The sequence below is a fragment of the Panthera onca genome, chromosome B2, assembly GCF_046562875.1.
Source record: "Panthera onca isolate mPanOnc1 chromosome B2, mPanOnc1 haplotype 2, whole genome shotgun sequence".
NCBI classification, from domain to species: domain Eukaryota; kingdom Metazoa; phylum Chordata; class Mammalia; order Carnivora; family Felidae; genus Panthera; species Panthera onca.
In genome coordinates this window covers 81,410,138-81,554,316 of record NC_138343.1, presented here as the reverse complement: position 1 = coordinate 81,554,316, position 144,179 = coordinate 81,410,138, and positions in this window count along the sequence as shown.

The window sequence follows — 144,179 nt, the reverse complement described above, 5'->3', positions numbered from 1 at the left end:
TTTTTCCCTAAGGAAGATGTACGAATGGTGACTAAGCACATGAAAAGATGTTCACCATTACTAATCATGAGGCAAATGCAAACCTAAATTGCAATCAGATGTCCTCTCACACTTATTAGGGTGACTATAAAAGAATTAAAAATTAAATTAAATTAAAAATAAGATGAGATAAGATAAAATAAAATAAATATAAAGTAAATATAAAATAAAATAAATAAAATAAAAAATGTTGGCAAAGATATGGAGAAATTGGAATCCATATGCACGGTTAGAAGGAATGTAAACTAGGGCTGCAGCTAAGGAAAAGAGTTTGTCATTTTTTTTAATTAAAAGTAGAATAAACATATTTAAGCATTACTACTTCTGTGTATATACCCAAAAGTATTGAAAGCAGGGTGTGTAAAAGGTATCTGCATATCCATGTTCATGGAAGAATTATTCACAATAACTAAAAGGTGGCAGCAACCCAACTGTTCATCAGTGGATGCATGAATAAAATGTGGTTTATATGTGCAATTGAATATTATTCAACTTTAAAAACTAAAGAAATTATGACACATGCCACAACATGGATGAATTTTGAAGACATCATGCTAAGAGAAATAAGCAAATCTCTAAAGGACAAATATGGTATGATTTCACTTATGTGAGGCTTCTAAAATAATCATTTACAATTTAAAATATTTTTAATTAAAAATTTTAAAAGCACAAAAAGATATATACCAAGATTATTTTTTGGTATAAATCCTTCAGGCTTATCTAAACTTTAAGATTGTGTCCATTTTACTCATCATCTTATCTCTGAGTTTTAGCACACATTAGCAGTCAATAAATAATCATGATTTAATTTGATAACTGAATGGGTCTCCATATAACCCTCCTCTGAGTTATACCATGTGCTATCATTGGTACTTAAATACAAAATGTTGGTTTACTATCATACCCAGTAGTTCACTATCATCAAGTCCTTTCAGAAATACAGTGGTAGAACTTTCTGGCTGTTTATTGCTGCTTCCCTACTTCAGGCAATTATGCACAGATAAAGACAGATAAGTAAAGACTAGAGTGATTCTATAGTAACCCACATTTAGAACTACAATGATGTCCATCACGTGAACTGTTTCCAAGTGAAAGATCCAGAGATCCAAAGTTCTCTATAGTGTCAAACAGAAGCCTGCCGGTTTAAGCTTATCAGGACCTTCAGATATTAAGCTATAAGTTAAAATGCTGTGGGTAGGGGGTGAAGTGTAGAGAACTAAGAAGAGACAACAAAGGGAAGAATAAGATAATTCTAATAGAGAAGGAGAATATCAGCAAAGCAGAAAGGTAAAAGAGCATAAAACTCACATGTAGAGAGCATCTAAATCCTGGGATTATGCTAGGCATTTTTCTATGTGTCATCTCATTTAATTCTTGCAGGAACCCCACCAATTATAAAACCACCATCTTTACAGATGAAAAACATCAAGATTTATCTTTGAAGATTTCAAGATCCCATGGAAGAGGAATTTTAAATTATGTAGCAGTAAGTAACTTCCATGAGAACCTGTGTTAAACGATTATAACAATAAAAAGTAATTGTGCCAAATACAAATGTTTATACATGTATGTATATAAAGAAAAGCACTCCAGTCAGGCAGGCATCTGTATTTTCTGCCTGTGTACAAGGAGAACTTGTAGCATAGCTTTTTTGTAGAAACAAAAATTCGTTGTTTGTTATGGTTGTTAGGAGGTAACTTAGTCCTTAGACATGTTAACATTAAAAATCTTACTTAAAAATTTGTTGTTTGTTATGGTTGTTATAAGGTAGCTCAGTCCTTAAACATGTTAAAGTGTGGTCCCTAAAATCTATAAGGTTACATGATGATTCCTCTTGTGGTAAGCTTTCAGTTCTTTTCCCATCTTGCATTCATTCCAACTTTACTTTCTCTCCTCTTCCTATTTCCCTTCCTACTCCGTAATTGGTACTTCTCGTTTACAAAAGTAACAACTTCTACACCTTTACAGATCTCTAGCACTTTTCCCTATACAGAGACAGCAGCAGGCGGCTTTACCACCAAGTGACGTGGAAATTTTATACGTCAAACAGGCTGGTGGGAGAGGCCCCTGGAGCCAGAAGAAGATGAACGATGTGTCTCTGTGTGTATTGCCTTGCTTCACAGCAGCTCACAAAGTAAGCATTCATTTTCTTCAGGGGCATTGCTACAAAGCACACTTCTGGAACATTCTTAAGTGTTAAGTCAAACCTCAGTCTTCCAGCAAGTCTGTCTCAGGAGTGGAGAGATGAGTGTAGGCCATGACAAGCAGAAAACTGACTTTGAAGTATTTCTCACTTACGTTTCCTTCATGTCCTTATTTGTCTTTTTTGAAGTGGAAAGTAAAAGGGAAGGGACAACAGTCAGACTGTTACATGAGAGCTTGGAGAAAGAATGCATTTCACAGAAGAAACACTGCAGTTAAACAAAGCAGAAAATGTGAGCCTGAGAGCTTGCAGACACAGGCTCGCCTTCCATCCTATCCAGCCTTCTACAATGATCTGGAACAATATACACAGTCCTGATCCTGCTCTGTTGCCCTTTCAATGGGAGAGGGGTACATTGACTTTTCTAAAATACTTGCCATCGACTTGGAGAGTTGTCAGAATGATTAGTGAAATGATGTAATTGTCATAAAACACTATCTGCCTCCCTCATAATGATAGGAGTACATATGAGACAGTATTCTGGGCTTTCATGAAATCTTGTAGAGTTTTAAAACTTAAAAAATTTAATATCTTAGACTATAGGTGTGGTAGATACAAACAGAAAATGGCTTTTAAAAGTAAATTGATACTGTTATCCCCACATCTAAAAAACATGAACATCATTTGTCCTCGTCAAATGCAGTTGTCATTTTTCAGTTGTCATAGCATCGGAAATAAAATTCTTTGCATACAGTAATGTAATGGCAATGCCCTGAATTTTTGCATTTGCTTTGAAATCTCCTTTAAAATTTTCTACAGTATCTCAATCTGTTATGTTTGATTTAATGAAAACCTTATCTATGAAGCGTGGAATTTTGGAAGAAATTTATTAAATAAAATGATAGGCACAGTGTTTACCAAGATATTCACTTGGTACATATTTTTAAAGTTATTATCGTGTTGTTTACTTACCCAATAAATTACTTACCCAATAAATTTTACTTACCAATTTTTTACTTACCCAATAAATTTTTTACTTACCCAATAAATTACTATAGCAATTTAGATACATGGCATATGTATTGGTTTTCCATAGTTCCAATAACAAACAAGCACAAATATAGTGGTTTAAAACAATGAAAATGTTTTGTTCTACAGTTCTGTAGGTTAGAAGTGCAAGACTGATCTCATTGGGCTAAGATCAAGGTGCTGGCAGTGTTGTGTTCCTTTTGGGAAGCTCTAGGGAAGAATATGTTTTATTGCCTTTTCCAGTTTCTAGAATCCCTCCATATTCTTGGACTCACAGAAGATCATTTTGAAAGTTAGCAACAGAGGGCCAGTCCCTTTCACATGATCATTTCTCTGGTTCTCTTTTTTCCACTTTTATTTTATTTTGTTTTACTTTACTATTTTATTTTAATTTAATTTAATTTTATTTTATTTTATTTTATTTTATTTTATTTTATTTTATTTTATTTTATTTTATTTTATTTTATTTTATTTTATTTTATATAGAGAGAGCATGTGAGCAGGGAGAAGGGCAGAGGGAGAGAAAGAGAGAGAATCTTAAGCAGGCTCCACACTCTGCTTGGAGCTCAACGTGGGGCTCGACCTCACCACCCTGAGATCATAACCTGAGCCCAAATCAAGAGTCAGATGCTCAACCAACTGAGCCACCCAAGTGCCCTGTTTTTCCTGTTTTTCCCATAGTCTTGACCTGAAAATAGCAGATACTCTCCTGGTTATTAAAAAATGAGCCTATCGTTGTTTCCCCGGTTGGCTTAGTCCCTGTATATACCACTTTATCAGCAAGGGAGCCCCAGAGGGGAAAAAGAGGAAGTGATGGAGTTTGGGGAAAACCTCACACTAACAATAGTCACTCCTCATCTTCTCCTTCAAGCACAGGTAAACAGAGAGTTAATTTATGTGTACCAGATATCCACAGTTTAAACAATAAACAATAAACTAGAAGTGTTTTCAAGAAGCTTATGGAGTGTATGTACCGTTTTCATTTCTAAGGATATTACAACATTTATTTCTGAATGGTTAAGAAATTTACAAAATAACAGATACCAATTTAAGTCCTGAAGAATGACCTCTTTTTATTTTATTTTTCTCTCTTTTCCACTTTTAAGAGGTCATGGGACCAGATTGGGCCCACCCAGCTAACCCATCTAAATAATAATCTCCCCATCTAAAGGTCAGCTGACTGGCATCTTAATTGAATCAGCAACCTAGCTCTCTTTTGCCATATACAGTAATATTCACAAGTCCCAGAGACTAGGATGTGAACATCTTCTGGGGATCATTATTTTGCTGACCACCGTATATAATTATTTTTAGAAGGATGTGATAGCTTATTATTATTATCCTAGGTCTATTATACTGTTTATGTATCTAAAATATGGGTTATATAACATATAGGATTATGTATTCCATGCTTTATGATATAATCTATATTAATTTGAAAAATACAACATTATATGTTCCTTTATTTCATGTATCCAAGCCAAAATAATTTCTCCCCATTCTATATTTAACAGTGGAATATAAAGGAGGATAAGAGAAAAAGATATAAGTAGGAGCAGCAAATTATCAATTTCAAAGGGCTGAATGCTCCCTGACTGAAATCGCTGTCAGGGATTGAACCAGCTGTCATGCAATTTGGGACAAATAACAACTTTACTATACTTGCCAAATCTGAGCTCCATGACAATCTCACCAAGACCAACTGAGACCAAAGACTAGTATTGGCCTCAGGCTTTTGCAGGAACTCAGATCCAAAATTTGTGTTGTGTGAATCCTGAGATTTCCCAATCAGATTTCGCCTCCAGAATGTAGCGATGCTTCGGTGTCACTCATTATACAATGAGCACTAAGGAGAGTGATGACCTTTGCCAAACAGCTACCATGTGTCTGGTACTTCTCATAGGGGTTACTCCATCTATCACTATTCATACAAATATTACACTTTGCATATTTTTGTGTGCATCAGTTGTGTCTTCCTCATTGCACTCAAGACAGACATCTTTATCCCCATTGTAAAAATAAGGAAACAGAGGCTCACTGAGTCATGACATTGGGATTTGATCCCAATGACCTTTTTGATCCCAAAGGTCATATTCTTTCCCTTATATCACATCGAGTCTCTGGTCCAAAATTATGACACATCATTAAAGACAGGAAACTAAAGCAGAAGTTACTTATAAATTTATATTGCACTGAACATAGATTTTGAATAACAGTTAACTTCAAATAATATGGTTCTCAGGTTCATGTAACTGGAAATTTCCATAGTAATCTCATCTCTCTTTTCCTTTAGGCTTCTAAGAGGGTGGGTGTGGTAGACTGAACAATGGCCTTCCCAAACATCCACAACATAATTCTCAGAACCTGTAAATATGTTTTTGGCAAGGAAAAGTTAAGGTTATGGATGGAATTACGTTTGCTAATCAGCTAGCCATATTTAGATTATACTGAATTATGTGAGTGTGCACAATCACAAGTGGCCTTAAATGGGTAAAACAGAGGCAGAAATGTCAGAGTAAGATAAAGACTTGACTGGCTATTGCTGGCTTTGAAAGTGAAAGGGGTTTATGAATCAAAGAAGGTGAACAGTCTCTAGAAGTTAAAACAAGGAAAGGAAACAGATTCTCCCCTAGAGACTCCAAAAATGAATGCAGCCCTTTTGACACTTGGGTTCTAGCTCAGGGAGAAAAAAATCCTCACTGGACTTTTACACTCTAGATCTGTAAGATAGTATGTGTTAAGAATCTATAAGTTTGTGGTAATTTGTTACAGCAGCAATAGAAAACTAATACAGTGAGTATTAAGTAAACCCACTCAGGGACAAAAGAACCAGACACTGTAAAGGGGCTGTGAGACTTGTTCACTCTTTCCATGACCCAGAAGTTCGTCTGTGAAGGAGAGAATGGCATACATGTGGCAGTTCTAGACCTCATGTAGGGAAGAAGATAGAAGTGTAAAGACATTATTAGGGCTTCTTGGGAGTTAAAAACATATGTTTTTTCTTTTGGAGATTATAATTTAATAATTTGTTTAGCCTTTTCTTATTTAGATCATAATCAATATAATGAAAATATCACTTTCATTGCATTCTGAATAATCAAATAGGAAGAGATAGATATTTGGAAGTTACTAAGATACAGCAATTTTTAAAGCTGGTTGTTTTGCATGTAGCATCTTTAGTTCATCAGAAATAACTGAAAAAACAAAAGAGATAACTTGGACTGGTGGTTAAGAGTACAATGCTGGACTGTATTGCCCCAAAAACTTAAAAGTGAAAATGCACCTTAGGTCTTCCTCCCCCATAATTCTCTCCTTAGGAATATTATTTTTTAAAAAATTATCTTAAAGGGGCTCCTGGGTGGCTCAGTCAGTTGAGCGTTCGACTTCGGCTCAGGTCATGATCTCACTGTTCGTGAGTTCGAGTCCCACATTAGGCTCTGTGCTGACAGCTCAGAGCCTGGAGCCTGCCCCTGATTCTGTGTCGCCCTCTCTCTCTGCCCCTCTTCCACTCACACTTTGTCTCTCTCTCTCTCTCTCTCAAAAATAAACATTTAAAATAATGAAATAAAAATTATCTTAAAGAGAAATTATTACAGGAAAAATTTTCCCTCTAAATAGAAAAATAATAACTGAATAATGCCTATAGCCAAAATATTAGAAAGTCAGAGACACTGTGGGATTAACTAATTGTGAGTAATTATAACACACCAAAGCCTAAATACTACTGCTCAACACTTAAGATGGGGTTCACTTTGTGGCAAATCATTGGTGAAAAGAACTGAGGATGGAAAAGGGTGGGCAGTTTTGAAACAAAAGAAGAGTTAATAAAAATGGAGGGGGGAAATAACATCTCTGTGGAGATGTATCTGGCAGTGCTAACAAATACCTCCACAGACCCGATATCCCTTGTGGTGATCTCGGAGCGCTAGGGCTGGGCAGCAGAACCAAAATGGATGGCAATAATTAGATTCTGATGAGTGAAGGACCCACATGAGGGTCAATGTTTCTGGAGGAGTTAATGAAAGGAGAGGAAATCAACAGCTTTCACAAGGATATAAAATGGATGCAGAGCCTCCAAGAGTTTTTTAAATGACTGGCTTCTTCCCACTCACCTAACAGCACATTTAGAGGGGGAAATATCTTGCACACTGAAAACTGATCACAACTGGAGAATTTTAATATGTGCACACTTCCAGTTGTAAGATTCAGGGTCACCCAAGAGCTATTATTCAAAGTCAGCATCAGACCATTTAATTTTCTGCTTCAGTTCCTTTCTGCTTCTCCCCCTCCAACTCCAGCCTAATGGCCATACCGCATCTTCTCTTTTTGCTGTCCTTCCGCTGTTTTTAAGCACTGTTTGTACTCTGAATGGAGTTTTATGACTGACGTTTCCAGGTACTGTATCTGTTTTCCTTAATGAAACCCTAGTTGTAGCAGGTGCTAATAGCTCAACACGCGTTTTATTGTCCATATAAAGAAAATCTGTAGAGTAGACATGGACCTACTTAGCACTCATGTTGGTAAATAGAAAATGGGACATAGGCAGTACAGTTACAGCTGCGAGTGATTTGTGATGACTTTCATGTCAACTGTTTTGGTTTTTTTTTCTTTCCTCTTTTGTCCCTTACTGGAAGCCCCAGAATCCACTTTAAGTTCCAAAAGGTAGGTGTGAAACAAATTGTACAGTGACAGGTGAAGAATGTAGGTGGAAAGAATGCTGCCAGGGGCTATCGTATGCCAATGCGTTAATCCACTTGGACAAAAGGCACTGTAAGATGTCTGAAAACATTCCTGTTTGCCTTCAACTGGTATTTTTCTCTTTGCTTCTCTTGATAATCATATCCTGATTCATTTGATATTACAATTGCTTTCTGAACTTCACCATTTCCTCTTACCCACATCCATTTCCAAGTGGAGAGACTTCATTTTTCCTTTCACTTCTTTTGCTTTTCCACTGATTCAGTTTCTGATTTAGCATTTGTGTCTAAGGATCAAATTTGTTGGGTTGTAGGTGAATAGATACAGGTACACGCAGTAACTGAAGAAATAATACAGCCAGCTGTTCCTCCTATTAGTCCAGCAGCTGTCTCCTGCTCAGTTCATCCTGGTGGGAAAACTAATAAACCTTACAAGTTATTAAAAAAAATAAAATAAAGAAGTCAAAAAGAGAAGAATGAACGTGCTTTTGGAGCTACTGTTCTGGGCAGAGATTGAATAGAGAATGGTAGGGTATCAAAGAATCATGCATTTATACTGTGAAATCTGGTAGCGCTCCATTTCAAGGACAATGTGACACCTGAAAGGGAACTGGTTGTGTGCCCCTCAGATGCATAGGCACTTTCAGAATTCTAAACTTTTGGGGAGCTTTTCAGTCCTGTGAGTAGTTCATCAGCTTTTTAACTGCAAACAATTGATTCATTTCAACACACAAATCACGAAAGAACATGACTTTGAAGTAAGTAGCTAATCCCATGATATATTATTTCGTATCAAATAAAACTCAGTTAAGGACAAGCATTCAAGTACAGGTGTCATTAATAAAGGATGCATTGAGATTGTGAGTCCCACAGTCAAGATTACATTGAAACGATGACATTAATAGTAATTAAATTAAGACCGCTTAGGTTACTTGGATTTTTTTTTATGAGATAGCAGGATCATTCCTTAACCCTATAATATTTCCATAGCAAGAGTATTGTAATGTACACTTGGATCATAACAATTATTTGTTGTGAGATGTATCATAATTATTTTGAGTAACAATTATCTGAGTAATAGCTATCAAGTGCTTAATAATTGCCCAACATTTCATAAAAATCCTTATAAAAATCTAATATGATTGGTGTCCCTACCATGATTTTACAAAAGAAGAAACTGTGGCTCAGAGAGTCAAAACACCTAGGATTCAGTAACAAAGAAAGTGAGTGACAGGGCTGGGATTCCAAACTGATTCCATGAGATTCATGCTCCCTCCCTTCTGCTGTCAGATCTTGTAGCATAATATTGTTATGGGTTGAATTGTATCTCCCCAAAGAACATACATTGGAATACTAACCCTTAGTTAACTTAGAGTCTGAAGACAGAGTCTTTATGGAGGTAATCAAGTTAGGATGAAATCAAGTTAGCACAGGTCCTAATCCAGGATGACTGGTGTCTTTATAAAATGGAGGAATTTGAACATAGAGAAATTCACACAAGGAGAACACCATGTGAAGATGAAGACAAAGACTGGGGTGATGGACCTGTAAGCCAAGGAATGCCAAAGATTGTCAGGAAAGCCCTGAAAGCAGAGAGAAATGAAACAGATTCTCTCCATGGCCCTCAGAAGGAAGCAACCATGCTGAAAGCTTCATCTCAGACTTCTAGCCTCTAAAACTATAAGATGATAAAACTGCTACTTAAATCACCCAGTTTGTAGTTCTTAATTATGGAAGCCCTAGGAAACTAATACATGAATATAAACAAATAAATATGTAAGATATAAATACATATAAAATAATAAAATGTAATGTAATATATTCTTTGCATTAGGTGTTTTTATTTTTATTTTTTGAGACAGAGAGAGGCAGAGCGTGAGCAGGGAAGGGGCAGAGAGGGGAGAAAGACACAGAAAGACACAGGACCCAGGCTCTGAGCCATCAGCACAGAGCCCGATGCTGGTCTGGAACTCATGGACTGTGATATCATGACCTGAACCAAAGTCAGATGTCACCCTAGGTGTTTTTATTTACAAATACTTTTACAACACTTTCAATTATTTTTTATTTCAATAATTTTTTAAACCTCATTTATTTATTTTGAAGGGGGAGGGGCAGAGAGAGAGGGAGAGAGAGAGAATACCAAGTAGGCTCTGCACTGACATGGTGGAACCCATCATGGGGCTTGAACCCACAAACCATGAGATCATGACCTGAGCTGAAATCAAGAGTTGGACGCTTAACCAACTGCACCACCATCTTTCAATAAATGTTTGAGATAGTTTTAAAAATTAATTTGTCAGTATGGAATCTAAAGAAAAGAAGAAATTAAAAACCAGTGAATAAAACATGGAAGCACAGTGAAAGAATCAACTGTAATAAAGATCAATTAGCTTTTCCTTATCTAGCTGCTCTAGGACATGAACCTCCCTACGCCCAGCTGCCACTCACCCCCAAAATATATAATGTCACAAGCACAGCAAAAGTTGGTTTTTTTCCTCATGTAATAATACTGGTTAACTGAACAGGTCAGTGGTTCAAGCCTACCCCCCTTTTAGGTTCCAGGCTGACAAAGAAAGGTTTTCCTCTCTTTAATCTGTAGCCTTCTAAGGTCATCCTGGGGTTTATCTCCATTCTGCTAACCAGAGGGGAAAATAGAATGTAGTGCTCATGGGAGGCCTGTTGAAGTTGGGCCTGGAAGTAGAACACATCCCTTCCACTCACATTCTAGCCATCAAACCACATTTAATTTTAAGGGAGCTTGGGAAATGTCATTTGTGTGACCTGGAAGGAGAGAACATAGATTTTGGTAAACAGGTAGCTATTATTGATATGAATTAGCAGGCCCTCAGTGCTGCCTAGAAATCCTAAATCATTTCCCTAGCCCATTCTACCTCACTCCCTCCTAGATGACAGAGGTTCCCCTCCCCACCTTAATCTCCAGCACTTCCCTCTCAGGTCTTATTTGGTGCTGATAACCTGGTTTCCAATCTAATAACTGCCCACTGTCATATCTGCCAATGGACCAGCCTCTGTACCCACACAGTCTTCTCTCCTGTTATTGTGGATGATTTCCCAACACTCTGTCTAAGGCAAACCCTCAGGTTCCTCTTTCATGGTGCAATCATCACTTCTTGCCTACTCAAGTACATTACTCCAACAATTCTCTTTGTACTCCTGATTCATTGATGTTCCTCTCTCTGTGGGATCATTTGCATCATTAATCAAACATACAATAATCACTCCCACTAAAAATATCCATTTGCTGTCTCATTTTTCTGCTTCACTCTATAGAAGTTTGCTCAAAAGAGTTCTTATACTCCCCATCTCTAATACCATTCCTTCCATTCACTTTGAAATTCACTCCAATCATTCTTACCACTCTACAAGAGTAGTTCTTGTCAAAGTCAAAAATTAATCCTACTAATCCCCAATGATCAATACTCAGTTCTCATCCTACTCAACAATACTTGACACATGTGATTACCACTGCCTTCTTGAAACACTTTCTTCACTTGACTTCCAGAATCTTATCCCCCCCTGACTGTTCCTCTTTGCCTTCCCTCTAACCATTAAAGAAAGCCATGTTGAAATTTTCATTCTTTTATCTCTCTTCAATCAACTGGTCACTCCTCAATAATCTGCTCTAGTTTTGTGCCTTTAAGTCCATCTACATGATGGTATCTCTCAAATGTATACTTCCAGCTCAGATCTCCCCTCTAGACTCCAAATCCATATATTTAATTGCTTGCTTGACATTTCCAACTGGAAATCTAATTGGAATCTCAAGCTTAACATGTCCAAAAATGAGTGCCTGATTCTTATCATCCCCACAAACAAACAGGCAAACAAGTCTTTCCTCTTCCCTAATCTTCTCAGTAAATGGCAAGCCCATTCTTCCAATTTCTTAGGCCAAAGAGGAGTCTGAGTTTTCTCATCTTCTGTTTATCAGTGTATGATCGTACCTTCAAAATGTATGTAGAGTATTTCTTACAACTTCTACTTCCCCCACCTTGATCTGAACCACTGTCATCTCTCACTCAGCAGTATTGTTGAAATAGCTTAGTTTCTTTCCCTACGGCCATCCTTGCTCCCCAGCAATCCATTCTGAAAGAAGCAGGCAGCACAACCCATTTAAAATGTGAGTAAGATCATGGCACGTCTCTGCTCATACTCAGGGACCATGACAAAAAGTCAATCATTACATAAGTCAATCAAACCCTACATGTTCTGGCCACATGGCTCACCTTTGCTAACCTCATCTCGCATTCTCCCACTCAGTGCACTCCAGCTGTACACCCAAATCTGTGAACAAGAACATTCCAAGTATGCTTCTGCATGAAGGCATTTGCTCTTATTAATCCCTCAGTATGGAACTCTTTTCCCCAGATGCCTACATGGTTTGCTCCTTCATTTCTTTAAGGTTTCTGCTCAAATATCACCCTATCAGTGAGGCTTTTTTGACCTCCCTATACAAATATCAATCCTCAACCTCACCAGCAAGCTCCATAACTTTTATCCTGCTTTCCAGTTCACTGCAGCACTTATTTTTACCACCTGACATTTTTTTTTAAGTTATTCCCTCAAGAAGCAAGGACTATGTCTTTTTTCCTTAATTTCTAGTTTCCATGTCAACTATGTGAGACAATGACAATCGCTATATTCAAAAAACCTTTGATGGAAGCTCTATGATGAAATTCACAATTTATACCTTTGCATCTTAGGCCACAATTCTGAAAAGAGTGCATATTGGGAAGAGACACCAAGAAATTGCAATAGTAGATAGTAGCAGGCAGAGAATTGACCAGAAGACAGAATGAATGGATCAAAAATTAACCAAAATATTGAAAATTTAGCTTTTAAAAATAGTGTTGATTGTATACAAAATGGTTTTTTCATAATTAATAATATCAGCAAAATAAAATAATTTCAAATAGAATCTAATTTTGCCAGATATAGAGTCTTCTTCTGGAATAAATTATAATCGATGAAAACGTAAATTTGCTTCACAGATAAATAAAAGTGTTCATTACTAATATTACAAAATATCCTACAAGTTTTCCTTCCCAGAATTAAAAAATGTTCTCAGTTACATTAAAATGATTTTATTTGTAAAAATATTTTAACACAGAAATACACCTATTGTATAACATTAAATTTGTTGTAATCATTACCACCAAAAGAATATAATTCACATTAATAAAATATTGCACACAACTTCAAAATGAAGTCCTTCTTAAACAGGTAAAATATCCAAATTTGAATATCAGATCTGACCTGAAGCTGAAAACATAATTAAATAAAAATCTATAAATCTGCCAACTGACAATTACTGAGATTCACTCTAGATCCTTCTGTGTGCTGCATTATCTCCTAATATCCAGTCAACCATCAAGTCTTTCAAATTCTACTTACTAATTACCTCTTAAAGCAAAACAAAAGCCTTGCAATTTCCTTACAACAAAATAGAATCTCTCCTTTGTTAGAAAATTGAGAGCATATACATTAACACTTTTTGTGTTTCTGTAGACAAACAAACAAACAAAAAGCAAGAAAAGTCCAAACACCCAAAGAAAATGTTCTTCTTCTTATTTTACTTTTCTAGGCATGTGTAGCAACAATGCTTGACTGGTTGTACTGATTCTGATGATGCTCTTCTAAAGGTAAGCTTTGGGCGCCTGGGTGGCGCAGTCGGTTAAGCGTCCGACTTCAGCCAGGTCACGATCTCACGGTCCGTGAGTTCGAGCCCCGCGTCAGGCTCTGGGCTGATGGCTCGGAGCCTGGAGCCTGTTTCCAATTCTGTGTCTCCCTCTCTCTCTGTCCCTCCCCCGTTCATGCTCTGTCTCTCTCTCTCCCAAAAATAAATAAAAAACGTTGAAAAAAAAAAAAAATTAAAGGTAAGCTTCATCCCAGCCATTCACCCAAATATACTTTTTGGTTTTTGGGGGGTTTTTTTGGCATGCACTGATAGTCGTGAGGGCAAAAATTACTAAGGGAAAAAGAGAGGTTTATGAGGTAATTAGCTAAATTGTCTTTACATTTTTAAGAGAAACAAAACAGATAACAACGAGAGAATATTTTCCAGTTCTAAGAAGCGCACAGATTATGAGACATTTTACATTTTAATTGTATTCAAATGAGGCATATTCACAAGAAATTGGTTTTGAGGGTTATTCAACAATCAGACGATATACTCATTCATTCCACAGACATTTATTGTCTTCTACTTGTCAGGCACTTTGTGAGGCTATGTGTGTATAGCAATAAAAGACATCCAGGAACCCCTTGACTAGTAGATGCACTGGAAAACCAACAAGGAGGTTCAATGCCATCTGATAAGCAATATGACAAAGGTACCTGCAGACAGCTAAGGATGCACATACCCAGGTTTGAAGGAGTAAGGAAGGGTTCTTAGACAACGTTGCAGGAATCCTGTTCCAACAGAACTATCCCTAGTTTGAGAGACAAGAGGCAAAATAGAATGCCACCTTTTGTATGGTTAATAGACTATTATGACCCATAATAATAGTTGTGTAATAGTTATCTCTAAGGTCTGTTATAGGTCTCTGTGATCTACAAGTTCTGTAGGAGAGATAAAACCAATGTGGGAAAAGGTTTCAGAGAAGAGAGAGAAATAGAGAAGATAATATCCAAATTTGGGATATGCTTGGAGGAATGATGTAGGGTTTCAACAGGTAGCAATAGGATAGGCTACTTCTTGAAAAGGAACAGTCTGAGTAAAGACTCAATGACATGTAGTAGTGGAGCATAGTATTTGAGCAGTATGCAGTCTTCTCTGTAGGATAGGTTTATCAGAACTGTAGAACAAGAATGTGTGAACGACCACTATGGATCCATATCCCAGATGGTCTTCAATTGGGTTTGTACTCAGTTTCACGAGCAGTGGAGAGTTATTAAAGAGGAATAAAGGTTTCAAGATTTTCTTTAGAAAATAGTCTAAAACCTGTGTCCAAGACACATATTTTTACCTTTATATTCCCAGCAGAAACAATGAATGAGTTTGCTTGTAAACCAGGCACTCATTACAAGAGAATAGTAGAAGAAAACCCTGACCTCAAGTAGCTTATAATTTAGGTATGGAACAAGCTATAAATACATGATTGATTAAAGAACATGAGTTAAAAATAAAAAGCGGATACAAATCACTATACAACTGATGTGACAATCAGTTGACAAGAACATCAAACACGCCTAAATATTACTTTTAGGAGAAACATTCTAGAATGTCTTTAAATAATGAATAATCCCAATCATGCTGTATATCTTCCACTATTCCAGGAATTTATTCCTAATGGGAAATATGCAAAGATCACTTTAGAAGATTTAACTTCCATATTAATTTACTTTCCTAAGTAAATTGATCAAAAGCAAAGAAAAACTAATATTTTTATTTTCAGATTTCTACTGTTTGCCTGGAGTGTCATTTAAGTTTTATAACTTAATCCTCCTGACAACAAGGCCGTTGTACAATACCCATTTTTCATTTCAAACAATTAAGGTTCAGAGAGGTTAAGTGATGTGTCATTGCTGATATAGCTGGAAAGTAGAAGGGGAAAGTTTCAAAACCAGGCCCATTTCCCAAGCCCTTCTCTTTCTGTGACACTGGTCTCTGCAGTGGCGGGTAAATGGAGATTTTATTTCTGCTGATATAATATAACCCCTCTAGAAACCTCAGCAACTTGGCTCTAAAGTCTCCTCTTTTATGGTAAATAATATTTACATGTGTACAATGCTAACTACATTTTCCAACCCTTAGGAAAAGCAAATTTTATAGTATTAAACAACTCACATTAGAAATAATTTAATTTATGGTGTATTAAAAACATAGCAAGGCCCACATTTGTTCTTCATATGTTATAATTGCCACTTTTGGGGTTTAGATATCTGCCAAAGGATTTATTTTGAATTCCCAAATGTAATTTAACTGCAGTATTTCAACATTTGTGAGTTTCATATCTTTTAAAGTTGCTTAGTTTGATGCTATCTGTGGAATATCCTCCCATTTTACACATAACAATCTGTCTTCAATTTATCATGTGGCTACTTATCAATGCTATTTTAAGAATGTTATTATTTAACCCCTTATATACATTTTATTCTAAGCAACGTCCACCAAGTTTCTCTTCTACTTGCCAGTTTCCTCCCATTTAGGAAAAAAAAATCAAAATTTAGTGAAAGCCAATACCCTTTAAGTAGGGTATATTGTTGCATATAAAAATTAAACTGGATGGGAATGCGGCACTGGGATTTAACTTTTTCACTTTGTAGACATTAAGATGCATGAAATATAAATATCAAACTTTAATATGGAGAGGAAGTAAACTAGATTTTCTTTGAAGTTTGTTTCATATCTACAAAACATCTCAGGCAGCTTGCTCTCTGACTTTCAGACAATTATAACAATGGCATTATGCTTCCAGAAGCAAAGGTAAAAACAACAAACATCCACTAAAATTGCTGCTTTTCCCAAATTTTCCTTTTTGGTAAAACTGACTGCACTATAAAAAAACAAAAACAGTTCCACAAGGCCAAAATTGGCTGGAAACTCCATTCTGAGGCTCTCTGGTGTTTTCAGTCTAAAAATCCTACTCTCTTCACCTAGAGATAGTAGTACTTAGATTTCCAGGTTACAGTGAGGATTAGAGATAAAACCTGTAAAGCATCTGGCACAAAGGCTAGCTCATGGAAGGTATTCAGGTAGCATATGCTATTACTCATTCTGTTTGCATCCTGTATATGATTATGGAATGACAGGTCTTGATGCATCCACTTGGGTCCACGGTAAAGAGGCATTTTTTCTACTGATCGATTTTATGATTCCTTGACTGGCCTATCCAGATCAGCAGGAAAGGCCACTTTCCCGATGTCTTCACTCACTGCAAGCACAAGTGCAGGTGTACGTAGCACCGCCTTTACCCAGAGGCACACAGGGTAGATCAGTCGTCCAAGTGGTTGGCCCTGGACTACTCATCATCCAGAGGATGCTAGTTAGTCATGCTAGTTTACGAATAGGTGCATTTCCCCATTGGCTGCTGCTCTTGCCAGCACACAGCAGTACCATGTTCCAGGACGGCTGAGCACCTGCAACAGCTGCCCTGCGGTGAAGAATGGGGGCGAGGCCAGAATGAGCCTTCCGTCTGAATGTATTTCAGCCAAGGGGAATGCTAAGGCAAAAAAGTTGTTTGGGGTCTCAAACGGCACATGCTATGTGGTAAGCAGTGAAAGAGGGGCTGTATAATTCCACCTCCAACAGTGCCAAACCAAAGATAACACATATTTGATAAAATAAATGCCAGTCACTGTGTCTCCTTGTATTGCAGCTTATTAAATAATAATGCTCAAAAAACAATATAGACTTGCTTATTAGTGGAGGTGGTGGAACGAACAAGGACTCTGGAGTCAGCCCCAGCTGGAACCTAGCACAGGTCTTGGATGAAAAGCTTGCCCTCTTCAAACCTCATTCTGTTCGTGTGCAAAATTGGCATAATACATATTTTTAGATATAATATGTATAATGCCTCTCAGATTGTAAGTATGCCATAAAGAGCAGTTGTTATGATGTACAGTTACTCTTTGGAAGCAGCAGTTTTTTCCTCTGAAAAATCAGTGCAATACCTGTGTGAAGCTTGTTATGAGAATTAGAAATAGCATTTATAAAATACCCTGGCAAACAGTTGATTCCCAAAAACATGGTAAAAACAAATCATACTTTGGAGATGGAAGAAGGAAGATTTTAAAGAGTGATCAAACGAAATTGAATGCTCTGATTTTCTGTGGCTCAGTCCTCTAAAATACAGGGCAGTTCTGTCCAGCAGAAATATAAGGCAAGGTACACGTGTACTTTTAAATGTTCTAGTGGCCACATTAAAAAAGAAACAGGTGAAATTATTTTAATTATATATTTAACCCAATAAATCTAAAATATGCACTTTGACATATAATCGATATAAAATATTATTAATGATATATATAACATTTTTGTTTCAAAAAATCATTAGATCTGGTGTGTATTTTTTATACACAGCACAACTCAAATCAAACTAGCTACATTTCCCTCCATAATCCTCAAAGATGTTGTGAGGAATATTTTCTAAAGATGTGCAAGCTGTGGGTTTGAGTGTATTCTATTTAAATATTAAATACCCAGGTTTCTTGAGTAGATTAGGGACTCAGGCAAATGATCCCTAGGTTATGTGCAAACTGTTTGACTAACCATACTCTGGTTGACCATTAGCCATAGAAACTTAATCACTATTTGCGGAATAAATGGATCATAGCCTGGACTAGCAATTGACTCCTAAACTTGGCTGCTTATCAGAATTACCTATAAAACATATTAAAAATTTGTTCTCTGGCCTCAACCATGGAGATCCTGACAATTTAGGTGTGAACTGAAGTGCCAACATTTGTACTTTTAACAAGAGTTCCAAAGTATTTCTAATGGTTCCACTTGGCAACAGGTACATTTCAAATATCTTCCATCCCTGAAATGTATGTCTCTGTTCATAAATTAGACCACTGCAGGCAGCAAGGAGAGTCCTTAGTGTAACCTCCAGTGCTCCAAAGACAGCCTGGGAGAATTAACTGCTCAAGTCCATTTTCAGAGATCACTAAAGAATCTTCGCTCAGTTGTTGGTATATCAATGAGGAGAACCTAAGAATTTTTTTCTACCTGGCTCCTGGAGTAGAAGTCTGATGACATCCAAAGTCAACCTCCTAAACACTGAGTAAAAAATATACGGTTACTTAATAAAATATTTCCATTGTCAATGTTTACTGATTAATAATGGAAAACCCCATTTTTTGTATATGTCTACATATTACAGAGCAAAAGTAGTAGGAGTGTCACATCCTCTTATGTTTTCCTTTTCCCTGCTTATCAAGAACAGTAAAAGCCAAATATAATAGGAAAAAAATTCTCAACTATTTTTACAACTTTGTGGAATGAGAGATGGAAAAATACATTTTTATTTATGTCTATTTATCCCTCTGAGCTTAAACTAATCCTGAAGGGTTTGAGCAAAGAGCCAGCGATGCTAATGCATTGGACCAACAGGTGATTTTAATTTACTGGCTATAAATTGTTGAGGGGGACCTATGCTAAGTCCGTTCTCATTAATTCATCTACAATCTCCTTTCCTGGAGTGAAAGTTGCTGATTGCACAGATAGGATTCAGAATGAAAAGCTGAACTGAGAAGAATAAGGAGTGGCAGCTTTTTGTTGACACTACTGGGATGCTCTCCCATTGGATTCAATACATTCAAAATCCTTTAGGCTACAGAAACCATAAAATAATGCTGGGAGAAATTAATGTAGTTTCCAACATTGTGTCCAACTAAAGAAACATAAAGTTTATTAGTTCTTCTTTGAATGTCTATAAAGATCTATACTTTATTTTGCAATCTTCAAAACTTAGAGCATAAGGAAACTGCCTGATATCACAAAATAGCTGTCAACAGCACTATGTTCTTATCAAGCTGTCCAGCTCCAGTCTCTATTACATTTTATTTATTTTTGAGAGACAGAGAGAGACACAGCACAAGCAGTGGAAGGGCAGAGAGAGAATGAGACACAGAATCCAAAGCAGGCTCCAGGCTCTGAGCTGTCAGCACAGAGCCCGAAGTGGGGCTCAAACTCACAAACCATGAATCATAACCTGAGCCAAAGTCAGATGCTTAACCAACTGAGCCACCCAGGTGCCCCGGACTCCAGTCTCTATTAGCAGGAATTTGTTCCATAAAAAATTATTTATTTATTTTTATACTCAAGGCGCTGTATTGTTTAATACTAGGAGCAAGAATGAGTAGGATCTGGTTCTTGTCAGGTTCAAGAAGTCAAAAAGAGGTAACATCCTGAAGAATACCCAGAGAAAATCTCAAGACTTTAAAGTATTCTATCTCCACTTGATCTCCCATTGTGTGGTTTAATCTGTCTTCTCTTTGATCTTCTGTGGTTTCATACAGTGAATACTCTTAGGTGTATTTGCTGTCTCAGTTAGGGTATAGAACCCATCCTGAGAGACAACAGAACTGTAAGAACAGAAAGAGGTGACACTTCAGAGCTTATTAGGAAAAACCCAAGTGCTCCTAAGTGTAAGATCAAAATTAGCCACTGTATACCATTGGTAAAATGGCATGCATTGAAAATCATGCTAAATCCTGTCCCAAGTTCCAACTCCAGGATCTAGCTCACTTAACTTTAATTTCTCACCACTTCTGTTTGTCCCAGTTGAAGAGGCAGTGTCACAGAGTGGGTTATGAATAAGGACGAGGGTGTTAGAGATACAGAGTTCAAATCATGGCTTTGCTTGTTACTAATTATATGATGTTAGTCAAGGGCTTACACTTTCTAAGCTTTAGTCCTTCACCTGTAAAATAGAGGTAATAGTAACTACTTAAAAATTTAAGGATTAAAAAAAATAATAATGATTTTAAAGTGTCTTCACAGGTCCTGATTCTTAATCAGTGGTTAATGCACGGTAACTAGTCTTTTAGTATAGGGGCCTCTACCATGTTTATACCAAACTATTCCGGCTAAGCCCCATGGTAAGACCTCAGCTTCAATCAACATTTCATACTAGCCTTGAACCAGGAGTTTTGGCCTCTATCCTTTGGCCTTTATCCTTGGCCATGATCTTAACCATTTCTCCAGAGATATTCTGATCCCGAACCTTGTTATTAGGATCCTAGACTGTCATGTCTAATGAGAGTAGTCTGTGCCCTCATGAGAATTGTAATCTAGAAGGATATGTAAGAGAGTTACAACCAGAGAAGAAAGAGTTGGCAAGCTCAGCTGGGGTGGTCTGCTTGGGGGCAGTGGCATTTAAACTTGACTTTCATATGGCTGAGTTAAGAGAACTGTGCATTCAGAATGCAGGTAGTAATATTAGCAAATGTGCTGAAGCACAAACACACGAAAGAGTCTGAAGTAGTAGGTGGTACCATCTGTTTTGTTCAGAAATAGTCTTTCGACTATTTCTTTTGAAAACACAGCCCGTAATCCTTTATCAGAAACCCTTGGGGTCAGATATGTTTTGGAATTTGGATTTTTTATCAGATTGTAAAAGGGGAATGCAGTTCACATACTATATATTAAAACATACCCTGTAGGCTCTGGGCAACACCTAGTAATCAAACAAAGTAGTATTTCTACATCAAACATGCAAATATTCACACAAAGTGACATACATAAGACATAAATAGGCTCATGTGAGTTCAGAGCAGGGTTTGCCACCAAATGAATAACAGAAGAACATCCAGTGTTTGGAATTTTTAAAATGTCTGAATTGTGGATAAATTGTGCATGGGGGTACGTAGAGGGAGATGCGGCCTGAAAAGTTGGTTGGGAGCATATTATAAGAGGTTTGAATGCCTAGCTGGGGAGTCAGCTTTCATCAGAAGCTGATGGGGCATCCTTATAAATAACTTCACATGTTCAATTTTTAGGCATTTTCAATGTCTTTTTTGAAAATATAATTGTTGTTTCTACTATATCTTATTACATGATCTTTTTTTCTCTCAGCTTTTATATTAATGTGTTAATCCATCAGTCAAGTCCCTCTCCTTATTCTTCTATGACACACAGCAGAACTAGTCTAAACTGTCACTTCACTGTAACTCTTTCTACTGCTATTTTAAAAGTTGCACGGAGTAGAACTGATTCCTTTTGCTTTACAATTCTATGTGTTTTAGCACATGTAGAAATTGGTACAACCATGACCACAGTGAAGATATAGAACATCCCCCCCCCCCCATCTCCGCCATGCAGTGATTATTTTTAGCTAAGCATCACCAGGAATCCATTACCTTCTTGCCTCCGTCGATCCCTCCACAGCGTAACAGAACTGGCTGTGGATTCCAACTAGAATCAATAACTATTGTTGGTCAAGATGCATGTGATCACTACTCCTTTGTTGTAGCGGGTCCCATTTTCTGAAGGTTGCTGTCCACCATGCCATTAGTTTTTCAAAGGCTGAACGTGAACTGATTTTTTTCAAAAAGTTACTCCAAGTATTGATCCCCACTGACTTATTTGAAATACAAATGCAATTCTATTCAAGTGTAATATCTTGTGTGATTCTTTTCACTCCCGGGTTTGTTTACACACAACTTCCCCCATCAGACCTCCCTAAGTATGTATTGTTTGGCTTCAGAAACAGCCTCTGCATTGGAACAGTTTATTTAGATTCAACCTATACTATCGAAAAAAGCACCACATTCCTTTAGGATGAGTGGATGCTTAATCTACACCTTAAGTTGTCAGGTAAGTAGGGTAAGAGGTATCTGTAACTGTAGCTACAGCACCGATCTCTGCAGGTACAAGAGAAAAGCTCAGATATGAGCACACTGAGCTGCCTGATGATGTGTTAGTGACTCAAGGTTCCATATTGCATAGAAATCAAAGACCCTTATTTGTGTCACCCCAACTTATTATGCTCTGGTCTCAGACGTTTCGGTTCCAAATTGCTCTTTACCAGACTGGTTCATCTTCATGGCTCTTTTCATCACCTTATGTAGCACACATCTTAGAAAATTACTTAAATGTAAACTTTAGAAATGAAGGTGCCCAGCTCAACCTTGCGAAGTTTTGAGAAACAACTCAAATGAACCAAACAAAAACATAACTTAGAACCTCCAGTCAAAAAAAGTGTGAGATTTGGGGAAGATAAAACACTTTTTTTTTCTTTTTTATAAATATGTTCAAGCTTCAGAGTCTTCTTCTTTTTTTTTTTTTTTTCTTTTCTGATATAGTTAAAAATAACTCAAGGAAGAAAACATTCAGTGAATTTTTGAATTTTTGTAGGAGGGTATGTGAAGGAGCCCTTTCAAGGAAGGACAGCTGAAAGGTAGGCACAGAGTTTGAATGAACTTATCTCCTGGTAAATTGACAAGGTTTTATTTCCCTAGAGCAGGACAAAATGACACTAGAACTGTATGTTCTCTACCAATAGAGTTCTTGTCAGAGATTTTATATTAACAAAAAGAACACATATTTTATAGGCTGTGAAATTATCCAGTTTTACTTCTACAAGGCAACTGGGAGAGAAGTTTACAGGTGGAGAGGATATCATAAATGAACACTGGACTGGAAACATCACAATTAATTCAATAATTGTTTTTTATGAAGTGCTTGCTGAAATGACTGCTAGATTAAATGAGCCCCAGTGGTGCAGTAGCGTTAGCAATGTCATCTCTAACCGGGGGAAGAATGTAAATCTTATACCAGTTTACAGATGTTTTTATTGAATATCTCTAATCCAAAAGTTCTGACGAAATGAGGCCACCCTGGAATTACACAGTGACAGTCTCTGCACAGCAATACTTCCGTACAAGTAGCAAATCCTCATTAATCCCTTTGGAGTTTGTTGTAATGACACTAATCATGTCAAACTTGTTGTGTATTAATAGAAATGTTGTATGTAACTCCACGGGAATCCGGAACAAAATTCCTCAAATATCCTGTATCCATTCCCCTGAACAATAACAACAACAACAACAAAAATAGGCTGTAGCCTCCTCGTTATCCAGTTACTGTGAATAAATCTGCTACTCATTATAAAACATCACTGATTGAATACAATTCATTTATATCAAAGTACGTGCCACATGTGAGCAAGAAACTATTAGTAATTCACTGTTTTTCAGTAAGAGCTAACAGACTTAAGGGAACAAAATAATTCAACACTAATTCTATGTCAAGTCCCTTGTTATTATGCCCTCATTTCTAAGGCACCAAGAATAATACTTCTGGCAACGATGAGTAAGCAGCAAAGGTTCCTTCAGTGAAAATCCTGAGCGTGGAACAAGAGAGATGGCTTGCTTCTTCGGTGATCAAACTTACCTTGACTCCTAGAAATGTTCCTGACCGCGTGTGACCTCTTTCCAGAGGAGCTAGAACAATGGTTCTCTTATAGCTTGAAAAATGGCATTTCTCTTGCTTGGGTGCCATGAGCTTGCCCAGCATGGTGGAGTTGCTCAGGTCAACTTGAGATAAAAGTGTTGAAGAAATGGAGAAACACCACGGAGAGAAATATGGAGGCAGAAAGCAATTTTCACATATGTGTGTTCAGGAGGAGCAGTATCTCAGAAAAGCCATAATCGGCCGAATCTCTTTTGAGACAGCTTGATTTTGAAAATTACAATTATGTTATGGTCTCCAACCCTATTTGCATAGCAATCCCAATTAACAGGAACATTATCCCAGCCATCCTCTGTGGGGGAAAAAACACAATCGACTGCCCACTACACTGCATTAAGGGATATGAAGTGAGTGACGGTCAACACTGCTGAACAGAATTCTGTGAATTCCTTGATTGAACTTAAATGTTGACTGGCATGAGAGATCTATTCCACACTAAGCGTCTTGACCAATGCACGACTCAAAGCTACAGATTTATCCTATCTCGGCAAGGAAGGGGAGAAGTGTTATATAAGAGCTCTGACAGGAACATGTACACTGGAAGCATCCACCAGTCACAGAAGACAGGCCGAAAGCACTCTATTAGATTGATAAAATGAACTGAAATCTCTGGGTGGACACTTTTGCACTGCACCCGCAATATTATTCTTGATTTGCTAGGAAGAAAGCAATTTATTCTGTCACTTTCTGGGGACTTAGAACTAATTGGCCTTTCATAGTTATGTGATTCTGCAAATGAGCATAAAAGTGAAAGCTGACAAAGATTCAAACAGGAAATCTGAATCTGCCTATTTTCATAAGTATCTTATAATGGTTTGTAGAAAGGGACGAGATTTTGATTAGAATAGCAAATTTCTTCATGCAAAGGGAAGTGCTCCAAATTACCCATCACTGTAACAAACAAAAAGATTGCTCTTCATTCAGGCTCCTGGATGAAACAAAACAAATGTTCTTTTCGGAATCGCACCCCCACCAGCTCCGCCAGACCATCCATTGCGGTCGGTCAGCATTGTCATCAGTGGGCGTTCCTCAGGGTATATGACCTCTCAGAGCTCCCCATCCCTTTGTTGCTCTTCCCACGCCAATCCCACTAGAAAGGGCATGCATAATACATCACATCATAGAGACCATCGAGACAATGTGTCTACAAATGCAGCAGCAGGAGAAAAGAAATAGAAAGAAAAATAATGAAACCTCCTACAACCTTAATAGAAATGAAGCTGGAAAAGATTAAGCTCAACACATTAAAAAAAAAAAAAAAAAGTCTTCAAAGCCTGAAAAGAATGCTAAGGTATTTTCACAGAGTCTGGCACAGACAACAGAATGAACACTGTGAAAGGGAAACTGACGAGAAACAAACCAGGGCAAACATGAAGGACCATTTCTCACTGCACAAAATATACAGGGTGAATTTGCTGAGGGAGGCAAACAGATAAGGGTCATTAATGAAATTTGAGTCCAACATAGCCAGAAGTAAGTTTCAGACTTTCCAGTTTGGAGTAAATTTTTCCTCCCCTCCCCTCTCCTCCCCTCTCCTCTCTTCTCCTTCCTTTCCTCCCTTCCTTTCCTTTCCTTCTCTCTCTTAATGACCAACGAGCCATCTCTCCTCTCCCTAGGTATCCATGTGACAAAATTCACAGGAAAACTACAGGTCAAGGAGACCAATCTGGGATTTACACTACGTGGTTGTGCATTTTGTAGAACTTTGCAGACACTGAGTAAAACATATTTCAAAAAGGCAACTCTCCTGGCTACCAGTCCTTTTGCCATATTGAGGCACTAAAGCTCCTTTTATTTCCCCCTGAGCTTGAGTTTTCAAAGTTATTTTCCACTCTGATGATTACAGACAGGTGGACAGACAAAGAAAAAGGGGATTTAAAATAGGTAGTCACTACTAATATGTACTTTGCTCTTTTTAACCAGGGAAAAGAATCCTAGGTGTCATTGCCATTTCTTAATCATCAACGTCAAAGACAAACAAAAACAAACAAAACAAAACACAAAGCCAATAAGACAACCTTCTGGAAATGCAGACATAAAAATACATTTGTGCCGAAGAGGCCAGGAAAAAAGGAACAAATCTTGCTGACAGTGTCCTGTGATCTTATAGGAAAATGGGGGTTAGAACGAAAGAGAGGGTTTGTGATTGTGAAATTTTGAATTTGCGATAAGAATAACCTAAAAATATAAATAAGAAACATGTTTAGAATAAGTTTGCTGTTACAGCATATGCATTCTGAGAAATGATTCTACCGTCAATACCTTCCCTTGTCCCTCTCAGTGCCTCTGTGTTCTAAGAAATCTACTTCTCTGGGGTGCCTGGGTGGCTCAGTAGGTTACGCTTCCCACTTCGTCTCAGGTCATGATCTCACGGTTCATGAGTTCGAGCCCCGCATCAGGCTCTGTTCTGTCAGCTCAGAACCTGGAGCCCGCTTTGGATTCTGTGTCTCATTCTCTCTCTGCCCCTGCCCCACTTGTACTGTGTCTCTCTCTGTCTCTCAAAAATAAATAAATGTAAAAAAAATTTTAAAAAAAGGAAATCTACTTTTCCTTTGGTTTCCAGTGTTATATTTCAAATTGCTAGTCTGTTAGTTCTCTTTCTTCTTTCACTTTACATCAGTCTTGTCATATTCAAACATCTAAATATTCCAAAAAAAACACAAAAGTAAAATGCATTCTATATTATCTTACTTCAGAATATTGCAGGAACTGTTGACCTAGGGCAAGATGAAGTCCCATCAGTATTAAATCCCAGGGGCAAAAAAGGAAAATAATAGAGGTTACTCTGGCTTATATTTGGTGAACTACTTTCAATATTACTCACCTTTCTCAGAATTGTATTGTGTACCTTTTAGCTGTGTTATTAAAGAATAATGTCTTTAAGTATGACTTTAAAATACTAATAGCTATTTATTGAATGACTGCTTTGTGCTAAACAGTATGCTGTGGGCTTTACAAAAATAATTTCTCTTGTTTATAAGTGTTTTTGCAGTCTTTGTATCTGTTTTCTGCTTACACAAAGGGAAACAGGCTCATGGAGACTGTATCTTGGCTAAGCCCACCCCACTAGTGGATGGTGGCTGGCATTCAAACCAAAGGTTCTCTGGGTCCTAAATTGACACTCTTTTTTCCCCCTATATCATGTCATCCTCTGAACTACCAGTTAGCTTCTTAAGGAAACTATTCTGCAAAATAAGATACAGTTAATGTATTTATTTCTAACAGGACAAACCACAGAAAATTTCAGTGACTGTCCTGAGATGTCCCATAAATGACTCAGCAAAGAACCAGAAGGCAGGACAGACGTGCTGGACCATGGTCTAGAAACAATCATAAAAGATTTATTGAAGACCTACAGCATTGGCTTCAGAGATGTAAGGGAGTAGGAGATGAGTTATCTAACAACAAGGAACTTAAATTCTAAAAGGTAAAACTACCCTAACACGGATCTGAAAAAGTAGCATAGACTACAATAATGCCTACTATAGTTGGTCTTGTCAGAGAATAAGAAGATTCATATACTTATAAACTAACACATCTTTAAGCACCAAAAACCTTGTTTCTAATATTCAGTGTTTGATGGAATTCTAAACTCTATTACACACTTCTTTGACTTCATAAACAAAGCTTATTGCACATAATTTTTCCATTCCTTGATGACTTGGGATCATAACTCTGCATTTCAATCACTGTACTGTGGTGTGGGAGCACAGTGCTTCCAGAAGTTACTGAGTCCTAGAAAGCCATCTGCCTGGACACCAAGTGGCCCCAGGCTTTAGGACCTCTAAGGATTTTCTACCTATGCATCCTTCCTCCCTGGAAGACGTAATTCCTTGCTACTTTCACTGTGACTTTCTTCATTCTAATCTGCTGTTCGCTGGCATAACCAAGGCCTTTCATCTCTGCCTTGTTTATTCAGCGTTATTTCCTAGTTCCCCTGATTAATGCCATTCTTTATGGAAGTCCGTTTAGTTTCTAAACATAAATATATGCTGTCTCACACTTCCATGGTTATGCTTTCAATGCCTTTTCCTTTACTTGTCCACTTAAAAAAAAAATAAACAACAGCAACAACAAATACCCTTGTTATTCTTTGAACCCAACCCAGAAATAAGAATCTCTAGGGGGACTTCTTAGTACCATTTCCTGAGTCCAGTGTAATAAATCATCTGACTTGTTTCTGGATAACTCCAGCACTGGGTATATTTTTAGCTATATTACATTGAATAGCAGGCAATTTCTTTATTTATAAATCTGTTCTCTCTACTAAACTGTAACACCTTGAAGTTTTTAGCCATTTTTGCATGCCCAGCACTGAACTTATGGTGTGGTATATAGTAGGTGCTCAATAAATGTCTGCACACTAATAAATGCTGCCTGGATTTTTACACAAATATGTATTTCTCCTCTGGAATCACATAATAAAGTGCTGGGAGATTTGCCTTAGCTCTTCGAGGCAAACCTCTGAATGGAGAATACATAGTTATTTATAACTAATTGTGTGTTACAGAAAACAAAGACATCACAATAGACTTTCAGTACAGGGAAAAGCCTCATGAAACGGATCAGCCACCAGGGAAGGCTTCTGGAAAGAAGTGAAACTTGAATCACCCCACCCCACTTCAGTTGATGTACACAGATACCTGGTGCAGCACTGATGGCAAATGGCTTGTTTGTAAGGTTTATGTAAAGTAAATAGCTATGTATCTCTGTAAAGAAGTTATATTGCCTTGTTGGTCTATTAAAAAGCAAATGTCTACCATGATTAAAGATTTTTGACTTTAGCAGAGTCTCTCAGATTTACTGAGAGTCAGGAGCAGGGCCACAAAGTTCACTCAGAGATAAGCTGAAGCAGAAGAATAAATAAAATTAGCCATGGAAGAAAAAAAAAATATGTCAGGGTCATTTGCAAAAAGCTGGGAACTTCCACCCCTAATGCCCAGTGGTGGAGAAGGAAAGGGCTCTGATTCTTTTTCCCACGTAGCTCTCATACCTCTTGTGGTAAGACTGTGACACTGAACTATGACTCCGTTTGGCCACATTACTCCTAAAAAGTGCCTAACAGATAACGTTGGATGTGGTTCTCTGACCCTGGCCTTGACACCTCGCCAATCTCTCACCTCTAGTCAATGTAAATCTCTTAGTAAACGGCATTACTTTTTAGAAGTTGAAAATTCCCATTTACTTTTCGCAGTACGTTTTCCTTTGGCCCCAAATTCTGCAATATTACAAGATAAACCAGTGCCCGTTAAGGCAGTGCCAAAAGGTTTAAGAAACAGAGGAGGAAGAAGTAGAAAGATTTTGGGTTTGTTTTTGGGTTTTTGTTTTTTTTCATCTAACCTCGACTCCAGCTTTCTTACTTGACGCGATTTTCTGTTATAATATGCAGCGTTTGAAGAAGTGTTTCATGACACAGAAACCTCAAAAAAAAAAAAAAAGTCACATACTGAAAAGCCGTTCATCAAAAAAGACAGTCAAAAAGTCCACTGCAGCAGGTTGTAAATGAATTTCCATCAGTAAAGGCACAAACATAGAAACCACTTACGTAAAACACAAACCCGAAGCAGGAGACCTTGGAATTGCATGTTACAATACTCAGAGCAATTTGTTTTATGTATGTATGCCAATGTGTCATATGGAATGAAGCCACAAACCATACTTCTAAGTGATACATTTCGTAAAGCCATGCTATTTAGGATCTTAATGCTTTTTTCTTTTAATCTTTTTATAAGATAATTTCCCCAGTATTGAAGAGCAGGACTTGATCTAACATTCTGTTTACTTTATCCCATTTTAGTGATGCATTAGCCCTGTGTTGTCGACTTGCGGGGGCTTTCATTTGGAACAAACTGCAAAACGTTCTTATTTTAAGCCTCTCACCTTCAAATTCCTTTTCTACATTTCCTTTGCTTTGCTTTTCCAAGGGAACGACTCTCCACGCCTTCCTGATCAAGACAGACAACCTAATGGCTGAGTGGGCTTTGATTTCTACGTTCCTGGCATTCAAACTTGATTTGCATTGTCGTATGGAATTATTTGGTATTCAGTAGAAAACACTATTTCTTTCTCTTTTTTTCCCTTCCCTTTTCTAGACAACCAACCACTGGGAAATTATTGTCAAAGTCTTAAAATGATTTCCCAATGATTCCTTGTTAGTACAATACAATGTCTTTCTCAGTCCTGGTCCCTCCTCATCTCTCTTCTGGGGCCCAGTGAATCCCTCTGTGTCTGCAGCACATACACAGCAGACATATTCCAAATGTGTGGGTCTCTACTACTCTTCTCTGCAGTACCTCAGTGAGTGTAGAGGAAATGAGGAGGCTGGTATAAAAAGATAAAGTGAGGAAGGCTGTGAATTTAAAAGAAAAGGAAGATGATTCTTCACAGATTTTTAAGGGTTTATTTACTGATAAGGATTAACCACACTCCATCCAATCTCTTTTGAGTGCCTACTCTGTGCGAGAGCGTATGACATTGGGGGATAGAAGAAAGCGAATGGTACCCTTGCCTTCAAGATGCGCAAAGTGCAGTCATAGGGATGGATATGTAAGCAACTAACTGTTATTCAAGGCAGATAGCTAAGGGCTGTGCATAAAAATGGGCTGAAATGAGCCCAATGGTATCACAGGCTAGTGGTAATTCATTCTATTCAGAGGACAAAGATGGAAGGAGAATGTCAATGCTTGTCCCATTTCCATTGGTGGAAGTTCAGGAAGAGAAAGAGAAGGTGGACAGATCATGAAGAGAGAGAAGGAAATGATCTGGAGGTGAAGAGAGAAATGGGAATAGGAAAAAAAAAAGGAACAAAATGGCGAGAAATAGGGCCAGATTTAATTTCCAGAGAATTAACCTGGGAAATACTTATAACTCAGGAGGCTATGAATCTAAGGACTTTCTTTAAATGCCAAAGGCATAAACTAATCTATTTAATTAGAAAAATATGCTTGTATTGCACTCTGAGTAATTTCCCAGAGGAAAACTTGTTTCTTTTACAGTTAAAGTTTTTGTTTAAAGCCTCCCCTTGCCCCCTTCCCCTTGCTCTACCGCAGAGCCTACACCTCTTCAGCAGGTGCTCACTCCTAAGCAATTATTGTCAACCGGGATGTGAATATGACCCTTCCAAGATCTCACATTTGTTTTTTGGGTACTGAAATAGAAACACATTAACCTAGATATACCTGAGCCCTCCAGCAGGCACTTTATAATATGAAAGAAAAAAAATAAAAACTCAAAAGGCATTTCTTCCGTGACTCACCAAATCTTTACAATAGCAAATAATTCAATAGAATAATACAATAGATCTTAATATCTTACAAACTAATGAAAATATTCAAAATAAAGCCGTACATCCCCAGCCAATTCACCATCCTCTTTCAATAAGTTTGTAGAGTCTAGGAATATTCTCTCCTATAGCAGTAAGGTAAGGTGCTTAGTCTTTCTTGAACCTGTATTAAGAGGAAAATAAATTCTGGTGGCCTACAAATTGAAACAAGATAAGCTCTTCTTTGCATGTCACACATTCAGAAATGCAACTAAAAAGTTTAAATGCTTTATCATACTTTTGCTGAGTAAAGGAATTTGAACATATTAATTGAACCAACACAGCAGTTTTTTCAAATAAGATTAAAATGCTCCATGGGGCTCCTGGGTGACCCAGACGGTTGAGTATCTGGCTCTTGATTTCAGCTCAGGTCACAATCCTAGGGTCATGGGATCAAGCCCCCATTGGGCTCCACACTGAGCCTGGAACCTGCTTAAGATTCTCTCTCATTCTCCCTCTGCCCCTCTCCCCCACTTAAATGCTCTCTCTTTCTCTAAAGTCAAAAAATTAAAAATAAAAATAGAAAAGAAGAAAAGAAAAGGAAAAATTAGTTTAAAAATAATAAATAAAACACGATTATCCAAGTGTACTTTTTGCATTTAATGAAAAGATTAAAAGAATACATGCTCAGTTCTAATCCAGTCCCACCTACTTTTATACTATTAGTTCTTCCTAAATTGACATACATGGAAGAGTCCCCAATAATAAACCCCAAACTGAGGACGATAAACTCAAAATAAAGACCCTTACATAAAAAGGAGTCAAAAGTAAGCTGAAGATGTAATGGACGAAGAAGGAAAGGAGAGATACTGCTGAAATCTTGGAAATACTAACACCTTGTAGTTGAGAGAACATGTTTCTAAAATCTTTGTAGTGGTACTAAACAAAAGTAATAAAAATTTTCAAAACCAGCTTTACTCATATTTTCCCTTCCTTTAATTCTAAAAACAGAAATGGATAACCTTGGGACACAGTGTAATGTGATCTAAAATGTGATGTGCTTTTGGGCCCAAGGAACTTTATTACCTGGAGACTCTGTTTCCAGAGTCAACCCAGTAACATTATTAAACACTGTGACCAACAATTCATTTCAGGGACTTTCCTCACATCTAAGTGACCAGAATCTGAACCTGTGTTTTGGTGGCTAAAGGCAATGTATCTCATTATAAATAAAGAATGGAGTTTAAATCTCGAGGAAAGCTTTCTTAATATCTATGTTTGCACTGAATATTAAATACACTTCAGCATACTTTTATGAACACCTATGACTTATGGTTTCAGAAACATGTGTGTGTAATTGTTCTGTTTTATAGGTTATTTGAGTGCACGCACCATAATTCTTTACACATTCTGTATACATATGTGTAAGTAACTCAAAAACTCAATGAATGTATTTCTAAAGGTTAACAAAGGTGTGATGAAAGCTTTATTTTTATTTGCCCTTACTATTATTTACTGCTTCGTGCAAACCATAAAACCGTTCTTAAAACTAACAATCAGATCTGTTAAAATGATCTTACCCTAGGAATTATATACAAACACAGCTTGCAAGTTATTTTTATATCAAATCAGCTCCGGTCTGACATGGTTTCTTCAATTACTAAAAGGCATGCTATGCTCACATAAAAGGACTGATATCCCACAAACGTGCTGCCGTGTGTTTTTTCCTGGAAAACTCAGAATAGGATCTGTCAGGTATATCCGCTAGCGTAACAAACATGTCACCCAGATTTGCATTGGGAATTAAAACATTCTGTAGCCTGACAAAAGGCTGTGTGTTTCTAGCAACCGTGACGGAAAGAAGGCATTGCAATACCTAGATGTTGTGAGTTAAAAGTCTCTCATCAGACAGCTTGAAAAAACACTATAATCCCATGATGGAGCTTCCCTGAGTGGCAAGCCAAGCTCCAGAGAGCCGCGCTGCATCCCCAGGCCAGTCATCCAGGCAAGTCTAATTCTGTCGCCGCACACCCGACATTGTCTTTTATTCCTAGATTCACACACCAGTTATATCGGAACCACAAAGGTAGGAAAATGTACGTGTAGAAGGTGAGAAATGACATGGATATTAAAAACCCAACCCCATTTTCTCTCATGTCAAATGCGAAACGATACTATGGTATTTCTAAAATGATATTAGAATCACCGTGCAGTAAGCAAACAATGATGTTAACGAGCGTACAGGACAAAACCATAAAATGTATCCCCATTATCTAATTTAAAAAAAAATTGCATTGCTAGTTTAAGTGAGGAGCAGAGCTGGGAATTTTGCCATTTATAGAACACATTCTTCATAATCTGCCTTAAATAATTTCACTATATTATTATTCCATCTCTTAGTTTCAAAAGAATGCCCGGCAGATATTTCTAACGATATTTTGTATGCCTCAAAATGGATCTGCACATATTTTAATCAAGATGCGCGATAACTGGAAAAAACTCTTTTCTGCATAACATAGAAGAAGCTCTGTAATCAACACAGTTTTGCCTGAAATGCCACAAGCTTCACTTGTTTTTCAGGTCATTAATGAAAAACAGGCATCAACTTATTAGCAGATTCATAAGGGCAGTATTTTAGAAATATTTCCTATCACTTAAGTCCATGCGTAATTCAGTTGTGTCATTAGCTCCATAAGTAAAGCTTTTCTGGAAGAAAGATGTGACAGAAACCAAATAAAGTGCTCATCACAAATGGATAGAATTTAGCTTGTACAAATAAAAAACAGATTGGACAAATAAAAAGCATTCCAATAACTTTGCATTTTAAAAGGCGATGTCCATTAAAGTTATTTATTAGAAGTGTTCTTTTTATTGAGTAAGTATTACTGACAGGCTAGATTCAACTCTGATACGTGAAATTCAGTTTTTACCTAAATATCTCTACTTCAGCATGATGAAGGGCAATGAACCACATTCATCATAAAGAAATATTAGTGCTCATATTCTTCAGTTTGTATGAGATAAAAAAAAATTAATACAAATCAGGAAGTGACATAGGCTACCACTTTGAAACTACAATTTAGCACTCTTTTTGGCCATCTTATTATATACACTACTCCTTTTTTCATTTATTCATTTATTTTAATAGCACTAATTGATATGCTAAGAACGTAAGCATATCTTTAAAAATCAAAAGCAGGGCATATTGAGATCCTACATCAACAAACAAAAACTGAATGCATTGTTCATACCAGAAACTTACCTTCCTGTATTTAACCCTGCCCTCCAACACTCGGGGTTGAACTTTATTCTCTCATTTCCCAGTGAGTAAAATGAGACCAGAGAAGTTAAGTAACATATTCAAGTCACATAGCAAATAGTGTCACAGACAGGATTCGAATACAGGTCTGACTGATGCCAAACTATATTGCTAATGCTCATTAGCAATGCTATAACTAATTTGATTCATTATCTTTCTCCAAAATATAAGTAATGTGAAAGGTAGCTTCACTAATTAACATTCTTTGGTCTCCTATGAAAATGTTTACTTCTGTAGTCTTCTTACTTAATATGTAAAAGATAAAAATGTCTTCAAAGCCACCCCTCCCCCCAACCCCCAGAGCACTCACCAAGGCACCTGTAACTCAGTACTGAGCCTTCTGTGGGGCAAAGGGAGGGGTCAAAACACACCAGGGCCTCCTCCTGCCTGAGGAAGCTCCATTTTGCAATTAGCCTGACCACAGGAGGCACCTTTTTGCAATCCACACTAAAGTCACCATTTGTAAACGCCATTGCCCCAAGGGCCATCAATACATTTTTATTATCTTCTGTAACAGGATGTAGGAATTTATCAAACATTTTCTTTTCTTTCTGATAACCAGTTTTCTCCCGGGCAGAACAGACAAGAAATATAGGACATGGTGAAGTCTGCTGCTAGACTAGGGTCTGGAGAGATGTGATTCAGTTTAGTAAATTTAATTCAACACTCACTTATTGATGGGAGTTACCAAACTGATGGCCTCTGAAGGAGGAGGGGTTCTCAGGATCGTTATGGAAAAAGATGACTGGAAAGATGAATAGTGAATTGTCATGCCAGAGCAGAGAATGAACTGAGATGTGTTAAGAGCTGCTACACCTAGTCTTGGGAGATCATTCTTTTTTCCTCAGGGAGACATGATGCGTAAGGAAGGTGAGAAAGAAGTTCGAGCAAGTTTGGAAGGAGGATAGGAAAGTGAAATACGAAGGTGCACACTGATACTCCTGTTAGCTTTTGCTTCTATAATGAGTTTTTTTTTTTTAAGTAGTAAAATGCTGGTGTTGAAAATATACATTCAGTATTCAATAATACAAGTAGAAAATTAATTTTGTAAAGAAAGAAAATTAATTCTGAAAGTCCTTGACTTGCTTTTCAGCTCCGTCAGTTTGGTCCAGTAATTACCCTCTTTGAGTTTTGCTTTTCTTTTCCACCTCTTGCATAGAAATCATACCTATAATAGGATTTCTATAAGGATTAAATGAGGTAATGTATATAAAACCCTTAGCGAGAGGTCTGGCATTTTACGAGCTCTTAATAATTGGTGGACATGACTAATTGCTTTGGTTTATTGGCTGGTCTGCTTGTTCTGTGACAAACACAATATATCTAAAATGCCTGCAAGAAATCTGACTATACAGTATTTTAAAATCAGCAAACTTGGTTTGACTTCTAGTTTCCTTTCCTCAAGTAAACTTTCTTGTCATTTACATGGCAATCTTATTTTTAACAAATGCAAGGCGAAAGCTGCCATCCAAAGCTCTTAGAGCTGATAGCTGATGAATGGAACGAAACAAAGTACATTTTCGGAATGTTAGTACATAATTGCTCTTGCTTAAAATTGATCCCCTCAGTTTCAAACTTTGTCTGAGAAGCATCAAAGGCTATCATGTTAAGCCAAGGTTATGTACTCATCATGCATTTCATTCTTTAAAAAGCCCTACTATGAGAGGGAAATCTAGGATTTTTATAAAACAATTACAACAGATTTCATTCTGCTTTCTTCCTTTCTCAGGGAAAAGGAGAAAACAGTATTATTAGAGGAATACAAGAGACAGGATTCATAGATAGATGGGGTCTGAAGAACAAAAGATATCTAACAGTTCAAGATAATTCAAACAGCGGGCTTTGATGTTCTTCTTTAGCTATGCTATCAAATCCTTTTTCTTTTTTTCACATTCCAATTGTACCAAATAGGAGAAGCCCATATACAAAAGAAACAATAACATGCTTGTTAATCTAATAACAGAATGTCAAGAACAGAAAACCTACCCTCCACAAAGTGTAATTGAGATTGCCTACACCACAGACAGTTTATGATCAGAAACCTTAGGGGAAAAAAGCCATCAATAGAAATAATGTTTCTACTGTGAGCTCATGGTCACAGCAAGGCTACAAGACCAGGGACATAAAGCCCTATTAATTGTACTTCCCAGGAGTCACCAAACATCTCTGTTTGCCTGCAAGAGTCCCGATTTCTACCTTTTATCCAGTGTAATTATTAATAGAGTACCTTTAACTCTAAAAGTGTCCCAGTTTGGACAATAAATTATATAGTTGCCCTGGGTTTACCCCTACTCCCTTTTACTTCCTTCTCCTCCAAAAAAAAAAAAAAAAAAAAAAAAAAAAAAAAAAAAAAAAAACAAACCTTTAACTCTTCAGGTTATGTGAAAGGGAAGAAAAAAGTTATCTGTTTTTCTAAGCTCAGCTATTCATTTGACTACCCTTCATTTTCCTACAGCAGGAAAGATTTCTAGTCTGAATTGAATTTGACACGGTCCCATTCACCCATGAAATATTTTGGGCAGAATTACCCCTATCTTTCCCCACCACCCTCTCTCTCTACAAATTTCTGCCTAACTCTATGGTATGATGTTGAGTCTGCTTATTGAATTCTATTTGAAATTTTCAAGGAATTATATCTCACATGAGGACCCCTTAATATAATTGCTGTTTCTTTAAAAAAAAATCAAATGTTCAACTTAGGTTATATAGCCAAGAATAGCAGTTCATATCAGCTGCAAGAAAGACTGAGCACCTTACAGCAAGAGCCCCTTAATCAAAAAGCAATCTTTTGGGATAAGTTAGTAGTACTTTGCCTCCAGCACTAACCAGATCCCCTACTTTCATTGTATATTTCCACAGGAGTCTAATGATGAAATACATTAGATCTTCTAACAGGTGAAGTAGAAACACACTTAAAGTATTGCCTTCTGAGGGTTGCATGGTGTTTCTAAAAACAGGGGGCGGGGAGGTCCGCAGCAATAACAGCATCCAAACCAACAATGTATTCTATAAGCAAAAGCCTTGACAAAGAAGGGGGGAACTTCCCCCTTTCATAGAAATATTCAAATGAATTCCTTATGTATATCGCAAAGAAGAGAAACACAAAACAGTTTAGTTTTGTTAATGGGTGGGCCTGGTGGTGCAAATATTCATTTAAAAACAAAAGTCTTACCTTTTAGTCATGAGGTTGTCCCTGAACTTTATCCAGAAAAGCTCCACAGCTGCAAGGAAAAAAACAGAATCCATTTGGGGAAAAATATTCTGATATTGGAGAATAAAGATTTACATTTATCCCGTGGGCTTTATCTGCTCTAGACCTACAAAAACCCAAGCTTCCAATAGCGGATAGGAATAGAGGATGTAGGTCTTCATCGTTTGTACACAGAGGGCACAGATTTAATTGAATTATTTTATTTATTTATATTCTATTTATTTTCACATATGCGTATACATTTACATATAATGCACGCATACAGACAGACAAAAATGTTTGCTCTCTTTTAATCTATATCCTTACATACACACACATACACAGAAGCACCTTTCAGACACATCAAGGTTGTGTAGCACATGTGATAAGCACAGTATCTCTCTTCCCCAAATCATGGTCTTATGAACCACCCCCTCCCCAATATGGTCGGGCCCTAAGAACAGAACAGGAGGTAATATCTGAAATTTTTGCTGTACCTTCAAAACAGCTGCAGCTTCCTTTCTGTTCTGCAAGTAGCCTAAAGTCAAACAGATAAAAACAAATCATGAATCAGGGTGAAAGGCTATAAATATGCTATATTTGTTTTCTTCTGTTGGTTTTGTTTTTCTTTTGTTTTGTTTTTAACCTTCACTGATTTGGGGGAAGTAATTAAGTGTTTTGGCATAAAAGATCTCCTGCTGGGTGATAGGCTACATGGGGAAGGGAAATTAGACAAAAGGTATTGAGTAATAACCACAAATGACTTTATAGCCTATTCTGTTTGAATGTCAATAGAATTTGAAAGCAAGATTTGCAGAAGATAATCAGCAATGACTCCCCCAAGTATCATCAGGAAGTGACTATAATCAGCCATTTGCAAACTCTTACCTGCCACGATGATTTCTTATCTTAGTGGGAAAAAATGGCACAGTGACCTAAAAGCTCAAAATTATGAACGGCAGAAGTTCCCAAATATAAAAAGCATTTACTATCTGTCCAAAATTCATCAGCATTGAATTAATTTGGCAGATTCTTAATGGCTTTGCCAAGTGATGAAGTATGCATCACATAACATCGTATGCATTGCTGTAACTGCTTTGAGGCTTTTAAGGGTGCAAAGGGTGAGATGAAGGTGATAAAATAAATAAATATAACTATACATTTTTCAAATGAGGGTTGCATAAATAAAAATTATATTGTAAATAAAGAATCAAAAATAGAGAATCTAAAATATATAGTCTGTAATGCTGCACACTGTCCAAACAGATGGAAACTGTGGATTTGCTTCCTTAACAGTGAGATATTCACTTAGGTGAACAAATTGAAAGAGAAGCTGCTAAGAAACAATAACTGTTTTAGACAATATTAATTTCGTTATGATGACGTTCACCCATATATCCAGGCTAATGAACTTCATCATCAAGGAACTACTGAAAACTGACTGATGGTCTTAATATTTTGAAACTCTGCCTTCCAAATTTAGGTATGGATTTCTTTAAAAGGTCTTATTTTCTTATGCCAAGTTATAATCCATAAGAAAAGATTTTCCCATCTATCAGAAATCATATTTCTCAATGGAGACGGACTATATATATCATCAATGTGTCTAAATAACAGGTAAAAGAAATTCAGCTAGTGATAGATTTTTTTAAATGCAGTCACTTTGCCCACATGATATTTACCACATTACAATTCCTGGTCATGATGAGCATTAGGAAACCCTGAGTAAGCCACCTCGATGGTTATTAAGATACTATGCTAAAGAAAAATATTTCCCAATAGGAGGTACTAATAAGGTAGCCAACAACATACAGAAAGCAACAAAATGAGAAATAATAAAAAGACAGCAACTGTGTGCAAGCTGGATGTTCCTACTTGGCAGCTAAAACATCCCTGAGATACTATGATCTGTTCCTTAAATGTCCAAGGGTTTCAGCTGTTAACAGATATCATTCCAAATTTTATTCAGTATAATTTGACAAATACCTATCGTGCATCTAAACTGTGTGTTCCAGTGGAACCTAAAAGGGACAAGTTCTAAAATGAGAGGAGTCACCCAAGCCAGGGGTTCTAGATATTTGGAAACAGAAACCATTGGGAACAAAAATAGATCAATAAATATTCTATTAAAAGGCAATCATTGATATTTAATTGCAAGCCATCTTTCAGCACCAAATTAAAAATTATTCATAAATATTGGTATTTTCTAAATGTCACACTAGCAAAAAAGTTAAACCTCCTGAGGAAAAATCCCCATATCCAGCCATACTTGTTGTTTCTTATCACCCTGAAGGGTGCACAGTTTGCCAGATCTCATGTGCCCTTTTTTTGTTGTTGTTCATATGGTTAAGGGCAGCCTCACATCAGTTTTCACAGTGACCCAAGGGGCAAAAAGACCCACAGCCTTTGGGTGTCCTCCAGACATTCCCCTGAGTATCCATTCCCTTTGGGCAAAGAGTTGTCTGGAAGCTGAGTCAGGGAAGCTGGAATGTTAGGTGTGTGAGGGTTAAGTTAGGTAGGGATGACCCTTTGTTCCCCATGTCAATGTTTTGTACCCCATGGTCCTGCACTTTTTCTTTTCCGTCCGCCCCCCCTTACACCTTGATTCTAAAGTGTGTTCTCTGGAAGATTCCCATGTGTCTGTGCAGATGTGGAGGACTAGCTCACAAAGCTGTTAGAGTTTTATTTGTAGGAAAGACTAAGACACAGTGTTGAGAATGAATTCATCTTTGGAAAGGGAGCATCAAACCACACAAATTATGTCCAAAGACAATGCTTCACAATCAGAAGGGAGGCTTTCCTTTCTTCGTTTTTCTCCTGACTACAAGGAGGGGGAGATCCCACTGGCAAGACCCCATTAGATTCCAAAGAGAAAACAGCTAACTGGAAAAGTTGGAGGGCAATTTTCCTTGAGGAGAAGTACCAACACGCAGCTTCTCTGATGGTGGCATGGGCAACAGACCGCAGTGTGAGCAGGGGTGGGAGTCCTCATTCAAGGTCAACGTTGCAGCCAGGTTTAAGCATGGAATAGAATGACAGGAACTCAGGAACAGCAATTGGTTTAATTCAGCAGTCTTTATTCAGTGCCCAGGCCTGTGCTGGATCAGTATCGGTGAGTTGCCAGACCAGAGATGGTGGCTTCTGTCTGTCCCTGAAGTAAAAGCACTAGTATAGGAGACACGGCCAAAGTGACAGCTCCTTCTACCGACTTGGGCAGTGACAGTTCAGGGGCTTTGCTGCTCTGCTCGCAGAACCAGAGGGCACCACAGACAGCAGAAGGCAGGGCAGAAGAGAAACAGCACTTGAGCCCCCCACTGGGAAGCCCCAGAGTGATGGGAGACAAGCAGTTAGAAGGTCCTCATTAATAGTATATGCCTTTCCCTCCTTCTCCCTACTCTCCTTTGTCTGGGTTAGATTTGCCTCCCATATTGTTTAATAATGCCGAGCACATCTCTCATCATACTCTATCTTAGTTGTTTAACATATCTCCATTGTTTAACATAGCCATCCGGGCTGCAATTTGCTTGTTCAACTTAGGGGTGGTACGTGGGGTGGGTAGACTCACCTGCTCTTAGCACAGCTACTATGTCTAATAGATGTTTGTTGAGTGAATTGATGACTTAACACACAAAACCTCAACTTGCTTCAGAAAATATCTCCACTTTCACAGGAATGTAGGTCATCTAATTTCATATCTTTACCAGCCACGAGTCTTTGGGCTTTTCAGCGGAGAAAGTGGAATTCAGGATGTGGGAATGGAACAGAAGATTGGGGGTGGGGGGAACCTACATTGCATCTTTCCTGGATATGATTTGACACTTTTGTTTTAATTTTTATCTTCTTTGTATAAGCCTGTAAAGGGGACAGAAGAGAGCCTGCAGGATATTAACATGTATCAGCAGAGATACAAGAAGGTACATAGAGGCACCTGGGTGGCTCAGTCGGTTGAGTGTCCAACTTCAGCTCAGGTCACGATCTCACAGTTTGTGAGTTTGAGTCCCACATTGGGCTCACTGCTTTCAGCTTGTCAGGGGAGAACCCTCTTTGGCTCCTCTGTCCCCTTCTCTCTCTGAAATATTTCTCTGGCTTATGAAACAGTTGCCTTAATGTTTGGAGACTTTTCTCTATGTAAATATTTATTCTAAGTTTGGAAAGCAGTTAAGCATCACCACATTCTCATGAACACGTTTTCCCTTTTTCAAAAATAAACATTCTTCCACGAGGCTATAGGGTAGCCCATCCTGACAGGGCTGCAATCAGATTCACTTTGGTTTCCCTCACAGACCACTAAGCAGATGTATGATCCATGCCATTTTTTAAACTGAACTAACGTTAAATTATTTGGCAGATTAACATCAAACATGAAATTTGCATCTTTGTCTCATTAGGGATGATAATAATTATACATCTGCCCATAATGATAAATTATTACATCAAATGCAAAGGGTAGGTCTGCCTAATACGATAGAAGACATTGGCTTTGCTAAACATTTTGATATTCAGAAACTTTAAACCACATGCACGTCATTTAAGCTCTTGGGAAAGAGAAGCATAAGGCAGCAAGTACAAAATATTGGTCCAGTTTTTCACATTTTGGGGGCAAGGGTAACAGAGACATTGTGGGGTACTGAGATGAGGTTCTCAACAAAAGGCTCTGCAAATAACAGCAACCCATCAAAGACTCTGACTTATACTGCTTAGTTTCTCTAACCACACTCACGTAGGGAGCTTAGTACAATTTCGTACAACCAGAAGCATGTCTGAGTTAGATGCACTGAAATCTCAGTCCCTGCCTAGACTTACTGCCACCTGAAATGGAGCAGGTCCCCTCACACCTTCACCCTCAGCCACCACACCTATACAATGGAATTGATGTTAATACTATGCTGCATAGTTATGAAATTTTAGTAAAACACAGCATGTGAAAAATCTTAGAAATATGAAGACCTCCACTAATGTTAGAGTTAATACATTTATGTCACTACCTTAATTCTAGATAGCTTTTCATGTAAGTTTTAAGGCAGCTAAATCAATAAATATAAGATGCTTGTCACTTAGAAGACAGAATATCGGGAAACTGACTTCATTTTTCATGTTTCAGGTTTCATCCAGATGTTTTGGCACTTTGGAGCCAGAATCATTTTTTTTTTTTTTACTTCCAGAAGCATTTCATTTCAGCTGGGAGTGCCAGAATTCTGGATGACTGTAATAAGCCACATTAATTCTTATCTTTTTCAGTTCAATTAATGTTGCCATTGAAAAACCAAGATGCAATTATGATTTCTCTTTCAAGGAATTCTATCTGTGTATGAGGTGGTGGTAATGATGGTGCGGGGGTTTTGATAGGGTGTTACTTCAGAGTAGCTGTCCTGGAAATAATGAATACATCAAGCATAGCGGAAAAAGCAATGAATCAACTACAGATGGAAAGAGGTATTTGTGAAAAATATAAAAATCTCAGGAGGAACAGGATAAGATTTGAGTCCATGCTCATCGCCAAATATGCATGCAAAGCATAACTGCCCTTCTTCCTGGAAGATGAAGCTGCTGGTATCTGTTTCTGTGGCTGAAACCCCCATGTGCACCCTTGAAAGCTATGCGTTGGTGGGTGGCTTTGAGTTGCTGTTTACATTCTGCTGTCACTCAGGGCTCCGCCTCTTCCTCTTCTAAGGTGCATGCCATACTTGCTCACAGGGCAAACCCAGAAGCCAGGTCATCTGTTGGCGGCCGTTGGCCAACCTTCTCTAGCTGCTCCACTCCGACTCTGGAATGCCTTCCTTCTGGGAGTTTTCAAGATTTCATCCACACCCCCCATGATTGGCACCTTCCCCCATTTTAAGGATCCTCATGACCCTCCACACAGTAGGCACTGAATAGCTGAACCAATTAGTGAATAAACGAGTAAAAGGATTCTGCTGATACCAAGCAAAACTCGGCAGTTGTGTTGCACTTAGTATGACTTCCGAATGAGTAGATCTCAATTTGTGGTTACCCTCTCTTGCCTTTCAATGGTATTTGATGTGCTTTATTACCTAAAAACAACTCAATGTGTTTAAAATTTACAAGATTAAGGCTTTTAGAAATGCCATCTTTTTGTCATGCTCTTTTCTGACCATCCAACAGTGTCTAGCAGTGTGTCAATGGGGTTATAATGCTCATGCAGCGGGAGCCTGCCCCCACCCCACCCCAGCCCAGCCCCCAGGTTAGGAAGATTCCTACTTGAAATCTATTCTACAATAGGGATATAGAGATCATCTAACTACTGGCTCCAGGCCAAATCCAGCCCACATATTCTATTTTTGTATGGCCCTCAACCTAAGAATGGTTTTTACATTTTTAAATGGTGACATATGACAATTACATGACATTTAAACTTCAGCATCCATAAATAAAGTTTTATTGGAACAAAGCCATACTCATTCATTTACGTTTGTCTATGGTTGTTTTGCTGCTATGACAGCAGAGTTGCAGTCATGAGAGGAACCTTGTGGCCTACAAATCCTAAAACGTTTAATGTCTGACACTTTACAAAAATGTCAACCCCCATTCTAGATCATGGCTGCAGTTCAATGTTGGCATTTCATACAATCAATGCAAATGTTTGTTTAATAATTGTGTGTATAGGAAAAGCCAGCTTCTGTCTACATGAGGTTATTTCAGGACCCCTAGTATTCAAATAATGTCTATGACAACAAAAAGGCTATAATGACACATTCATTTCTTTTTTTCTTTGGGAGAAATAATATGGGGCCCCTGTCCAACGTATGAGGCATTTTTGGACACATTAGCCACAGTTACCCTCTGTGGGCCATGAATTATAGAAAGTCACCCATTCCTCCAGGATAATCCAAACCTATCCAAGATGCAGGGCTGGGTAAATTGAGTGATGCCATATTTCATTCTCCATTCACCCCTTGGCTTGATGTTTGGGGGCAGTTCACAAAGAGCATAATGATAAGCAGTGGCCTTGGGCATCACATAAAACCGTATCAGACAGTCTTAATACTTCTTTTTTAACAAATTCTTTTTTAAATTTTTTTTTAACGTTTATTTATTTTTGAGACAGAGAGAGACAGAGCGTGAACAGGGGAGGGGCAGAGAGAGAGGGAGACAGAGAATCCGAAACAGGCTCCAGGCTCTGAGCTGTCAGCACAGAGCCCAACGTGGGGCTCGAACTCACAGACCACGAGATCATGACCTGAGCCGAAGTCGGACACCTAACCGACCGAGCCACCCAGGTGCCCCCAGACAGTCTTAATACTTCTAATGTGACTAAGTTGCCACTTCTTTGTAAACTTCTTTGTTACATACTTTCTTTAAAGGATTTCGATGGAGAATTTGTAGAGACAACATGAATATGGAAGGGACTTTCAGATTTTAGGGTCAAGGCAGGTTTGCGGATGAAATTCAGAAGGAAAACTTGTCACCCAAAACCTTGTCCATCATTTCATCAAGGGCCAACCAATGCTGAATGTCCAGGTATACTGAGTCTATCCTTAGGAACACCTTAGACTTTTACTATGTTTTTTGAGAATGGGACCTTTCAGAAATCAACACTAGGGCAAGGTGTTGTGAATATATGAATTGATCTTTCAGCTCAGCCAAATGGCTTATCAGGCAAATAACTACTATCCAGACCTTTGCAGCAGAACCTGGTGAGAATTGTCATTTCAGTCTATTATAGGGGACCAGGACTCACCCTCCCACTATTGAATGAAAACAAGAAAGTTGGCAGGTCAAAAGATTATCCTAATATAGAGCCTTTCAAGTCACAGTGGAGATTACAGATGTGGCCACTTGCTTTCCACCCAATCAATAATAAACCAGGTCTCATTTTCCAAAGTGGGATTGGGTTTCTGTGTTAGCTTCAAAACAAAAACATGCTGCTTAGCGGGATGCCCAAGATAGCACCTCACAGTCTGGCCCTGGGCAGCACACTGTCACCAGGTTTAGCCAAGTTCTCATAAACTTGTTTATTTCATAAACAAACAGCTTATTGCAGTTAATGAAAAGAATGCCCGACCAGAGCGAAATAAAGCAATTTAGGTCCCTCACGTAACTTCTGGTTGCTGGGCTGCTGTTCATATCTCCTTTTTTCCCCTTAGTGCCAGATAAACCTCTGTTGGTTACAACTGGCAAAGCACAGAAAAAAAGTGGTTATAATACACAAGTGGTCAATGAGGCAGCCTTTAAGGAAAAACACTGCTGATAAGATAAACAGCTTGTGATGTCCTTAATTATAATATTTCATACTCATTTAGCCATCTCCACATCACAGAGCTAACAAAGTGGATTTCAAACAGGAAATAAGACTCCTTCCCACCAGCCCAGAGGCCTAATTATAAAATAGCAACCTACTTTTTCTGTAGTGAATACAGGGATTTTTTTTTTTTTTCCTCCTCCAACAGAATTTATTGAGCTCATTACCAGGCTGCTTATGAAGTGATTTGAAATGAGGCAACATTAAAGCATTCCACAAATCCCTTGTACTTAGTCATCCTGACACTTTATTTGAACTCAGAGCATTGATATGGAATAACTGCAGCAGCCCTACACTTCTGACTCTATTATCTGACAGGAGGTCTGGAATCTAAAAAATGATATATCATCAAACTTTCTTAATCATCACAATAATTTGTCGGAAAGAACCAGGTATAATTCGGGCAACACCAGAGGGGCTGTGCTGCTAGAAACAAGGCAAGTGCAGCATGTGTTAGCCTTAGAGGAACAGAGCCACATTAATCAGGCAGCGAAAGGACTGAAGGCAGTGTATGTACGTGTGTATTTTAAGAAAAATTGACAGATAGGCTTCAAAGCCGAAAGCACTGAACTCCCTGCATGCTATTAGTACAACTCTAACTTCTGTTCTCTTGTAATCCAAGAGGCAGTTGTAGACTGACCCTCACTGGGTTATCACTGAGGCTAATACAGCACAGTTAAAAAACTGTATCTCCAAAAGTTTCAAAGAGGAAAAAAAAATCTCTGAGGAAGGACACAAACGTCTATGGAAGTTGACTGTTATGTGAAAATATGGCTCATTTTTTTTTTTGCCTTTTATTGTCTCTTTCCCTAACTTACTGAACCAGTAATGAATCAGAACCTAAAGAAATGTCCCCTGTTAGAGAGGAGTTATGTTTTATCTCTCAGTGGGTCCTATATGTATCCCGATGTGCAGTCTGCCTTTGAAAAATGTCAATTTTTAAGGAGAAATTTCATCGAGGAAAGGTTATGTAGGTACATGTGTGCAGATGTGTGTATTTGAAAGGGGAAACGTCCAGCCTGTGAGAACAATGAATCTCAAATGCAGTTCCCTCCTTAGAGTGAGGCTATGTCTTTTCAGTTTCAGCTACTACTAATCCTTACTACATCTCTTACCACAGTTCAAATTCCAATGGCCATAATTATAGGTTAAATGGGGTTGTTTCATTAAGGAAACATTGAAAGAAACTTCAGAGCAATACAAAGGACTTCTCTTTTTTCTAGCTTAGGCCTTGAAGTAGTGCTGTTGCATGATAATAAGCTCGAGGGGAGTCCTATTTTGAATAGAGTACCAGAACATATGGTGTCTTCTGTTACCCATGAGATCTTCAACCTTGACAGTTAAAATTCCAAACCAAATCCATTCCAGCTCAGCTGAAAATATGTCCCTCAAATGACTTCCCTTAAGAAAATCATTCCTCAACATCCCTTAAGAAAGGATGAATGAATGGAGGGTACGTGATATAATGTTTTTCTCAGAATAGAGGGGAGCCTTCGCTCTAGGCACAATCTCCATTATGCGTACGTATACTGAATATTGACCACATGCAAGTTTGGGGACCAAGTTTTGTAGATTTTTTAAAAAGAAAATGCTATGAATTCCCATCTAGAAATTCTTTCAACTCACAGCTGTAGAATTGGAAGAAGTAAACATAGGATTAACATCCATAGATAAATTCCAAGAGGAGCATACTCTATCATTGATACGTAATGTACATATCATAATTCTGAGACACCATGCCTGGAAAAGATGTCTCGTTCGCCTAGATTTGTTTCATGAAGTTCTTCTCACTTGCCCTCTTAGCCTTAGTCCCATAAGTCTTCAAATAATCAATGTTAGTGATCTCCATTTCCACTTATCTTCGCTCACCCACTAGTACAACCCACACCAGATCTCAGCATCACTCAGAACCACTGTTCCTCCAAGAACGTGGATAATCTACCACTGCTCTCCCTCTGTCAATCCCTACTAGACTTACTATTCATAATGAAATGCTTTTATTCTTTGTTCCATTCTCTCCCAATTTATCAGCTTTTATTCTGATTTTTGTTAATGCCCCATCTAGGCTCGATGTCTCATGTCTAGGACTCATGTCAAATATAGTCATTTGAGATGGTGTTATACAATGAATAGGATCAGGGGATCTGGATCAGGGTGCCTGGATTTAAACTGTCTCCACCACTAATGTGTGTGATCTTGGGCAAATGACTTGATTTCTGTGTTTTGGTCTCTCCATCAGTAGAAAGGTAATTTATACTTCAGTGTGCCACACACTGTGGCAGATGCTAATGATTCAACATGTAAGCTATCAAAGAATTTTAAGTAGAGAAGTGATATAATCAGATGTAGCCTAGCTTCTTCCACGACCAGCTTTGTGACCTTCAGCTTAACATTAATCTCTTGATGCCTCAGTTTCCTCTACTTTAGAATGGAGATAAAAATAATGCCTCCCTAAGAAAGATTGCTAAGAAGGCGTAAGCTACAAATAAATATTGACTATCAGTAGTAACCTGTGCCCATGATACAATCTTTTGCACCATTGCAATTATCTTAGAAAAGCAGTCTGTATTTTCTAATTTTTTAAATTCTCTGTTACCAGTTCCCTTATTAAGCTCTCAAAATCTGCTTTTCATCTTTCATTCATTCACAGAAATATTTATTAAATTGTTCATAAATACGAGGTCTCTACCAGGTGAGGGTGATAACACTGAAGATGACAAACACAATTCCAACCCCCCTAATCCTTGCCAAGTATCTTCTCAAAATTTCCATTCCTAATTATTCACAGTCCCTTCCTTATTGGTCTCTAATAAAATATTTTAAAATATAGGACAGCATATTTTTATGAAAATTTCAACTTCTCCCATTCACTGGCATCCATGTTGCCATATTCTTTTAGTTGTTTTTTTTGTTTGTTTTTTGTTTTTGTTTTCCTTTTTTTTTTTTAATTTTTCTTACCCTGCCTTCTACCCTCTTTCTGGAGCCTCAGTTTCTCACCGTCTTTTATTACGAGACTATATAGCCCTCTGAACCTATAGTATCTTTCTCATCAAAGTTCTTTATTCTCAGGGCTCTTATTATTACTTCTTTGCAAATGACTCCTTACTTTGTGACCACTTTCCTCTGACTGCTTTCCTGATTTCATTAACGCTTCTTAGCACCCAACGTGATGCTCTGACAAGTCCTCAAAGTCAACATACACTGAAATTGGTATTCCATCTTTTACAAATACCCAGCCCCATCTTCTAAATTCCTTAATTTTTGTCTCCTATAGCTGAGATTCAACCCTTAACGCCATGTTATTCTTTCTTAACCCACCTCTTCATTCTTTAGCTGATTCCATAGATTCTATCTGTACATGTTTTTTATTCTTATTCTTCTTATTCTTATTCTTATTCTTGTCATTATGCTGGTTCGACTCTTATTTACCTCTCACTTGAACTAGTCTTCTAACCACCCCACCCCACGCTCCTCATTTGGTCTTTTCATCTCTTGATTCATCACAAAGGCTACTGCTATATCCATGTTCCTCAAGCTCTCCTTGGGCTTTGTACTGCCTTTTCTAAAAACTTTAAAGGTTCCCCACTGCCCAAAAAGTAAGTCAACACTTGTAAACCTAATGTTTAAAGCCCCCTATACTCTGGCCACAGAGTACCTTCATAAATAAGGTCTTCAATTTATAAAACTCTTTGGAGTTTGAAATGCATTTTTACATCTATTACCTTATTTAATCTAATACTCATAAAATGTCTTATGATGTAGATATTATTATAACATAAAAGCTCTGTGTTATTCGTAAGTCATAAAAGTGCTCAGATGGGGAAACCAAGGATCAAAGAGATTTGAATTTTTCATAAGTTACATAAGCATTTCTGAAGCAGAAGTAGACAGATATGATGAGAGGATTTTGACCTAACAGTGCAATAAACACACCTTACTTTTGCAAAAATGTATTCTCATTATTCTCCTTTGTGAAGCACAAAATAAGGAATATCAGAAATTGTGGAAAGAAGTTAATGAAAGGAATTAAAACTCAGCAAACCTGGGTTTATGTTTGGGCTTCTTATTAATTTCCCAAGTCCATTAACAACTCTATGCTTTATTATATTTGTCTGCAAGACAGCCACATACTTCCTGAAACACATTTATTTCACAAAGAAATAATGAAGAGTAATGGAATTATATCCATTTTAAATATTTAATTCTAAAGCATGTAGCTATCTTCTTTCATGTGAGCCATCAAAGCTTTTTTATAATCATTAGGCATCTGTATTATCCCTACTTATACAGATAAGCAAATGTAAAGTTAAATACCTTCTTTAAGTACCTTCATTGTCAGATGAAAACTCAGCACCCTCAGCTTTTTCACTCAGGTAGCATTTTTATTTCGGAGTAATCTATCAAATATTTTTAGTTGAGAAAAAAAGGCGAGTTCCATAATATCAACTCATAGTTTATGTTTCTAAATAAAGTAACCAGGTATTTTATATGGTAAAGAAGACACAGAGTTAACAGCTCAAAACATTAGCATATAATTTTAAGAGAAATTATAATAAATCTTTGGGCTTTCTATTGAAATTAGGTCTTTGAGCACCCAAATCTGTATTTCTCACAATTTGTTATTTTCCAAAAAAGAAAAGAAAAAGTGAAAAAGGAAGGCAGGAAGGCAGGAAGAAAGGAAGGAAGGAAGGAAGGAAGGAAAGAGAAAGAAAGAAAGAAAGAAAGAAAGAAAGAAAGAAAGAAAGAAAGAAAAAGAAAGAAGAAAGAAAGAAAGAGAAAAAAAGGGAGAAGGAATGAGAGAGACAAGAAGAAGGAAGGAGGGAAAAAAGGAAGGAAGGGGAAAACAGCCTTATGAACTAATTGCCATGGTAACACAATGTGCCATCATCACCTGCTCATTACTGGAATGGAGAGGGGGGTTGCATTCTCAGCTTTGTGGTCAACAGAGCCAAGCAAAGGAATTTTGAAGAAGCAATGAAAGGCACTACAGCTACTATATTCAGGATCAACTGATCATGGTCTAGTTAAACACTCTATAAAATCTTTTTCAACTTAGAAAAAGGGCTGAGGAAAATAACTCCCAAGCTGTTCTCTGCTGATAACTCAGGAACAGTAGAAGAAAACTATACCTGTGTCCTCCGGGAATTCTTGATTACTAGCCAACACAGCACAAAATATGGAGTTTAAAAAGTTATTTTAGGTTCAAAAGTATTTTGAAAATTTTTATTTCTTTGAGTAGAAAAGAATATCCTTTATAAAAACTCAAATTGGCATGCTGTTAGTCACAACTAAAAAACAAAACAAAACCAGGGGTGCCTGAGTGGCTCAGATGGTTGGGCATCTTGGTTTCACCTTAGATCATGATCTCAAAGTTTGTGGGATTGAGACTCCCAGCAGGCCCTATGCTGACAGTGCAGAGCCTGCTTGGGATTCTCTTTCTCTCTCTCAAAATAAATAAACATTTTTAAAAAAGAAATCAAGGAAACCAACCCAGAACTAGAAGGAAAACCAAACTTAATGATCAATTTCACACAAAATTAATACAACAAAAAATTTAGGTTTGGCAAGAGGGCTAATGGTGACTCATTGAGATATGTGCTTGCATTTGGTTTGTCACCAACATGTATGTCTGTGTTTGATGACAACATATAGATCAATCACATGATACTTTATTTATTAAGAGAAAAATCATACTCATGACTTTGGCTTACAGAACGTCTCATGGTACTTCGTAAATAATTAACAAGTCCAAGTTTCCTTCTCCTTATGTATCTTCTTCCAACATTTCAAGTAGAAATCAGTTCATAACTCTCACTTTTGGTCTTTATATCAGAGTTTAATCTAATGAATTTCTAATAGCTACATATGGAGCTAGTGGCAGAATAAATAATTCTTATTTCCCACCTTTTGTCACATACTTTACTTCTCACCTATTAGGTCATCCATCATCAATTTGAGCCAGATATGTGTCAAAGTATTTGTTTTTCTCAGTTAATTGAAAAATAGGAATATTAACTAAACAAACAGCCCAAACCATTAAAAGAACTCATGGGAACTTTATTTTACCTGATCTAGAAACTAAAGTAAATAATTTTGCTTCTAAAGAATCCTATAATTCTTTAGATGTGAAAACTAGTATGTTGCTCAGTTTAAGATAGGAGTCTGCCAACATTTACAGTTAACACACATATTTTTAAAAATGAGACATGTTCTGAAGAAACATTATTTCTGTATGACACAAGAGCTAACAAGACTTCAGCCCAGCTGTGACACTCTTTACCACAACTGAAAGGAAATGTGATTGCATTCAAAATAGTCTCTTTGTTGTTCACACTTACAACATAGACTCAGAATGCATTTTCTATTACTATTATTTATTCCTCAAAGCTTTTCACTAAGAGAAGTCAAAGTCACGTTATAGATTTTGGCTTTGGGTACATGGGTTTCTTCTGTCTAGTAATGTAGAATCATACACCGGACATAGGCAATATCCATCAAACAGACATAGTTAGGAATAAACGTTTCATAATGTCTGACGGTTACAGTGTACTGCTAAATTGTAATCTTATTTGATAAGGCATAAGCTTGTTTCAGCAGTTAATCTGAGCATTTCATGGATCTAAATACTTATCATGAACACTTTGTTAAACTCAAACACTTTTATTGTTGAATTCATATGTTTGGATCTTGAAAGTTGTTAACACATATATGAATTTTCTTAATTTATAGAATTATTATTAGGAACCTAGATATATTGGAAAATATACTAAACAATATTAGAATTGTCTTCTAGTTTTAGTTGATCTTAAAGAATGTGAACTATGTTGCTAAGACTAGGAAATATGGAATTATATAATGGCTATCAATAGAGCTATTTGGTCGTTTTTGGTTTTTGTTTTGTTTTTTTTAAATCAATGGATTAAAAATCCATCTACACAGACAGGTCATCAGTGGGATTAATGTGGTGGAATGTCCTTCTGGCAAGAAATCAACAGCTGGGTGAACAAAGACAGGTCCTTTGGTAGCTCAATGTCATCACAAAGATGCTGAGATATGCAGATGTTGCTAGCATTATGGAATTGTGTGTTTTTCTATCCCAACTGCCATGTATATTCTCAACTTACTGGGGGTTAGCATAGAGAAAATTGCTTAGCCACTACAGTTTTTATAAAGCAGGAGTGGGAAGTATTAAAAAAAGGTTGTGAATTTCCGATGTAATAGAATAAGGAGGTAGAATGATAAATGCAAAGGCAATTTTTTATTTCTGACAGTGATAAATCACACATTGGGTAAGTTCTGTCCAGAATTACTGCCTTGCCTGAACCAGTGACCTATTCACTGTCTACCTATAGGAATAAAGATCACTTTCTATTGCTTCTTCTTCTTCTCTCAGGTTATCTTTCTGAAAGTTGTAAACTCAGTACAACCACTCATGGGCTATTGAATTCCCTTATTCTTCCCAAGTCTAAGTCATTCTACAACTGGTCCAAGAAGTGGTTGGAAGCATCAGTGGAACTCATTCAGACGGCCTTTTGATTACAGTTGGCCCGGGTCTCTAAAGGCTGTGCTCACACAGTCTGCAATGAGCCCACAAGCCAAAGGTTCTCTATCAGCAACCAGAGCTCTGCAGCAACGTCTTCAATATACCACAAGCCTCCCCAAACTTACTGTCAAAAAGGGGAGGGGGAGTAAGAAGCAGGCAAGGGAAAGGAAAGAGGGCTCTTCTCACATGTCAGTATATTTTCTGTGACATCAAGCTCTTGAGCACTAGGAGTCAAAAACCTCAGGTTTTTGATGGAAACCACAATGACAGCATCACTACAGTAAAGACATTGCCTAAGGCACTGAAGCATCTGCCTTTCATTCTTGTTCACCACCCTCCCCCAAGAATGGAATCACTATTTAACCAAACTCACTTTTCCAGTTTTCAGAGTCGGAAAAAAAAAAAGAAAGAAAGAAAAGAAACAAAAAAAAAAACACCCTCTTACTGTGGGAGGAAGGGGAAATTCGAGAGCAGGGCTCATTCTTGCACTCATCTGGTATCGACAACTTTTTAGCACACTGAGCGAGGAGGGGTACTTTTCAAGGAACATATAGAGAGCTTGTCTTATTTTTTTTTTTTTTGCCTACTATGTAGAAACTTCAGCACAATTTTAAATATGGTGGAGAAAAGAGCAAGTGGCATTTCAGAAGAGAGGCACTATTGCACAGCGGTTGGTTTGGTCTCTAATTTTACCTCCGGCATTTAACGGCTGTGTGTGCTCTTGGGTACGTCACCTAACTTACTCTATACAATTAAAAAAATGGAATCAAACTCATTGAAGGACTTCATTACGTGAATATATAAAGTTTGAAGTTTTATTTCTGATAGCTATTATTAATCACAGGAGATCAGGAAGAAGCATCGTGCTATAGTGAGGGTTCAACAAAAGTAATGTCATTGGAAATGCATGTTGAGTGAGTTATCATTAATTAGCCAGGCATTTCTTCCCTGAAGTATGCATATCCTTGCTGAGTATACGGAATAGGGGCTTAGTCAAATCAGATCAGACCATGTAATTCAGGTCCTCTGAATTTCGCTGCCTGTCATTTCCAATCACGCTTCATGGTAGCTGTTGTGAGAAGAGCCTCCTCCTTAGGCTGTGTACAACTCAGAATACTGAGCCACCAGACCCTGCCACCTTGTTCACGTAGCCTGACACTGCCTTAGAGACAGATTACTTGATACTCGTTGAGCTGTTGCCCTGGATTTAATGTTAACACAAAACACAAGAATGTTTTTTTCCTCCATCAACTAATTTATGTGCTCTGTCCCTTTGCCTCATAATGTTTTAAAAAAAAATGGGAGAGTGTAGCTAAGAAAAGGAGATCAGACTAAATTTAAACCCTAATCATGGTCTCCGCATAGTCTACTCCTGTATCTACTGTTAGCTTTTATATTTGTTCTCTGATGCAAGAATATAATTTTTCTCCTTTCTTTCCATCTTTGAAAGAATTATGGAAACAAAGACTCATTCACTTCTCTGTACTACAAACTCCCTTCACATGTGGCCTGCACAGTGCCCAGACTGCTGACAGCCTCTGTGTACAGACCCTGGTATGTTTATTTTGCCATTCTCTCAAGGGCCAAGAGAAACAGCAGGGTGATTACTACATTTCTCCCTCCCCACTCTCCCACGCCCAAAAGGCAGCTCTAAATTTTTCATAATAACATCTACATCAGCTGTAAGACAATTTTTTTAACAAGATTTTTTTTTACTTTCTTCCGGGTGTAACATTCCTATTTTGAGATCTGGGATTTGTAGGATCCTTCTCTTACCTTATCACTCTTCAAGAGCAGGAAGTCCCCCCACAACCCCCCTCCCCTCTCAAGTTGGAACAGAAATCCATTGACTGTGCTATATTTATTACTAGTCCTTAATGTGTTTTAAATGTTAATGAAATGGGAAATGCCCTCAGCCATCTCTAAATCTAGTATTTCAGACTAGTTTCTCAGAATTGGCAGAATTTGCCAGCTTTGCAAGACAACATGGCCAAATTTGGAAAGACCTAGGACCTCGAATTATTGATTCCTTCAACAGCAAATGTATGCAGTTCCCATTGCTTATAAATAAGCTTCAAATGAGAAAGCCAAGGGGTTCAAAAAGGTGGGAGCCAAGAAATGCATGTGACTGAGTTGGGAATCAAAATACACATGGCTAAATCCCTTGTCCAGAGTTTAGCTCAATGACCACAGAGCTTATAAAGTACTTATATACAGTACTGTATTCAATGAAGATTTTTTTAAAAAAATTTATTTGTTAATTTGTTTTAGCCAAAACAACCATTCACTGAGAATCCTATCAATTAAAAGCAAAAGGGTTTTTTTTTTCCTCTCCATTGTGAAGGACAGGTTATAATTTCTCCTCACAATTCATTTCTTTATTCTTTAATCAACCTGTTTTATATATCTAAAGCAATAAAACTACCATTACTTTGGGAACAGCATTTTGCATTTTAATAAGCTTTCTTTTAACATATTGGTTAGGCAGTGTTATAAATAGACCTTTTATTCCTGGGAGAGGTGGATCAACCATGACTGCCTGAGAAAAATAGAAAGTAATAGTACAGATAACACTTAAACAGGAGCCTGTGGCAAAGTATACATCGGTTTCTGCAACAACTCTACGTTTACAAGTAAAAGTAGGAAAACAGGACCAAAGGAAAGCTGGAAAACACAGGATTCCTGAGATAACATCTGTCATGATTCTATGTGTAGGACTGATATAATCTGGAGGAATCCCATACTCTAATTGTCTTCTGGGCTGTGAAGTTTCCATTATACAGTGTATATTTATGGTCCTCATTCTGACATTCCTTGACAGTAACGAAAGGAACAGCTTTTCCTTTTTTTAAATGTTTGTTTGTTTGTTTGTTTGTTTGTTTGTTTGTTTTGAGAGGGAGAGAGAGAAAGAGAGAGAGAGCAAGCCAGGGAGGGGCAGAGAGAAAGGTGACAGGAATTCCAAGTGGGCTCTGTGCTGTAAGCACAGAAGCTCGAACTCAGGAACCAACCGTGAGATCATGACCTGAGCAGAAACCAAGAGTCTGAGGCTTAACTGACTGAGCCATCCAGGGACCCCAGGAACAGCTTTTCTATAAGGAAATTAGCATTCAAAGACCCTCCTGCAGATGATTCAAAGAAACTTGGTACCTCATGGAAGATGGTTTAATGACCACTAACTCTACATAATTTTCTCTTCTCTTGGAAAGCATAAAACATAGGAACCAGCTCAGACAAAGGCAACTGAGAGAAGGTAAATTGCCACTCACGACCCTTCGTTCTTGAGATAAGGTCAAAAATATGAAGGAAATGGCTTGAGGCTCAGGAGAGCCAAGTGAAGCTCAATTACTGACTGTAACAGAAATGCAAGATCATGTTCTGTTAAAACAATTCAAAAGATCAGTGACAGCTTCAGTGAGGAAGTGGCCAAGCTTCATTGTCTATTTCTGTATTGTTATGTGCCAGAATCACCTGCTCTTGTAGAAACACTGACTTTCACAGGACAGAGTAGGAGGTGTGCTGAAAGGACTGAGTGCCTAGAGTACGTAGACAAAAATGTTTGGCAAAAACCTGCTCCAACTATTTGATAATGAGACAATGAAGATGCTGGGTGGCAAAACAGTGATATAAAAGTGATGGCTGGTACAAAAAAGAAAGAAAAGAGTAGATCCCAGCTAAAGGTTGAAGAATAGAAATATCAGAATACTCAAAATGCTAAATTATGCACCGTATACCATAAAGACTAAATTGGGTAAACAAACTACAGCCCACAGGACAAATGCAGCCACTGCCTGTTTTGTAAATAAAGTTGTACTGGAATGCAGCCATGCCCATTTGCTTCTGTGTTGTCCAAGGCTTCATTCACACTACAGCAGCAGAGCTGGATAGTTCTGAGATACCTTATAGCCTGCAAAGCCTAATATGTTTGCTATGTAACCTTACAGAAAAATGTGCTGACCCCTGGACTAAACTGAAAGGGATAAATGGCTAAGGTTGCCGAAGAAAGTAATCAGTTACTCCATCTAGAACCATAAGACAAAAAGGAAAAATACTATGACTTTTTTTTCTCAATATGTATTTACTTTTTGGGAGAGTGCAAGTGGGGGAGGGGTAGAGAGAGGGGGGCAGAGAATCTGAAACAGACAGGCTGACAGCAGTGAGCCAATGTGGAACTCGAACTCACGAACCCATGAGATCATGACCTGAGCCAAAGTTGGACACTCAGCCGACAGAGCCACCCAGGGGCCCCAGAAAATCACCATGTCTAATCAGCAGAATACACAGACTAGAACCAATAGATAGGGAAGAAGATCCCCCCTAATAATCCCTCCAAGATTACCAGGCTACACTCTCGAAAGTTTGAATAAAGACATTTCAAGATGGGAAAGAAAAGGTTTTCCCAGGAAGTCATACAGTACAATATACAGTTCATTCATAAACATTTGCTGAGCCCCTACTGCCTGCCAGGCCCTGGGCTGGGTAGGCATGAGGGATCTGAATGATGATAACAAATTTCTGATCCAACAGAGCTGGGAAATAGTTGCAGAGTGGATTAAAATGGAACATAAACCTGGCCAGGCCACTTCTCCAAACTTTTACATATTAATGCAAAGAGTAACCCTCCCTATTCTGACACAAGACTTTCTTCTTGCCACTGTCAGAAATATAGTCTTGGCTCGACTAGGCTTTCACAATGAGAGGCATCACTTGAGCATGAAATCTAGCTCTTCCTTTCTGGAAATTTATAGTCAGTAAGTGCCAAGAGCTGATCCTACACAGAATAAGTTTCAAATGGATGCTTTTTTTAATCAGTTGACTTTTCAACTGAACTCACTAATTTCATTCCTGTCCTTATATGACAGCTCTCTAGCCACTCTTTGGTTCTATGAGAAGTATCTGTTGCCTTGTATTTTCTTAGCCTTTTAATAGAGAGAGAAATAATGAAAGGTTGGAAGACGGAGGATGGAGAGGGAAGGGAAGGATAAGCCTTCATGATATTGGTAAACTCACTGTTAGGTTGAAAATTGCTTTTTAAACAGTAGGCTACCTTTGATATTCCATGCACTGGAGCTAACTTATTGTTTTATTTTAAACAATTAGCTGCAATTGTTTTATTTTAAACAATTAGCTGCAATTCAGCTATAACAAATAGAGAAGTTCTTCAATGGATCTTTGTCATTCTCTCACCCATGTGGGAAATATCAACTCATACTGCTACTAGAATAATTTTCCCCTCAAGTTCATTCACTGCTTTTCATTCACTACCTTCCTGAAAACATATGATGGATCTGTGATGCCTACTAAATTAAATTTCAAAATCTTAGCCTGACATATCATAACCTGCACTAATTGGCCCCCTCCTGTTCCACTGATTCCATCTCACACATGGACTCCTGTGCTTTTCTCAAGCCAACAGCCAGCCATACCCGGGATAAGGAGGTTCAGCTCTACCTCTTGACCTTTGCATTGTCCTACACACTTTTCAGCTTCTCTCCAAAGGACCATTGTGCACTCCTATAGAACTTAATACTAACTACTTTCAAAAACTTTGCCGTATTCTGCGTTTGTTCCACTTTCTCTCTCATTCTGTGTGTGTGTGTGTGTGTGTGTGTGTGTGTGTGTGTGTGTGTAATATAGATAGATATAGATATATAGATGATATAGATATAGATATAGATAGATTAGATAGATAGATAGATAGATAGATAGATAATTCTCTTACTCTCCAAAAATAAATTATAATATCTAAAGAACAAGATCCCTAACATCCATAATCCCCCACCCCTCACAGTGGCACACAAATTGCAGCCTGACAGACAGACAGGATAGACCATGTTGTATCATTTACCTTTCCCACTTCCCCCTAGTATATTTTTCCATCTACTTCTCATGGTTTTATCTATTTAATGTTTTGTTGTGCTCTCTTGAGGTCCTAACACATTGCTGAAAATGAAACATGGATATGAAATCATTATAATAGGGGCACTTAGGCATTTTGCTGCAGGATTTTTGATTTAAACAATTTTTTTGTGCTGGTATGTGCTTTTTTGTCTCATCATCCATCATGTTTGAAAGTAAGCCATTGCCTCTGCCTTTTACTGATTTGCACAAGAGCCTCGTAAGATATTCTCAGCCTGATAGAGATATTCAGGGTCTTGAAATAAATAGGTTCCATCAATACTGGTGATTGTGGACTAATTCAGATGTGTTTTCCTGCAAAATATAGAGGGCTTTGTTTGAACCTCATGTCAGATTATCCACGTTAGTGTTGATCTGCAGCAGAGACGGGCACTGGCTTCTCAAAATATCTTTTAGCTATTACCTATAAATGCTTGAAAGAATTCACAAATGCAGATACCTTGTTATGCATGCTGCTTCCCGAAACCGCCTCTGAGACACCAGATGGCACAGCAAGAGCTGTACAAGTGACAGATGATAAAGTGTATCAAGCCACATAAATTAACCTCATCATGGCCACAGTATCAGATGCCACAGGGAAAAGCAGGAGGACCGAGGAGCAACCGCACTATATTACCCACAGGGATGAATTTACAATCCATCTGGGGTCTCTCATGTGAGGATACGGGAACCCCAGATGGCCTGTGATTTTTGAACATTTGTGTATGCAGGGGTTGTTTAATCTTTCTGGAAATTAACTGACACTTTGGTCAGGAAGGATGCCTTAGCCAGCACCAAAGCCATGTTTCACTCGGCTCGGGCAACCTCTGAATATCCTTAGAGGAAATACCCCCAGGCTTACTATGCCAGTGCACCATGACGGCTCCCAGGCCAAGAGAGTGAGTAAGGGGCCTGTCTCCTGGATGCGCTTCAACCCAGAGCTAATGAGGCCGTACTGTGTGTGGTGTTACTAAGCTTCCTAAAGACACCAAGGGACATCACAGGGGACAGAACAACTGGCCACCACTGAGTTATAAGAGTATTAAAACATTCATAATCAAGTAGAAAATGCAGAAACAATCACTGAAGGATATATTTCTCAAGCACGTGAACTGGGATTTAGGTCTATACTGGCACCACTACTTCTGGAAGGTAAACTGCTTTCCACTGAGCAGTTCTAGAAAGAAGCAACTGCTACAAAACCCTGCTTAAAGCAGGAATATAGAACAGTTCTTAAAAATGGACTAGCTGGATGGGAAAAAAGGAAAAATAGACAAAATAAGGAAGTTATGACAGGTAAATTTTTTTGGTGTTTTTTTTTAAAGTATTCATTTTGAGTGTGAGAGTGAGGGACAGAGAGAGAGAGAGAGAGAGCGCATCAGGGAGAGGCAGAGGGAGAGGGGCAGAGAGAGAATTGCAAGCAGGCTCTGCCGTGTGGCCTGACATGCAGCTCAAACTCAGGAAACTGTGAGATCATGACCTGAGCCAAGACCAAGAGTCTGTTGCTCAACCAACTAAGTCACTGGGGCTCCCTGACAGGTAAAATGTTAATAAAAGCCAGTGCATATATAGGCTGGAAGGAACATAAAACACATTATATCGAATAAGTGATGTCCGAACAGTCTGCATCTGGAAGGATGCCTGTCAGGGGAAAGCAACAATTCATACCCTGGCAGGCTAGCATGAGTAAGGCTGGCGTTGTTCTTTAGAAACTAAGTACCAGAATAATCCCTGGAACCATAGAGAGCCAGACCCAGCAGATTGCATTATCAGAGTGAGCAGCGTGGTAGGGAAAACTGGGATTATATAAAACCACTGATACTAGAAGGAAGGAGTCTGAGAGTATAGTTACATGAATGGGGAACACAGTAGGGCTACAGTCTGGCACTGAGGCAGGAGCCCAATAGCCAGAGGTCAGGACTTCCAAGGAAACTGTTAACTTCGGGCCACAATTGGTCTTGGGACCTTGGGCCAGGGCTGAGCCTACAAATAAGAATTCAAGTCACCTTCTCTGAAAAAGCCTCCTTTACCACCAGCATTCACTTTGAATTCTCTTGCTTCCCCTCATAGAAATCGGTCCTTACCCTTATCTGTCATTGTTAATTGTCTCTATTTTTGTCTTACTTCTCCAACAACTGTGACTTCTTGAAGGCAGGAGCTAGTATTTGTATTCTCAGTGTCTGGCACATAGTAAACACTTAAGAAATAAATTGTTACCTCAACAAATGATCAAGGATTAATGCAAATGCCCCAAACCAGGATTACACCACCATTACACCGTCACACCTGTGAGGCCAGAGAACCATCTGGAGCCATCACCTACAACAGGACTCCGCATGTCACGGCTGCATCTGGCCCACTGCCTTGTTTATAAATAAGTTTTATGGACACACAGCTGTACTCACTTGCTTACCTATTTTGAGGAATCCCCACAGAGTTGAGTAGCTGACCCACAAAGCCTAAAATATTTACTATGTGGCCTTTTAATGAAGGAGTTTTCTGACTCCTCACCTATGGAACTTGTGCAAATGCCACCGCCTGGGCCCCTTCTGAGATTCCGATTCAGGAGTGGGGTGCAGACATGAGTGTGTGTGTGCAGGATTTTCTGGGGGATGTGTTTTGTAAAAGCTCCACGAAAAAATTCTGACGTACAAAATTCACACAAGAGAAACACCCAATGCCAGCCTAAAACGACTTTGAGTAAAAATTGGAAGTTTAAATAAAGTAGTGTCATTCTGGGGGCCTTAAAACGTCCTTTCTGCACTCATGTACTATCCTAGTGACCTAGCCACAGGACTGGCCTTCCAACAAGAATCATTCCATGATGAAATGCAGACGTTTTATTTCTCGGGGGGACGTTGTATGTGAAATCATTCATATCTAGTGGAAGACACTTTTTCAAAAAAATAAATTTTAGTCACTTCATAGGGCCAAGGGAAACTTTTAAGATATAAGTGATTATAGGAAGTGGATCCAGAAAGAAATCAAGCACGAGGTGCTGCTGGAGGGCTCCTTAGCCCCTAGGAACTATATAGAGGTCTGGTGGCAGAGGGAGTAGAGAAAGGGAAAGTGAATGGAAAGACAGAATTTTCCAGGGCCCAGGGCCATCTTAGGATTTTAAGAAGTTGTCAGATCCCTTGTTACTGATTTGTGGCTGTTGTTACTCTAATCCATGAAAAGGTCTCTTTGCTTCTACCCCCAAAGCTTATGTCAAATCTATTCTCTTCTCTCCACCTACATTGCCACATCTCTACCTGTCACCTACCTGGGTTCCAAGACATCATCTCTCTGATGGGTGCGAAGTGTTGTGCTGCCCTGACAGACCTACTCTCAGATACACTAGCCTCCTGTCTATTCTCCCTACTTCCACCCTTTCTACTTTCAATCCACTTCCCACCCTGGGCAGATTTTTCTAAACATAATCCATGTTTCTCTTCTACTTAAAACCTTCCCTTGACTTCCCAAGTATGCTTAGAATAAAATCCAAACTCTTCGTCCTAGCTCTATGAGGTTGGGTACTGCCTGAGGTCACATAGCAAATTTGAGATGGAGTTTGATTTACATATGAAACAACCAACTGTTTTCTGGTATGGGACCAAGAAACTTTGCTCAGCCTGCCAGAAATTGATTGTTCTTGGCACCCACACCCACAACCACATTTTTCCTCCTTTTGCCATGCCTATCCTTGACCCAACCCTGGCTTCTGCCTCAAGTTCTCTCCAATGTGCTTGACCAACTAGAGTGAACTAGGCCATGCCTGGTCATGGTGTCAGAGATAAGAGGGAAGTGGATTAAGTGGAAAACATAATAAGAAATAAATATTTCTTCATAATAGTAACAGCCAAAGTCAATGGTCCGGGGTATAAAACTGCCAGATACACAGTGATATAGGCATAATTGTTACTGAGATATAAAAGACAAATCTTGGTATGTATATACTTCTGTTATTTTCTTCTTATCTATATATACATATCCATGTAATAGCAAATCTTGAATATTCACCCATGTCAATTAGACAGCCCAGATTTGGCTCACATAGCTATGCAAATCTGGCCACAATGAATGAGCCTCCCAAAGTTTGACATGAGAGAGGCCAGTCATCTGTCACATGACCCAGCACAAGCACTCTAACTAGAAGGAGAAGTGTACCAGGGACAAATCTTTCTAATCAGATCTTTCCTTGGGAAATTAGGATACAAGCAAAGAGAGACATTCACATGGAAGAGGAAGACCAGAGCCAAAATACTCTTAAATAGAAGGAGGTATGCATGAGCCATAAGAGAGTGAGAGGCAGAGGAAGATATCAGGCACAGAAATACCAGACTCTGAGAGTTGCTGAGGGATTCAGAACAATGTGCCGGTTCTTCAAGAGGCTTTTTTGTTACAAGCCTTTGCACACTTCCTTACCTCCTGTACAATACACAAACATTGCCTAGCTGACTGGAAGTCATGTGATGGTATCTCTGTTCCCTGAAAGATCTCACCTGAGATAGAATTTCCCAGCATCCCCTCATTCATTTCTTAGAATTTCACATAAATTTTCTGTAGGAAGTCTGACATGTTTCATAGGTACCTCCTTCTCTCTGTTTACTTGATGAGAAAAATGGGTCAGAAAATAAGTAAATTTTTTAAGCATAAATAAATCATAAGCAAACAAAACCATCCAAGTCCATACCAATTATATTTTTCAGTGTCTCTGATGTTTACCACAGTATTTTCATGTATCTTAAGAAGTCCTTTGTAGATTCTACTATTAATAAACACAAGTCACCACAATGAAACAGGATAGATTAAGATTTCAAACTTAAAGTTAGCTTCCAGGTCACTTACTGTATACTTTTATGTCCCACCATCTAAAGAGCAAGTTGGGTCACTCTCTGTGTCATAATAAAATACCACAGACTGGGGGCTTAAACAACAGACATATATTTTCTCAAATTCTTGAGGCTGAAAACTCAAGATTAAGTTGTCATCAGGGTTGGAGTCCAGTGAGAGTCCCCTTGGGTTGCAGATGGCTGCCTTCTCCCTGTGTGCTCAAAAAACCTCTTCTCTGTGCATGTGCAGAGAGAGCTCTCTTGTGTCTCTTCTCCCCCTCCTCATCCTCCTCCTCTGCCTCCTCCTCCTCTACCTCCTCCTCCTCCTTCTCCTCCTCTATTTCCTCCTCCTCCTCTTTTTCCTCATTCTCCTCCTCCTCTTCTTCTTCTTCTTGAGAGAGAGTGCATGAGCAGGGTATGGGCAGAGGGAGAGAGAGAATCTTAAGCTGGCCCCATGCCCAGCACAACCATGAGATCCTGAACTGAACTGAAATCAAGAGTCAGACACTTACCCAACTAAGCCTCTCAGGTGCCCCAAAGTGTCTCTTCCTCTAAGGACACTAGTCCTATGGGATTAGGGCCCCATCCTTATGACCTCATTTAACCTTAAATACTTCCTTATTGGTCCCATCTCCAAATACAGAAACATGGAACTTGGGACTTCCACATATGAATTTAGGGGGACACATATGCAGTCCATTACGCCCACTGTGCATATGGGAGGGCAATATCTTTTTCTAAGATCCTTTATATCATATACCTTTTTATGAAAACAGCAACAATTTTTCTAAAAAGGCAGGATATTGGAGTGATTTTTCAGTGAGTACTCCATTATTAATATTTCAAAAGATAAGCAATTTATATAAACCAGAGCTCCACTGCTTTCAAAATAGATTTCCACCCTGAGATCACCTTAGCATCAGTACAGTGAAGATTCTTCTCTCAGAGATAACCTTGGACTGGCATGACTGCTCTAAAAATAAGAGAATTGGAGGCTGTGCTTTCATCAGACCTTTCCTGAGAACTCCTAAGCCTCCTGCTCCTGCCTTCACTCAGCTGGACATTTTGCTCAATGCCAAGCTTATGTCAGGAGTTTTTATGTAAATTCTGGAATTTTCACCACAGATTTTATGTGCTAAGGCTCATTTTGGCTGGTGCCTATAGTTCTTCATGCTCATAGAGAAAATCTTGGATGCCTATTCTCTCAAACAGAGAAAGACAAAATGCTTTCCATTTCTTTCAGAATAGAACAGGATTGTTCCATTCATTTCCAAGTGTTTCTCTCCTTTGCAGTTTGGATAAGGCACATTTATCTTATTTCCTTGATGTTTCTCATTTTCTTTTCAAGTTCAAAATATAGGCATATAAGAGCCATGGGAAATTTAGGTATTTTATTTGATGTAAAATCATAGTGTAAGTAACCTCCAACTTTTTCACAGGAGACAACTGGAAATAACCATTATGTGAATCTCTAGTAAAAAACCTTAAGCCTGTCACCTGAACACAGGCCTTTCCCATACACCTGTCCCATATACAGTTTTCTAACAAATGATCACATACCATAAATCAAACTTTAACCTTTGCCATTTATGCTGTTTCTCATTTTCTCTCCTATTCTGTCTGATTTGAAGTTCGTCTGTCCACAAACCCTACTACTTTTGTAAAAATGCAGTTTCCCAATAGGGCCTCCTACTTCTTATTTATCAAAAATGTATGGAATCTTCTGGGAGATTTTGCCATTCTCTGAGATTATGAGAAATCCATCAGTCAGGTTTCTGTCAATCATAATAAAGAGCAACAGTTTTTTTTATGGTTTCAAAGGACTTTCATGTTTATCAACATGTAATTCTCACAGCAACATAGTAAGATAGATATCATTACACCTTTATACCTTCAAAGAAAACAAGAAGCAGATTTGGGCCAGTTGACTTTTCCAAAGTATCATAGCCACTAAGGGCCAAAATCCAGATGATGGCCAGCTTTCTTTACCAGAGCCATAGCTCTCCTCATTAAGTTATAGCTGTTACCATTTACAATTCAAAAGGAAAAACAAAATCATTAATTTTCTTGGAAAACTGATAAAATAATTATGCAACAATATGCCTAGACAATTTACAAACATTTATTCTTCTGGTACCACTTTTAGGGAAAAGTATCACAAATATGTTCTTCCTCTACTCAGGCCCTTTCACTCACAAGTACCAGAGACAACCTCAAGTTACCTCCAGGGGCAGCAGCCTATTTTCAAGGATATTCACACAGAGATAAAGCTGAACTTCAGGTCTCAGAAAAAGTAAGAACCAGAGTGTGTTTCTATAGCTATTGGGACCGTAGCCACAGGGGCCAGCCCTGCCTCCCCCTTGACACAGCTGCTCTCCTTCTTCTGTAGTCCCTGTGTGTCTTACATCTCACATGTTTGGCTAACTCATAATTTTGCCTTCCTTATTACTCATGTGTGTGTATTACCAAGGGTAATAGACTGCATAATGGCCCCCCAGGATGCTTACATCCTAATCCCAGGAACCTACAAACATTACTTTATATGGCAGAAGAGACCTTCAGATGTGATTAGGTTGAAGACTTGGCAATGGGTAAATTGTCTTAGATTACTCAAGTGGGCCCCACGTAATAATAGAGATCTTTATAAGAGAAAGGAGATCAGAGAGACAGAAGATGTCCTTACAATGGAAACAGAGATTTGAAGACACTGGCTCAAAGATAGGACAATGAACCAAGGAATGCCAGGTATGGAGCTCTAGAATCTGGGAAAAGCAAGGGAATCGCTTCTCCCCTAGAGCTTCCAAAGGCAACACATTCCTGTGGGCACCTTGATTGTAGCTCAGTGAAACTCATTTTGGACTGCTGACCTCCAGAGTGAGTGAGAATAAATTTGTGTTATTTTAAGCCACTAAATGTGTTGCAGTTTGTTACAGCAACAATAGGGAACTAATCCTCAGGGTAGTTTCATCTGCGCATCTTTATAAAAGATAGTTTAGCCTAAGCTTCTACTGCTGCTGGGCTTTTAGCCTGGGTATTCCTTGGTTTAAATTCACAAGGTTTGTTTCGTTTTGTTTTGTTTTGTTTTGTTTTGTTTTGTTTTACAACTAATTTGGTTTATTGTGTACATGCGTACACAAGGTAACATCACAAGTGGCTATCCAGCCTAAGCATTGGCTGGGCTTGGGTGGAATGATCATGCATATCCCTCAGCTGTGGCTGAGAGGCTGAGGCCATGTGATATAAAAACATAGCAACCTGACTAGTTCCCTTTCATCAGGAGCTGGGGATGGAGCAAGTCCAAAAGGCTGAGGCAGGGCAGAGCATTTCCACTGTAATGTAATTCTCCTTTAAAATAGTAACCTGTTGGGGTGCCCGGGTGGCTCAGTTGGTTAAGCATCTGACTTCGGCTCAAGTTATGATCTCATCATTCATGAGTTCAAGCTCCACGTCAGGCTCTGTGCTGACAGCTTAGAGCCCGGAGCCTTGTGTGTGTGTCTCTCTCTGCCCCTCCCTTCTTGTACTCTGTCTCTCTCTCAAAAATAAATAAAACATTTTTTTAAAAAATCTTTTAAGAAAAAATAAATAAATAAAATAGTAACTTGTTAGCTTTGTGCCTCCAACATAGATGTGTCTAATTGATTACCCTTCATTTAATTCGAAAAGAACAGTGTTCACTGAGATAAGATCTGAGGAAGAGGCAGATTGGTGTTTAATCTACAACCCCTTCCTTCCCTTGAACAAAGTCTGAAAGCCAAGCGTTCCTAAGAGCTCACATGTCCAGAATAGCCCTGCAGCTCATAGATGTGGTTGTGAGGCAGCCTCATCTCTGAGAGCAAGCTGCAGGTTTCAGTGCCCAAATGGTTGGCTTGTTTCTCAAATAAAATTGAAGTAGAAGTCCGTCTTCCAGTCTCAATGCCCTTACGAAGCATAAAATACTGAAATCACCTAAAACACAGCCCCCTCCAGGGAAGTTAAGCCACATCTGGGCTCATTGATTCACTTCTCAAGGGAGAGAGTTGATTTGTTTCAGGAGTACGTAATTATTGTTTTTATTTTTAATTTTTCAAAATATTTAGAGTATTTAGAAGAAAAATGTCCTTGAGAGGTCATAAAGGAGACATTTTTCTAAACCTAAAATCCAGGCTGTCAGTTTCTTCCCTGCTTCCCTTTTTCTCATTCAAGGATACACTAATAAATTCCTTTTGTGGAAATATTTAAGATCATGCAATTAATCAATCTCTATGGTGAGAAATTAGAATGTGTTGATTATAGAGGTCTGTGTATCTTATCTTTTAAAACAATTATTTCTTCTATTACTTCTATTTGAATAACAAAGTTGGTATGACCGAATGATCACCATTTGCTCATTTATTAGTCTTTATGTTCTTTAAGAGAGCTCCCTAAAGGATAGGATAGCAAATAAATTAATTTATTGCAAAAGATGTGTGCCTGCTAAACTCTTTTACCATTATTTTAAATAAATGTATATTAAAATTACATCTATATCAATTTCCAGTGGGACAATCAAGTGAACATTAAATCAGATCATTTAGAAACACAGATTTCTGGAAAATGCCAAATCAAGCCAATATATCAAGAATATATTTACATATATTGTGTATAAAATGTATAAAATACACATGTTTAGTATATTTACATGTATTGTGTTGTATATATTTCTATATAAAAGTATACATTAGCCCCTTGAACAGTGGAAAGGTTAAGGATACCAACACCTAGAGGGGCGCCTGGGTGGCTCAGTCGATTAACCGTCTGACTTTGACTCAGGTCATGATCTCATGGTTCGTGGGTTTGGGTCCCTTCTTGGGCTCTGTGCTGACAGCTCAGAGCCTGGAGCTTGCTTCTGTGTCTCCCTCTCTCTCTGTCCCTTTCCCACTCTTTCTCTGTCTTTCCATCTCTTAAAAATAAATAAACATTAAAAAAAAGGATACCAACACCTCATGCACTCAAAATTCCACATATAATTTTGACTCCTCCAACATTAACTTCTAATAACTTCTGTTGATTGGAAGCCTGACCAATAACATAAACAGCTAACACATACTTTGTATGTTACATGTATTGTATACTATATTCTTACAATAAAGTGAGCTCAAGAAAAGAAAATGTTATTAATAAAATCCTAAGGAACAGAAAATACCTTTACGATACTGTACTATATTTATCAAAAAAAAAATCCACTTTCAAGTGAACCCATGTAGCTCAAACCCATGTTGTTCAAGGGTCAACTGTACTTCTCTACAATATTATCTGTAAAATAATCTTTCATTTAGATTAAATCAATTGAATATTTGGTGTATTATGGTAATATTGTAGGATAGTGAACAGAAATCAAAGATCATTCACGAATTGCAACTTTTTAAATCCTTTCAAATTTTTCCTTCAAAAAAGTTGTCTCATTTTCTTGGGTTTGTTTTGCTTTGTTTACCATAGCTTATTGCTAATAACCATTTAAGCTTTAGATCTCATCACTTCTCCCTATGACCTCAGATCAGTGTTGACTAATGAGGCTTAGAAGTATAAAAACCCTAAATGAGGGCTTTTTGAAGGAAGAGATACAATGGGCTGGAATAGTCAATTCTTAGATAAAAGAGAGGATGAAGAGAGAACTACTAACATTTGATGGTATATTCTTCTCTCTCATATTTTTGAAAAATAGTGTGAGTACATAAATTGAAATAATGTTTTCTTTTTTACTTGTAAGTGACCAAATGGTTCTTTTTTCTGACTTCTTAAAGATTTATCTTACTTCTCTACTCTTCCTGATAACCTTGATTTATATTCTCTGAATACACAGTAGCTAGTCTGAGATGACCCAGAAACATGATGTCAGCCAAAAGAAACCAAAAATCTGCATATTGAGAATGAATTGTCCCCATAGTCACAGGATAGATATGACAGCCCAACTCATTTGGACCATATTTCATCTTCCTCAATGACATGCCTACAGATACATACTTATAAGTACATCGTATTTAGAGCAGTGATGAACATAACAATTTGTCATAAAATAAAAATACATAGCTCACCTAAACCATCACCCCCATTTCAGCTAATAATTGATTTCTTGTCCCTAAACCAGTTGCTTTTTCTTTTTTACCTATATCCCCTCCAGTGTTTCCTACCTTATCTTTGAATATCTTCACCTGATAAAATTTTATTTATCATTACTTTTATAAATTACATTATGAAAAAAATACAGTAGGTATACTGAATATTTTTTTCAAAATATGCAACCCACCCAGCTACATGTACACACACACACACACACACAACACACACACACACACACACACACACACACACACACACACAGATTCTCCCCCACACTATACCCCAGGGTTCAATGTCCGTCCACTTGGCGAATCATCATTTAAAGCATGGCTACTATTAATAATCAAAAAATTGCTGACATCTGAATAAGATTTCTCATTATGCACAGACAATCTTGCAAAAGGAAAGCAGAAGTGGCCTTGGGATGCATAAAATACTATTCAATGACTCCAAAATTAAAAAAGGTATTCAGTAGAAGAATGACTAGCTCACAAAAGCCATAACATAAAATATGAAGAACAATTATGGAGGTGATGAATTAGAAATACACATGCTGGGGAAGGAGGTTTCTAAACCATCAGCGGAACAGCTACCAAGTAGTACCAATTTAGTTAAAGAAAGAAGACAGAAAACTTGGTGTTTTTATTTAAAAATTGTGTTAGCATGTGTCTTATAAAACTGAATAAACCAAATTAATGCATATCAGCATTGGCTTTGTGGCTATGGGAACAGGGGAGAAAAAGTAAATGATATCTTCAAGAGCAAAAGAAAATAAATGAGTTTTTTATAAAGTGCTTTAGTGTTTATACATTACAATAATAGACAAAATATAATTCCTTATGTGTTTCTTGGTATCTTATCTCTCTGATCTCTCAAAATTCAAAGGATACTGCTGCAAGTTCACTTAATATCATTTCACTTAACTATCCTTCATACTTCCTCATGTCTACGATGTCTCCTTTAGGTACTAAAAACATTGACTTTTTACCACCAAAAAAATTTCTATGAGAAAAAAAACGTGTGGAACTGCCCTTGCATGACACTTCATTTTATCTCCTACAAAGTACAAATTATTTTCACACAGTAAATGACCAAAGAAAGGCACGTTTATTCCAACTTCTGTATACTGAAAATGTGGTCATCATTAGAAAATGTCACTACAACAGAACAAATGACAATCCTAAAAATACATTAAAGTAGACTATCATCTATATGCCATTTAGAGAAATATTTAAATCTCACTGTTTTACATAAATAAGAAGACCAGAGCTTTTATTTCAGCCTCACAATTTACAGTACTGAACAGTTTGTCTTCAGCTTAGAGAACAGCAGTCCTCTTCTTGAAACATGAAGTAGTCTAAGGAAAAGGATCTGAATTTGAAGAAAATCATTGAAATGTCTCAATCTGGAGACTCTGTGAAGACTGGAGAACAGACTTCTCCACTAGCCCCTAGGAGGAGAACACTGTCTGGTGGCTACTTTATCTCCCTAGTCTGCTAAATGTCAACCAGGATTGGATCTTCAATATCAAATATTTGGAATACCAGGGATTTTTTACCCCCAGGGAAGATACGAGGGGCTGAGAACTCTTTGCCTTAAAACTCTCTGCTCTGAGGGTACAATACAGTCTTTGGGAGGAACACTCAACTCTCTGGGTGGAGCAGAAGCAGAAGATCTAAAGAAGTGCCATCATCTCAGATGTGACCAAATGATATTCTATAGAAATGATGCTGAAACCAGGACAGATAAGATGAAAACAAATAAAAACGGCAAGCTTGACGTGGAGAAGATGAAATGTTTTATACAAATCTAATTTAACTTGTTGCTCATGTTACAATGGTCTACAGATGGGTTCCAGAGAAAATATCAAGCTTTTGGATAGAAGGTGGCTATCACCATGATACCTTGGAGACACCTAGGATGTAAACCGGTTCAAGGGCAGTGTCACCAGGCTTCAACTGTGCAAGCACAACTGTCAAGAAAAAAAGCAAGAAAACTTAAAGTTCCCACTATTTTCAATAACTGTGACCCCAGAGTTCATTCTTCCACTATGTAATAATGAGACACTTAAAGTTTTACAAGTTTAACAATTAACAGTGGGTTCTCACTGAATGGCTACTAGACTATTTAAGTTTTAGTTTCCTAAATATCTTTGTTCTTTCCTGACTCTTTTTTCAACCCTTGAAAAATCATTCACTAATGATTTAGCTACATTTTTTTCTGCACTGTCACCAATTAGTATTGGGAAACTAGGGAATTAAAAAATATATATCAAGAAAGCCCCAGAGGTTAATCATATGTAGTATATACATATGGAAAGAGCTAAGTAAGTGCTAAATAGCAATTCTTCAGCAGTTGGAATGAGTTTTAATTATGAGATAGTTGGATAATTAAATGCTAACAGACAGTGGGAGTAAATTGGCAAGCTTATAAAAAGAGCCAAAACAGCACATGGCTAGACAATGAAGGAAGACCCTTTAACATACAGAAAATAAAAGGGAAAAATCCCATGGGAAGGGTTTTCTCCCAAAGGAAACCAAAACAAAAAAAAAAAAAAAAAGAAAGGAAAGAAAAGGAGACATGTTAAGGAATGTGAATTATCTTTTGCCTGTGTCTCATTTCCCTGACTATGAAATATTTTCTCTTATAAAGAGTACAAAAAAGACCCTGTGAGAACCAATATTGGTAAATTTTATTTTGTAACAAAAAAAGAAAAGGGAGAACATTTCACAACAGTTTTCTCTCTAACTATCTCTATCTCTATTCAAATATTCCTATTCCTTATGGAATAGAAACCTTAATGATGGAGAGAGTGTTTTCTTTTGGTTGGTTTGAGGTGGTTCAAGTTGTTCTACTTTTTAAATACTCCTTTAGTTGAGATTTAGTTGTGATGGGGACGTATTTGAAACAGGATCAAGGAAAAAAAAAGTCTATTTCCTTCCATAATGAAATTGCTTACAGTCATAGCTATAGGTGGACCTCTTAAGGCTAGACAAAGTATGATGAAACTGTTCAAGTGTAACATTGCAAAGGGCCTCACTGGCATGTTTACTCACAGTGCCAAAGCAGCCTCTTTGGGCTAGTAAGTATGACCAAAGCCGATTACCTGAATGAAGCACAGGACAATTATTGCTATTCCCCCCAAGTCCTACCTTTACTTTCAAACTTGTATATACATGTTCTCTTTTTCTCTTTTACACATACACAGACACACACACACACACACACACACACACACACACACAGCATAGCATCTTTATCTCCTGCACCTGGATGCTAGCTAACATGTTAATATGTTAACTAATAAATAAGGCAAAACCAACTTACATATCTTACTAACCCAAATCAGTCTCATATATAATGACACCTAGAAGTAGAAGCAAGCCCCCCAATATCTATTTTCCCACAGTGCCATAACAGAAACGATAATTTCTAGTACTTTTCAGGAGACTAGTAATCAACAAATTTTACCCTTTTTTTTTTCTCTCCCTACAGTTTTGTTTAAGTAGAGCATTGAACACAGCAAAGATTTGTGGGAGAATCCACTGGGATCACGGAATGAAGAGATAAAATCTGTAGTTCTCATTCAGTCAGAGAAATACCTGAAATAACGAGAAAAAACCATCTATGTACGAACAGAGGAATATGTTGGGATGTTTAGCAGAAATTGTGTAAAATAAAAATTTTTAAAAGAGAGAGGTATACAAACTACAAAGAACCCAAGAAGAAGGGAGCATATGGAAACTATAATATTGTTTGGGAATGAATTCGGTAAAATCTAAACTCAAAGAGAGTATGTCAATTCTCCGTATATGTTAAGCTTTCTGTTCAGTTGGCTATTTTGGAAATTAGTGTGGATGACTCACAGGTGAAACACTTCCTCTAGAGGTTGTTTTTTTTTGGTTTTTTTTTTTGTTTTTTTTGCAGTAATGTTTCGATTTTGAGGGTTAAGTAACCCCCATAAAGCTGATCTGGGAACTAAGAGTCCTATGCCTCCCACAGGTCTTGAAACAATTCCAAAAGAATGCATGAATATAGAAAAACCCAAAACAAAAGCAAGAGGCCTGTGTCATTAGCCGTGCCTTTATTGTTCTTGTGGAACAAAGTAAATAAAAGGAAATATTTGTAACAGATACACAGTTCTTCTTAAGCAATGGAATGATTACTTAGTAAAATGATACATTTTTGAGCCCTTTCAACCATGCCAGGCTTTCTTAAGCCATTTTCACAAACAACTGTTTTAATGTTCACAATAACCCTATGAGGAAGTCACATCAGTCGGGGTCTAATCAGGAGACAGAAACCACATCATGTATTTCAACAGGGAGAATTCAATCAGAAGAATTGCTAACTAGGGATTAAAGACCTGAAAAGACTGAAAGGAAACAGGGAAGTAGTAAGTACCAAAAGCAGCTATCACCACAAAGGCTAGGGGAACAGATGGATGAGTTTACAATTATTTAAATTTAGAAGCTTGAAGGAGGGACCTTGTGAAGCTAAAACGGTGACTTCTGAGGAGGAAGACACTGCGTGGTTAGTGCTAGTATTTCTGGTAAGGCTCAGTGGGGCTTATGCTGGAAAAAATCATATAGAGAGAATGAACGGCCAGGATGAACTGGCACTTAGGGTGAAGAGTATTGTCGGTGTGAAGCTAATAAAAATGGAAAGTCCCTTCTCTTATTTCTGGTCACTCAGATTCTTTCTAGTGGCCCCTACTAATTGACCCTAACATGGGGGCAGATTGCAAAGACAACATGTCCCAGCCCCAACATCTCAAAGCAGAATATAGAAGGGTAAGTGTGAGGCCAACTGCTAATAGCGAAATCACCAGCACAGGAGGTGTGGTGAACTCTCCATACTTGATGGCTGAGGAGGCTGAGGTAACACTGAGGTAAAGTGCCTTATGCAAGTTCTCACAGCATGGATAGTGGCAGTGCTACGATCCACAGGCAGTCCGACCCTAGAGTTCCTTCCCTCATCCCTGGAGCTATGGCCATTGTTTCCATCTTTTGGAAGGGGTTTCAGCATGCTGCCTCGAAAGGTCCACAGAAGCCAGTTTCCATTACCAGCTAAGCCACACAAAGTGTGTGAATTTTAGTAAGTCATTTCATTCTCTGGACCTCAAATACCCATGACCGAAACAAAACAATTGACTTAGGTAATACCTAAGATCCCTTTTTGTTTCATAATCCCTAAAACTAAAATAAGAACCAGTCCATGAGGGGCACCTGGGTGGCTCGACTGGTTAAGTGCCCTACTTCGGCTCAGGTCATCATCTCGCGGTGAGTTCCAGCCCTGCATCAGACTCTGTGCTGACAGCTCAGAACCTGCAGCCTGCTTCGGATTCTGTGTCTCCCTCTCTTTCTGCCCCTCCTCCAATCACATGTGCTCTCTCTTGCTCTCTCACTCTCTGTCTGTCTCAAAAATAAACATTAAAAATTAAAAACAAAAACAAAAACAAAAAAACAGCCCAGGAAAAAAATCTAATCCCTGAAGTGCTTACCAATAATTTGTGACATGGGTTGTAGTAACTCCAGCCCACCAATATTACACAAAACAACTGCACTTGGAAATAATTACCCTTTTTCACTTGCTGATGTGCTCAGATTCTTCAGGAGCATGTAGAATGTTTAACCACAAGACAGACAAGCAATGGATACAAATTTTATATATTTAAACATAATACATTCCTACCATGTGCCATATTATGCTAGATGCTAAAGATAGAAAGGCCTGAGTTCCTTCCTTCAATGACCTTATAATCTGATCCCTAGGGAAGCAAACCAGTGAACAAGGCATTTGTGATATGATGTGATGTGAAGAGGAAGCTGTGTACCACTGGTGCACCTGCCAATTGTTCCTTAAGCCAGGATGGGGGCGTGATGGCTATGTGTCAGAGAGCTTTCTTAGAGCAGGCAGCTTCTGAGTTTTTTGGAAAAAAAATAGAAATAAGTCAAGTAAAGAAATGTGGCATAAGATATTATCAGGGTTGGGTATATGCAGCAATAAGGGTTTTCAAAGAAGATACAACATTACTACTTATATTACTATTATTACAAAATTACATATTATATTACAAATGGCAATTGAAAAGGACGAAACTATGCTTAGAAGCTGCAAGTAGTTCAGTATTGCCAGAGTAAAATGTCAGGCAGGAGCAGGGGGAAGGACATCAATAGAAAGAGGCAGATATGTAAGTAGCAGCCAGGTTATTAAAAGTTTTTATGTTGAGCTAAAGAGTTTAGGCTTTCTTCCCTGAAGTGCACTGACATACCAGACTACCAGCAGCAATGAACAGGGACAACCATTGAAATGTGCCACAATATGAATGAACATCAAAAAATTACACTAAGTGAAAGAGTCCAGTATATTCTATGATTCCATTTTTATGAAATTTCAAGAAAAGACAAATCTCAAGGAACAGGAAACATATCAATGTTTGTCCAGGGTTAGGGTTCACAGTAATGTTGATGGGAAATAGCACTAGAAATGGAAGGTAGACTCAGGGCTTTGGGTCTAAGGTCAAATAAATTCAGATGCACAGCATAAAACCCAAGTGTTGGTGAAATGGAGTAGGTCCAGTAGCTGATATGTCTTTATGCAAACCCAGTCTGGCTTCCTAAATGCCTCCAGACCTCAGCCAGGATCCTGGGAGAAGGTACAGTTGAGAATAGTATTTCCAAAACCAGCTTTATACTCTTTGGTGCTTTTGAACATCAGCCAGCTTTGAGAAACCCCTAGATATAAGGAAAAGAATACTCCAGATCTAAACAGACTAAGGTTCAAGTTCTGGCATGGCCACATCCTAGCTGCTTTTAAGAAATTACTTAACCTCTCTGAGCCCCAATTATTAATTAACAAAAATGGCAATAATCTTACACCACTCAGGAAGCTGTGAGTAAATAATGTGGGTGACTCTTCAGCCAAGTGTATATCCTATTTTAAGTTGTGCCTTAATTTTCTGTGTTGGTATTATTAACCTTACGTCTCAGGCCAGGTCTCAGATTTCTCATCTATAAAATGATCCCAGTGACATAAAGACACAGAAGTTCCTTTCTAGATCTAAAATTCTAGACCACTGTGTCAGTCACCAAGAAAATATTAGGTTCTCACAAGTAGTTTATTTGAGCTAGGCTCCCACAGATTGCCCAAAAGGCTCAATAGAATTGTTCTTTCATTCAACACATGCTTATCTAGAGCCTACATTCAGGTTATGTAGTGTTTGTGGAGTAGGTGTATGTAGATCCAGCCCAGAAAAGAGAGACCACAGTGGAGTGCCCTGACATGACTACTCCAGCTAGCTATTCAGAAAAGACAGGAGGCAGGGGCCTCCTGCAATGTGAATAGCTCAAGTGTGGTTTCCTGGATTACATGCCCCTTTGTTCAGGGTCAGGTACATACGTGCATAACCAAAATCTATTCAGGTGAGGGTTGAATCTTCTTAAAATAACTCCGATATAGCTCTACTTAATGATTGTCTGACTTTCTCCACTGATCTTGCCTTTGTTAACTACCTCCATTAACACAAGTCACTTCCCACACTACACCAGGAAGGTGAAAGGGGAGAGTTTGAATAGAACTGAATAATTCTTTACTTAATCATGCACTATCTTTCCAACTGACCTTTTCCTATTCTCATTACTCCAACTCCTTTTAGGAACGAACACATTCTATGGAATAATTAGCCTTCTCTGTCTTTTTTACATTGAAGTGACTCCATTTTATAACAACTCTGTAAGAAAAATGTTCCTCCCCATTCTTTGGTAAACTGAAGAGGAGAAAGTGGATTAAGTTTCTGAATACAGAACAGTCCCAGCACAAATGACAGCTGCCCAAACGATTCTCTGTCCCTGACATACATGGAGAGCTGCTGCAGCATTTCTGGAGTCTTCAAGGGGGATACCAGGCCAGTTCTGAGGCAACCATTATTCTCTGATGAAAAGCTCCTGTGACCTCCACCTCAGGCACTAGAAAACTTACCTATTTCTCACCTCACACTTCAAAAGGGTGAGCTAGCTTTGGAACATAGCAGGTAAGAAGTTAAAATGCAGTCCATTAAAAAAATAGTTTTTATGGCAGAAATCGCCTCTCCCTTCTGAACTGACCCACCTTACTGGAATGAGAACACATCAGAGGCACAGATTTGAAGACCAGCCATTTAAATCCAGGAGAAAATTAAGGAATGTGGAAAGTGTGGCCTTGGAGGTGTAAGTCTAAAGCAAATCTGCATAAGTGCTGCATAATTGATAATGAACCATTTACTGGTCTTGCAAAAAAAGTGCTAATGAAATGGCTGCTTTCTGCTGCATTGACTATTCAGCTATTGTTAAAACGTGAGCAATTTAACTTTTAAACTTTACCCACCAATAGCACCTAATTATTTTTTGGAGTTGGTAAAAAGCACCCTTGCAGTGCCAGGGGCTAGCCTATGCAGAATAATGAGGTTGGCAGTTAGTCAATCTTTAGGACCTCCAATATTCACTTCTGATGGCTATTTTTTTAAGTCACTCCCCATTCTCCTTCATGTACCAAGCTCTTCATGTTCTTTCTTTCTATCTTCTTCAAAATCTGCCTTCAAGAATAGACCAAAGTCAATTTAACTAAGATGCTTAATATTAGTCAGAGTTTCAAAGTCCTACCTTTCCAAAGGTATTTATGTTTTAATAAGAACCTGAATCCCAGGCTATAATAGCAGTTGTTAATGTAGGGTGAATATCAAAATCATCGCAAATATCAGAGAGCCATGTCAACAATGCATACTCACAGCCTCCTACTCAGAGATTCTGATTCCAAAAGTTTGACTGTGGTCTGGGTAACTCGTGTGTGTGTGTGTGACAATGTGATGATAACACTGATCATTATGCTTTCTTCAATATTTTCTCCACTGGAAGACTGAAGAGAGTCAGAAATAATTGCTCACATTTTATAAATTATAGAACTACATAGGTGAGTTGAAAAAATGAATAAGGACCCTAGTTTTACCAGCAGAGGCAGCAACACTGCCTCCCCTATCTCAGAGTCCATCTAGAATCCACACTGCAGTAACAATGGCTCTTGAAAAGCCAGCCTTCCTCTCACTTGGCTGCATCTTATTAAGTAGAACTATTGATAAGAGCATGTAAACTTGCCTCTTCTTAGTGCCCTGCTGGCTTCTCAATTCACTCAGAAGCTAGTTCTTCATTTCTCATGTGCCTTTTATATTACTAAAAAGTCATTAAGGCCAGGCAATGAAGTAGAGATCTAACTTAAAACAAAAATTAGCTAGCAGGGGGATGGAATTATTTCCAAGACTCCATCTACTTCCCCTGATATACAGTGCAATACCTTCACTTCAGTTAACTGTGATGGTCAGGACAGGGGTAAATGCTTTCTTACATTCTGCCCTGCACTGTAGTAGATAAAAAAGAACATTACCTCTTTTAGAGTCACTAATCCCCAGAATGTCAGAAAACAAATAACATAATAGCAATCTTTATCCCTGTTTTTTCCTTTTTGTTTTGTGACTATAAGATCACATATTTGGGGGGCACCTGGGTGGCTCAGTCAGTTAAGCGTCCGACTTCGGCTCAGGTCATGATCTCGCAGTTTGTGAGTTTGAGCCCCGCATCAGGCTCTGTGCTGACAGCTTGCTCAGAGCCTGAAGTCTGCTTCAGATTCTGTCTCCCTTTCTCTCTGCCCCTCCCCCGCTCACACTCTGTCTCTGTCTCTCTCAAAAACAATAAGCATAAAAAAATTAAGATCACATATTTGGCATAGTATGTTGATGATTAAAATAATACAAATTCATAATTAGGTGATAATGGAAAGCATATATTCTATTGTAATTATCTTGAATTTCTTCAGAACTGTATCTGTCTATAACTGATGAGCAGCTTTCCTGCATTTAATTTTTTGAAGCAAATGTGCGCATTTAGAAAAACTTTAAATAGTACAGAATGAAATCTGGTTTACATTATTGTCTTATTATATCTCATTCTTTACTTGGAGAAACCTGAATGTTTTACTTTGAAACTTAATTAATTCATTCATTTATTAAATATTAATTGATCACCAAAAAAATGGGTCTGGTGATAAAACAATAAGTAAAAACATCTCTCCCTCAAGAATCTTACAGTCCAGTAAGGGTCAGGGAAGATAAGACCAATACATAATGGTTAGAGCACAAAAGAAAAATAAATCAGAGTAAGGGGCTAGTGCTTGAGATGGGACAAGAGAGAGCTCTTTGAGGTAGTGATGCTTAAGCAAAGCTGAGTGACATGAAAGAGTGAGCTGTGGACATATCTGCACAAGGCAGAGGGTACAGTAAGAGCAAAAGCCTAAGGAAGGCACACACCAGTTAAAAGGAATGTGGCATTGGGAAGTTTAAGAGCAGAGGAATGATTTGATCTAATCCATGTATTCCAAGAAGCATCACTCTGCTGCTGGCAGCAACTAATCCTTTGGGAATAAGGATGGGAGTGGGGCAAATAGAATTTATACAAATACCCACAAACTCTTCTTTGCAGTTGAAGTTACCACTGCTCCTGCTAGCATTAACTACAGTTACAGATCTGACTACACATCCAGTATGTGTTTGGTTGACTTGAGTTTCTCATTGCTCTATTTCAGCAATTCTCCCACTCATCTACTTATTCGTACACTGTTTGCATAGCACAGTACTCTGAATAGTGTGATATTACAAAGAAATAGATGCATGGTTCTCAGTCTCTCCTCAGATATCTGATATCTCTCACAGGTAAGTATCCACCCACCCCCCATAATTACCACCTGCCAGTCCAAAATTTTGTCTGTTTGGTCAATCACTACTCTCTTACACCTTAGATTCTCTTAAATCCATCCATGTTTGACCAATAGAGAGCTCCAAGAAGTTAAAGTTCAGTCAAGTTTCAGATTGTCTAGAACACTCTGATATGTCTGAAAATATCTTCATTCTACTTTCACAGTTAAATCATTTTGCTGGGTGTATTAGTTATTTATTGCTGCAAAACAATATTACCATGAATTTAGCAGCTTAAAACAACACACAGTTTCTGTAGGTCACCAGTCTGGGCACAAACTAGCTGGGTCTCACCAAAGCTGCAATCCAGGTATCAACTGGGGCTGCAGTTTAATCTGAGGCCCAATTAGGGAAGGATTGGCTTCCCAGCTCACATAGGTTATTGGTGGATTTTGGTTTCATAGTTATAAGACTGACAGCTTCCCTTCCCACTATAGCCAGAGACCACCCTTAGCTCCAAGAACTTCTTTGTCATGTTGGATTTCCCCACATGGCTGTTTGGTTGCTCAAAACTAGCAAAAGAGAAAGAGACTCCAATAAGGTGGTCTTTACAATTGTGTATTACATAACCAGTCTATTGTGTGCATCCTGTCATCTTTGTCATATTCTATTGGCTAGAAGCAAGTCCCAGACCCTACTCATTCTGAGGGAAAGCATCACACAAAGATGGGAGTCAGGGGAATAATGGTGGTCATACCGTCTATCCCCTATACTAGGTATCAAATTCTAGGTTAAAAATAATTTTCACTCACAACTTTTTAGACATTACTCCACTCTTAATATTCAGTGTTACTCTTAATATTCAGTGTTGCTCTTACAATTTTGATTTCTATTTTCATGTATTTGTACTGTTTCAGGCCTCCCCACCTCCTTGGGAAGGTCCTAGGATCATCTTTTTTTGTTTGTTTTTTAAATTTACATCCAAATTAGCACATAGTGCAACAATGATTTCAGGAGTAGATTCCTTAGAGCCCCTTACCCATTTAGCCCATCCCCCCTCCCACAACCCCTCCAGTAACCCTCTGTTTGTTCTCCATATTTATGAATCTCTTGTGTATTGTTCACCTCCCTGTTTTTATCTTATTTTTATTTCTGTTCCCTTATGTTCATCTGTTTTGTCACTTAAAGTCCTCATATGAGTGAAGTCATATGATATTTGTCTTTCTCTAATTTCACGTAGTATAATACCCTCCAGTTCCATCCACATAGTTGAAAATGGCAAGATTTCATTCTTTTTGATTGCCGAGTAATACTCCAGTGTGTGTGTGTGTGTGTGTGTGTGTGTACACATATATGTATATATACACTACATGTTCTTTATCCATTCATGTGTCAATGGACATTTGGGCTCTTTCCGTACTTTGGCTATTGTTGATAGTGCTGCTATAAACATTGGGGTGCATGTGTCCCTTCGAAACAGCACACCTGTATCCCTTGGATAAATACCTAGTAGTGCAATTGCTGGGTCGTAGGGTGGTTCTATTTTTAGTTTTTTGAGGAACCTCCATACTGTTTTCCAGAGTGGCTGCACCAGCTTGCATTCCCACCAACAATGCAAAAGAGATCCTCTTTCTCTGCATCCTTGCCAACATCTGTTGTTGCCTGAGTTGTTAATGCTAGCCATTTTGACAGGTGTAAGGTGATATCTCTTTGTGGTTTTGATTTGTATTTCCCTGATGCTGAGTGATGGTGAGCATTTTTTCATGTGTTGGTTGGCCATCTGGTTGTCTTCTTTGGAGAAGTGTCTATTCATGTCTTTGGCCCATTTCTTCACTGGATTTGTTTTTTGGGTGTTGAGTTTGATAAGTTCTTTATAGATTTTGTATGCTAACCCTTTATCTGATATGTCATTTGCAAATACCTTCTCCCATTCTGTTGGTTGCCTTTTAGTTTTGCTGATTGTTTCCTTCACTGTGTAGATTTTTATTTTGATGAGGTCCCAGTAGTTCATTTTTGCTTTTGTTTCCCTTGCCTCTGGAGACATGTTGAGTAAGAAGTTGCTGCGTCCAAGATCAAAGAGGCTTTTGCCTGCTTTCTACTCGAGGATTGTGATGGCTTCCTGTCTTACATTTAGGTCTTTCATCCATTTTGAGTTTATTTTTGTGCTTGGTGTAAGAAAGTGGTCCAGGCTCATTCTTTTGCATGTCGCTGTCCAGCTTTTCCAGCACCACTTGCTGAAGAGACTGTCTTTATTCCATCGAATATTCTTTCCTGCTTTGTCAAAGATTAGTTGGCCAACGTTTGTGGGTCCATTTATGGGTTCTCTATTCTGTTCCATTGATCTGAGTGTCTGTTCTTGTGCCAGTACCATACTGTCTTGATGAGTACAGCTTTGTAGTATAGTTTGAAGTCCTGGATTGTGATGCCTCCTGCTTTGGTTTTCTTTTTCAAGATTGCTTTGCTATTCAGGGTCTTTTCTGGTTCCATACACATTTTAGGATTATTTGTTCTAGCTCTGTGACGAATGCTGGTGTTATTTTGATAGGGATGGCCTTGAATATGTAGATTACTTTGGGTAGTATTGACAATTTACCAATATTTGTTCTTCCTATCCAGAAACATGGAATCTTTTTCCATTTATTTGTGTGTGTGTGTGTGTGTGTGTGTGTGTGTGTGTGTGTCTTCTTCAATTTCTTTCATAAGCTTTCTATAGTTTTCTGTATATAGATTTTTCAGCTCTTTGGTAAGATTTATTCCTAGGTACTTTATGCTTTTCAGTGCATTGTAAATGAGATCAATTCCTTGATTTCTCTTTCTGTCACTTCATTGTTGGTGTATAGGAATGCAACCGATTTCTGTGCATTGATTTTATATCCTGCAACTTTGCTGAATTCATGAAACAGTTCTAGCAGTTTTTCTGATGGAATCTTTAGGGTTTTCTACATAGAATATCAAGTCATCTGCGAAGAGTGAAAGTTTGACCTACTCCTGGAGGTTTTGGATGCCTTTTATTGCTTTGTGTTGTCTGATTCCAGAGGCTAAGACTTCCAATACTATGTTGAATAACAGTGGCAAAAGTGGACATCCCTGTCTTGTTTCTGACCTTAGGGGGAAAGCTCTCAGTTTTTCCCCATTGAGGATGATATTAGAGTTGGGTTGTTCATATATGGATTTTATGATCTTGAGGTGTGCTCCTTCTATCCCTACTTTCTTGAGGGTTTTTATCAAAAATGATGCTGTATTTTGTCGAATGCTTTCTCTGCATCTATTGAGAGGATCAGATGGCTCTTGTTCTTTCTTTTATTGAGGTGATGAATCATGTTGTTAGGTGGATATTGAATCAGCTCTGCATCCCAGGTATAAATCCCACTTGGTCGTGGTGAATAATTTTCTTAATGTATTGTTGGATCCGGTTGGCTACTATCTTGTTGAGGATTTTTGCATCGATGTTCATCAGGGAACTTGGTCTGTAGTTCTCCTTTTTAGTGGGGTCTCTGTCTGGTTTTGGAATCAAGGTAATGCTGGCTTCATAGAAAGAGTTTGGAAGTTTTCCTTCCATTTCTATTTTTTGGAACAGCTTCAAGAGAATAGGTGTTAACTCTTCCTTAAATGTTTGGTAGAATTCCCCTAGAGAGCCATCTGGTCCTGGACTCTTGTTTTTTGGGAGATTTTTGATTACTAATTTGATTTCCTTACTGGTTATGGGTCTGTTCAAATTTTGTATTTCTTCCTGTTTCAGTTTTGGTAGTGTATATGTGTCTAGGAATTTGTCCATTTCTTCCAGATTGCCCATTTTATTGGCATATAATTCCTCATAATATTCTCTTATTATTGTGTTTATTTCGGCTGTGTTGGTCGTGACCTCTCCTCTTTCATTCTTGATTTTATTTATTTGGGTCCCTTCCTTTTTCTTTTTGATCAAATTGGCCAGTGGTTTATTAATTTTGTTAATTCTTTCAAAGAACCAGCTCCTGGTTTCATTGATCTGTTCTACTGTTTTTCTGGTTTTGATAGCATTAATTTAAGCTCTAATATTTATTATTTCCTGTCTTCTTCTGGTTTGGGGTTTTAGTTGCTGTTCTTTTTCCAGCTCCTTAAGGCATAAGGTTAGGTTGTGTATCTGAGATCTTTCTTCGTTCTTTAGGAAGGCCTGGATTGCTATATACTTTACTTTTATGATCGCCTTTGCTGCATCCCAGAGGTTGGGGGTTGTGGTGTTAACATTTTCATTGGCTACCATATACTTTTTAATTTCCTCTTTAACTGCTTGGTTAGCCCATTCATTCATTCTTTAGTAGGATGTTCTTCAGTCTCCAAGTATTTGTTACCTTTCCAAATTTTTTCTGTGGTTGATTTCGAGTTTCATAGTGTTGTGGTCTGAAAATATGCACGATATGATCTCTATCTTTTTGTACTTACTTAGGGCTGATTTGTGTCCCAGTATGTGGTCTATTCTGGAGGACGTTCCATGTGCTCTGGAGAAGAATGTATATTCTGCTGCTTTAGGATGAAATGTTCTGAATATATCTGTTAAGTCCATCTGGTCCAGTGTGTCACTCAAAGCCATTGTTTCCTTGTTGATTTTTTGATTAGATGATCTGTCCATTGCTGTGAGTGGGGTGTTGAAGTCTTCTACTATCATGGTATTACTATCAATGAGTTTCTTTATGTTTGTGATTAATTGATGTATATATTTGGGAGCTTCCACATTTGGCACATAAATGTTTACAATTGTTAGGTCTTCTTGGTGGATAGACCCCTTGATTATGATATAATGCCCTTCTGCATCTCTTGATACAGTCTTTACTTTAAAGTCTAGACTGTCTAATATAAGTATGGCTACTCCGGCTTTCTTTTGTTGACCATTAGTATGATAGATGGTTCTCCATCCCCTTATTTTCAATCTGAAGGTGTCTTTAGGTCTAAAGTGGGTCTCTTGTAAACAGCATATAGATGGATCTTGTTTTCTTATCCTAGGATCATCTTTTTAGCCCTGCTATTCTGAATGCTATTTGTTTCTAGATATGGGTTTTGGGTGTTTTTATTTCTTATTCACTATGTTGGGCATTTGGTGAGCTCTTTCAATCCAAAGACTCATGTCCTGTCCTTGTCATCTGGAAAACATTAATGTTTTATTTCTTTTATAATTTCCATTAACCTTTTTCTATTCTTTAATTGTCCTTCTTGTTTCATGGATACATTACTTTCTCTTCCGGATTAACAGTATTTTTTAAGTTTTGTTTTCTTCTGATCTATTATTTTTCTTTCTTCTGTGCTCAATTCTTTTGTTCATTTTGGTCTCTAAGTTTTATGTTGGAGCCTTTCCTCAAATATAATTTTTAGTTGTCTGTTCATAATCAAGAATAACACAATAAAAACCAGACTAGAAGCTCTGTGTGCATAACCAGAGCATGTTGACTCTAGAATTTTGGGTCGGACCATTAGCAGGACAGTCCATCATGGTTGGTGTCACTGAGTCTAGAAACCCAACACAGGATGAGCATAAGAAAGTCTAACTGCTTTCATCCAATCTATCTACTATGAGATAGACTCATGCACCTTCCATAATACCAGAGATCATCTAATCCTGTGCTTTTCTGGGGTGCTGTAGGGCTCTTCACCTTATTTCTCACCCTTACCAACTTCTACAGGCACTTATGTTTCCGTTTCTTCTGCTAAGTAGTTACCACTCCTCAATTCATTTTTTATCTTCCAAAATTATGTTTCCTCTCTTATCTACTGTTTCTTCATTTTTTGTATCCTTGTGGATTGTTTGTTTGTTTGTTTGTTTCAGTCTCTGTCATTTTAGGAATGGAACAGAGATAAAGGCACATGTTCAATTAGCCATGTCTTAACTGCCTCACTTGGGAAATTGTAGTAGAGAATTATGTCATCAGTTCAAACTCTCACTATGATATTCTGTTAAACAACTACGTGCTCCTGAGTGTGCACTAGAATACTCATATTTGTGTTTGCTTTCTTGCAAATACCAGCATATAAAATATTTACTAAAAGATTATAACACCCTATTTGTCACTTAGATATGAATTATGTTGAGATTATTATGACACTCTACGGTTTTGAGTACTAGATACATTGTCATTTAGTATGCTCAAATTTGAAACATATTGGAGCCATAGTGGAGGATTGTTCCACTGTCTTTTCCTGCTTCAGAATTCCTTATTTAAATACCATGGTCTATTTGTGTTTGCTAAATAGGTTAACTACTAGCCTACCCCCATCATAGAGCCTTAAACCTCATTACTAACTATAAGTGGTAAAAAGTGGCAAGGGAACAACATTTTGAATTTAATATTTGCAAAAAAGTAACACCTGTGTTACATTTGATATGGTAGACAGAATAATGACCGCCAAAGATGCCTGCATCCTAATCCTCAGGATCTGTGAGTATGTTATCTTAAATGACAGAGAGAATTAAGATTGTTAATCAGCTGACTTTAAAATAAAGATTATCTGGATTATCTTGCTGGGCCCAGTGTAATCACAAGGTTTCTTAAATGGAGGCAGAAGAAGCAGAGCCAGTGAGATGGCATCATGAGAAAGATTTGACTAGCCATTTCTGACCTTGAAAAGGGAAGGGGACCATAAGCCAAAGAATGCAGACAGATTCTAAAAACTGGGAGGGTGAATGTGTGTGTGTGTGTGTGTGTGTGTGTGTGTGTAAGGTGGGGAGGGGGATTGGGATTTCGTGCAAAGCCTCCAGATGGGAACACAGCCCTGTTGACACATTGACTTTAGCCCAGTGAGACCCATTTCAGTCTTCTGACCTTTAGAACCATAAGATAATGAATTTTTATTGTTTTGAACCACCAAGTTTGTCATAATTTAATACAGCAGCAATAGAAAACTAATCTACTTGATAAATGGGCAGGGTATTAAAATATAAATAACATGAGGACACAAGGAAGGACAAGTAGTATTCTCTAATAGTATAACAACACTATCACAATTCTCCTTTTGTCCACTTAAGGATTTCACTTACTTTTTTGCTTCTATGAGTCCCTGAGCATCTGTTGCTCTAGGGTTTGCTGATTATTTCTCTTTGAGTCTCATATTTACACCTACTAAGAAAAGAGCTTCCCATTAGATTGGCCATACACCACCTCAGCTTCCATTTGTCATCTCATCCTGCAACTTATTAACTAAGGCTAGTAGTGTCCCTTTATAATGTTGCTGCTGGGCACTTACTGAGTTTAAGTCTGAACACCACTGCCTCATAGCCATTCTCGAATAATTCTGTACATAGCCATTCTTGAACAATTCTGACTACAAGCAAGTATCTCTCTTCATGTGGAGTGAAAACAATGTGCAACCTAGTTATGCCTTTATATGAGATCGAGTTTCACCTGTTGTGACACATATGTAATCACTCTTCTAAATGTCATCCTTTCAAACGTTCAAAAATAGTAGTCATTTTTAAGTAATCTTCTTGTATTCCAGTTAAATGTTTCCAATTCCTTCCATATTTTTCATATTAGAAGGCTTTGAATGTCCTTCATCATCATGTTGTTTTCTATGAATGTACTCTTTTGACATAAATTTCCTAAAATCCATTCCTCAGGACATATATAATTCTGCAGTTGTCTGATCAGTATAGAGTAATCTCATATATTCCCTCTAAGAAACACTCTACTTCAAATATTGCAGAGTGAATTCACATTAACATTTTACTTAATCAGTCACATGAAGTAATGCTAGCAGATTATCTGTGACTCTACTCTGCAATTTTATCAAGGACAAAATTGAGAAGGTCAAACATTTAGAAAAAAAGAAAGAAATTCTAATAAGTCAATAATGTGAGGACTATATCTATCATATTGTGTGTTGAAGTAGCATATCCTTGGGGGGGGGGGGGGGGACAACCTAAAAAACATATACACACACAACTCCATTAAAAAAATTTAGGAAATAATGGATATCATATTTGATTTTTGGAAATTTATAAAATTTATTGCATATTACAGTGCTTAGAGCAAAACTGTTTAACTTATTAAAACTTGTTTAATAGTTAGATCCTTTAGAGTTATTTAAAGCCAATTAATATCTCAGAAATACTGTTTCAGAGAAAACTCTGCACAACACTGGGGCATTCTATAACTGCATAAACACCAGAGTAAATAGATATTCTAAACTTTGTGCCCATCCATTTGTTGCCTCTGTTGAGATCATACCACACAAGAAGACACATGTCCACAGATCACTGAAAATAGTCTAATCCAGATTTTCCTTATTTGTCAGGAGGATATCTTCTATGTACAGTTCATGAAGAGTACCAGAGATTTTACATACCTTATCTAGTCCTTCCTTACTCATTCACAAAAGGAAATTGAAATTTTCTAACCTAAATTCTGACCTTTACACATTTATTTTGTGTTATCACTGTGTGTTGTATTCTAAGAGGCTGTTAAATGAATATGTGAAAATCATGATTTTATAAACTAATTTTAAAGGCTGACTGTCATATTTTCTGACAAAGAAAAGAAAAACAGCAAAAGTATTTTTGTTTCAAATGGATGAATTTGAACTCCTTTTAAATCAAACATGTCACAACAGAAAGGACAGAGTAATTCACTAAATCCTGGAGGATTATATGTAAATATTGAATGGAAGCCCACTTCCTACACCCCTGAAATCTGAAAGTTTATTACATTCTTATCCCGTTCCTTTCACATATAGATAGTATGTTTCCTTACCTTTCAAATCCTGAGAGCCACAACGATCTATGCACACAACACCCTGTTTATTTATGATACCAAACAGGCTAAGATGAAAAACGCTGTGCCCTTTACGCTGTGGATGGCTGATCTTTGATCTTTACCCCCTAAGAGAGTTCTCCTGCAAATTCCTCTGAAAGTATTTCCATGACCTGCTGAGCTCCCATATCACTCTATTTTTAAACACTTTGCTAAACCTCTTCATTTTTAATAAAATGTCACTGTTTCCACTTTCACCATTGAAGGGCCAAAAGTTCTTCCCACGTTCTTCCTGTTCTCACATCTGATTTCACATAAAAGTAAGACAAGTTAAATGGATGAGAGCAGTAAAATTCCATACTACTCAGAGGAATAATGCCCCAGGCAAATTGAATTTAGAGGACAGGGTTGGACATAGGGTGTTTGCTAATCACAGTTGTTTGGGTCAAATAATCAGGTTGTGGATCTATGGATAAGACTCTACATTTTGTTAAGAAAGTAGCCTCATTTCTCTCTTTCTTTTATCTCCACCACCTAGTCTCTAGTCTTGAGCAGAACAGACACTTGGTAAATGTTTGTGGAACAGAATTGCCTGTGTTGTAAAAGTAATTACAGTGCTGAATGACAGAAACGTGCCAAGGATGTGACTGAGGAATGTCAGGGATGCCTTCAGTTGAAAATCACAAAAGATATTGGATCTTTTTTGAAATAATAGTCACATCATCATACTAAAAATAGATTTATCACTATTCAACAGCGTTTAAAAAGTGTTTTATATAGAGTGTTAAAAATGTTACACACATAGTTTACATTTAATCCTCACAAGGACTCTATAAGGTAAGTAGTATCATTCTCATTATCAGCTGAAGATGGTGAAATTCAGATTAACTACATCCCATAGTTTCAATCCTAGAGTCCTGGAGTGAAGACAAAGCAAAATCCTGACTGACTCTCAAGCTGAGAACCTTCTGACAGCCCTTTGCCAATTCAGTGTTTTCTTGTAGCATCACATGGTATTTCTCTTATCTGGAATTCAGGCTGTTTCCAAAAAGGCAGCACTTTTCAAACCATACTTTAAATCTCTCCACCTAACTGTACAAATGAATGAATTAAAAGCCCGGGATGGTTGTTCTGAACTACTCTTATGGAGAACTTCAGCTATTTAATAGAACTGAATACTCAGAAATGATTTGGCAGCCACCATGTGAGAAACAAACACCATGAGTAGGGAGTTGCCTCAGAAATGCGGAAGTATGCAACTTCTAGCTCAGAAAGCGCCTTTTTACCCTGTGTGGATGCACGTCCTTTGTCTTCCTCACTTATATAGGTGTTGGGGATAAAAAGTCCTTCTCCCATTCTAGCCTTTTCTATTAAGATACTGGCATGCTTTTTTTTTCTTAAGTAAACTGTCTATTTTATTTCATAAACCAACTCCATAAATCAGTTCCACTTAATGCCTCCATGATTCTGTAAGAATAACAACAAAAAAGTGAGCTACTTATTTGTAAACATGTATGTATTTTGTTCTAAAAGTAATCACCATATTTACATATTCATTAGAATTGCCACTCTAAATGAAATGGGGACAGTAGCTAATGGCATAATTTTAACTTTGTGGATGACCAGTTTTGTATAAACAAAATGAGATTATTAACATTGAGTCTGTACAGCAAATCTAAGGAAGGAAAATAAAACAGGCATATTTCCTTAAAAAGTTTCTTTAAGAAAACAAACTAATGAGTAACGTCAAAAAGTAAATATTCAAAAAATGTAAATCAAAGCAAATATTCTCATTTAAACCCTAAAAAGTAATATCTGGTTCTTAAGGAAGGAAGAAAGAAAGGACAAAGGCAAATTTCTAGAACAATCTAATTAATAAAACAATAGAAATAACAATTAGATTACTAAAGGCTACAATATACGGAGAGAATGATAAATCATGAGACTACTATGTACAAAATTTAAAAATTGGATTAAATAGAAATGTCTAGGAAAATAGATGAAACCAATAATTCAGGAAGAGGGAGGAACTCAGAGACAAAAACAAAATCAAAAAACAAAAAACCTGAAGACTAGTTTTAAGAGCAGTTTTAGATTTACAAAATTGAGAGGAAGGTACAAAGACTACCCATACACCCTCTGCCTCCACACATGCAAATCCTCTCCCATTATCAATATCAGTCACCGTTTTTACCAATGATGAACCTACACTGACACATTATAATCACCAAAGTCTAAGCTTACTGTAGGGTTCAGTCTTGGTATTTTACATTCTAAGGGCTTGAACAAAAGTATAATTCATTATTATAAGATCATATTTTCAGACAGTATTTTCACTGACCTAAAAATCCTCTGTTCTGCCTATTCATTTCTCTACCTTACTACTCTTGGAAACCACTAATCTTTTTATTGTCTCCCTAGTTTTGCCTTTTCCAAAATGTCATATAGTTGAAATCATAGTTTTTCAGACTGGCTTCCTTTACTTAGTAATATAAATTTAATGCCCTTCCATGTGTTTTTCATGGCTTGATAGCTCATTTCTTTCTAGAATTGAATACTATTTTACTGTCTTGATGTACCATTTTATTTATGCATTCTCCTACTGGAAGATATCTTGGTTACTTCCAAGTTTTGGCAATTATGAATGAAGGCGCTATATACATCCATGTATAAGTTTGTATGTGGACATATATTTTCAGCTCATCTGGGTAAATATCAAGGACCATGATTATTGGATCATGTGGTAAGAGTATGTTTAGTTTTTTTAAGAATCTTCCAAACTGTCTTGCAAAATGGCTGTCCCACTTTGCATTCCACCAGCAATGTATGAGAATTCCTGCCAACATTTGATGCTGTCAGTGTTCTGGATTTCGGGCCATTCTAGTAAGTGTGTAGTAGTATCTCATTGTTGTTTGAACTTGCATTTCTCTGATAGCATATAGTGTGAAGCATCTTTGATATGCTTATTTGCCATCTGTGTACACACATAGTCAGGTGTGTGTTATGACCTTTGACCCATTTTTAACCGTGTTGTTTTCTTATAATTAAATTTTAAAAATTCTTTATATATTTTGGGTAATAATCCTTTTTCAGATATGTCTTTTGCAAATATTTTCTCCCAGTCTGTGGATTGTCTTCTAATTTTCTTGATATTATATTTCACAGAGAGGAGGTTTTTAATTTTAATTAAATGCAACCTATCAAGTAGTTCTTTCATGGGTAATGTCTTTGGTATAGTACATAGAAAGGCATCAGCATACCCAAGATGATCTAGGTTTTCTTCTGTTATCTTCTAGATCTTTTACAGTTTTGACTTTTAAACTTAGGTCTGTGATCTATTTTGAGTTCATTTTTGTGAAAGCTGTAAAATTTGTACCTAGATTCATTTTTTTTTCATGTAGATGTCCAGTTATTTCAGTACTATTTGTTTAAGAGACTACCTTTTCTCATTTCATTGTGCTTTCTCCTTTGTCAAATGATCAGTTGACTATATTTATCAGGATCTACTTTTGGTATCTCTGTTCTGTTCAATTGATCTCTTTTTTCTATTCTTTCACTAATCTCACACTGTCTTGATTAAGTAGCTTTATATAAGTCTTGAAGGTGGGTAGTATCAGTCCTCCAATTTTGTACTTCCATTCAATACTGTGTTGGTTGTTCTGGGTCTTCTGTCTGTCCATATAAACTTTAGAATTAGTTTGTCATTATCCATAAAATAACTTGCTGGAGATTTTGATTGGGATTGCATTGAACCTACAGATCACCTTGGGAAGAGCTGACGTCTTGACAATATTTCATCTTCCTATCCAAGAACATGGTGTATTTCTTTCTTTATTTAGTTCTTTAATTTCATTTATTAGGGTTTTATAGTTTTTCTCATAGAGATTGTGAACATATTTTGTGAGATTTTTACCTAAGTATTTTATTTTGGTGTGCTAATTATGTTTTTAATTTCAAATTCCACTTGTTACTTTTGGGTATACAGAAACATAATCGACTTTTATATATTAACTTTGTATCCTACAAGTTTTCTAATTGTTTATTAGTTCTAGGAGTTTTCAGGTGATTCCTTTAAATTTTCCACATTAACGATATGTCATCTGTGAACAAAGACAGCTTTATGTCTTCATTCCCAATCTATATGCCTTTTATTTCCTTTTCTTGACTTGTTAACACTGGCAAGGACTTCCAGTACAGTGTTGAAAAGAAGTGTTGAGAAGGGCCAACCCTTGCTTTATACTTGATCTTAGTAGGAAAGCCTTTAGTTTCTCACCACTACCTATAATGTTAGCTCTAGACTTTTTTTTTAATAGTCTTTATCAAGTTGAGTGAGAAACTTCCCCTGTTTTTATTCCTAGTTTTTATCATGAATGTTGTTAGATTTTGTCAAATGTTTTTTTTCTGTATCTATTGATATGATCATGCAATTCTTTTTTAGCCTGTTGCCCTGATGGATTACATTAATTGATTTTCAAATGTTTCACCAGTTTCACATACCTGGGATAAATCGTACTTGGTTGTGGTGTATAATTCTTTCTTTGCTCTTTGGAATTTGCTTTGCTAATATTTTGTTGAGGATCTTTACAGCTATGTTCATGAGAGATATCGGTTTATATGGCCCATAGTTTTCTTATAATGTTTTTGTCTGGTTTTGGTGTTAAACTAATGCTGGCCTCATAGAATGAATTAGGAAATATTCCTTTTGCTTCTGTCCTCTGAAAGAAATTATAGAGCATAGGCATAATTTTTTTCTTAAATATCTAGTAGAATTCACCAGTGAATTTATTTGAGTTGGTTGCTTTCTTTTTGGGTAGATTATTAATCACTGATCCAATTTCTTAAATAGATACAGGTCTATTCAGATTGTCTATTTCTTCTTGTGTTAGTTTTAGCAGATTGAGTCTTTCAAGGAATTGGTTCATTTTATCTAATTTCCATTTTGCCTCCTTTTTTAGTATATCAGTTATACTTTTTTTTCTTTTTAGATTTTTAATTATTGCCCTAGAGTTTTCAATATACATTTAAACTCATGAAAGTTCATTTCACATAACACTATACCACTTCACATGTAGTTCGATTACTTTATAACAAAGTAATCCTAATTCCTTGCTCCTCTGTCTTGTATGATTGCTGTCAATTATTTCACTTACATATAAGCATACATAAGCATATGTATTTTTTGGTTGTGTGTGTATGTATACTCAAATATACTTAAGCATATATATCTAAATACATTGTTGCTATTATTGTTTTGAACAAATTGTTATGTTACATCAATTAAAAAATAAGAAAAATGCAAGTTTTTATTTTACATCCAGTTATGTTTCCTCTGATGTTCTTCCTGTCTCTATGTAGATCTGAGTTCCTGACCTATATTATTTTCCTTCTCTAAAAAATTTATTAATATTTTTTGCAAGTCATGTCTGCTGGCAACAAGTCCCCTCAAATTTTTTTGTGTATGTGTCTGAGAAAATCTTTACTGCTCCTTCACTTTTGAAGCATAATTTCACAGGGTACAGAATTCTAGGTTAGTGGGGGGTTTTCCCTCAACACTTTAAATGTTTCACTCCACTTTGCTTGCATGATTTGTTTTGCATAATTTCTGAGAAAAGTTGGATGTAATTTTTACCTTTGTTCCTCTATAGGTAGGGGTGGTTTTTCCTCTAGCTTCTTGCAGGATGTTTTCTTCATAATTGAAAATGATATGCTTAGGGAATTTGGAAAAATTCTCAGACATTTTGTTTCAAATACATCTTCTGTTCCTTTCTCTCTTTTTTCTCCTTGTATTCCCATTACATGTATATTACACCTTTTGTGGTTGCCACACAGTCCTCAGATACTATGTTCTTTTTTTTTTTTTTTTTTATTAAGTCTTTGTTCTGTTTTTCTGTTTTTGAGGATTTTACTGATATATGTTCTGGCTCAGAGATTCTTTCCTCAGTTGTGTCCAATCTACTAATAAACCCATCAAAAGCATTCTTCATTTCTTGTTACAGTGTTTTGATCTCCAGTATTTATTTTTGCTTCTTTCTTAGGGTTTCCACCTCTCTGCTTACATTGCCCATCTGTTCTTCATAATGTCTACTTTGACCAGTAGAGCCCTTAGCATATTAATCACTGCTATTTTAAATTTCTGATCTGATATTCCAACATCTCTGGGTTGTCTGGTTCTGATACGTATTCTGTCTCTTTGAATTGTGTTGTTTGCCTTTTGGTATGCCTTGTAATTTTTTTTCTTAATAGCTGAGCAAAAGACTGCCATAAATAGTCTGTTAGTAATGTGACGGTGAGGAATGGGATTGGAGGAAGCATTCTATTGTCCCATGACTAGGTCTCGATCTTTTAGTGAGCCTACGGTTCTAGACAGCAAACTTCACAAGTGTTTCCTGGGTTGTTGTTGTTGTTGTTGTTGTTGTTGTTGTTGTTTTCTCCTCCTTCAGATGGAACAGGATAGCCAGAGTAGGCTAAATTTGGCTCTTTCCCTTCTCCAACATAGAAGGTTAGAGTGGGCTGGAGTTGGATATTTTCCTTTCCCAGGTCAGTTAGGCTCTGGAAGTACTCCACTGGGTTAGGCTCTGGTTAACTGGTTTACAGTGAAGGCAGGCCTTAATAGGAACAGAGTACTCTGGCAGTTTTCAAACGGTTTTTTTTCTCCTCCCCCTGCCAGAAATCTGAGGGGATTTCTCCAACATTTACTGTGAGTATCTGAGCTCCTGGAGGTAAATACAACTCACAATCTTGGGGCAGGTGGGGTGGGAGTGGGGGGCTGTGACTGGATCTCCCTGGAGTTTTTAACTCAGGATTTCCTGTCCTGAGTTTTCAGCAATTTGTCAATTACAGTTTAGGTTTTTCTTCCTCAGCACTGATTCCTGCAACAGTTTCTGCTCATATGTCTTTGCTCTGGTAAGCCACAACTCCCTATTTCCCCTATCATTGTCTCCAAGCTTGGGGCCAGTAGTTTGCCCTATGTCCCTCTCTTCATATGAAGGCAAAGAGTTGTGGATTTTTTTAGTCTGTTCAGCTTTTTACTTGTTCTTAGGACAGGTGACAACTTCCAACCTACTTACACGCAGAACTAAAAACTGCAAGTCAAAATTATTTTTCCTTAAGAAAAATGAATTATAAAAATTAATTTTACTGGTAAGTTCCCTCAAAGTTTAAACTAACATCTAATTTCATCACCATACAAATTTGGCAGAGTATATGAAAAAAAATGGAAAGGTACCAATTTCATTTTATACAGCCAGCATAATGCTGTAACAACCTAACAGGAATATTACAAAGATAATTATAGACCTATCTTATATGTGGAAATAGATCTGAAAATTCTAAATAAATACTAGCCATAAAATTTAAGCATATATTGATGGAACATCAAGCTTTAAAAGAAAAAAATGACTTTATCTTATGAATGTAAGGACTATACAGCATTAGGACAATCTATTAATATTACATTCAAATCAATCAGCCAAACAAGAAAAACCATGTCATCTCCATAATAAGGAAAAATAAAACAATAGGTAATATTCAAAATTCATTCCTCTATTTTTTTAAAGACTTTAAAAATCTATGACTAAAAGAAGAGCTTTTGTTATTTTCTAATTTATCACAGCCGCACACCAAAAATCTAACAACGCAGAAATCTATATATTAATAAGTCCAAGTTCCCATCCCTAACCAAACCTGCATCTCCCATCTGTCAGCTCCCAAGAGAAGAGCTCTAGCAACAGGTTGGTGTGCATCCTTCCAGAACTCTCCAATGAAATAGATAAATGGGCTAATGTGTACATGCACATATGTGTATCATATCTGTAATATGACTCATTTTTATAAATAAAACTTTATATGCACAGAGTGACAGAGAGACAGAAAATTATCCAATCACACACCAAATACATTATAAATGATGCCACAGCACAGATATGTCCTTGTGCACTAATGAGAATAAGGAGAACTGGTGATTTGAAGGGAAAACATGTTTTAGATGGTAAATGTTTTGAACTCTTACCAAATCTCCCTATAAAATGTTTGTGTCGATTTAAATTCCCATGGACAGTATATGAGAAATTCCTTTGTCCCCAAACTGACCACTACTGGTTAGCCTCAGTCTCAGGAGCAGGAAATTGCGGTGTCTCAGGGTCTAGCTGTAGAGAGACTGCCTGGATTGAAATCCAGTCTCCACTACTTCCGAGCTGTGTGAACTTGAACAAGTAACTTAACCTCTCTGTGCCCTAGTTCCTCATCTGTTATAATTATTAATGATTAAGAGATTATTCATAAAAATTCCTTGTCATCATGCTTTAAATAAGTACTTTGTGGGAGAGCTTCATATATATAGGGTGTTAACCCTTTCCCCACTATGTATGCTCCTTTTTTAAATCCCTATCTGTAATTTGTCATATATCTTTCTATTTTATATCATTTACCTAGTACAAATTTTAACATTTTTATAAAGCTCTTGTTTTGTTCTACATTGCTTCTGGATTTCATATCTTTTTTTTTTTTTAATTTTTTTTTAACGTTTATTTATTTTTGAGACAGAGAGAGACAGAGCATGAACGGGGGAGGGTCAGAGAGAGAGGGAGACACAGAATCTGAAACAGGCTCCAGGCTCTGAGCTGTCAGCACAGAGCCTGACGCGGGGCTCGAACTCATGGACCACGAGATCATGACCTGAGCCGAAGTCAGACACTTAACCGACTGAGCCACCCAGGCGCACCTGGATTTCATATCTTTCTTGAGAAAACTTTAGCCTAGCCTACATTTTATATATATATATATATATATATATATATATATATATATATATAAAGCACTCATGTTTTATTCTAATTCTTTTATATTTTAGTTTATGTTGAGGTCTTAAATCTATTCTGTATTCAGTATGTGTGTGTGATATGAGATAGAGGTGCCTATTTTATGTTAAATTTATAGACAATTATTTTAACATTGTCGTTGACTTGGAGAGCTAATATATGTATTCATATATACATATATTAGTTTTTATAAACACACACGTATTTCTAGACTTTTTTTCAGTAACAATAATATATTTGCCTTTCTTGCACCAGTGTTACACTTTCAAAATTATTATAGTTTTATATATACTGAACCTTCATAGGGTGAGCACCACCTTTAAAGTGTTTCAACTACATAGTGGAGACGTCATTTACTCTGACGAATGAAGCACAGAATCAGCTTATCAGTTTACATAAAAGTCCTCCTGGGATTTTTCTTTGTGATGCATTGAATTTATATATTAATTTATGAGGAATTGATCATCTTTTCAACTTTTGAGTTCTTTCAACTAGGAATTAGAATGTCTTACCACTAATTTAAGGTTTTTAAAATGGCCTGCCCTAAAGTTTTCTGATCCTCTTCATATATATTATGCACATTTCTTGTTAAGTTTCTTTCTAGTTAATATGTTTCTTTGCTATCATTAATGGGATCTATTTTCCATTTTCTTTTTTTTTAATTTTTTTAATGTTTATTTTTAAGGGAGAGAGAGACAGAGTGTGAGTGGGCAAGGGGGAGAGAGAGAGACAGATAGAATCTGAAGCAGGCTACAGGCTCTGAGCTGTCAGCACAGCGTCCAACATAGGGCTCGAACTCACGAACTGCGAGATCATGACCTGAGCCACCCAGGCGCCCCTCTATTTGCCATTTTCTAATTGGTCACTATTGGAAAATTTTAAGACCACTGATTTATTTATGCAGATGAATACTAACCTGTATCTATCTCAAATCAGTGAATATCTATCTCAAGTCAGCACACTTAATAGCAAAATACTAGATGCAGTCTTAATAATATTAAAGAATCAACTAGCAACTACTATCACCATTGCAGTCTTAATAATATTAAAGAATCAACTAGCAACTACTATCACCATTACTATTAAATTTTGTTCTACAGTTCTGACCAAAGCAATAAAACATGGAATGGGGGGAGAAAGCAAAACTCAAATGAAGGGGTCTGAGTGGGACCCCCTCCTACACGTGAACAGGTCATTCCCCATCTGGGGCTCCAACACAGAAGTGAAGAGTGGCTGAGACATAGCTGTTGTTCTGCTCAGTGCACTGCGTCCTCTGGGGTGGGTCTCCCTGTGCCCTGAAGAAGAAGCACTACTTGTCATAGAGGCTCTATCCACACACTAAACCAGCTACCTATGTAGAGATGTCAGCCTATATAAGGCAAATTTTGATTCTATTTTTGTACAAATGTTATTTATAGACTAAAACAGTCCTGGAAATAAGAAAACAAATTTTCACTAGTTTCAGATGACATAGAGTACACAGAAAATCCAAGAGAATTAATTGAAAAAGCATTGCCATTAATAAAATAAGTTTAAAAGTCATTGGAAACAAGATATGTAGCACATTTATATAAAAATCTATATTATAGTCAGCAAAATGTTCAAATGTATTATTTTTTAAAAAGTAGTTCACAATAGCAACCCAAAGCACAGAATTCCCAGGAATATATTTAATAAAGAACATAAGGAACTTAAGTAAATTAAATTGTATAAGGCTACTGAAAACATGAAAGAGGATGTGAGTTAATTAAAAAATAATAGCTTTGCTATATTTCTGAAAAGGAATATTTGAAAAATTTAATGGGAAATGAGAGCAAAAGTAAAACAAACACAAAGGGCATTTTTGAGAGTCCAAGGCCAAATGCTGCTTTGCAGATAACTATCCATCTTCTTCTGTCCTTCTCTCCCAGTATCTCTGGACACTCACAGTTACAAACTGGAGCTGGGGAGGGGCAGGGGTTTCAGGTTTGAGCAGGGCCAGGAGAAGAAAAATGTTGATGAAGATAATGGTTTCTTCAAGCTGGCCCCTTGAACTCAGTTTGAACTCTTACAGTTAGAGAAATGAGACCCCAAACTATTTTTCAGGACCAACTTCATGAACATCCAAGCACTAAATGACAGTCAGAAGTTAATCTCTTTGAGACTCTGGCACAACACAGATGCCTATGGACCATGGTGACCGTGTGCATAGCACAGAGGGGGTGAGGAGGCACTTCTCACGGTCTTTGCACAGCTGCCTTCTCAGCACCGGCCATCTGGAAATGCTGACAGGAATGAAGATGGAACCTTTGGCAAGACCTGCTCTTTCTATATCGAGGAGAGACAGCAATGCAGGACACTTCATAACCAGGAGAACACTACCAGAAGAAGACACAGCAAGAAAGGAGAAATGTAGATCCGGGTTTCCAACATCAGCACCATTGATATTTGGGGTTGGATGGGGTAGAGGAGCTACAGGGATTGTCTCATGCACTGTCAAAAATTTAACAACATCCCTGTCCTCTATACGTTAGATGCCAGTAGCACAGCCACCCTCCACCCCAACAGTGACAGCCAAAAATGTCTCCAGACATTATCAAGTGTCCCCAGGTGAGTGAGGGTGGGTTTGGACAGAACCAACCCAGCTAAGAACCATTGATGTAAATTGATTGACTAGGACTCAGCCTGAAACATTGGAATGGGTGTGTACCCCTTCGAGGAGTCTCAGAAATAAATGGAGGGGGGCTTGATAAATACTAATTTTGATGTATTCACATCGATGCCTAGATCCATAAGTAAGTGTATGAGCCTTCTGAGAATGTTAATGATGTTGTTTGGTGGGTTAAGATAAATGAATGACTGTTATAATCTTATACATTCCTTTATATTATTTTATACATTTCAACATTTTTCAGTTTTCCAAAATGAACACGCACTACATATATTCATTTAACCATGTGTTTTAGTGCCTTCTATGTGCCAAGTAGACTAGTGAGGGTAGAGATTGGGATTGGGAATTCTAGGCAGAAGGTGAAGTGCTAGACAAATCATAAAAAATAAGCGTGTAAATAATCATTTATATAAGTTAGAAAGCGGTAAATTCCATTTAAAAAAACTAGTAGAGAAGTGATATCATTAAATAAAAGGCATTCTTAAAAATATGGAGAGTGCAGGACTGATGTGGAAGTCTTCTGTACTCCTTCACAACCACTCTGCCATCTATTCTCCATTCCTGAGTGCCACTGACCTTTCAAACAAAATGACCTTTCTGTGGATTCTGGCAGTTGTGCTTTTTGCTGAGCCCCTGAAGGCATCATGAGTTGAATGGAGCCTCTCACTCTATGATAACAATCAGTCTCAAACAGCTTTATCAATAGCCCTTCCAGTCATTAGAAAAGAGGCTGACATCTATTTTCTGAAACCCTTATAGTTCTCACGGGTGTTTCATTACCTGAGGCACAGATTTGTTTGAAACTCCTGCCATGATAGCTGGAGCAAAGCTGCATAATGCCCTTCAGGAAGTTCTGGAGTGTGCGGTCCAATGCTGGTTGGAATGGTTAACAACCTGTGAGTTGTGGACGCCAGCTGGTTGCAACTTAACTTGCTGTGAACAGGGGTTATTAAATGACTCATTTAAACCTGAGCGAAATACCAAATAAGTGGATAATGTATTCAAAAGGTCTGGAGGATAAGAATGGACGATATGTTTGCTTCTATCTCAGTAATTAGGTAGATCAGGTCTTAGGTAAATAAGAGAGTTGTAGGTGCGTAGGCTTCAGGAAAATTCTTTGCAGTGCACATAAGATAAAGGCTGTAACGCTTCACTTAACTAAAGCCTATCACATAGAATTTGATAGTCTTTTCCGTGACAGTAGCAAAATACATAGGTTTAGGAGAACTTGGGTTAAACAAATTGTTTCACGATTATACTTTTACTGAGAACTGATAGAAAGTCCTCTTCAGGATTTTCCCAAAGAACATCCAACTGAAAATATTTTTAAACATTTTCTATTGGTACCAAATGATAAACTAAAAAAATAAAATAAAATAAAGTAAAATTGGGGCTTAACTTCATTGTTGTCCTTGCAAAACCATTTTTTTTCAAGTGGTTTCAAGTGCATTTGTAAACCTCAGAGAGGCCAAGTCCAGGCTGTCGGTCTTTGAATGTTTTGCAGTAGACAGCAAGGTCCTCATAAGCATGAAGATGTCTTGTTTCTGGTAAACTCTATTTTAAAAAAAAAAAAAAACACTGACTTTACTTTGAAGACTTTGCATCAGTCTCTGGAGGCAAACAGGGCAGCAGTCCAGAATTTTCTTGGCCGTCAGCACAAAGGAGGCTGCACATCAGTAACAAGGAGAAACGGCAAACTTCAGCAAAAACAAAGACCTGTCCTGTTTTTTTTGTTGTTGTTTTTTTTTTAAAGACAGAAAGAAAAACAGGACATATGATCACCTTAGTCAGCTGCCAAGTATATGAAGTAGCTCCAAAAAGAGTGTAATGTTCCATTGTAAATGAGAAACTATAATTACACCTAGAAAATCTGGAGAGATAAATTCCATAGAGCCGCCAGCTGCTAATTGTGGATGGACAGTAGAGGAGAGGCCTTGAGTGAAGACGGGTCTGGAGTAACAGCCACTGGGCAGTCTTGTCATTGTCATTCTCAAGACCAAACCATCTTTTTGTGAGCTCTGTAAGATGGGATACTATACAGTACTGAAATCCAGAGCTTCCTGGGAGCATGAAAGCAGGAACAGAGACTTTATGACTGTCAGATGTCTCTGAACTGGATTATGCAATTTGTTTTTCCTCTAATGATTTGTGTTGGCTTTAAAGGAAGATCTGATGGCTGTTCCCAGGTCGTACAGGCACCCATCACAATAGGACAGCAAGCCTGCCCAAGGGGAGAGCTGCTTCTTGCTCCTGTTCTGTAGATGTGGAAAATCCATATGTTCTGGACGAGAATCAGGTTATACATAAACTTCCTAAACATGTTATCCAGTCCAACAACCAGGCAATAAAAAGTCAGTCTGTATTTTACATTTGTGTTACATTTTCATTCTTTCTATCTTATTGCTCTTGTTCTGAGCAATGAAATTAATTTCAGTGATGGGGGGGGCGGGTGGTGGGGAGGTAGGGTTAGGAATTGGTGGCTTACCTCAGGACATGCCTATTGGTTCTGCTGTAAAGAAATAGGTTGTCAAGCAAGTTGGGAAGGATGTCATTATCATTTCACAACCTTTAGTAAGATAAGCCTCCTGAGAGCCATCTTTACACTTTTTGTTTATTTATTCTTACAGTCCAAATATTTTATGTAAATCAAAGACACATTTCCCTTTTTGTTCACAAAAGATCATTAGTGTCACTGGATATTGAATATCCCCTTTAGCCTCATCTTGATTTATTCTGTGGAGAAAAGCTAGAAAGTGAACTCTACCATGAGACCTATTTCTTTTTCGCATTTATGCAATGAGAAAACCTATATGAAGTGTTCTGATTATTATTACTATTACATATTATGGGAGTATTATGGGGATTAGGCAATTCTAATTTGTGTTCCTAATGGAGTCAACCTTTTTAGATTTGTTTACACATAAGTGCCCCCATTTTATCCTATACAAACAATCTCAAAGAAGAACTTGGCAATCTCTGAGCACATAAACAGAAGTATCTAAAATATGGAGTCACGACTAGAAAAGAAAACCAGGTCAACCCATCCTTTAAAATGTGCAATTCTAAGCAGTGTTTGAAATAGCTGATCATCTCTAATCTGATGATTTACAGAATGATTGTTAGAACTATTGATGCAATTAAGGATGAGCATGATTAAATCACAGGAGTCAGGGCCCTGCCACGGACAGGCCTGTGGGGGAATCTCAACATAGAATCTCTTGTCACTTGCATTCTCAGGAAGTTTGCTTGGCATACAAAGTCAAAGCCAGTCAAAACAAAAGGGACTGCCATTCCTCAACTCATAAAATGTTTTTTCTAACTGAGCATGATATAGCAAAGAAGGAAAAGGAGAGTAAAAATTAGTAAAAATATATATCGTTTACTTCTGGCTTTTCATAATCACAATCCTTACTGACCAACATAAGGTATACTTGTTCAGTAAAAATGTGGCTATTTGCATCCTGTAGATAGCTTTGTAAACACCATTTCATTACTGCTCCAAGTAGTTTGTGTTCAAATCAATACCTACTGGGGCGCCTGGGTGGCTTAGTCGGTTAAGCCGCCGACTTCGGCTCAGGTCATGATCTCGCGGTCCGTGAGTTCAAGCCCCGCGTCGGGCTCTGTGCTGACAGCTCAGAGCCTGGACCCTGTTTCAGATTCTGTGTCTCCCTCTCTCTGACCCTCCCCCGTTCATGCTCTGTCTCTCTCTGTCTCAAAAATAAATAAACGTTAAAAAAAATTTTTTTTCATATCAACACCTACAAACTGAAGTGACTGCGCACTGGGGTCATACTGGAAATCAGTGTCCTCTCTCTGGCATCTCACAGAGAAATGTGGCCGGCCCCTCCCGGTGGTCTGGGACACAGACCTCTCAGAACACATCTTTTAAGCTCTTAGTTGGGCATCTGGTGAGTAGGGTTACCATTAACTACAACAGTGACTAGAAGAGAAGCAGCACATTAGAGAGAGGAGATATGATTGATTTGGGGTTGCCATTGAGACATCCATCTGGTGATACCCAGCAAGCAGTCGGAACCACAAAAGGTTAAGCCATCCTGATTCTCCTCATATCACTATTTCTCCTTCTGAGAGGCCTTCTCTCTTCAGCTCTTCACTCATGACCTACCCCAGAAACATTACAAATTCTGTAACGTTAATTCTGAGCATTCCGTGTACCCTATACTTCACGTTAGACCACTTAAAACACAGCCTATAATTGCTGAAAATCCATTTTGCTTTTTTTCATATGGCTCAACTTAAACATTGTTTACATTTTATCATTGCAAAGTTGGTCTTTTAAAAAGATTTCCGTGTAATATATTTATCAACCACTGGAAAAACAAACAGTTAAATCATTAATCACGAGAAGAAAGGTCCAATTGTATTCACAATGACAATTTTAAGACATCTACATTAGAGGATCTCAGTCCTCTGTCTCCTCCTTAGCTCCCTTTCTCTCTCTTACCTATGTATCTATATATCTGTTTATCTACAGATAACTGATAACATCCAAATTTATTTTCACAAGTGCTATTCTTCTACGAAATCAATCATGTGCCTTATGTCTTATTTATTAAATTGTTAAAATACTAAGTTGGGAAGACAGATACAGTTTCTTTTAAAGTGGACCTTAAAAAGACAAGTCAATTTAGATAGTAGCACTAGGAAATTGAAGGCAGCAGATTTGTATTGAGGTTGAATTGAACTTTTTTTTAGTTGGAACTATTTTCATTGTGTAACCAAATTTCTTATTGGGTTCCATGAATGACCTATAATTTCGCTTCCTAGATGAGAATAGTTCAACTTTTAAAATTAACATACAAAATATGCAGCACAAAGCATTCTCTATATATAATATAAGCAAATTTGAACTGTAACAAAGGGTTCATTATGTTGGCTGATTTTAGAGGATTTTTAGCTCCAGGGGACATTAGAGATTTTGAGTACATTTAAGCTATGTGGCATCACTGTCCTCAAATTTAATTTACCAAGAATCATAGACCTAAAAGGAGTTTATTAATTCACTTTTTCTAATTTGAGTTGGGCTCTACTCCTTTGTTGTAGACATTTATATTTAAACATATGAATAGTTGATAAATATACCACTTTAAAATCCTTTGCTTCTTGCTTGCTCTCCCAGAATCTTACCTAATCATAGCATCATTTTCCAAATACACCAACTCCTTTTAGTGTTGTATCACTGTGATATTCTCCAAGTTGCAAAGGCCCTTCTACCATACCACACATGTACATATTTTTCTTTGTGTCTCAGGAGACTCCAGTGCAATTGTGCACAACAGAGAAACAAGATAAAAACCTCAAACTCTGCTAGTGCATACCCCTTCACGGTGCAAGATTCCCTTACCACTTCTTTAAGCCTTGGTCCAGACCCTTTGTAAATTGTCCAGCCATTGAAACCTCTATCTGTTCCCTTGGGTCTCTACCTCTGGCTCTGTTATGTAGCTTAACACACTTTACTCTTCAAAAACTTCCCCTGACATTCAGCCCAAATGTTCTTTAGTCCCACTCACAATTAATACTCCCCAGGACTGACCTTTGTTGGAAGTACAATAAACCATCCCTTTTTTTCTCCTGAGTGCTAACACTCTTTACACCCTGTGATCCCTCCCCTAACTCTTAGATGTCAGTGAAAATATTAAAGTGGACTCAAGATACACATTTCAGTGCAGCTCAGCTCTTTGATGATAACTGTTCTTAACCTTCAGAAACCAATTGGATCATTGATCCGTTTGTTCAACAAACATTTTTTGAGCACCTACTGTGTACTCAGCATTGTGCTAAGCACTGAACCTAAGGGACATAGGCCTGTTATCTATCCTCATTTGCACTATTCAAAACCCACTACTGTTGCCTGCCACATCACTCGTGGTAATAGGCTCAGTATGAATATAATTTTTTCCCTTTGCTTAAAACTTGATAATGTCTTCATACAACAAGTATTATATCTCAAATTGAATATCTCAACAAAAACCAGACAATTTTAATTTATGTGGTATGAGACAAGGGCATTTGGAATATTTTATTCCAGAGGTCAGAGATGCCTTTTGTTCTCTTGCCCAACTATAAACGGCTGCATTCTTTACTCCTAACATACAAAGACTAATTATTAGGTAAAGCCTTCATTATGGGAAAACAGAAAGCCAGAAGAATTCTTTTTAAATCATCATCCTAATTTCTTTGACTGTTTTTATAATAGATGTAATTAAAGCCTTTAAACTGTATTCTTTAAACTGAATTTCTCAGAAGTGATAAAAAAAAAAAAGGGTCCCCAAAACACAGAAAATGAATCAGAATAAGAGAACACAGTCCAGGCACCCTTACCAATGTATCATCTCAATGTATTATTCTTTCTGCTACTTCCAGATCCTTCATTTCATTAGGTATACATTCACCTTAGAAAAGGAGACTGTACAAGAAGACCCTGTCCACCTTCTTCCAAAATAAACTCCTTCAGTTTTTCTCTTGATCCCAAAGTTCCTTGTCTTCTGTGACTGACCATAACAGCCCTTCTTCTGTAGTTCTTGCATCACTAAAAAAGTTAGAGCTCATCAGTTTCACCGAAACCTATGTTATTACCCCCTGTTCTCTTATGGTTCCACCTAGATCAAAGTTGCTACATTATCTTTCCTATTTCCTTCCCTTATCTCACCATCTGCAAGTTTTATAGATTTAACTATCACATTTCTCTTCATTTGGGCCACCACTCAAGTTCAAGTTCAATTACACAGGAGTGGTCAAATATCAAGAAGGCTGTATAGCAGCAAGGAGTTTTAACTGTCATGTGAACAAGGGAGGCACAGAAGAGGGTGAGGCATGGAAGTAAAATTACTGCCACTCATATTTACTGAATTCAATGTGGATTTTATAAACCAGGTTCTGCATAACTGAGTTCTAATTTTTCCTCCAAATATTAGTAATTGTACCTTGATAACAGTGTTTTACGATCAAATAAACTAGGAAATGCTAGGTTAAAAACATATTTCTTTCTTCTTTTTTTTTTATTGTGGTAAAATATACATAACCTAGACTTTACCATCTTAACCACTTTAAGTTACAGCTCAGTGGCACTTAAGTACATTTACATTGTTGTCAACTATCACTAATAATCATCTCCAGAAGTTTTTCATCTTCCCAAACTGAAACTCAAAGTGTACCCAGAAAACAATAATTCCCAATTCTCCCTTCTCTCCAGCCCTTGGCAGCCACCATTTTCTTTTCCATCTCTATAAATTTGACTATTCTAGGTATAAACTGAAATTGTATTTTACTTGTTCTTTTGTGACTGGCTTATTTAAGATCTCAAGTTTCATTCATTTTGTGGCACGTATCAGGATTTCTTTCCTTTTTAAGGCTAAATAATATTCTATTGTATGTATATGCCACATTTTCCTTATCCATTCATCTGTTGATGGACACTCAGGTTGCTTCTGCCTTTTGGTTACTGTAAATAAGACTGCTATAAAAATTGGTATATAAATATCTGCTTGAGTCCTTATTTTCCTTTTTTTTTTTTTTTTTTTTTTTGGTATTTTTCCAGAAGTGGATTGCTAGATCATATGGCAATTCCATGTTTAAAGTTTTGAGGTACCACCACACTACAAACAGCTTTCTTGATTGTAGGATATTTTAACAAACAAGCATGTATTGTGATTTTCCAGGAGTAAAGCTTACTAGAAGCAGTGTTATCCAACTTTATTTGATTATGAAACCTTTTGAAACTATTAGTTGAGAATGCAGTTAGGAAAAGAAAAAAAACCCAATCTTACCAAAATATAAAGTTTGTGCAGATAGTAATGTGTCTTTTTGCCATCCTGATACCCCAGAGAACTTCCTACCATCCTGACACAGAGATACCCTTTGATTGTTTGAAGCCTATATTCACCTTAGAGAAATCCATATGCTATGTGAATTCACCTAATGATGACAGAAAGATTTGTGTTCAGAATTTGGTAATACATGAGTGTAATTGAAACAGAGAGATAAAAAGAGACAAAAGGACACATAAGAGAAAAGAGGAGGAAAAGAAAAGAGGAAGTACTTGTAAAGTACTTAGAATGCTCTAGTCACATACTATGTACTATTTTCATGCTTAAAGGACAGAAATGGGGAAACACATATTTTAGATTCCTGAATTTCAGGGAAGGGCAGGGCCAGTTGTTTTCTACCCCTAAAAAGTCAGGAGAAGAATGAGTGGAGTTGAAGACCATTCCTTGTAGCTCTCAGTACTTAGTAGCATGGAAGCTGTTTTTGATAAATATCCACAGTGTCTGGAAAGCTAAAATATTTCATTCATGGTTCTGTAGATTTTTGCTAGTCTTCAGGAAGATTAAAATGGGGGAAGGAAATGTTGGAATTTTAATTAGGTACTTCATCCCCCTCAATATGGAAGGAATTAATGTTGCATCAGTAACAAGATTATGTATTTCTATTGTAACTTGTTCTGACCTAAAAGCAACCATCTGAGTTATAATTCTTTCTGTCTTCTGTACACAAATTCACTTGTTTTGGTTCATTAATCAAAACCACCTGGTAATATAAAACAAATTGGACAATTAAAGAAATGCTACAAACTCATATGCATTAAGACCAGAGCGCATGCTACCAAAAAATGATCCATCCCCTCTGCCTGTGTGTTGGGGGACTCTGCCAGACAGAATCAAATGTCATGCTCCTTATTAGCATCCATCATGATAATACTTAATCACACACATAGTGTTCAATTTCTATAGCAAGATAAAATAAATGGTGCCAGGTATCAAGCCCAGAAACTGGTATATCCTAACAAAAGTGACTGTTAACATTACTTGAATTTTTGATATACATATACATTTACCAATTTCAGAGCACATATATGGCCCTGATGCCTAATTATCAATAAAAAACTCACTTCTTTACAAGGAACATTTGGATTCACGACTAAGACGCACAGAAGATTCATATAATGTTATGTATAATTTCCCACATATGTTATCAATTATTTGAAATATACTTAACAGAAAACATACTGCAAATAAAATGCCATGAAAGCAAACATGCTTTCTGAATAACTACATTTGTTTTTACAAATCATGAATTCCTTTAAAACCTGGCCAAATGATGCTAAATTATCAAATGGACTGAATGGGAAGACTGACATTGTTTTCACAAAAGCAATATTCTAGGAGAGAGAAAATGAATTCTGTAAATTGAGTTGGTATAAATCCACGTGCAGTAGCAGGAAGGCAGGCAAAGCCTGGGATCAGAGGAATCAAGATGGCTAGATCTGAGACATAAATGAGAAATTGATATTGTCTCTCTAATGTTAAATCTTATTTTTCACAAAAGCCATGACATTAGGCTGTTTACTATGAGGCTGCCTTACCAACTGAGGTTCCTTTTGTTTCATGCCTCCACATCAAAATTCTTGTCCTTTGAGGAATAACTGTAGAACTTTTAAGTTCCCATAAGGGTCTCTTAGGCTCTATAGAGATCGAATCTTCCATTTCAAATCACAGATGTACCTAGCCATACATGGAGCATACTACATGTCTCACTACAGAAATGGGCAAAATCATCACATTTTCTGACTCTTTAAGACATAGTGTATTCAAAGGTCAAGACATCCTTATTGTGCTAGTAACTCTAAGCTATCTTCAATAACATATTGAAAACTATTTCATTCATTTATTCATGAAATATTCACAAAGTTCTTATTATGTGCCAGACACTAGTCTAGATGTTGAGGCTACAGCAATGGCGGGGAAAAGAAAAATCCCCATACTCATTGACTTTGGGAGAGTTGAGAGAGACACCAGACAATATACAAGATGAACCCCGTGGGTAGTATGTGAAATGGTGACAAATGATGAAAACTAAATGGCAAACGGCAGAAAATGTGGGAAGAGTTACGATGTTAACTAGAATGGCAAGGAAAACAGCAAGTGTATAGTCCCTGAGGTCAGAGCATATTGGTGTATTCAGATACCAGCAAGAAGATCCACGTGGCTGGAGCTAAGTGAGGGGAGAGGAACAGGTAAAGAGGTGAAGAAGTCAGAAATGGGGGCACAGGGACCAAATCTTCTGAAGCTGTAGAAGCCTCTACATGATCACTTCAGCCTTCTGCACATTTGCAGTTCTCAGGACATCACTCACACACAATTCAGTATGAATTAGGATCCCGGACTTCAGAAATGTGTGATTCTGCCGGACATTGTGAGGACTTCATGTTTGTGCATTTTCCAGTTGTTGCAAATAAAGTTACTGTGATTCTACATGACTGTAGAAGCACTCTGAAGAGTGTAAAATGTAAACAAAATATCACTTCTTAATCAGAAAGCGTCACAATTTACATCCTAGCCTGAAATTGCCCTTATCAAGCACGGGATCTCATCCCTAGGTCATATAAAGGCCACCTTGAAGTAGAGTTTTAATCATCTGTGCTTTAGTTTAAGTCTTAATGTGATTATCAAAGTTAAATCCTTTCACTGTTATATTACCTACACACAATATAACCAGTTTAAATTCCCAATTATCTTCTCCTGAAATTGGAAAATGGCTATTTCTCATGGAACACCATCAACAGGTGATTAGACCAGCCAATTTGGTCGATGGAGATAAGCAATTGAAGTTGAGACTTTCATCTAGCACAGCTGTGGAAATATCCTGTGTAAACAAGGTCACACAAGACCCATACTCTTCTGCCAGTACACATGGCCACAGTAAATTGGTGTAAGAGCCATCTTACTCTGGCCCTTTTCCAACTCAGTGATGAATCCGTTTATCAAAATCACTGGCAGGTAAATGTTGTAAGACCTTGACCAGGGTATTCCTTAAACTTTAAGAGATGGAACACTTTGTAATGTATTTTCAAATTGAAAGTCACTTATCCTCTTAGCACCCCAAGAAGGTTTATGAACCAAATGCATGCTAAGAAATATTTTGAAAAGAACAAGTTAGGGCTTAGACGGAAAGGTTCAATATAGTGGATTGTAGTATACTCCCAATTCTATCTAAAATAGGTTTTCAGAATTTAAAGTTTAGGGTCCTATTTACTCGGGGAAAAGGAAAGTGAAGCTAAGGTACTGGAAATGGGATGCAGTAAAACTCTAGGATTTCATCCAGCAATTGCTTGGAAATGAAAATTCCCTAATGGGAATAGGCCTTTGAAATGGGACATCTGGGTTTTACTAAGTGGGTAATTAAAAGTTTGAAATCTTGCCTGGAAAATGGGACAAAGGCTCAAGTTACCAAGATAGGTGAGACATTCCCCACTGCCTTTATCATAGGAATGGCAGGGGTCCAGCCTCTAACAAAGCAACACAGAGAATGTGTGGAGTGGTAAACCACCCAAGGAGGAAGGGAACTTTGGAATCTGATTTCTAGGGAATATTTGTCAGAAAACATGCTATACTTCCCACAGCTAATGAAATATCCTGTGTTCCAAGTCCAGCATGGAATGACTTATGCTTAGCCAGGTAAATCGTCATCCTAAAACACTTTCCTGACTCATGATCAAGACTACTCTTTCCTGAATCTTCATCAAGATTTGGACTTTCCAGGGGAATGGCCATACACCAGCTCATTGAATGAATGTCATTATCTACTAGTCCATCTGGGTCTCCTCCTAAAGCATATAGTTGAACCTCAGGGGCTCAAATTCAAGTAGAAGCAGTCTGGCTGTGCTTTATTCTGATAATAAATAAGATTATAGGGTAGAATACTGAACCTAGATGAGAATGCAATTAAATATAGACTTTGGGTTGTCTTCCCAAACCAGCTTATACAAGACTTCTCCCCATATTATATATAAGGTTCTTAATTTTTCTATGACATTTCTGTTTGAAGAGCATTGCATAGAGCATCTGGCTGGGTTGGAGGATTAGTAATAATCGACATAGAAGAGTGCTTAGGAAAAATTGCTATTGTATTGTCATGTTTTAGGATATGCCTCATAGTAATGACATTCTACACAGCAGGTTATGCCATCCATTGGGACAGCTTATAATACCACCTGACAGTTAACATTGGTATCTTTAGGGTCTCTGCATCACAATCCTCCAGGAGGCCATGAAGAATCATGGTTCAATGCTTAAAATATTTCACTCCACACACAATTTTGTAAAATAGTAGGAAAAGTATAATTTTATAAAATAGTAGGAAAAGTATAATATTATGGTAGAAATATGAGCATTGTGCCATGCTAAGAAAATATTTAGTTAGTTAGTAAGTGTAAATTAGTTTAATTTGGCACCCAAAGTAAGAATTTCCCGAGGCTAAGCACTAATGCACAACATTAGCACCTCACAATTAGAATTCAGAAGTGTTGAACATTTGTCCTAATGTTGCAAATCTTCTAGGAAAAAATATTTTAGACAATCAAGTGTATTTCACTCTTACAGTAAATTCCTACAACAGTTTATTCTTTTTGCCATATACTAAAAGGGCTATATGCAGCCCAAAAGAATAGATTATAAAACAAGACAAGATGTATTTCTATGTTTGATCTTGTCCATTCTACTCTTTGGGACATTGAGCAATATGCTGAAGCTCTCTGGGTGTCAGTTTTTCATTGTACAGAATAATGACATGTCTACTTTGTTTCAGTAGTATTTAAATCTTGATTAAAAGTTGTTTAGTATTTTATAAAAGGTAATTAAATCAACAAACCATATCACTAGGCCAAGGCCGCAATAACCTCATCAACCATCTGCCTATATTTCCCTGATGTCCCAATCCCATATTTTAGGCCAGAAGATCCTGGAGGTAGTTAAGTAAGACCAAACATCTCTTTCCATGCTTTCAGATTTATTAGGATACTCCAAACATCTCAACAACCAGGATATATCAGTTGAGTTGGCATCTCATTGAACCATCTTTGAACCGGGAGGATTTCGATGGAGGACAGAACAATTGAAAGGTGACCAGCCCACCTGCTTTCCAAATACCTGTGCCAGATGTGGATTTGCATAGCTGAGGAAAAATATCTGGAGTCTACTGGGCCCCATACTCTCACAGAGGACATTGCCATAAACTACCACCTCATCGGTAATCCCAGTGGGCATTGTGTCCTCAGATCCTATGTCCATTATCCCATCACTATCACCACCAGCCACTAATCCCAACACTCAGTATCATTCTGACCCTCTCTTTAAAGAGTCTAATGGATCTTAAAAACTGAGAATAAACTTAGGGTTGATGGGGGGTGGGAGGGAGGAGAGGGTGGGTGATGGGTATTGAGGAGGGCACCTTTTGGGATGAGCACTGGGTGTTGTATGGAAACCAATTTGACAATAAATTTCAAAAAAATAAATAAATAAATAAATAAATTTCAAAAAATAAAATAAATAAATAAATAATAAAAAATAAAGAGTCTAATGGATCACAATGCTTCAGGTCATGAGCAGAGAGGCTGGTAATACTTGGCTTAGAGGTGTTACCGGGACCAAAATGATATTCATTTTGTGTGTCCTCTTTGCATTAATTTTAATTCCCTTGTCCCTATCTATGCCCACCTAAATCTAAGCTGGAGCAGAAAATGAGGGAATCTAGAATTAATTCTGTGAATCATCAGAGAAGTCCATTCCTTTGCTTATTCTGTTTGCTTGAACAAATCAACATGTATTGTTTATATCCAGTTGCACAACTCTTGAATAATCTCTCAGATTCTGGATTTCTGAAAAATCCTTAATACCAAAATGATCAATTGTGTAATAGAATAAAAATGGTCCTGCATTTTCTCCCCATTGAAGGTATCAAAGATTTTAAAAAATGGTTATTTTTTTAAGAAAAGTTAGCTGAAACATAACTTCTTAACAGATGCTGAAACTTAACCTAACTAGACTCAGGACATGACATCTTGAAATAAATCAAGCAATATGATACATAAAAGACTCCATAGACATAAAAATTATTTGTCCCATCGTACAATGCTGAGGTCTGGACATCCTTTTGTGGTTTAAAAGACTCCAGAATTCAATCATGGTATAAAATGCAGGAAAAGTACAAATAAACCTTTTAAGTGTTTTTGTTTTGTTACGAATATGAGTGATACAATGACTAAATGAAATAATCGTGAAATGTCAAAGCATGAAACACAGTTCCAGCATGCTTGAATCCTCTAAATGAGGGTTGAATCTCTGGAAACCCTGGTGAGTCATGGCTGTAATGAACCCTTCACCCCAATTCTGAACACAACAATATACATGCTAAAGATTGGCATGGGGCTTCATGAGTTTACCTCATAATTTAAGCCCTTGAGGAAATTCAAAGGGAGGACTAGAGCCCCATTCTTCTGAACTCACAAACAGGTGACTTTTGCTTTCTCTCTGCTTTTAGTCAGGAGAAATTGCCAGAGACACTGGTGGCACTCTGTGGGCACTGCCTGCAGACTGTGTAGCCAGAGAGCTGTGATGCCTGTGAAAGATCCCTGGGGATTTCTCTCCAAGAGTTTGCCTAAGGTCACAGATTCTCTCCTGTACTTCTGTAAATACCAGGAAGAGGTAAACATGAAGAAAGAAAAAAAGTCACCGACGTAGCAAAAGGATGTTAATGAGGAAAAATAGACTGGAATTTGGAAGAGAGAAGTTTCTGCCTAAATACCAAGGGGGGAAGAGAACTTACTGATAATAAACCCACTGGATTCGAGTACCAAATGATTTTAAAAGACATAACAATCTCAAAACTATTTAAAACTGGATGTTCATGAAAAAATACAGGTCCCTTAAAAAAGGCCAAGGCTCCAGTAGCTCCTAAAGGAGAATGTAGCTGTTGATTATACACATCGTTTTATAATTTAGCATTTTCTGGGATATTCTTTGACACTAAAGATATTTGCACAGTCTTACAATTTGCCAGTCATTGCCCTAAGTACTGTAGAGATATGAAGTTATATTATCCTCACAATAACTCTATGAAGTAATTACTATTATTTTTTTCATTTTTCCAGATGAGAAAACTGAGGCACCAGAAGCTTAGTAAGTTGCCCAAAGTCACACAGCAACTGATCAGGGGAAAGATTCACACTGGAATATGGCATGAGTATTCTTGTGTGCAGATGTGCAGAATAATTATCTTGGTTCAAAATATCAACTTATTATACAGCTAATTCATCCTTCAGCAATTGTTATCCTTCTGCATGGCCAAATGAGGCAAAATTATGAAACATGTAAAAATTGTCTACTTTGTACTTTTCTCTGTCAATCTTCTGAGACCAGCCCCTCCTTAGAGAGCTCCTCCCACAGCCCTTGGCAACTAGAATCTTCATTTTGTTTTTAACCTTTCCTTGTAACAAAACTTGCTGTCAGGTGTAAAAATGATTTAATAAACACATTCCAGTGAAAGAAGTGACTATGGTCTCCTCGTATATAGTTGGTGCTTATTGATGGTGGGCCATAGTGGTAAGGCATTTCCTCTCCCCAAAATAGCTTACTGACTTTCTAGCACCAAAAGTGCTAGGGTTTGGCAGAGAGGAGCTTAAAACCTTCACATTAGTCCTTGCATAACTGAAAAAGTAACTTTACTCTTTGTAGTACAGTTTGCAAAGCTAATCACACTTGCCTATGTTCAGTTGGTTGTAATAAGAGAGAGAGACAGAGATGGGAAAAGGACATGGATAGTATCGCAGAAAATTAAAACAAAGGTTAATGTACCATATGAAGGGGGGGGGGGGGTAGGAGTAGAGGCAGTTTCTGGAGCAGGAGGTTGAAAGAGTGAGGAAACACAATTCTACTGGAATTTCAACACCACAGCATTCCACGGAAACCAAGAGCCAGCTCAGTGGGGGAACATCTGCCAGTTGCTTCCAAATGAAGGAGAATCATTCTTCCAATGAGAAAATAGTGATGAAGGATCATCTTGGACTGGGAATAAAATTGAATTTTTACAGTGCCAACATCAAGCTTATTTTTAAAACATTCCCTCAACAATTGTATGTGCAGCGAGAGAAAGAGGAGCAGGAATGTGGTTCCTCAGAATTAAAAGCATATTGTAAAAATAGTTCCATTAAGCATGCACCTAATTTAAAATACAGAAGTTTTATTAGGTTGAACCATTAATAATACCATTTTTATAAACCAAAAATGGTCAAATAGAGGCAATTTCACATGGTTCAGCCTCAAAGGATGTCCTACTAATTAATATATAGCTGTAAATCCATTACTTAATATGTGTCAGTTGTGTTTGTTATACAGTGACTTTCCTATGGTCATACAACGCAAATTGCAAGTTTTCTGACTGGTAAAGTCTCCTTTTAATGGACCATGAATGCTTTCCCTTCAGCATTTATTCATTCAGCAAATATACAATATTTGAACATTTACCAGGCACCATGCATTGTGCTGAAAGTCGTTGTTTAATGTGGAAGAATCACTTGCTATTTTTCATGCAACTGTTGGCCCCCAAGAACAACCAACTGGAAAGGCCTGAGTTTGTCCGGCGAGAGTCAGATCAGACTTGTAGGGGGGACGGAGGGTGATAAGAAATGACAAAGAGGAGGTGCAGGCCTCATAATGAGATCTATCTGTTCTTTCAAGAAAACAAACGTGCACTTTAGATAGTACGACAAGCTGAGAAAGGGAGGCCAGTCTGGGCAGGCACAGCTTGAAAGAAGATCATCCAGTCCAGCCTTGTAGTCATAGGCTTCCCTGCCTAAAAAATACCTGTCTTGGGATTGGGTGGTAAAGCCGGAGTGGGAAACAATCCTTTCTAAGGCAGTGGGAAGTGGGCTTTGGACCAGCAGCATTAACATTACCTGGGTGTTGGTCCCCCCCAGACCTACTGAATCAGAAACTCTGTGGGTGGGGCCCAGCAATCTGTGTTTTACAAGCCCTGCAGGAGATCTGCTGACAGGACAGGTTGAGGAACACCGTTTAAAGAAAAGTGAGAGTTCCTGCCAGAGGTTAAGAAGGTTAAGGGAGTACAGGAACCCAAAGGGGAATAAAAGAAGGCTCCAATCAGAAATACAAATCCTATTACATTTCCCACTTTCATATGAAAACAGAAGGTTCTCCTGTCACTGGGCACCGAGTCAATGAAAAATAGAAAAACAAATAAGGGGCACCTGGGTGGCTCAGTTGGTTAAGTGTCCAACTCTTGATTTCAGCTGAGGTCATGATCTCATGGTTTGTGAGTTTGATCCCCTGAGTGGAGGGAGCTCTGCACTGACAGCACAGAGCCTATTTGGGATTCTCTCTCTCCCTCCCTTTTTCTGTCCCTTCCCAGCTTGTGCGCGCGCTCTCTCTCTCTCTCTCAAAATGAATAAACTAAAAAAAGAAAGAAAGAAATACAAATAACAATTAACACTTACAGAGAGCTTACTATGTCTCCAGTTATTGGCTTCATACCTTACACAGTTTCATTTGTTCCACAAGACAACCTCCTAAAGCAGCTATTTAACAGATAAAGAAACTGGTGAGAGTAAAATAACGTATAGGTTAAATAACGTCCCATTTTCCACGCATCTAACAAGTCATGAAACTAATTCAAAGTGAGGCAGTCAGATTCCACTCAGCTCTCTGCTTGTATTTCACAAAACACCCTACTGCAACAGAGCTCTCATTCCCAGTTTGAAAACATGCCCATTCTCCATAAGTTCTTCAGCGAAACGACTGTAGCCCCCGCAACAAGGTGAGAGAAAAGAAGGACGTGTACTCTCTTTGCTGAGTTCCCACACAAACCACTTTTCCCCTTTAAGTTAGGGAAAAGCATCCATCAGAGAAAAAAAGGATGTAGCTCCACCTAGTGGATAAATGTCCCCACTTATTTAGAAAGGCCTTTCAGTTGTGCAAAGAGCACAGTAATGAAAATAGAAGCTACTCCTGACAAATCACTACAAAGCTAGCAAACCCAGCTAGGAGCGGAGAGTCGGTTCAAGAAGAGAGCTCAGTTGTATTCCTCTTCGGTCATGACCCTATTCTGTGAGCTGCCTGTGCAACAGCCCGTTTGGAGGAACACGCCCAGCTAGGAACCCTGTTATCCCCCAAACTCTCTGTGCACTGCTTTCCGAATCTGTAAATGCAGAGAATGCCATCTGACTTCTGTGCGTCTTACTGTAGACATAGTAAAGAAGGACTATGCTTGTAAATAGAACACACTAATTCTGCTGAACTACAACAAACCCCAGTCGGGCTTCATTGAATGAGACACCTTTCATTCTCGGCACACTCTTCTAAGAAAAGAAGTACAAGAGTGCAGATAGAGAAATGGAACACAGGGCAGGAAAGCAGTTTGCCTTAGTTTGTTGAGTGTCAGGAAGATGAAAATGACACATTTTACTGGGTTCAATATGGCTATAGATCCAGATCCACCAAGAAAGGGAACCACTGCTTCTGGCATCCCCTCCAGAAGTTGTTCAGATTCTTCGGGTACAATTGCTACTTCCTGTGATTCTGTGATCTGCCTCAAACAGATAAAATTCACATCTGCTTTTCCAAGCCACCCACAGCAGCAGCACTACCCAAAGTATAGGAAATATTTGCTATATGGTAATAGAGTTCTATGTTGCCTCAAGTTTGGGAGGCACTGGATTACAAAACAAACAACCAAAAGCCTGTTGAATAATCCAGAGCTGTGTAGCTGCTCAGGTGATAAATCTCCAAAGGAGGGGTCTGGTCCACTCTATTTGCTCAGGTATTTGGCCGAGGGTCATTTCTCTCTTTTTTGGCATGGTACCCAGCGGGACTGGCAATCAGTAGAACACACAACAGGAAACATAACCTAGAGTGAGAGGTGTGCTTCTTACAAACCCTTCTCTCTTAGCTCACATCTTAAAATAATCCCAAGCAGGCTGTTCAGGTCAGTGTGGTAACTTTAGTAACCAGTATTTAAGATACCCAAAATAACATGTCTCTGAGGAAAGCTAAATATCCATTGTGATTTTCCAATAGAATTACAGGCAGTTCCTTCTAATTGGCTAGTTCCACAAGTCCAGGGAAATGAGATCTCCTTTAGGGCCTTTATTGGACAAAAAAGAACAATCTTTTTCCATCTCCTCCTTAGCACACATCTCTGAGTGGATTGCTCTCTGCCCCCTCTGTAGTTCTAGAGATGCCCTCCTGTCCCTGAAGTCTGATTCTTCCCTTCAGCAATGAAGGATACATTTGGTGGTCTGGTGGACAGAGGTTCTGGGAATTCAAGGAGACCTAACATACAGTCTCTGCTCGAGAGGAGCCTAAATTCTTATCTCTGGGATTGCTCGTATCTGTTCGGCTGCTGGCTTAGTTGTCTGACTCTAAGGACTGCGGATCATTAGTGAGGTTCTTCAGCCCCCTCAGCAGCTCCCAAAGGGCCCTGCAGCAGCTCTGCCCTGGGTTTTCCCATGGTTTCCCAGCACACCCACAACTGTCACCTCTGCCCTTTCTTTTTCACCGAGCTGGGCCGGGGCCACTGCTGGAGCATCACTGGTGATTTTTGCTTGTGTTTTCTTTTGCATCCCGGTAGCACGGCTGCTCTCCCCTTGCTAATGGGAAAGACTGCTTCTACTTTTCTACTCTTTTGCAGAAACAGGCACCAGAGACAGAGACAGAAGAGGCAGAGGCCCCAGTCACCTGCATGCTCCTGGTTTTCTCCTCAGTTCCAGAAAATGGGGAAACTAAGGAGCTGTCACTCAGTCCTCTTATTCCACAAGGGGACTTGGCACAGACTTGAAGGACAGCTGTGGTGCCCTCCTGATGGCTGCCTGAGGCCGTGCCCTCACAGCCTTTCCACACCCGTAGCAGCCAGCAGCCAAGCCCATCTTCAAGGCCTGCTCTGGGGACCCTTTTCAATAACAGAGTTTATGCTTATCTTTGCAATTTTCCTCCCCACCAACACAGGATTTTCTTCTCTCATGCTAATTTGACAAAAAAAAATGTGCCTCTTTCAAAGTCCCACCTAGGAAGGAGAGAGGAAAGGAAATTTTATTCTTCCTTTCCTCCCTTCTGAGCTGCACAGTGCATTTCCCCTGGGCTCAGAAAACCAGGTTGTTAATGTAATTGTGGGCTCACCCAGGAACAGAACCACCATTTATAACCTCACTTCTAGAAGAAATGGCAATGCCGGGAGCACGGAATCCAGCACCCTGGGAAAGTACGCCTGTTCAGTGATTGAAGGGAGAAGTCTAAGGGTCACCCTATCTTCTGATGGATAAACTTTTGAAATGAAAGTTTATGAGTTGGAGAATTTTGTGATTTAGGCATTGATTGAATGATCCTCTAAACCCATTGAAAATAAAAGATTAAGGACTGCCTAAAAGGAAACCTTGTTATAGAAGACTTCAAACGTGAGATGGGGAAAGGAGAGGCAAACTACAGTTCCCAGGCCAGAAGTGGCAGAGACCCCATATTAGAGGCCAGAAGTTGACCTCTGACATCCTGAGTAACTACAATCTCGCCCCTTATAAGGCTTGGTCCTTCCTCTGTACATCAGGTTAATAGCAATTGCCAGCTTCATACCTTGCTTTGCAAGGATGTTGAGTCCTGCCTTAAATTACCCAGGGAACAAAGCTCCCATCTAAATTCCAAAAGAAAATTTAGATACTTCAACCTCAATTTTTTTCTTTCCTATCATCATAGGTATAATGTGAACAAAGATAAACTACCCTTCAATGAGTTTCAAAAGCTCATTGTTCTTAGAAACAAACACCAAATTCTTTAACGTGTTCTTCAGGGCCCTGTATGACCCTATACTTCCTATTGGCCTCTCAAGCCTTGTGTCATATCCTCTTTCAGACCCTCCCAGGTACCATGCTACTTCCTGCCCCAAGGTCTTTGCACAGCTGTTCCCTCTGCCTAGAATTCACTTACTCCTCTACAACTGCCCACAGACCCTTTTCACCCAGTGAAGGCCTACTCACTCATCAGTGCTCAGCTCAAACGTCACCTCCTCTAGGACTCCTTCTCCAACCCCTGACATCGATTGGACTCTGCTCCCCTGCCATGTATTTTCATAGCCCCCTTTGCTTCTAGTACCTTTCACAAGGAAAAGCAATTAATGTATTGGGTAACTGGCTGATTTGTGCCTACTGTCCCCCACCACACAAGCAGAAAGAATTGCAAATAAAGGCAGTCAAATTCTGAAATGAAAGAAGGAAGAAACAACAGAACCTTAAAACAAATTTAAAAGAAACCTTCCTCAAGTGACAGCTTCTGCAGAAGGATGATACTTCATAGGATCAGGAACACGAGCTCTGGAGCCAGACCTCCTGGATTGTCATCTCGGCTCTGCCACTTAGCAACTGTGTGATTTGGGGAAATGTGCACAACCTCTCTTTTTCGGATTCCTTCTTTGTGAAAATGAACAATTTGTACCCTGTGATCGCTAAGCTCTGCTATTTGTTTTTGTTTTTGTTTAACTTTCAACCAGATGGTAGGCTACCTACCTGAAGACATGGTCTGCTTGGAATAAACTTGTATCTCTTGCTGGGCGGGACAGAGTTCTCTGTCCACGGTTTAGAGTTGTGGAATTTATTTTAGTCCTTTAAAATGAGTGTAGGTAAGCACTATGCTTTAAATGACCATTCAATGCTCTGTATAAAGCTGATATCTATGGATTGAGATCCTTGAAACTGTTTTGGCATATAACTACTATTTTTATTTTCAAAGCAGTGACCACAGTCTGATCTTCACAGGGTGGAGATAATGGATTTGTTTCTGCAAAAAGTTGTTATTTGGGAGCTTTGCCTTCCCTGATGTTCCTTTTCTCCTCAAACTCAGAAACAGGATCATATATCATCATTCTTTTTTTTTAATTTTTTTAATGTTTTATTTATTTTTGAGAGAGAGAGAGAGACAGAGAGACAGAGTATGAGTGGGGAAAGGGCAGAGAGAGGGAGACACAGAATCTGAAGCAGGCTCCAGGCTCTAAGCTGTGAGCACAGAGCCCGATGCAGGGCTCGAACTCACGAACCACGAGATCATGACCTGAGCCGAAGTTGGACACTTAACTGAGTCACTCAGGTGCTCCAGATCATCGTTCTTAATAGGATACTTTGCAAAGTGTTCATGTGGTGTGAGATAGATATAGGTGTAGATACTAAAAAATAATAATAATAATATATATATATATTCACAGACACACACACACACATATATACATACATGTACATATATACAGACAAACACACCTATACATATATGTGTAATCTCACCTTATTTTGCCCTGATAACTTTATTTACCAGAAAGCACCATCGATCTGTTGAGAGCACCACTCAACACAATTACAATCAGAAGGATCCAGAGTCTGACACTGCAATCACTCAGACTTTGGATTTCTTCCTAAATCCTAATATTCAGGTGCCTTCATGACCAGCCACATCTACCCAAAACACACAACATGAAGTGAAAGAAGACAGCGTGAGTGAAGCTCGTATTATTGTATTTCCTAATTGTCTGTTTTGTGCACAATCCGGTATAGGAGGGCAGCTGCACAATGCTGAATGTCGTTCTCACCACATATTACAGGTCTTGCCTACATTTACAAAACGTATGGATATGCATAAATATTTAGAATGAAATGCAACAGCCTACATAATTAGATCACTAGAAAAGCAGGAGGCAGGGAGGCAGAATTGAGGTTGTCTCTGGGTACCTACCTAGCCCAGCTATTTCAAATTGGTGGTCATAGGACCAGTTAAGGAATGACACCATCTTATCTTCCCCATGGCCTTGAGAGGAATAAGTTGGCCACGTGACAATTCAGGATCACCCAGGGTCTCAAACATCCTCAGTCCATAATTCTACCGGCCTGCTTGCCTCCACACCCAATGCATGCCTCTCTAGCTGTTTGTGGTATAAAGGAAGGAACAAAGACTGCGTATAGATTTGCTAATGAAAATTTACTTAAGTCCATGTTTGGCACCTGACTCATTTGTCCCCTCCACTGAATGATTCCACCTGATATTCCTGCAACATAACCTTTGCTTTTGTTTCTATTTATCTACCAAGGATTTCAAATGATTTTATCCCCAAGTTCATGAGATAATTTATTACCTGATATCTACAAAGTGACTCCATTTACTATTATTATAACCATGTCATTCTTCCAAATCTTCACTCTGGAATATTATGACAAAATAGCAAGAACATAATTTTAACACACATAAAAATTATTACCATGCAGCTGTGAAAGTATTTCTTTCCTGTCCTGAGGTCCACAATCAATCCTATTTGTGCATACAACACAAAGAGAGCAATAATTTAACGCCCCTTGATTTTTTTTCCTTTTCCTGAAATCTATTCAGGAGGTAGTAAAAGGCCTCAAAAACCTAAGCTTTGTGCCAAATATCTGCAACAGTCTTTCTGCAAAAACTCAAATGAAATAATTAAGAAGCTGCTTAAGCAACCATTTGCCACAAACCAGATTGAGGGATTTGAAATATGTACAAATATTTTTAAATAACCCCCCAAAGGGGAAATTCGTACTAATAAGGGAGGACAGCAGCAGCTCCTGCTGCTGCTGTGCATCTTGGGAGTACATATGAGTAAATACAAACACGTTCCAACATTTTTCTTCTTCCCTAAGGTATCTGAAAGAAAGACTGATTTTAACTGCTACAAATCTGGGGCAGAGCTTTTTCTAATAAGATTTCATAATCTTCACAGCACAATACTCTCTATGTTAGAGCAATCCCACGACTGGTAATTCCCCAGCAGTTAGTGTGCTAGGGTGAACTTCTGAGTCTCAGATAACATTATGGCTGTGGTTTATGCCCTGATTGATAACATAGTCAATGGAGGCAACCTGTCCCAGAGAAAGGATCCAAAAAGCTTTGCATAGTGTTTACGATACAGATAACCTCCTGGCTGACATCTGTGGAGGAAAACCTTTGATGGATGAAAGAGGCTATGAGATCCTGTGCACCCAGATAGCTCTGGTGAATTTCTCGTATATCACTCTTTAGACAATTACAGCACTTTCGTCATTTTATGTGGTCACAAAGGCTTAACTGATTTTTATAGCAATATGTTTTGCAGAGAGTATTTGATAAATATAATGAAATCATTTTATGCTATATCCCAGGGGACAGGCCAGGGAAATGTTGTTAAAAAACAATATTTCTCTGTTATATATCATATTAGGCTCTGTACTGTTACTGGAGCCTGAGTCTAATTGGAATGTTTAAGAGCCTCCCTTGACCAATACATCCTCTAATTCCTTACTACTCAAAGTGTGGCCCCTTGACCCCAGCATCAGCATCACCAGGGAACGTGTTAGAAATGCAGAATCTCAGGTTCCACAAAGATTTATTGGAGCAGAATCTGAATATTAACCAGATCCCCAGGTATCCCTATGCACACTAAAGCTTGAGAAGCACTCCTCTCTTCCATCTTAGAGCAAGCTGCAGTCACACAATGAAGCCAGGAAACAACAGAAGGGAAAGGGACCTGGCCACCAAGTAACCAGGATTTTTACATCTCTTCCCTCTAGCATCCTTTCCATGGTGGTTTGGCATTGACTAGCAGTCTAAGACCCAGAACTGAAATGGCTTGAGTGGGTCACGAATTATTTGTGATCCAGTAAACACACAGTGGAGTCATGCAAAAAAGGAAGATAAGGCATCCGGAGAAACTGGCAAAAGAATATTAGGCCGAAAATCCTTAAATTGACCAGAGCAGCTTAATGGGTATGGTGTGTGCAGAGCAGAACTCTACCTACTTCAAAATCTATCAGCTTTTCAAGTGCACCTGTGATATGCACAACTTTAATCTACCATGATTCAATCCATTCCTAAAAGGCTTCTCTATTCTCTTAGAGAATTTCCCCACTAAAAGAATAGGTTATTACATACAAAAGGCTAATGATATATTTAAAGCACAGAGAAACCAAAAAAAGAAGAAGAAATACAATGTTATTTAGATTGTGACTTCTGATGCACTTACAATGCTTCTGGTTATAGAGAATGCAAGATCAGTCAGCATGTGTGTCCTCTTTAGAGATTAATTATGACTTTGAGAGCCTTTTAACTGATTGAATTGAACATTAAATTTTTGAGCTGCCAAAGGGACTTCTTTCGACAATTTTAAAAGACCAATAACCAGTGTAAATAGCATGCTGCCTATCAGCTTCCCCTAAAAACCAGGTGGAGTGTCATGTGCAGAATGCTGGAGATCAAATTGGTCAGCACCATGCAGAGGATGTTTCTGGAAAGCCCTCCCCACCAAAAGAAGAACTCTTTGCTGAGGAAGGAGTCTTTAATCACTAAGTGACAGGTTTCTGGAACAGAAACTACTGAATTGTTCTATCATTGGTAAAAGGGCTATTCAGCCCGTTTCCTCATAATAGCAAGAAAGTCCAAAACTTACTAGCTTTCATGTTTTGCAGGAAATGAAAAATAACAGAACTGAATTATTTTATTTTATTTTATTTTATTTTATTTTATTGTTGAAGTCCTTGGGTCAATCAAGAACAGTTCTAGGGTCCTATCACTATTTCCCATTCTATCAGGCCAGCTGGCGGCCACGCTGGATACAGCACATTGCTTCTGTAAATAGATAGAAATGTCTAACATGAATGATAGGATTCAAATCTTTTCAAAGCTATTACATTAACATACAAAAGATCCTTCAGCCAAACTATGGCATAGGGCCACAACGAAAGATCAAAAAAAAAAATGTTGTTTATTGTTGTTTTTGTCTTTTCCTCTAGCCTTGTTGTACTTGATGAAATTGAATAACGACATCTAAGATATATTTTTTATGGTGTTTACACTTTATAAAGCATTGTCACATACTATTTTAGTTAATACTCAATGTATCTCTGTGAGAAATGCATTAATATCCCTGTGTTATAGATGAAGAAACTCAATTCCCAGAGCTCTGCCCAACAGCTCAGGGGTAACAAGTGAAAGAGACACTGTGCTTCCTTCATAGAGGGAGGTCAATGCTATACTTAATTAAGAAGGAGATATGTTAACAGTCTCTCCCTAATCCCACAGAAGAAATTCAAATTTTTCAGGAAAGTGTACAGAGGTGAATGGTAAATAAAGAATTCAAGCCTTCATGCAGTGTCATTTCCCAGAGTAATACCACTGTGAAGAGGTTTTTTTCCCCTAATTTTAAAACGCAACTCCTCTCTCTCAAATCTTATTCATCTCTCAGAATCCAATGACTACTCTTCCTCTGCCTTGAAGACTTCTTTGCACACCAGTCAGAAATGAATATTCTTTTCCTCAAACTTGGATGGCAGGAATATTGGCTAGACATGGATCATGATATGCGTCATGTGATTGTTAGTCATGTCCATTGGCTCGCCTACCTATTTTGAGTGTAGGCTTTCAAGTGTAGGCTTTGAGTGTAGGCTTTGCTGTATCTTATGGGTGGAACAACATAGCCTCATATGGAAATCATGGACTCTGAAGTACCATATCTAGATTCAAATCCCAGTGTCTCTCTTCATAGCCATGGAAACTTCTTTGCACTTCTCTGATACTGCTTAATATCATAATGTCTGTAATTTTCATCAAAGCACCCTAGGTTATCAGCATGATAAACTGTAAGTGCCAAATAGATGAAGTTTTAATTCAAAGCCTGGGCAGCTAACTTGCTCTGAAAAATGTATAGTTCCAAGGGTGGTCAGTTTCCATTGTAATCCAAAGGGCCACATTTTAGAAGTAGCCCCTTCATGTCCTTCTCTTATCGGTATCTTTATCCATGACAGATCTTTTGCTGCTTTACATACTAATCTTGTACCATTATCCACCAAAAGAATCTAAGTATTCAGCATACACATATAGACTTAGGTCAGTTTGCTGTATTTTCTTATCTTTAAACAATGATAAAAATACTTGCCTTTCAGAGACACTGTATGGATAATAAGTTTAAACAGCACTCATTCAGTAGAGTTCACTCTCTTTCTACTAGATGGCTATGTTACACCTTCCCATTGGTCCCCCAATCTCCAGTATCTCTCTTTCCTCACTCTTGACTCACTTCCCTGTCCACTAAGAAAGAAGGAGTAGCACAAACCAACTTTTGCCCACAAAACCACCACATCTACTTCCCTAGTTACATCTGAACACCTAGCATCTGGCTTCAATCTTGTTACTCTAGTGATGGGTCTATGCTCTCATCTAGTGCCAGCCCCTCCACATGATCTCCAGACCCATCACCTCTCATCTACACAAGTACATCACTGCAATCACTACCTCCCCTCTTTAATCATCAGTTTCTTCCCTCCTCACTAGATCATAAATATGCTGATATTTTTCCAAGCTGTATCTCTGATTCCAGTGAATAATAACAGTAAACAATCATTGGATTCCATATCCAACTCCAGGTAAGCTCCATTTTTCTGCTCTCATTGATAACAAAATATGCAACAGAGTTATCTATACTCCTGCCTCTAACTCTTTACCTCCTCATCTTGAGGCCATTCTAACAGGCTTTTTTACCCTTCTGACAAATAGCTCTCCTCAAGAGTGGTGTCCTCAATGCTAGTTAACTGTCAATCCAATTCTGAAGTATAGAATATCAAGAACACATTATATCATTGATCACTTGCCATTTCTTTTTTTCCCCCTAGCTTCACTGAAGTATAATTGACAAATAAAAACTGTTCACATTTAAGGTATACAATGTGATGTTTTGATGAGCATATACTTTGTGAAATGATTACCAAAATCAAGCTAGTCAACGTATCTATCATTTCACATAGTTACCTTTTTTGATGAGAATAATTCAGATCTACTCTCTTAGAATATTTCTAGTACACAATTCAGTATTAGTAAGAATAGTCGCAATGATGTGCAGTAGGTCTCCAAAACTTATTCATCCCGCATAACGCTTTAACCAACATTTCCCCACTTCTCACATGCCCCCATTCCTGGTAAACACCATCCTACTTTCTTCTTCTAAGGGCTCAACTTTTACTTGTCCTTTCTTGAGATGCTCTATCCACTTGGCTTCAGGGTCACCATGCATTTAAGACTGTCCTCCTTTCTACCTCACTGGCCACTCTTTCTCCAGATCCTTGGCTGATTTTTCCTCATTTCCCTACATGTCACATGATAGGGTGGCAGAGTTCAGGCTTCACAACTCTCCCCTATTTTCACTCCCTGTCCAGGTGATCCCCTCCCATCATCTCTGCTCAAATAGAAATTGATATGCTGATAAGCCCCCCTAATTTGCATCTCCAGCCACAACTACTCCCTTGAATCCAGGCTCATTTTTCCCATCTGCCTCCACATCTTCTCTTGGATGCCTAGTAAGTATCTCAAATTTAGCATGCATAAACGTCAAACTTTTCATCATCTTTCCTATCCTTGTGTCAGGACACAGCAACTCTATCTCTCCAGCTGCACAGGCTAAGAGATCTTGGAATCATCCCTGACATTTATTTCTCTCACACCCCATATCCAATTCATCAGCAAGTCCTGGTGACTTTTACTTCAGAATCTTGCTTCTCTTGAGCTTGATCTTTCTCATCCTATCACCAACTCTATTGTAGGTTGTTGGAAAGCCTTCCAAATGGCTTCTCTGCTTCTCCCTGGCCTCCATAGAGTCACTTCTCTACACAGGAGGCAGGGTGATCCTATTAAAAGCTAAATCTGACCTTGTCATGGCTCTGTTCAGAAAGCCAAAATCCTTTCAGTATTCCATGAGGCCCTATAATATGACCCCACAAACCCATTGCCCAGGTTTCTCCAACCTCATGTCACCTTATTCACCTCTTTTCAGTTGCACTGGCCCTCCTGCTGTTCTGAAAAACCTAGCACATTCTTCCCTTGGTACCTTTGTGCTCACTTTTCTCTCTGCCTATGTCTTCTCCCAGATTTCTTCATGGTTTTCTTTCTCACTTTATCAATAATGGCCATCTTATTTATCTCATGACCAGTGAGGTCTTTGCTAATTCTCCCATATGAAAAATACCCCTCGACATTCTGCATCACCATCCCCATTTCCCCAAAGCCTTTATAGTTATCTGACATAGGATATACTTAACATACTTATGGTTTCTGTTTCTCCTCATTAAAATGCAAACTTTATGAGGCCTTGATTCTGTATACCCAGAGGTTAGAAGTATCCCCTGCTCATAGTAGATGCTCAGTCAATGTTTATTGAATGAATGAATAGCAACTACTCCATAACTTTCATTGTTCCACCATCATTATCACCATTGTCTCTCAAAGCCACACCCCGGGGCCTTTCCCAGGAGAAGTATATGGCGGTTCATTGTTGATGGTATACATGTCATGAATGCATGGTGATAAACATAAATTTCTGCCTCTTTCTATGTGTTCCTAGGTTTATAACCCCATGGTTTATAGAGAAGTCAGTCCAGAGTAAATTTTCTATCAACAGAAGAACTCTTTCTATTCACTTAATAGTTATTGAGAATGATGATGATGATAATGATGATGATTATTTTTAAGGCAAATATATACAGTATCACACACTGAACAGCATATATAAGAAATGTGGTTTTTTTCTTCCTTTAAATAATCTATAATAGTTACTCTGGCCTAAAAATAGTGAAACTAAATATTTGGTCCTAAAATATACTTGTCTAATATGATGGCATCTTTTTTTATATCATCCTTAACAAAATTTAGCATGCATATAAAAACCGGTTAATATCCTCTCTGTTCTGCCTCCTATGTGACTGCTTTCTGCCATACAAGCTCAATGTGAGAGATAATACAAACATTTTACCATCTATCCACAGTTATTTATTCAGGATTTACTGGACCACAACTAGTTTCTGGCTATATTATGTCATCCTCTACATTTGCTTCATTTTCATAAAGCCCTATTAGTAAATTCTTCATGATCCCAAATAACCATAACGATTAAGCACATAATTGTAAATTGAAAATCTATGTGTGGGATTAGCGCAATTACTCATTTTGTGAGTAATTCAAGGCCCCAAAGAAACTTACATTCCATTGCTATGTTATTTATTCTAGAATTGTAAATATAGCAACACTTTATTCATGTGGGCTCCATCAAATTGGAATTTGAAGAAAGGCAGAGAAGGTAAAAGCTGAAGGTTATCTTTGATTATGATGTTCTTCTTAACTAGTTTAATTATTTTGTAACCAAATATAAAAGAGAAAAAATACTTGAGAATAAACAATTTTGCAGAATTCTCAGAAATAAGAATAATATTTTTGCCTTATGTATTTAATAAAGTATCCTTTAATACTTTATTAAAGGTATTAAAGTATTAAATAAAGTATCATTTAATAAAGTATCCAACCTAATAGCAGGAACCTTTCAGCTCTGATTCAGTGGTTACCTCAACTCTTTGACTTTGTTATTTTGTTATTTTGATTTTGTTATTTTAGTCTATAATTACTTTCACTAGGCACTAACACTTTAACCCATACTACACTGTAGTTTAAAAGTAATTAACTGGACTTCCATTTAAAAAAATCCCATAATTCAACATGCTTGATATTTTAGACTTGTTCTTCCCCATCAAATCTGAGCAATGTTTTAGCTCAGGAAACATTTAGGAAACATTTGAAGGATCACTAACATTTTTTGTATAAGACAATTCAGGTACAATTTACCTTTCATGAAATTTTGTTTTCAATTTAAAGTAAGCATATTTTAGTGAATTTGCTTTGTTGTATTTGAGACATCAAGTTGTTTGCCCAGTTAATTTTGTTAATATAAAATTAATAATATTCTATACCTATGTAAAAACATAGATATAGAAATATTCTGTTCTACATATTGTATATTCTATTGTAAACATTCTATATTCCACTGCAAGAATCATTAGCATTACATATAATGTCAATACTTAAATGTGAGTTCAATGAGGACAGACTTTCAAAACTGGTAACTAACTTGGAAGACATTGTTTTAACCTTCCTGTGTTAAAAAATGCAAAATATTTCTCCTTATTGACACTGAATATTTATAAATTCACTATTTATTGGCTTGTTTGTTCTTTTCATTACTTGAAATGCCTCAAGGAGCCATCAGATCCACAGATCAAATAATTTAGGCACAAATCATATGAATTAAAACTATCTCAGCAGACACAATTTTGGTATGTAGAAAAAAATTATATTTTGCACCTGATGGTCAACAAACTAGCAGTTTGCTTTTCCAGAAGGGAAGGGAATTTCAGTGACAAGGGTCTTCTGAAACCTTCTGCGTCTGCTTCCCTGAGATTCAAAAATGGCCTTGCATGTTCTCTCAGAGCCTCAAGGCTTGAAAGTCATCCAAAAGCCAGGGACCAATCTAAAACAGATTGGCTTATACCCAAATTTAATGCAACTTCCTTAGAGGAAACTGATTTCCCTCATTATCCTTTATGTAGATAATATGTGGAATTAATTCTCCTTCACTAAGTTATCATTACATCAAGCAGACAAACAGATATAATGTTATTAAAAGTAATGGAATGAGTTCATCCACTGTTAACTTTAATGGTTTGTATCCTCTCAGGTGTCCCAGAGAAATGCCTCTGTCTTACCACTTTAGCAGATTTAAGGTCAGGGCTAAGGTTACCAAATTTCATGCTCACTAGAGAAGGCTCTGTTCTCTCCCAGGCCTTACTCCCTTGGAGCTCTGAATGAAGCTAGGAGGAGCAGACGTAACTGTTCTAAAGACTTCTTTCCAACTGTGATGATAACAGATACAGGCATGTGTTTCTACATATTTATTTTGCAAAGTAATTGCAAAATATTTTATTTTTACAATGAAATTATAAAGAGACATACAAGATATATTTAACTTCAACATTTGTTATAGATTTTTCCTTTCTAGGCCTTGGAAATAGTATTTCTTTTTAAATATTCAACAATCATACTTACATACTTATTAATATTCAGAGTGAGTAAAAGCTGGGCAGGTAACACCTTTACATTTTAAGCATCAATCTTGTTGTTCATTTTGCTGAAGTAAAACCTAATCAGCCTTTCTTTGCCGCAAAAAAGCTTTCACTAAGCATCTCTTGGCTGTATAAGAAAAAGAGAATTATAGAACTATAAGTGTGATGCAAAGGATATACACATATACACTGATATATATCCATACATACACACTTACATATATATATGTATTATATGTATATATAAATATGTAACAGACCATCACAGAAACATGTAAAATATGTAACAGGCCGTCACAGAAACATATGTTTACCCTATTTTAGTTTTATTCATTGAACAAGAATTTATTGGATCCCTACTATGCATTAGGCACCATATTAGTACAGAGAATATAAAGACAAACAATAAAGACTTTTTGCCCTTAAGAAGTTAATGATTGAAGAAAGAAGGCAAACTTAAGTATCAATAACTATAATTGCATGAGAACTGCTCTACACAAAAAGAAGTTGTGGGCATCAAAAAATTAAGAATAAAAACAAGATTCTGGACAAAATGTAGTAACAGGGACCAAATTTACCCCCTTGTTTGAAATAACTAAAATGCCAGACAAAATATGTAAAACCATGATTTTCAACACATTGGAAATGAAAGGAAATGATCTCCAAGAATGAGGGGATCCCTATCATTGCCCAGGTTACTTTCTGAAGAAAATTTCTAGGTGGTGACAAAGGGGAAATACAGGTTGAGCCCAGGGAACATCCTCAGTTGAGAAGACAGGGCTAGTTTAGGAAGGCCAAGATAACCAGTGTTTGTGGGACAGAATACTGAAGAGGAGAGAGATTCACAGAAAGAGAACTCCGGAGATCTGCAGATGATCCCTACTGAGTATTCAGTAAGTAGCAAGCAGTGTATTCATGTTCGGAAACCACCTGAGGCCAGGAAAATAACTACCCAGGAGGATTAAAGGTGAGCATACCCAGGGATCACACAGGGCAAGGAATAATGCCCATTCCCAATAACTAAAATGGAAATCTCATAATTGATTTGCATAAGTTAAATAACAAAAGAGGAGGAGCAAATAAACACTGCTCTAGTCCTACATAACAAAGCTTAAGGGAAGACCCAAAGGATTAAACTATTACTAAGTACTATTACTTACTATTACTAAGTACTTCAGCCACATTCAAGTATAAAGCTCAAGAATATTTTTAGAAATACAACACCTAGCAGTCACAATGCCTGGCATCCATAAAAAATTGCCAACTATGCAGAGAAGAAGGAAAACACAATCTATAATGAGAAGAAAAAATGTCAACCAATCAAAACTAACCCAGATATGACATAGATGACATTAAAAAAGTTATTATAACTGAAATGTGTGTATTCAAGAGGCTAGGGGAATGACTGAACATTTAAATAGAAGATATAAAAAAGACCTAATTTGAATTTCTAGAAGTGAAAATTACAATGTCTGCTTTGTAAAATACACAGGCTGGAAATATGAGAGATGACATTTTCAGAAGAAAAGATAGTAAACTTGAAGACACAGTAATCACAACTATCCAAAGTGAAACACACAGAGATAAAAGACTAACAAAATATGAACAGAAACTCAATGAAATATAAGACAATTTCAAATGACCAAGTATATGAGCAGTTGGAGTTCCTGATAGAAAGGGGGCAAAACACTTTTTTTTTAATAGTAGCTGAAAAACTTCCAAATTTGATGTAAACTATGAAGACGCATATCAAAGAAACTTAACAAAGGCTATGCACAAAAAAATATATAAAGAAAACTATACCATGACAGATGTAAGCCACCAATGATAAGAAGGAAATGTTAGAAAAAACTTGCACACAGAAACACAAATATATGGATGACAGCAGATTTATTGGAAGCAATGAAAGCAAGAAGACAATAGAGCAACATCTTTAAAGTATTTTTTAAAATCTACCTATAATTCTCTATTTTACATAAAAGTTTTTCAAAAGTAAAGATAAATTAAGGACCTTTTTGAAAATTAATACTTTATTTTTTAGAGTTGTTTCAAGTTTGCAGTACCAAAATTTGTGATAAAATAGTACTTAGAAACAAATTTGTAGAACTTAACTCTACCTTAAGGTTCTACCTTAAGAAATCAGAAAACAAAATAAGAGAAATTAAATTCGGAGTGAGGAGAATAAAAGAAATTATAAAGATAAGAGCAGAAATCAATGAAATGGAAAACAGAAAAGCAACAGAAAAAATGAATAAAACAAAAGGTTGATTTTTGATAGGCATACTGATAAAAAAAGAAGAGACACAATTTACCAATATCAGAAATGAGAGAAGTAAAATCAGTACGAATTCCACTCTTACTGAAAATATAATAATGGAATGTTATAAACAACTTTATGACAATAAATTTGACCTATTAGATAAAATGAATGTACTCCTTGAAAAATGCAACTACCAAAGCTCACTCAAGAAGAAATAGATAAGGTGAATAGCCCAACATCTATTAAATAAATTGGCATCTTCATTAAAAATATTCCCACAAAGGAAACTCCAGGTATACGTGGTATCAATAGTGAGTTATACCAAACACTTAAGAAAAAAATACCAATTATACAAACTCTTACAAAAAACTGAAGACAAGAAAATATTCCAACTCATTCTATCTGACCAACATTAATCTGATACCAAAACCAGACAAAGATATTGCAAGAAAACTGCATGTTTCTATAAATAGATGAAAAATTCTTTAAAAATTTAAGCAAATAAATCTAACAATATATAAAAAGAATAATATAAAATGGCCAAGTGGGGTTTATCCCAGTATGCAAGGTTGGTTTCTCATTTGAAAATTGATAAATGTCATTCACCATGTTGACAATCTAAAAAGGAAAAACCAATATGGTCATCTCTATAGATCAGAAAAAAGTTTTGACAAGATCCAAAATCCAACATCTATTTCTGATTTAAAATAAAAATAAAATCTCTCATAAAATTGAGAATATAAAGAAACTTCCTTAGCCTGATTAAAGATATGTGTAAAAAACCTACAGTTAATTGCATACTTAATTGTGAAAGACTGAATGCTTTTCTTTTAAGATCAGGAATAAGACAACAATGTCTTTTATCACCATTTCTATTCAACATTGTAAGGAAGATCAAACCGATAAGCCAGAAAAAGAAAATAGAAGCCTTCAACATTGGAAAAGAAGAATAAAGCGCCTTTATTCACAGATGGCATGACATTTACCAGGAAAATCCTATGGAATCTATAAAAAAGCTACAGAACAAAAAATTCACTTTAACAGTTTGCAGAATACGAGCTCAACATACAAAAATCTTTCTATATACTACTGTCTTTCTATATACTACTAACAACAAACTGATGATGATATTAAAAAGACAATGCCATTTATAATAGCAAAAAAAAAATTGAAACACTGAGAGATAAACCTGAGAAAGGTAAACAAAACATATATGCTGAAAAGTATAAAATGCTGCAGAGATAAATTAAAGAAGACTTAAATAAATGGAGAGATACACCACATCCATGACAAACAAAATAATCTAAAGTTCACATGGAAATGTGAAGGACTTAGAATAGCCAGACCTGTCTGGAAAAGAACATAGCTGGAGGACTGCATTACAAAGCTATAGCAATCAAGATAGCACAGTACTGACATTATGAGAGAGAAATATATCAATGGAACAGAAATAGAGAGTACAAAAATAGATCCACATATACATCATCAATTGATTTTCATTAAAGGGGCAAAAAAAATTCAGTGGGAGAAGGACAAACAATTCCACAAATGATCCTAGGATAATCATATATCCATATGCAAAAGGTGAACTTTGATCCATACTTCACATTATAAGCTTTGGTTTAAAATATAAAACACAACTTCTTAAAAAAAGCAAAGAAGAAAATTGTGTGACCTTGAATTAGATTAAGATTTTTTAGATAAAATATAAAAAGCACCTTCCATTTAAAAACTAAAAGTGATAAATTGTACTTTACTTAAATTAAAAAACTTATGCTTTTCAAAAAAAAATGTTAAGGGAATGAAAATACAAGCCACAGATTGAAAGATAATATTTGCAAAGCATATATCTGATAAAAGACTTATATTCAGAATATACAAACCCTCAAAACCCAATAACAACCATACAAACAGCCCATTAAAAAATATCTGCAAATGAGTGAAATCATATGATATGTGTGTTTCTCTGCCTGACTTACTTCGCTTAGCCTAATTCACTCTAGTTCCATCCACATTGTTGCAAATGGCATGACTTCATTCTTTTTGATCACCAAGTAGTATTCCATTTTATATCTAGATAGATAGATAGATAGATGATAGATAGATTGATCAATTGATCACATCTTTATCCATTCATCTGTTGATGGACATTTGGGCTCTAAGGAGAGCACTTATTGGGAGGAGCACTGGGTGTTATATGTAAGTGATGAGTCACTGGGTTCTGCTCTAGAAACCAATACTACACTGTATGTTAGCTAACTTGAATTTAAATTAAATTTTTTTTAAAAAATCTGCAAAACATTTTTAAAGGCACTTCACCAAAGAAGATACATGGATGAAAAATACATGAAAAGTGTTTAAAAAAATTGTAAAGCAACTGGAGCTCTCATACACTGCCAGTGGAAATATAAAATTGTACAACCACTATGGAAAATGATTTGGTAGTTTTTTTAAAGAGTTATACATACACTTATCACACACCTAGTCATTTCACTTCTAAGTATCTACCAAAAGGAATAAAAGCAAATGTCCCTATAAAGACTTGTATGCAACTGTTTACAGCTGCTTTATTTGTAATTAACCAATAATTGAAAACAATTCAAATGTCTATTAACAGGTAAATGTATTTTTGAAAATTGTGATATATCCATAAAATGGAATACTACTCAAAAATAAAAGATAGTGAACTATTAATACACAGAACAATATAAAACAAACTCAAAATAATTAAGCTGAGTAAAAGGATCCAGACCAAAAAAATAAATAGGACATACTGTGTATGTATGAATTTACACAGAATTCTAGAAAATGCAATGTAGCCTATAGTGACATAAAGCAGATCAGTGATTGTCTAAGAATGAAGATGGGCAGGGGAAAGGTGGAGGGGGTGGTGAGGAAATTTCTGGGGATTAATATGTTCATTATCTAATTGTGGTCATAATTTTACAAGTTTATAAATGGTCAAATTTATCAAATTGTACATTTGAGGCATGTGTAGTTTATTGTATATCAGTCGTACCTCAATAAAGCTGTTATAAAAAAGAGAAAAGCGTTCACAAATTCAAAAGTTAGGGTAAAATATAGATGAGAAATTAATCCCAAGGTTAGACAAGAAGTCAGTTTCTGACCTTCACCAGGACACCAAAAGAAAAGAGATACTCAAGAAGAAAGTTGTTTCAAAACATTGAAGGAATGGATGCTGTATTACATCCAGCATACGCAATCAGAACATTTTGATAAGGGATGGAAGGAATGAGATTAGGGAACAGGGATTCCTGGACATTAAGGGGGATATAGAGCCTCAGGAAGTATCTTCTGGGGGGGGGGGGGCTACTCCAGTATGCTTGAGGCTGAAGGGGAAGGAGCCTCTGGAGAGGCAAACTGGAAGCCTTAACAAAGCAAGAAAGGAACAGATAAAGCCAAGTTCTAAGTGGACAGTTTGGGAATTAAGAGTAAGAATGGATCAGAACACTTCAGTAAAAAGGAAACCCTTATTTCCCATTGAGAAGAGAAAGAAGAAATAAGAAATATGGGTAGAAATCTTGGGTAAATGTGTTGGAGAAGAATTTTTAGGGAGGCATGTCTATATAATGATAGTTCCTATCTTCTTAGTGAAAAACAAGGTCAAGGTGATTAGTTAAGTTATATTATGAGCTTTAGAGGAGGCCTGGAAATTTAGAATAGTTGCTGTGGGATCACCAAGAGATAGGTAAGATGTTGACAGGTAATTCTGAAGGCTCAAGCAAGTTTAAAACACACAAATTACTATAGATTCATTAAACAAAGAGGTATGATTTTCTTTATTCAAGGAAAACAAGTGGTTACTTTGTCCAAGATTGGGAGGTGAGCCAGTGAGTGCAGCAAAGGCCAAGAGGGAACAGGATGTGGTTGCTTCTTAAAGCGTATTTGAAATGATTTCCTCAGTTTTGACACATCCATCCATTCATTAAAAAAACATATTTACTTAGGATCTGGTAGACCTGTGTTGTGGAGCATGCAAGAACAATTACCTTCAATGAAGGTTAACAGTATATAATCAGTAGGAGAATAAATACATTTATTGATTCCTATTCTTTACTGTGGACATTAGCCTGCAATTGAATCACAGCATCTTAAAGCCAGAAGAGATTATTAAGGGTTATAAAGTTCAACACTATCATCTTATTGATGAAGAAACAGACATAGAAAAGTCAGGGGTTTTTCCAAAGCTAATAGGAGATAGAACAAAATCCTTTGGCTCCCATTAAGTATTTCAGCCACTCACCACGCCTCTTTTCCAAGCTTGTTAATGAACATTAAGGTAATATATTATATATTATACCTGGAAACACCAAAATAATGCATTGTTTGGGGGAATAATTTTGATTAGGGGAACTCTATTCTAATATGAGTTTAAAAACAAACTAGCACTGGCCAGATCACCTATCTCCAAGGAACTTAAATTAAGTAAATTTTAAATGTGAGATAATGTGTTAGACATTATTTACCTTAGCATATTTATTCCAGCTCCACTCAGCAGCTTTTACATTTACAACTGAAAATCCATGACTATTTTAGATAATACTCTTCTATTACCTAGTTTTTTCTATTTCTAACTAATTTCTAATTATAAGGCAAATGCCCTGTCAGGAATTGATTTGGTCTGGACATTCTGGGAATACAGCAACAGAAGAGCAGAAAGTTATTCCCAAATGAGAAATGAGATTGTATGTTCCTTGAAGTCAAGGACCATGCCTGTTTTGTTCACTGCTCTATTACCTGGCACTTAGAACATTACCAACCATACAACAGTGCTCAAAAATTATTGAATGAACTCACAAAGTGAGACTGACAGATACAGTTTATTCTACTGGGAGATGTGCATGGTGTCCAAAATAAAGACAAGCTCAAGCTTGGTTCGTCTAGACACTGAGACTTGCAGAAAGGTCTAATCAAGCAGGTATAAATACAAGCAAAAAGAAACTTCAATATTTGGTACAGCAAATGGAGCCAAAAAATCCAGGAACAGGAGAGGTAAGAGTTTATTCTATAACTCAGTGGCTTCATTGGGTTGTGAGAACTCATCCATGGCATACAGAATGTGCAACACAAGCAGCAAGGATGAACTAAGGGGAAATTTTTGGTATAGCAGGAAAGCACTGGATTTGGAGTCAGAGACACTGGGTTTGAATTATATTTCCATTATTAACCAACAGTGTGTACTTAGCAATTTCCTTGACCCAACTGATATTTTATACCCATCTACTTGCTAATGTTACCAGTAACCACCTAACTGCCAAAAGCAGTGAACATTTTCCACACTTCCTATAGCTTCCACTCTGCTCTCTTGCCATTTATTCACTTGCTGCTCCAAGCTCTTTGCTGCTGCTCTGTTATCATTTCCTCTCTGAACTCTCTTTATTTTTTTGGGTGGGGGGGTGGGGGATGGGATTCTTCTTCTGGTCACCCTCTAAACATTGGCACCTCCAAGGATTCTGTCCTTAACTCTCTTTCTTTCTCATTCTGTAAAATTTCTCCAATCTCAGCTACCACATTGCTTTAAATACTTTATCTCTAACTTTAGCTTAGATACCTTCCTTAAATTCAGACCCATATATCCAGCTTCCTATTAAATATCTCCATATGCATACCTCTAAGTGACTTGAATCTGAGAAACAATATGGCCAGAACCAAATTTATTATCTTTTTTCCTTTGCCCCCTCCCCACCTGTCTTAGTCTATTCAGGATGCTATAACAAAAATATCATAGTTGGATGGCTTAAACAACATTATTTCTCATAGTTCTGGCAGCTGAGAATCCCAAGTTCAAGGCTCTGACAGATTCAGTTTCCAGGCAAGTTTCACTTCCTGGTTCATAGTCATCTTCTTTCTGTGTCCTCACATGGCAAATGAGGAGAGGTAGTTCTCTGGGTCTCTTGTAAGGGCGCTAATCCCATTCTTAAGGGCTCCATCGTCATGACTCCTAGTCACTTCCAAAGGCCTCACCTCCAAATACCATCACATTAAAGATTATGTTTCAACATATGGCTTTGGGAGAATGCAAACATTCTATCTATAGCATCGCTCCGATTTCCAATTCCTTATCCTCTATTTTCTATGTTGTCAAATAGCACTACCTAGTTACCCAAACCAGGATCGGCCCTAGATACCTCCATCTCTCTCACCCTTACATATTCAAGCTATTGTTTCATCTTTTGTTTTCCATCTGTTAAATATTTTTCACATCTTCCCTTCTTTCTCCTATGCACACTGCTACCCAGTTTAGACCAGTTTAGTGCTTCCTGTAAGTAAGACTTCTATCCATTCTCTACTCAACTTCCAAAGTGATCTTTTTTGAATGGAAGTCTAAATTCAATATTTCTGATTAAAATTCTTTTATTCCTGCATAGCTAACTGACTATATGTTACAGTAGTCCTGGTATAATTATTAATAATGCATAATGCCTCCTTTCACTATAAAATACATTACACACACACACACACACACACACACACACACACACACACACACATTCTGGTAGACCTGGTGTATATGTGTGTGTGTGTGTATATATATATATATGTATGTATATACACACACACACACACACACACACACACACACACACTATATGTTACTTATATAATGATTCTACTCTTACATTAATGGATAAAGTTCAAGCCCATTATCATAAATATACAAAAAGCATTTCATAATCTGAACTCCTTTACCCCTTTAGACCCCTACCCAGTCATCTTCCTTCTGTTCCAATCATCTTGATTACTGGCTGATTCTTCATATGCTCACCTCTTTTGTGTTTTGTGGACTCCCACTGGAGTCATAGTATAATCTCCATTTATCCTTTAAGATTCAAATAAAAGACTTTCTGTAATACCTTACCTGAGTTCCATGATATCTCTAGGAAGAACAGACCACTTCCTCTTTTGTGCAGTTATTTCTTTTATAACTTAATGTCTTTCTTCTTTTCTTTTAACTATATCAGTTTTCATGAAATTGTGATTCCTAAGAGGTCAGGGGCTAGGTCTTACTTACCTTTAGCTTCCCAACATGTAGCACAGTGCCTGGCACATAGAAAGTACATAATAGATGTTGAAAGAACAGATGATTGGATTAATAAACATGTCAGAAAGTTTTAGGGGATACGAGAATAGAAATGAGCGGAATTTTAAGGTCAAGGCAGCGAGTCAATGGCAACCTGTGTAGCTTTATTCCACCCCCTGTGTCTAAGCTTTAATCTCCCAATTCAAATTCCATTATGTATGGAAGTCTTTGGCTTTGAAATATTACCACCAGTAAAGCTGCCCTCTGGCACTACTGGATCACACAACAGGAGAGCAGGGAACCAGCCGCCTGTAGGATTTTTTTTTCAAATTCAATTTTCAATTAAAGCAGTAGGAAATTTCCATTTAAATAATTTTTGCTTTGTTAGAAGCCCAAAACCTGGAATGAGTCAATCTCAAAAACAAATAAATACCAACAATAATTTGAATTAGGAAACTTCACTCCCACCCACATAAAGCTTCTTATTCCTCTGGGAGTTCATGGATTCCTTTCCCAGTGGTTTACTTCACTATTTCAAAGTTATATAGTCCTTATTCCAGGAAGATTTTGGACTCCTTAAATACACATCAGAGAATCTTGAGAGCTAGACTGGTCTTTAGAGATCCCTAGATGTACCCCTTCATTTTTACAGATGAAGAAATTGAAATCTAGAGAATGTAAGTACCCAAAATAACATTTACTGGGAAGCCAGGTCTTTCCTTTCTCACCTAGTCCCCTTCAACACCCCCATCATTTTTAGAGTCAAATACAACCAATTCAAATGAGGCAATATAAATATCAAACCCTAAACACTACCTAACACCATTATTGTTAGAAATCTTCCATCACCAGAAATGCTCTCAATGTTCCACCAGTCATTTCTCAAGAAGCTAGTTTGAGAAAAAGTCACATCATTTACCATGGGTATTTTAACATGCCTCTTTGTCCTACTCCTCCATGCAATCCTCTCTAAAAAGAGGAGAATTTTATGTTTCATTCCCATTTACAAACAGAAGCGACAAGCAAGAAATGGCTCAAAGAAACTTATAGTCCTTTGGCCTGTGAGGCTCTGTGCTTTATATGAAATAATCCTCATCACTCTCTTAACTTCACTACTCTGGAGTCTACCATCCTTCTCCCTCTTTAAGGTGATAATTATAGTAATGACCTCACCATCAGGTATTTCTTGGGAATTAATGATCAACTGAGGTTAATGGCCCACAGACTAGCCATGGTCCATCAACCCCACCCAGCCCGTCATTAATCCCCAGGAAATGTCCTGCTTCCCAATTGTTATTGCTTAATTTAGACTCTTTTCATTCTCATCAAGCTTTACAATATTGCTACATTCACCAAGAAGCTTTGTGTTTTATTTTATTAGTCTGTGTCCTAATGGTTCAGCAAGAGTGGCTTCCCTAACTGATAATCAAATAAAACTAGAATGTACCTTATTAAAAGTTACCTTAAAAGCCATTAAACATCTCTAGACATTTTAATATTTTATACATCTTATACCCAACTTTTAAATCAACAAATGGGATAGAGTTCTGTGTCCTTAAGAGTACATTCCCAGCTCTCCCTCTAATTTTCCCTTAGCTCTCTCCTTTCTTCACCTCGCAGAATAAATCCAATCACTATTTATTTTTACAAGTTACTCTCGCTGGTTGAAAGTGGTTTTAAACTCTAAATGGTGTCATAAGTTGTCTACAACACTAAATGTTACATATCCCTTACAAGCAGTTTCCAGACATTATACAGCCCACAGTACTGCCACCTCTTTTACTTGCTATCCCTGCAATGCTTCATTTCATTCAAAGATGCACAAAGCTTCACTGGCCCTCTTTTTGGTTCATTTCCTTCTTCAGTTTGATGAATGGAGCTACAGCAAGGCTAAGGGAGATAGGAGTATAAGGCATAGAGAGAGGTCTAGGGGTAGTATATAACAATCCACAGTTATTTCAGCACAAAAAACAATTTTAAAAATCCAACCAGATCCCTATTATGAGAAAAAATATA